Source organism: Oncorhynchus masou, chromosome 6 (genome assembly GCF_036934945.1).
Source record: "Oncorhynchus masou masou isolate Uvic2021 chromosome 6, UVic_Omas_1.1, whole genome shotgun sequence".
Lineage (NCBI taxonomy): Eukaryota > Metazoa > Chordata > Actinopteri > Salmoniformes > Salmonidae > Oncorhynchus > Oncorhynchus masou.
Genome location: NC_088217.1, coordinates 21,672,650 through 21,795,707, shown reverse-complemented (window position 1 = coordinate 21,795,707; position 123,058 = coordinate 21,672,650). Strand labels below are relative to the sequence as shown.

The 123,058-nt window shown below is 42.1% G+C and overlaps 7 protein-coding genes and 1 pseudogene across 12 annotated transcripts in view; 5 read left to right on the top strand and 3 right to left on the bottom strand.

The window, feature by feature from the left end:
- The first annotated feature begins 12,231 nt into the window (after positions 1-12,231).
- Positions 12,232-27,434, top strand: LOC135541509 (cryptochrome-1-like; annotated as a pseudogene).
- An 828-nt stretch (positions 27,435-28,262) lies between these two features.
- LOC135541596 (transmembrane protein 263-like) lies at positions 28,263-31,591 on the bottom strand. 2 transcript variants are annotated; one of them, XM_064967907.1, is made up of 3 exons: positions 31,244-31,591; positions 30,332-30,413; positions 28,263-29,870 (listed from the first exon to the last, which is right to left on the bottom strand). In XM_064967907.1, exons 1-3 carry the CDS (start codon positions 31,250-31,252, stop codon positions 29,563-29,565), a joined length of 399 nt encoding a protein of 132 aa, XP_064823979.1. In that variant the 5' UTR covers positions 31,253-31,591; the 3' UTR covers positions 28,263-29,562. The 2 variants fall into 2 exon arrangements, with proteins under 2 accessions (XP_064823979.1, XP_064823978.1); XM_064967906.1 differs by having other exon boundaries at positions 30,332-30,416; positions 31,244-31,589.
- Positions 31,592-42,998: 11,407 nt separating this feature from the next.
- Positions 42,999-76,250, top strand: LOC135541595 (DENN domain-containing protein 2D-like). Its single transcript, XM_064967905.1, has 13 exons — positions 42,999-43,388; positions 46,315-46,413; positions 50,156-50,319; positions 52,051-52,163; positions 54,326-54,395; positions 54,481-54,558; positions 61,088-61,228; positions 64,018-64,166; positions 64,269-64,464; positions 64,797-64,847; positions 65,119-65,200; positions 66,022-66,261; positions 75,657-76,250. Exons 2-13 carry the CDS (start codon positions 46,323-46,325, stop codon positions 75,743-75,745), a joined length of 1,464 nt encoding a protein of 487 aa, XP_064823977.1. The 5' UTR covers positions 42,999-43,388; positions 46,315-46,322; the 3' UTR covers positions 75,746-76,250.
- A 956-nt stretch (positions 76,251-77,206) lies between these two features.
- Positions 77,207-80,911, top strand: tpgs1 (tubulin polyglutamylase complex subunit 1). The gene is made up of 3 exons (XM_064967903.1): positions 77,207-77,585; positions 78,098-78,257; positions 78,714-80,911. Exons 1-3 carry the CDS (start codon positions 77,263-77,265, stop codon positions 79,197-79,199), a joined length of 969 nt encoding a protein of 322 aa, XP_064823975.1. The 5' UTR covers positions 77,207-77,262; the 3' UTR covers positions 79,200-80,911.
- A 398-nt stretch (positions 80,912-81,309) lies between these two features.
- Positions 81,310-85,418, bottom strand: LOC135541593 (DNA damage-regulated autophagy modulator protein 2-like). Of its 3 annotated transcripts, none has more exons than XM_064967901.1 (7): positions 85,226-85,418; positions 84,685-84,925; positions 84,465-84,532; positions 84,206-84,348; positions 83,879-84,056; positions 83,444-83,646; positions 81,310-83,281 (listed from the first exon to the last, which is right to left on the bottom strand). In XM_064967901.1, the coding sequence occupies exons 2-7, from the start codon at positions 84,813-84,815 to the stop codon at positions 83,159-83,161; spliced, it is 846 nt and encodes a 281-aa protein (XP_064823973.1). In that variant the 5' UTR covers positions 84,816-84,925; positions 85,226-85,418; the 3' UTR covers positions 81,310-83,158. The 3 variants fall into 3 exon arrangements, with proteins under 3 accessions (XP_064823973.1, XP_064823972.1, XP_064823974.1); XM_064967900.1 differs by having other exon boundaries at positions 84,685-84,888; XM_064967902.1 differs by lacking the exon at positions 81,310-83,281 and having other exon boundaries at positions 83,444-83,674; positions 84,685-84,888.
- Positions 85,419-89,096: 3,678 nt separating this feature from the next.
- Positions 89,097-94,227, top strand: LOC135541591 (synaptonemal complex protein 3-like). Its single transcript, XM_064967899.1, has 8 exons — positions 89,097-89,503; positions 89,604-89,682; positions 92,597-92,631; positions 92,810-92,927; positions 93,005-93,104; positions 93,221-93,319; positions 93,404-93,508; positions 93,744-94,227. The coding sequence occupies exons 1-8, from the start codon at positions 89,389-89,391 to the stop codon at positions 93,795-93,797; spliced, it is 705 nt and encodes a 234-aa protein (XP_064823971.1). The 5' UTR covers positions 89,097-89,388; the 3' UTR covers positions 93,798-94,227.
- A 13-nt stretch (positions 94,228-94,240) lies between these two features.
- On the bottom strand, positions 94,241-113,926 carry LOC135541590 (choline/ethanolaminephosphotransferase 1-like). 2 transcript variants are annotated; one of them, XM_064967897.1, is made up of 10 exons: positions 113,745-113,926; positions 112,404-112,680; positions 112,067-112,241; positions 105,780-105,927; positions 105,546-105,687; positions 103,743-103,827; positions 103,305-103,436; positions 97,170-97,328; positions 96,871-96,996; positions 94,241-96,533 (listed from the first exon to the last, which is right to left on the bottom strand). In XM_064967897.1, exons 2-10 carry the CDS (start codon positions 112,595-112,597, stop codon positions 96,417-96,419), a joined length of 1,278 nt encoding a protein of 425 aa, XP_064823969.1. In that variant the 5' UTR covers positions 112,598-112,680; positions 113,745-113,926; the 3' UTR covers positions 94,241-96,416. The 2 variants fall into 2 exon arrangements, with proteins under 2 accessions (XP_064823969.1, XP_064823970.1); XM_064967898.1 differs by lacking the exon at positions 113,745-113,926 and adding an exon at positions 113,570-113,674.
- Positions 113,927-122,207: 8,281 nt separating this feature from the next.
- LOC135541588 (serine/threonine-protein kinase 38-like) overlaps positions 122,208-123,058 on the top strand; it is a 25,184-nt gene continuing 24,333 nt past the window's right edge. For both annotated transcript variants that reach the window (XM_064967896.1, XM_064967895.1), the window contains exon 1: positions 122,208-122,291. The gene's annotated coding sequence lies outside the window, so the exon portion shown is untranslated. The remainder of the gene's footprint in view (positions 122,292-123,058) is intronic.

Genomic DNA, 123,058 nt, shown 5'->3' with positions numbered 1-123,058 from the left:
ACAGATTCAGCTACATATCAAAAATAAAATAAAACTAACCAAATCTGCCTTACTCCCCCTCAAGAATGCGACAGAGGACTCCATCTCTACATATGGAATCCAATTGTTTGTCATTTTAAATATTTAGGAATATATACAGTATATTTCCTTCTTTAGATAAAACCATTGCCAAAAACTTAACAGAAGGCTAAAATCAATTCAATCAGACCTCAGTAGAATGGACGAGTCGCAGTCGCTCTCACCGGCAGAATTTCTATTGTGAAATTGAATACATTGCCTCGGTTGAATTTTGTGAGTCTCCCCCTTCCAGCAATTGGGATAAAATCCAGAGCGTATTCAAAATGATGAAAAGGTAAGAGATCCCAGACTAAATTAACAAATTTACAGAGAGGGCATTTAGCATTTCACCCCCCAATTTTGAATTGGTTTAGACATGACTCTTCCTCTCCCTGGCTGAGAACAGAGAGAAATATGGTGGCTCTAATTGCCCTGGAAGATGTGGTGTTCATTGATCTTTCTTAAACAAATGTAAACTACGCTTTAGCCCTATTATTTATTCACACAATTTATATTTGCTGCAAAATTGAAAATCTATGCAACTGGGATTGAAATGGCACACCCAGCCTAATATTTAACAATAATGCCTTGCCCCAATGGTCCAAATGTGGTATCTATACCCTTGGCAATATCATGGATTGTAATGGTTTGAGGAAAGATGATAATGTGGGTGGAGGGAGGCTAGGCGGGGTGGAAGATATGGTTTCTGGGTGGGGAGGGAGGATGCGGGCGGGTGCATGGGGACTGAGGGGGTTGGAGAGCCTTCTTTATTTTCCTTGCATACAGAATATTTCAAAACTGTTCATGCTGTTCTTTGTATGCATTTTTCTTCTTTCAAGTGGCAGCCCACAGGTACAGGAAAGTATGAAATGCAAATATATGAACTGACTGTATGAAAATATCTGAATGAATATGACTTTGAATAGACGACACCATTCTGTATACATGTGGCCCTTCTTTGGACACTGTGTTAACAAACCTCCAAATGAGCTTCAATGCCATACAACACTTCTTCCATGGCCTCCAACTGCTCTTAAATGCTAGTAAAATGAAATACATGCTCTTCAACCGATCGATGCCCCACCATCCGCCCGACTAGCATCACTACTCTGGACGGTTCTAACTTAGAATATGTGGACAATTATAAATACCTAGATGTCTGGCTTGACTGTAAACTCTGCCAGACTCATATTAAGCATCTCCAATTCAAAATTAAATCTAGAATTGACTTCCTATTTCACAACAAAGCCTCCTTCACTCATGCTGCCAAACATACCCTCGTAAAACTGACTATCCTACCAATCCATGACTTTGGCGATGTCATTTACAAAATAGCCTCCAACACCCTACTCAGCAAATTGGATGCAGTCTATCACAGTGCCATCCGTTTTGTCACCAAAGCCCCATATACAACCCACCACTACGACCTGTATGCTCTCGTTGGCTGGTCCTCGCTCCATATTCATTGCCAAACCCACTGGCTCCAGGTCATCTATAAGTCTATGCTAGGTAAAACTCCGCCTTATCTCAGATCACTGGTCACCATAGCAACACCCACCCGTAGAACACACTTCAGCAGGTATATTTCACTGGTCATCCCCAAAGCAAACACCTCAGTTGGCCGCCTTTCCTTACAGTTCTCTGCTGCCAATGACTTGAACGAATTGCAAAAATCACTGAGGTTGGAGACTTTTTTCCCCTCACTAACTTTAAGCATCAGCTGTCAGAGAAGCTTACCGATCGCTGCACACAGCCCGTCTGTGAATAGCCCATCCAACCAACTACCTACCTCAACCAATATTTGTTTTTCTGCTCTTTTTACACCAGTATTTATACTTGCACATCCTCATCTGCACATCTATCACTCCAGTGTTAATTGCTAAATGGTAATTACTTCGCCACTATGGCCTATTTATTGCCTTACCTCCTTACTTCATTTGCACACACTGTATACAGATTTTTATATTGTGTTACTGACTGTACATTTGTTTATTCCATTATAATAGTTGGCCAAATCCTATCATCCCTGTCACAAAGGCATATTTATTAGTTTCAAGCACGTCACTAATGTCAATGCCACATAAGATATTTCCAAAGTTCTTAAGAAAGATATTTACGAAGTTCCTAACAAAACTACGAATAGAGGGCTTGCAGGTGACGTACGACACCTCTTGGCGGCCATGTTGGAAGACCACCGCAATAATTCTTCTGACAACAGCCGAGTGGCTACCCCAAACTGCATAATAACAGTGTCGAAAACTAGTTGATTCGTTACTACGGTCATTTTCCGTAGAGTATTTGGCTGCTTTAACAAGCCAGGAAAGGCAATGGGGGAAAAATATGCTTACAGATTCCCGCAATCATGAAACACCATTGGTGACACCAAGAGAAGACCAAGAACAGTCAGAAAGGAAGAAACCTTTTTGACCAGCAAGACCTGAATCCAGACGGATGTCAGTAACGTGTCTGCTACGATCATTTCCTCACTGGTAAATCAAGTCTGAACGATTTCGAGTTTAGTTTAGCTGTTATGCTAGGTTTTAACAACAACACTAAGTTAGCCAAAATGAGCTTGTAGTCTAGCAATTAGCATGTGTTGCGTGAGTTTAAAGTACTGGGGAAGCAATTTTTCACCCCCCCCCCCCAAATTGTACTTCAATTTTTTATTTAACTAGGCAAGACAGCTAAGAATAAATCCTTATTTACAATGACAGCCATACCATTGCCAAACCCAGACAACGCTGGGCCAAATGTGTGCTGCCCTATGGGACTCCCAATCATGACAGCTTCTATCTCAAGGCCATCAGACTGTTAAACAGCCACCACTAACATTGAGTGGCTGGTGCCAACACACAGACTCAACTCCAGCCACTTTAATAATGGCAATTGATGGGAAATTATGTAAAATATATCACTAGCCACTTTAAACAATGCTACCTAATATAACGTTTACATACCCTACATTATTCATCTCATATGTATACGTATATACTGTACTCTATATCATCTACTGCATCTTTATGTAATACATGTATCAATAGCCACTTTGTTTACATACTCATCTCATATGCATATACTGTACTCAATACCATCTACAGAATCTTGCCTATGCCGCTCTGTACCATCACTCATTCATATATCTTTATGTACATATTCTTTATCCCCTTACACTTGTGTCTATAAGGTAGTAGTTTTGGAATTGTTAGCAAGATTACTTGTTGGTGATTACTGCATTGTCGGAACGAGAAGCACAAGCATTTCGCTACACTCGCATTAACATCTGCTAACCATGTGTATGTGACAAATAGAATTTGATTTGATTTGATTTAGCCTGGAATCGAACCAGAGTCTGTAGTAACGCCAATAGCACTGCGATGCAGTGCCTTACACTCGGTCTTAGGCATGCAGTCCTTTATGACAAAGGACTGCATGCCTCATCACAATTGCAGACAGATGTAAGCCTACTTCCTAATGTTATGACGAGATATGATAGTGATACTTTAGGCTATTGAGCACGTAGTGGCATAGGTTTATAGGCTATATCAGAGCTGTTTCCTTTCCAAAGGAAAAATGTGGCCTTTGATAAACATTTCATGCAATTCTACTACACTTTATATGACTGGAGAAATTAGCCAAATCATTTTTTATAGGACGGTAGCCTAGGCCTACTCTACTGACAACAGATCAATAAAAACGACCTTGTCTTGAATGCAACCACGTAATCTAGGCCTATAAAAAAGGAATCCTGGCTAAAAGGATACAGCTTTTGTCAAAAGTAATTTTTGTTCATTTTAGTTAACCTGTTTCCTAATCTTAACATAATTCTCCTATTCTGTTACGAAATGTCAAATATGTTAATTTGACAAAAGCTGGATCCTTTCTAGCCATGACCATGAAAAGGGGAGACAAATTATACAATATGACATCCATATAGCTTGGAGGACATTATTGTCCCAGAAAACTCCAGTGGATATCATATATTCATTGTTCAAGCCCGACAATAAATGTCATCTTTATGTGACACTAAACACCTGAATGAATTAAACAGGAAGCAAACTATTAAGACTCCTGGTGGTATCGGTGACCTGAAGAAGTGATATTCTAACATCAGGTTTGCTTTTCATTTGTTGATGTACTACTGTAGGTTCACCAGTTGACCTTTATCAAGACACCATGTTGACTGGATTCCCACTGTGAAGATGAGTAATGCTACAGCAACATCTACTTCTACTACTTTGTCCTTTTCCAGATATGAAAGGAGACATCCCTCAAGTATACGAGATGGTTGCTATATGCTGTGCTTTGGTCAATCTGAAAGATTCTGTTGTGCCATTTGAGGAGGGCACCTTCACCTTGTCATGACAAAAGCTCCCTTTAAAACGTATGAATATAGAAAATGTCATTTGGAATTTATAAAAGACTTGGTTTATGATATTATAAACATACTGTTCTTTAATAATATTGATGTATGGGTGAAACAAAAGGTATTTTGTCATCTCTGCTTTTCCAAGCACCATTGAATAAAATGTATTTCTTATACCACAACTATTGTTTTCCCGTTACAATGTAAACACATTTAGCATAGACAATGTAATTGTTGTGGTAGTCTTAGGCAAAAGGTCTTCATTATCACAGACTTCCTTGGAGAAAAGTATCTGGCATTGAACGTGGTGGTGGTAGTAGTTAAGGATCCCATCTCCTGCTGTCAGACATTTCCATATTTTTCCATACAAGTATTCCATTATTCCATACAGATACTCAAAGGTCTGTTGAGTGGTACTCTAGTTTGATGGGTTGAGGTAAGGAGTGACAATCAGTTAGGAAGCATAATAGGCTGAGGTGTAGGCTAAGCTAAGGTGGAGGTATATACTGAGCTGGGGTATAGATATATACTCCCAGATAGGTGGGGATGGTACTACTAACTGTAGTTTGATGGATGAGGTTAGGAGTTACAATTAGTTAGAAAGGATAAGACTGGGCTGAGGTGTCGGACGAGGTAGATATAGATATATACTCACAAGTCTCTGGGCTTGTACTACAATTCTAGGATGGGCGAGGGGAAGCGGAACCTTTGGTCAGTCTCCAGTTCGGACTTCCCACAGGGACGGGATGTTATTTGTCCATCTCGACTCCAACTGCAGACACACAGGGAAACATTTAGGAAGGTTAATATTCAGAACCACAGTCAATACACCCCTTGACAAGGGCTCTGGAACGAAATGATGGTTTATGAGAAAATACAAGAAGAACATTTGAGCATATATAAACATGGTTTGCGGATTCTGAATGGTGTGCTTGCTGGTGTTTTTACTTTCTTGTGGCCATCGTTTGTTTTCAGAATGGATGGATGTGAGCACTGATAATCTTGGCGATGCCCCGTGTCAGGAAGTCCGATGCGTCCATCGTTGCACCCCCACCGCCAGAAGCGTGCCCCAGCAGTTAAATGTGCACGTGAGAGCCATACTGATACAATCCAGAGTGCCATCTGCAAACAAGACATCAACCATGTCAAGACACACATATATATATTTGTATATCGATTTTCTACTTAGCCAAATTGTGCTCGAATCTCCTGTGCATAGCTAAAGCTTGTGATCTAGCAGATAGTCCATTGACAATACGGTAAAAAAAATATTTCAAAAAAGTTCAACCAACCTTCAAGGGATAATCCACTCCCAAAAATAAAAATCATGAGACTCCTGTCAATTTGGTGAAAGCCTATGTTCAATAAAAAAAATGTCCCCATTATTTAACTTCAAAGTGGTCCATCTGTGAAATTAGAAAATCGTGTGGGAACGCGTCATAGTTAGCTAAAGTTACATGGTTCTCGTCAATGGAGATATGAAATGTGATGCAATTATTCCCTAACACTTTTAAAACAATTACCTGCACTCCAAATCAGCCAATAACTGGTATGGGTATACGTGTCTAGAACACATCCATCTATTTATATCGTCATGACAATGTATATATTTCGCTTAGAGGTGCTCAACAGTGTACCAAATTATTCAACTCAGTTTCTCCTTCAAGTACCATCATCACGCAATGAGCCGTGTCGGAAACGTGGGAAATGGCCGTTGTTGCCAAAGAAAAGTACTCTTGCACTCACTCTGGGTAGAGAACTGCAAATTGAACTCGGTGAGATAAACCCCTGAATTGATAGTGCAGTTTGTTACCGTGACGTTACAGCTAGCTAGTTACTTCACATGCTGAAATTGACATTGCTAGTATTGTGTAGCTACCTCATAGGAATTGGTGGTTTGGGGTGGATTATAACTTTAACTTCAAATCAAATTCTATTAGTCACATGCACCGAATACAACAGGTGTAGTAGACCTTACAGTGAAATGCTTACTTTCGAGCCCCGAACCAACAGTGCAGTTTCAAAAAATATGGATAAGAGAAAAGTAACAAATAATTAAAGAACAGCAGTAAAAAAATAACAATATAGACAGGGGGGTGCCGGTACAGAGTCAATGTGCGGGGGCACCGGTTAGTTGAGGTAGTATGTACATATAGGTAGAGCTAATTAAAGTGACTACGCATAGATGACAGAGAATGTGGAGGAGGGGGAATGCAAATAGTCTGGGTAGCCATTTGACTAGATGTTCAGGAGTCTTACGGCTTGGGGGTAGAAGCTGTTTTAGAAGCCTCTTGGACCTGGATTTGGCGCTCCAGTACCGCTTGCCATGTGGTAGCAGAGAGAACAGTCTATGACGAGGGTGGCTGGAGGCTTTGACAATTTTTAGGGCCATCCTCTGATACCGCCTGGTATAGAGGTCCTGGATGGCAGGAAGCTTAGCCCCAGTGATGTACTGGGCCGTTCCGTCGCAAAATAAATGTAGAAATCCATGTTATTCAATTATTGCACCCACACTGCTCTCGCACGCACGAGCCAACGAGTCTGAGTTGCTAAAATAGAAGTCATTCCTATTTCTGATGCAGATCGAGCTGCAAGTCCTGCCTCTCCCATCTCCTCATTGGTTATTAGAAGCAGGTACCCACGTGCCATCTCCTCATTGGTTATACCCACGTGGGTAATTGAAAGACGATATGTTTTGTTGGTTGTGTGGTAAAAGTGTAGATGCCAATCACCATTTAAGTTCAAAGACGAAAAAGCCTGGAAGGAGGAGAGATTTTTTATTAACCTTGATTTAAGTAGACAAGTCAGTTAAGAACAAATTCTTATTTTCAATGACGGTCTAGAAACAGTGGGTTAACTGCCTGTTTAGGGGCAGAACGACAGATTTGTACCTTGTCAGCTTGGGGGTTTGAACTTGCAACCTTCCGGTTACTAGATGACTAGAAAGGATTCGGTTGGCCGTTTTATGTGTGGATTAATTGTCGGAGTAGAAGACCTTGTGCATTTCAGGTAAAATAACAACTCAATGTTTATATCCCAGGACAAATTAGCTAGCAACAGCAAGCTAGCTAAATAGGACAAATTAGCTAGCTAGTGCAAGCTAACGAACTAAATTGCCATACATGTTAAATTATTTGACCTGTCCCCAAATTACTGTAATTGTTTCTGAGTTTGTTTTGATATTTTAGCATGCGTGTCGTGATCGTGTTTGGTGTAGGGGGACAAAATAAATGTATGTACGATAGGTCGGAGGCCGAGCAGTTGCCATAGCAGGCAGTGATGCAACCATGCTCTCGATGGTGCAGTTGTAAAACCTTTTGAGGATCTGAGGACCAATGAGAAATCTTTTCAGTCTCCAGATGGGGAATAGGTTTTGTTGTGCCTGCTTCACGACTGTCATGGTGTACTTGGACCATGTTAGTTTGTTGGTGATGTGGACACCAAGGAACTTGAAGCTCTCAACCTGTTCCACTGCAGCATAGTACTTCCTTCATTCCTGTTTTGGAAAATGTAGGAAAACAAATGTTTCTAGTTGCAGGTGGAACTCCGATGAGGAAATATTCAGAAATACATTTGTACCAAGTGAGAAATGCCTCGAGCATGTGTGTAGATCGATGTGTGACAAGCTGTTATCATGATGTTGCCATGGCACCTAGAAATAACTAATTCCAGCAAATATGTTGGGAAATGTAAGATGACTGGCAGCTACAATGGTAAGAGAACTAACTCAGTGCAAAAAGTGGATTTAAAATTGTTCTGAATATTTGTTGTTATCGGGGTCCTACCGGCAAATATATAAAATAGTCTAAGACACCAGTGCCTTCCAAATTGAGAATTACATTAGTATCAATAAGTAAAGTTTGGTTGACAATTTTTGGGTCATATTTTCAATGGACCGTCTGCTATGCCTCCTAAGGTTTGAGCACTGCTTGGCTATGTTCTACTCTGATGACTAGAATGAGCATATACGCATAACCATTCACTGTGAGGGAGAAGGCATAAACATTCACTGTGAGGAAGAGGGCATGTGAGGGAGAGATGTGTTGACAAGTTACAGGTAACATTAGAACAAGAATGGCCTGCCTCCGGATAGTTCTGCGCGAACGACTCTGTAGTAGAAAACAAAGAATATGGTTAGCCCATTCATGTACTGTAATGCCTAGGTTTGCCCATTCAGACGGTAACGTCTGCGTATTAGGCCACGATCATACCAGAAGTACTTTATTTCCAATGGAACGTTGCATTTGCCTTGCAGCATTGCGTTGTCTGGTGCATACCTTGGATTTATCGAACGTATGTATCAAACTGTAAGTGTTGACGAATTGGCAGAAATGGTAGAAGGTGAATGTTGAACTTTTGTTACACATATCAAGATGATGCCGAGTACCATTGTGTATTAGTTCAAATCAAATTTCAAATCAAATTTATTTATATAGCCCTTCGTACATCAGCTGATATCTCAAAGTGCTGTACAGAAACCCAGCCTAAAACCCTAAACAGCAAGCAATGCAGGTGTAGAAGCACGGTGGTTAGGAAAAACTCCCTAGAAAGGCCAAAACCTAGGAAGAAACCTAGAGAGGAACCAGGCTATGTGGGGTGGCCAGTCCTCTTCTGGCTGTGCCGGGTAGAGATTATAACAGAACATGGCCAAGATGTTCAAATGTTCATAAATGACCAGCATGGTCGAATAATAATAAGGCAGAACAGTTGAAACTGGAGCAGCAGCACAGCCAGGTGGACTGGGGACAGCAAGGAGTCATCATGTCAGGTAGTCCTGGGGCATGATCCTAGGGCTCAGGTTCTCCGAGAGAGAGAGAGAGAGAGAGAAGGAGAGAATTAGAGAACGCACACTTAGATTCACACAGGACACCAAATTGGACAGGAGAAGTACTCCAGATATAACAAACTGACCCCAGCCCCGACACAAACTACTGCAGCATAAATACTGGAGGCTGAGACAGGAGGGGTCAGGAGACACTGTGGCCCCATCGGAGTTGAGTTAAGTTCCAAAGGTTTCTAAAACCGTATCGCAAGCCGTTATGCTAAAACGACAGATTCAATATCACTGACTGGAATAGGCCAGCACAATCCGCAGGCTGCAGAGTAAATAGACTATCAAGCTACTGTTTTTCCTTCTAACGGCAGTGACAAGTTTCTCACATACGCAGATCGTTCATTCATTTGCTAACGTACAGTCGTTTCCTGCCATTTGCTGTATGATTTCACCTTGTGCCTCAATGTACGATTAACACTAGGGACATGTAGTTTAACTATTCATTGCTTCTTATTGTTTGAGGGCGAGTAGTGAACAAGCTAACGTTCGTTACGTACTGTATTGTTGCCTGATTACGGTATCCTCGTTTACGTGCGCTTTTGCCCCCAATCAATTATTGATGATAAATAATCATTACCGAGCAACTCTAAATTAATAGCTGAACAATTTTGATACCACGTTTATCAAAATAAACAGTCAAGTTGATGTATTCAAAACACTGCTTTGTAGCTCTGCTGTTAAAAAGACCGCGTCTGGTGCCTACGTAACGAAGGACCCCAAACAAAGCGATGCTGAAACTGCCCAAACAAAAATCAATGAGGAATGGATTCACTTGTCGATACGGGGGTGTTTTCGTTTAACTGATGTTACTTAGATTTGTGTACGCATGATTAAATCTACTTATTCCAAATTTGAATAAATAAATGTTATACGCAAGACCGACACAGTTGCGCTTGTGCCCATGTATTTAACAAGCCATCACGCTCGTCTGAGCCATCAATGCTTCAGTGATCATCCGGGTCTCTCCCAAAGTAACCAATCACATGTTACACATAAAAACCGGGCGGTGATTCGGATGATCGAAATATAGGTATTACATGTCAAATAAAAATGCTCAACACATAATGAAAACTTCACCAAAAAAATATCATATTTAGTGCACCAAAAGCCTCTAAATATTGCACAAAGTGTTCCGGAGCCATGCCACAGAAACGTGAGTTCATGCCCACTGCGGAACTTGGAAATTCACCAATTGGATACGTCTTTTTTCTAGGTCGCTTGTTGGGACGTGTCGCTGGGAGAATATATATTTCTAACTGGACAGTAAAGGAACTGTGGTTTGAAACTGACATCATTACTATTAATATATTTTATATATCATGTGTTATTCACTGGAACATTGAGCATGCGCTGTAGCTAGAACAGTTCTGAAACTATTTAATGCATTGGTAGAACTGTACCCTGGAAAGAAAACCCTAGACAGTTTAATTTACATTTTGAGAGACCACCCGTGGAATTTAACGACACTGTCAACGGTAATTACATAAAACACATCCTTGAGTACACAGTACAGGTACATTTAGGGGATTATTGGTTATCATAACGCATTAGGTGTATTCCTTGTAAAGTAGGGGAACATGTATTACCCTTACATAAGGTAAGTGTAATTGACCCGCTTCTGAGGCTGTGCATGGCCAGTTTAAAAAAAGTGATATTTCCTTGGATTAGGTATAGAATGTGTGTTTAAGTGTCTTGAGTTTTCTGAACAATTTGTGTGCAGGTATACAATGTAATAATGTGAAAGATGCTGTGGTCAGATGCTGTAACAGTCTAGCTGTTATGGTCACCAGATTGACCGGCATTGTAAAGTGCTCTAAACGGCCTTGTATCTGTGTGATATAACGTCTGTTTATTCAAAAATCGAGAAACTAAATGTATTGCATTTTCTTCATGCCTGCTGATAAAAACTAAAGCAATATTTTGTTATTTTTTGGAATATAATATTTTTGTTTGATTTGTCTCCCAAATTGTTGTTGTTGTAATTATTATTTTTAGTGAGTAGAAGGAAACTAAACTATTTTGGATGACCATTTTTGTTTCAGTCCCATTTGACAGTATACATCATATAAATGTATTATATTATATACATGTCACAGAAATATGAAAATAATGTCATGGTAGAGTTGAAGACAAATGGAAGTGCTGTGAGCATTGCAAGCATTTTACATTAGTCAGAAATAAAGTATTTTTGTAGGCACTAACTCTGCCATGTCTCCTTGTCAAAGCCAACAGGGAAGTGAATGGGGTTATTGTAGGGTTTTTGGATAACTGCCAAAAATAGGGTATGTGGTAAACACAGGCTTAAGAGATCTAATGTTTAGCCCTATGTGATAATCTTCATCAGCTAATGTCACTTTTTGTGAATTTTTATGCATTTACATAATCTAAACAAGAATATAAAGTACATAAATGCTTCATAATTCATAAAGGTAATGTTAACTGACTGATAGAACAAAATGTATAAAATCTCCTAAACCTGTGTTAACTAATCTCAGACCTTATTTTCGGAATTTGTTCCAAAAGCCCATTCTTCCCCATTAAATTTCACTCATAGAAATGGCAGAAAGAAACAGATGTAACTAATTTCCATTTTTTTAAACTACAAGATGGAAAGCTCTATTCCTGTGTGTTTGATTATCAGTTCTCTATACTACATATCTTTAAAGATGTAGTATAACTTGCACCCAAAAAAAATCAAACTTGCTTTTTTTTTTTTGAAGGTGACCCGTTCTCTATAGCAGGGTTTCCCGAAAACTTGGTCCTGGTTGGCACGTTTCGTTTTTCTCCCCTAGTACTACACAGCTGATTCAAACAACCAACTCATTATCAAGTTTTGATTTGAATCAGCTGTGTGGTGCACTAAAAATGTGCACCCGTGGGGGCAGGACCGAGTTTGGGGAAACCTGCACTATGGCACATACGGTGCTTCTAAACATAAAAGAAATCCCTGTTTTTTTTTTCAGTCCCTGTTTCAAATATGTCCAAGAACTCCATCCACTGGTTCCGGAAAGGACTGCATCTCCATGACAACCCGGCTCTGCTGGAGGCAGTTCAGACACGGTGCGCTGTGTCTACTTCCTGGACCCCTGGTTCGCTGGCTCCTCCAACCTGGGGGTCAACCGGTGGAGGTGAGGCACAACTAACTTATCTATTCATCTATCAACCAACCAACCAATCAATAAGGTTATATTGTCCCAGTAGACATAAATGCATTGTGTATGCTCTGATTGTGTTATTACAGTGTTAACTATTTAACAGATTCCAAGAACACAGGATGAGATGTTACTATCCGTTGTGCAAGCACTTCCAAGAGTTAATAAACAGTGAACGTGGTGAAATTTGGGGAGCGCATCGTCAGTAGTGTACCTTTGGTTCCTAGGGTGTTTCGGCCTTTCACACTATACACCCTCCCCAAAGGCGGCCAGCGACAGGGTGATCAAACGCTTGCGTCCCATTCCCAATTAGTCATAGGAGTTGCCTTGTTGTTGATAGCCAACATCCCATGGGACTATGCATGGAGGGGCGTCCTCCTCCCTGAGTCAAGCATTGTTGACCGCATACCTCCTGGCCCTCTCACTTCGGGGCCCAGCTGGGGTCTTTCCTCTTCATCCAGAGCCACTGACTGCTGCCTTCTGCCGCCTCTGATACAGCTTTGATTGTTGTTCAGTGTATTACAAAGTTGATGTTGTAGGCAGGATTGTGGTCTGTTCCATTTCAATACAAGAAGTGAATTGGAAGTCCAATTTATTGACCCAGACCAGATGTTATAGTGGTTAGTTGTAGTGATCTAGTGGTTCTCAGAACAGCTCCCATTAGACGGTTGCCACTATCTGGCCAAGCTAGAGAAAACAGAAGTAGGCTATGGAGTGATCAGATGTGCCAGTGGAAGGCCTGGATGTTGACATCCATAGATCAGGTAGTTGTATAGGCCCAACAGAGCAGGATTGCAGAAGTAGGCCTATATTGTAATTCTGTCTGCTTTGAAGATAAAAGTAGTGTTAACAGCATTGTCTTCTGTATTGAAAGTTAGTGGATTCTATGTTTGCGTATTCTCCAATTATTTGCTAGGTTATTTCATAGGCTAACATTTAATAAAGTATAGTGGTGCTTATTCCTTGATTCTTTTAACTCAGAAGATAGAATAAATACTACTAGGCTTAATTGAATGAATGGTAGGCAAAAGCTTCTCTCTTCCAGACACAGTTAAGAGAGCATTCATAGTGTAATAGACACAGACAATATTTTCACTTTCTGTACAAATTATTAAGTCCTCTCTGGGGCATTTTGTCTGGCATCCAAAACCAACGAGGGTAGAGCCAAGGCCTGTAAAATGGCATCTTCCAGGCAGGGAGATAGGTTAGTGGGCCAATAGCGAGTTAAGTTTCCTGAGTTAGTGGTTGCTATTGGGATGACCGACTTTACAGCAGGCTGTGCTGTGGTGGAGCGGCCTAGCTGGATCTTTAAACACGCTCAAGCAGCAGGAAGCAGCAGTGGCCCTCAGATCTGTAGCTGGATTAGCCATCTTTTAAATTGAGGAATAAGTCCATTAAGTCCTAGACACACACACCATGTACCACCTGCTGCTCTCCTCTCAGGGGGCTGTTCTGTGGCAGCAGGATCAGAGTTTTCTGCCAATCAGTCATTTGGGATCCCACACTGATCACTGAACCATGTAACCGTTGCACAGTTTCATTCCAAATATTACTGCTGCAACAGTAAGGACAGAATCTGTGCCTCAATGACCATAAATGCTTGAAAGGTACATGCGAAAAGGCAAATGTTTTTGTGAAATCATGCAAAGGTGTGACTTTGTGTGAAATCATGTGGTGTCATGCAGGTTGTGAAGGTGTGACTGGCCTCTGTGTGTGCTGTTTCTAGGCTTGTGGTGTCCTTTGCAGGTTGTGAAGGTGTGACTGGCCCTGTGTGCTAGGCTGTTTCTGTTGTGCTCTCTCTTGTGGTGGCCTACAGTCATGCAGGTTGTGAAGGTGTGACTGGCCTCTGTGTGCTAGGCTGTTTCTGTTGTAGACCGCTCTCTCTTGTGGTGGCCTACAGTCATGCAGGTTGTGAAGGTGTGACTGGCCTCTGTGTGCTCTGCTGTTTCTGTTGTAGACAGCTCTCTCTTGTGGTGGCCTACAGTCATGCAGGTTGTGAAGGTGTGACTGGCCTCTGTGTGCTAGGCTGTTTCTGTTGTAGACCGCTCTCTCTTGTGGTGTCCTACAGTCATGCAGGTTGTGAAGGTGTGACTGGCCTCTGTGTGCTCTGCTGTTTCTGTTGTAGACCGCTCTCTCTTGTGGTGTCCTACAGTCATGCAGGTTGTGAAGGTGTGACTGGCCTCTGTGTGCTAGGCTGTTTCTGTTGTAGACCGCTTCTCTTGTGGTGTACAGATGCCTGGCCTCTGTGTGCTAGGCTGTTTCTGTTGTGCTCTCTCTTGTGTGGCCTACAGTCATGCAGGTTGTGAAGGTGTGACTGGCCTCTGTGTGTTTCTAGACCGCTTGTGTTTCTGTTGTGAAGGTGTGACTAGGCTGTTTCTGTTGTAGACCGCTCTCTCTTGTGGTGGCCTACAGTCATGCAGGTTGTGAAGGTGTGACTGGCCTCTGTGTGCTAGGCTGTTTCTGTTGTAGACCGCTCTCTCTTGTGGTGTCATACAGTCATGCAGGTTGTGAAGGTGTGACTGGCCTGTTTCTGTGTGCTACTGGCCTCTGTGTGCTCTGCTGCTGTTTCTGTTGTAGACCGCCTCTGTGTGCTAGGCTGTTTCTTGTGGTGTCCTACAGTCATGCAGGTTGTGAAGGTGTGACTGGCCTCTGTGTGCTAGGCTGTTTCTGTTGTAGACCGCTCTCTCTTGTGGTGGCCTACAGTCATGCAGGTTGTGAAGGTGTGACTGGCCTCTGTGTGCTAGGCTGTTTCTGTTGTAGACCGCTCTCTCTTGTGGTGGCCTACAGTCATGCAGGTTGTGAAGGTGTGACTGGCCTCTGTGTGCTCTGCTGTTTCTGTTGTAGACCGCTCTCTCTTGTGGTGGCCTACAGTCATGCAGGTTGTGAAGGTGTGACTGGCCTCTGTGTGCTAGGCTGTTTCTGTTGTAGACCGCTCTCTCTTGTGGTGGCCTACAGTCATGCAGGTTGTGCCAGAAACCTGCACTGTTATACTGTATATACGATCACCATCTTAATATTAATTATGGTCAAAGGGCGTCAGTCTGCTTCTTGGAAAGTAATTTAGAGTTTTTATTTATATCCTGGCCCACAACCACCTTCTTCACTCTAAATAATGTATCTTTTAGTTTGACTTATTAGGGTTTTATTCTATCATACATGGTGTCAGGTTTAACTCACAAACATGAGTCTCTTCACACTGGAGAATGCCCTTAAAGCAGTGTCCTCTCCTGCATGGCCATATAGTGACGGTTGTCCTCCCACTCCTGTGTTTCAGGTTCCTGCTGCAGTGTCTGGAAGATCTAGACACAAGCCTCCGGAAGCTCAACTCCCGTCTGTTTGTGATCCGAGGTCAGCCGACCAACATCTTCCCCCGACTCTTTAAGGTGAGACCCCATCACCCCTACAGTCTTCCGCTGACCCATACAATCTCCCCTCACCCAAACCCTCAACCCAGAGACAGCAAATACAGTTCAAGTCGGAAGATTACATACACCTTAGCCAAATACATTTACACTCAGTTTTTCACAATTCCTGACATTTAATCCTAGTAAAAATTATCTGTCTTATGTCAGTTAGGATCACCACTTTATTTTAAGAATGTGAATTGTCAGAATAATAGTAGAGTGATTTATTTCAGCTTGTATTTCTTTCATCACATTCCCAGTGGGTCAGAAGTTTACATACACTCAATTAGCATTTGGTAGCATTGCCTTTAAATTGTTTAACTTGGGTCAAACATTTTGGGTAGCCTTCCACAAACTTCCCACAATAAGTTGGGTGAATTTCGGCCCATTCCTCCTGACAGAGCTGGTGTAACTGAGTCAGGTTTGTAGGCCCCCAGCTCACACACACATTTTCAGTTCTGTCCACACATTTTCTAAAGGATTGAGGTCAGGGCTTTGTGATCGCCACTCCAATACCTTGAATTTGTTGTCCTTAAGCCATTTTGCCACACCTTTGGAAGTATGCTTGGGGTCATTGTCCATTTGGAAGACACATTTGCAACCAAGCTTTATTCCAGACTGCTATCTTGAGATGTTGCTTCAATATATCCACATAATTTTCCATCCTCATGATGCCATCTATTTTGTGAAGTGCACCAGTCCCTCCTGCAACAAAGCACCCCCACAACATGATGCCTCCACCCCCGTGCTTCACGGTTGGGACGGTGTTCTTCGGCTTGCAAGCATCCTCCTTTTCCTTCCAAACAAAACAATGGTCATTATGGCTAAACAGTTCTATTTTTGTTTCATCAGACCAGAGGACATTTCTCCAAAAAGTACAATCTTTGTCCCCATGTGCAGTTGAAAACTGTAGTCTGGCTTTTTTATGGCGGTTTTGGAGCAGTGGTTTCTTCCTTGCTGAGCTGCCTTTCAGATTATGTCGATATTGGACTCGTTTTAATGTGGATATAGATACTTTTGTACCTGTTTCCTCCAGCATCTTCCCCAGGTCCTTTGCTGTTGCTCTGGGATTGATTTGCACTTTTCGCACCAAAGTACGTTCATCTCTAGGAGACAGAATGCATCTCCTTCCTGAGCGTTATGATGGCTGTGTGGTCCCATGGTGTTTATACTTGCGTACTATTGTTTGTACAGATGAACGTGGTACCTTCAGGCGTTTGGAAATTGCTCCCAAGGATGAACCAGACTTGTGGAGGTCTACAATTATTTTTCTGGGTTCTTAGCTGATTTTTTTTTATTTTTCCATGATGTCAATTAAAGAGGCACTGAGTTTGAAGGTAGGCCTTGAAATATATCCACAGGTACTCCTCCAATAGGCTAATTGACATCATTTGAGTCAATCAAAAGCTTCTAAAGCCATGACATCATCTTCTGGAATTTTCCAAGCTGTTTAAAGGCACAGTCAACTTAGTGTATTTAAACTTCTGACCTACTGGAGTTGTGATACAGTGAATTATAAGTGAAATAATCTGTCTAAACAATTGTTGGAAAAATTACTTGTCATGCACAAAGTAGATGCCCTAACCGACTTGCCAAAACTATAGTTTGTTAACAAGAAATTTGTGGAGTGGTTGAAAAACAAGTTTTAATGACTCCTACCTAAGTGTATGTAAACTTCAGACTTCAACCGTATCCACCTTACTGTATCAGTGTTTGCTGTGTCCTCTCCTCTCAGGACTGGAACATCTCTCAGCTGACGTTTGAGTGTGACTCTGAGCCATTTGGTAAGGACAGGGATGCAGCCATTAAGAAGCTGGCCACAGAGGCTGGAGTGGAGGTGGTCAGCAGGACCTCACACACACTCTACGACCTGGACAAGTGAGTGGGACACCCAGATGACATTTTACATGGAGGCTTGGATTAAACCGAGCCCTGAATTGAAACCCTCTCCTCCTCTTCTCTCTGTAGGATCATGGCGCTGAACAGGGGTCACCCTCCTCTCACCTTCAAGCGTTTCCAGATGTTGGTGGGCTTCATGCTGCCCCCGGACTCCCCAGTAGAGGCTCTGTCCCAGGCCAGCATGGGTCGATGTGTCACCCCCGTCTTAGACAACCACACGGACAAGTATGGAGTGCCCCTACTGGATGAGCTGGGTAAGACACTTCACAATTGTTCCCATTGAAATCCATACTTGTGAAAAACACATTTTATCAATACTTTTACCACAAGTGGCTTAACATGCTGTGTGCATGTTTCCCTCCCCAGGCTTTGACACTGACAGCTTGGCTCCAGCTGTGTGGCCTGGAGGAGAGAGTGAAGCTCTCACCAGGGTAGAAAAACAACTTAGACCTGACCTCTCCACAGTACGTAACACACACACACACACACACACACACAGACTTATGTTTTATATCATATATGTACAGTGCCTTGCGAAAGTATTCGGCCCCCTTGAACTTTGCGACCTTTTGCCACAATTCAGGCTTCAAACATAAAGATATAAAACTATTTTTTTGTGAAGAATCAACATCAAGTGGGACACAATCATGAAGTGGAACGACATTTATTGGATATTTCAAACTTTTTTAACAAATCAAAAACTGAAAAATTGGGCGTGCAAAATTATTCAGCCCCCTTAAGTTAATACTTTGTAGCGCCACCTTTTGCTGCGATTACAGCTGTAAGTCGCTTGGGGTATGTCTCTATCAGTTTTGCACATCGAGAGACTGAAATTTTTTCCCATTCCTCCTTGCAAAACAGCTCGAGCTCAGTGAGGTTGGATGGAGAGCATTTGTGAACAGAAGTTTTCAGTTCTTTCCACAGATTGTCGATTGGATTCAGGTCTGGACTTTGACTTGGCCATTCTAACACCTGGATATGTTTATTTTTGAACCATTCCATTGTAGATTTTGCTTTATGTTTTGGATCATTGTCTTGTTGGAAGACAAATCTCCGTCCCAGTCTCAGGTCTTTTGCAGACTCCATCAGGTTTTCTTCCAGAATGGTCCTGTATTTGGCTCCATCCATCTTCCCATCAATTTTAACCATCTTCCCTGTCCCTGCTGAAGAAAAGCAGGCCCAAACCATGATGCTGCCACCACCATGTTTGACAGTGGGTATGGTGTGTTCAGGGTGATGAGCTGTGTTGCTTTTACGCCAAACATAACATTTTGCATTATTGCCAAAAAGTTCAATTTTGGTTTCATCTGACCAGAGCACCTTCTTCCACATGTTTGGTGTGTCTCCCAGGTGGCTTGTGGCAAACTTTAAACAACACTTTTTATGGATATCTTTAAGAAATGGCTTTCTTCTTGCCACTCTTCCATAAAGGCCAGATTTGTGCAATATACGACTGATTGTTGTCCTATGGACAGAGTCTCCCACCTCAGGTGTAGATCTCTGCAGTTCATCCAGAGTGATCATGGGCCTCTTGGCTGCATCTCTGATCAGTCTTCTCCTTGTATGAGCTGAAAGTTTAGAGGGACGGCCAGGTCTTGGTAGATTTGCAGTGGTCTGATACTCCTTCCATTTCAATATTATCGCTTGCACAGTGCTCCTTGGGATGTTTAAAGCTTGGGAAATCTTTTTGTATCCAAATCCGGCTTTAAACTTCTTCACAACAGTATCTCGGACCTGCCTGGTGTGTTCCTTGTTCTTCATGATGCTCTCTGCGCTTTTAACGGACCTCTGAGACTATCACAGTGCAGGTGCATTTATACAGAGACTTGATTACACACAGGTGGATTGTATTTATCATCATTTGTCATTTAGGTCAACATTGGATCATTCAGAGATCCTCACTGAACTTCTGGAGAGAGTTTGCTGCACTGAAAGTGAAGGGGCTGAATAATTTTGCAGGCCCAATTTTTCAGTTTTTGATTTGTTAAAGTTTGAAATATCCAATAAATGTCGTTCCACTTCATAATTGTGTCCCACTTGTTGTTGATTCTTCACAAAAAAATACAGTTTTATATCTTTATGTTTGAAGCATGAAATGTGGCAAAAGGTCGCAAAGTTCAACGGGGCCGAATACTTTCGCAAGGCACTGTATCATATATTAAACCTTTCTCTCTCTCCAGACATGGCAGGTGAATTTTGAGCGTCCCAGGAACACCGCCAGCCCCCTGCTCCCCAGTCCTCTGGGTCTCAGCCCCTACCTCCGCTTTGGATGTCTGTCCTGTCGACTCTTCTACAGCAAACTGGCAGAGCTGTACAAGGAGGTAGTGTACATGCACACACAGCTATCCATACTGAACACTAACCCCAACTCACAATGATCACAACTATCACGCAAGGTTGTTTCTATTTTTTACTTGTGTTATATTTCTCTTCTCTGTCCTCACCTCAGGTGAAGATGAACAACATTCCTCCCATCTCCCTCTACGACAAGCTGCTGTGGCGTGAGTTCTTCTACACTGCTGCCACTAACAACCCTCGTTTCGACAAGATGGAGGGCAACCATCTGTATCCGCATCCCCTGGGACCGCAACGCAGAGGCGCTGGCCAAGTGGGCCGAGGCCAAGTCGGGCTTCCCTTGGATCGACGCCATCATGACCCAGCTGAGGCAGGAAGGATGGATCCACCACCTGGCCAGACACTCTGTGGCCTGCTTCCTCACCAGAGGAGACCTGTGGATCAGCTGGGAGGAGGGAATGAAGGTAATGAGGAGGAGGAGGGTGGAAGGAGGGATATGAGGGTTGGAGGAGAGAAGACCTGTAGATTAGCTGGGAGAAGGGATAAAAGAACTGTAGAGACATTATGTGTCAATGACTGTGTTGTTCTGTGTATCTGAATATGTTCACCTGTCTGTCAGGTGTTTGAGGAGCTGCTCCTGGATGCAGACTGGAGTGTGAATTCAGGCAGCTGGCTGTGTCACTCCTGCAGTTCCTTCTTCCAGCAGTTCTTCCACTGCTACGGACGAAAAATAGATCCAGAAGGAGACTTCATCAGGTTGGTATATATAAATTCACACACACACACACACATGCACACACAACATGCGCACACACACACACAAACAACATGCACACACACACACACAAACAACATGCGTGCACACACAACATGCGCACACACACACAACATGCGCACACACACAAAGTATCAACGCATAAAGTATCAAAATATCTGCTTTAACAAGTCATACATTAGCACGGCTGTTCTGTAAGTCTGTCTGACTGCTGTCTGTATGTGGTGCTGAACCAACTCCTCTGGCAGTTGTGATGATGCTCTGTTTTAATTTCTTCTTTTGCTTGCAGGCGATACTTACCTGTCCTGAAAGACATGCCAGACAAGTACATCTATGACCCTTGGAACGCCCCCATAGAGGTGCAGTCGGCGGCCAGGTGTGTGGTTGGTGTGGACTACCCCAAACCCATGGTGAAACATGCAGGCCAGCCGACTCAACATAGAGAGGATGAGACAAATCTACCAGCAGCTGTCCAGATACAGAGGACTCGGTAAGTATTTTTCTCCCAGGGGAGTTAGACCACGACCTGGACCAATATACACTCAGAATAAGACTAGACACGGTATATCATGGCAGACTAGACACGGTACATCATGGCAGACTAGACACGGTATATCATGGCAGACTAGACACGGTATATCATGGCAGACTAGACACGGTATATCATGGCAGACTAGACACGGTATATCATGGCAGACTAGACACGGTATATCATGGCAGACATGGCAGACCACGGTATATCATGGCAGACTAGACACGGTATATCATGGCAGACTAGACACGGTATATCATGGCAGACTAGACACGGTATATCATGGCAGACTCGACACGGTATATCATGGCAGACTCGACACGGTATATCATGGCAGACTCGACACGGTACATCATGGCAGACGACGGTATATCATGGCAGACTCACGGACATCACGGTATATCATGGCAGACTCGACACGGTATATCATGGCAGACTCGACACGGTATATCATGGCAGACTCGACACGGTATATCATGGCAGACTCGACACGGTATATCATGGCAGACTCGACACGGTACATCATGGCAGACTCGACGGCACATATATCATGGCAGACTCGACACGGTATATCATGGCAGACTCGACACGGTATATCATGGCAGACTCGACACGGTATATCATGGCAGACTCGACACGGTATATCATGGCAGACTCGACACGGCAAATATATCATAGCCTTCCCATCACAGCATAGCCTTCCCATCATTCGCCAACTTCAAATCCAAGATGGCAGCATGTCAAGTTGTTTGTCTGTGACTAGTACATTTTAACCTCATCGCCAACTTCAAATCCAACACCCAATCTACATTTTAACCTATAGCCTCAACACCTATTGACCTCACATTCAGACTCATACATACACGCTGTCTCTCTCTCCCCTTACCTTCGTTGGCCTCTAATTTTTATTTATTTTTGTCAGAGAAAATGACAGTTTTCGTGGTATTGCTTTGTGCACTGACTTTACTGAACTCTGGAGAAAACGAACATTGTCGCTGGGTGAGTACATCTGACAATGTGCTCTCCCGTCCATTGGACATTTTGTCTGCAGGAACTCGCTCTTTTTCACTCTGTCCACTCGTCCAAGTGCCGATGTATTTGTGGCATGATGTGAACAGTACGAATTTGTGTCACTGCCAAAGTCTGATGGTTTTAAATGACTGTTTTGTATCGTCTGGAAACTCACTTGTAGAATTTGCTCTCTTAAAAAAGAGAAGCCGTGCAAGGTAATTAAACAGGTGCCTAGTTATTCTTCTTTTGTTGATATCAGGTAATGTGCAACCTAACCCTGATTTTAAATCTAGATCTGGTTTTGGTATGTTTCACTTAAATGTATGCAGCCTGTTGTCAAAAATTGATGGGGTTAGGATTTGGGCTAAATCAACTGATGCTGATGTAATTGTGTTTTCTGAAACCTGGCTCAGCAAGTCTGTTTTTGATAAGGATATTTGTATAAGTGGTTACAATGTTTATCGCACTGATCGGGTGAAGAAAGGTGGGGGTGTGGCTATATATGTAAAATCTAAATTCCCTGTAAGTGTGGCAAAGTCTGAAACTATTTGTAAACAGTTGGAATTTCATGCTTTGTATATTGAGGTTTCAAAGGGTCTCTCTATAACTGTGATTGGCTGTTATAGACCCCCCTCTGCTCTCTGTGATGCATTTTCTTCTCTGATGCATCTTATGTCTAAACTTCTTTATAGTGAAATTATATTGATTGGTGATCGCAACTGGTGTTTAAAAATCTGGAAATTGTAATTCTATGAATCTTACCCAGTTGATTAACTCACCCACTCGCCCAAATCTTAAATGCCCAGATAAATCTACCCTGATTGATTTGATATTGACAAATGTTCCACATAAATATTCTGCGGTTGGTGTTTTTTGTAATGATTTAAGTGACCATTGTGCTGTTGTTGCTGTTCGAAATACTAAGGTTCCTAAGACAAACCCATGTTTTATTCGTGAGAGAAATTTGAAGAGTTTTAATGAGCAGGCTTTCTTTCATGATTTGTTTTATTTTGACTGGAGTAAGATTGAGCTTATCCCTGATGTGGAAACTACATGGAAATTCTTTCATGATGGTTTTTCACAAATAGTAAACAAACATGCCCCATTCCGCAGGTTCAAGGTTAAAGGGCGGGTTAATCCATGGTTTTCTTCTGAGCTGTCTTGTATTATTCACGACCGTAATCTAGCCTGGGCTAAAGCAATGAAATCATGTTCTGCTGCTGATTGGTTTATTTTTAGGCAGTTACGAAACAAGTGTTCTTTTCTTCTCAGGAAGACCAAGTCTGAATATTTTATGTCTGTTACCACTGATAACCTGAATGACCCTAGAAAGTTTTGGAAGGCTATTAAGTCTATGTCTGGTAACAGTAATGTTAATGAATTACCGTCATGTGTTTTGAAGGACTATGTTGCTATATATGACAAAACTGAAATGCTGAATTGTTTCAATGAGCACTTTGTATCATCTGGTAGGCTGTTTGATTCAGTGTCCTCTGTCTCTGTACAACCCTGTGTGGATGAACCAGTGAGAGCTGGTCAAACGTTTAGCTTTTTGCCATTCTCAGTGCAGGTGGTACAGAAAGCCTGCAGGTTCTGATCTTTTGGATCCCTGCTTTTTAAATCTGGCAGCTGATTTCATAGCTGAACCACTTACATCTCTGTTCGATTTAACTCTGGAATGTAAAGAAATTCCAAAGATCTGGAAATCAGCATTTTCTTCTACCACTTATAAAAGGGGGAGATCCAACTCTTTTAAATAATTATAGGCTAATCTCAAAGCTGTCACCCCTGGTGAAAATACTTAAAACCCTTGTAAGGGAACAGCTAAAATAGTTTTTATTTATTAACTCTATTTTATCTATGTACCAATCGGGCTTCAGGAAGAAGCATAGCACAATTGCAGCAGCCTTGAAGGTTTTAAATGATATCACTGAAGCCATTGACAAAAAACAGCACTGTCTCACTTTTTATTGATCTCTAAGGCTTTTGATACAGTTGATCATGCTATACTAAGACAGAGATTGTCGGGTGTAGGTCTTTCGTAGTTAGCAAACCATGCAACTGCATGCTATCTGTCTGATAGAACTCAGTGCACTCAATTTGATGGGCTTATGTCTGTTAAATTGTCTGTCTTGAATGGTGTGCCCCAAGGCTCTGTACTTGGTCCTCTCTTATTCACTATTTATATAAATGATTGAGACAAAAATGTCCAAAATGCACAACTTCATTTTTATGCTGTTGATACTGTTATTTACTGTTGTGCCTCGTCTTACAAAAGCTTTCCAGAACATGCAAATGGTTTTTATATGGTTCAACATACCTTGTGTCAATTGAAGCTTATCAATACTGACTAAACTAATGGTGTTTTCTAATGCAAGAAATAGACCTCTGAAACTTTCACCTATTACTACCTGTCAGGGCAAGGAGATTGAGGTTGTAGCCTCATATAAATATCTTGGAATTTTAATTGATGACGGCCTCTCTTTTAAATTGCATATTCAACAACTTGAAGCTGAAGTTGGGATTTTATTTTAGGAATAAGGCCTGTTTGTCTTTTGAAGCCAGAAGGAGGCGAGTATCAGCTACATTTATGCCTTTACTAGACTATGGGGAGATTTTATATATGAATGTTTCCGCTCAGTGTTTGAGATCAATTGACACTCTTTACCATGGCACTTTGAGATTTATTTTAAACTGCAAAACCCTTCCGCACCACTGCACTTGGTATACCAGGGTTGGCTGGCCTTCTCTTGTCACTCGTAGGCTCAGTCACTGGTATACTTTTATTTACAAAGCCATTTTGGGTTTGCTACCTTTTTTATTTGTGCATTTTTATTGTTCAGAAATGTGGTGGGTACTCTCTTCGTTCGCTGGACTTTATCCTGCTAACTGTTCCAAATGTCCCAACTGAATTTGGTAAAAGGGCTTTTATGTACTCTGCGCCATTGTCTTGGAACACCTTACAAAATACTTTTAAACTGGAAGAACTTGTCCCGATTGGTGTTTTTAAATCACCGCTGAAGGATTTTGAGGTTGATTCCCTGACCAGTCAATGTTTTTAATTTGCTGTTTTATACTCTTGTGAATTCAATAGTTTTTACTAGATTACTTGTAGTTTTTCATGTTGTCTGTCAGTAATGACTTGGTGCTGCCTATCTTGGCCAGGGCGCTCTTGAAAAAGAGATTTTAATCTCAATGAGCCCTTCCTGGTTAAATAAAGGTTAAAAAAATAAATCAAATATCATATCAGACTAGACACGGGATATATCAGACTAGACACGTTATATCATATCAAACTAGAGACAGTATATCAGACTAGACACAAGTCACTTACAGTATTCTGTTGAGGAGGAAAATCTTATGTCTATTTCTGTTTTTCTCTTTGTCACTGCAGGCTGTGGAATGGCGCACACAGAACAGGCCCAATCGTCCAATCAGGAACTCTGTCGGACAGGATGTGCCCATGACTTTGCTGTGCCTCAGTATCCAGGTTATCTGGTCCGGGGCCAGGCCGGGTGCAGGTCTAGGAAGAGGAGACGGGAGTTGGAACAGGAAGTGGTCGGAGACAACGACTCTCTGTCTTACTCCTTCAAGTTGCAGCGACACAATAAACAGGTAAGTCAGGGGTGAATGTGTGTGTTAACATAGACTGTAGAAACCAGAATGTAATGTACCTGGGGGGGATCCATAAGTTACAAACAAATCTGAATATTCATGTTTCTGAGTTCATGAAGTTAGACTTTTAGGAGTCATTTAGCAGACGCTCTTATCCAGAGACTTAGTTTGTGCATTCATCTTAAAATAGCTAGGTGGAACAACCACACATCAGTCATAGTAAGGACATTTTTCCTCAATAATGTAGCTATCAGCAAAGTGTGAGCTAGTAGGGGGAAAAGTCCAGGCTATTTTATTTTTTATTTTACACTCAGTTTATCAGTGATTCTGCATTGTGATACTGTAAACCCATCTGGTATTTACTTAGTAAAGCATAATAATAATGTGTCCTTTGTTCTGTGTTTCAGAAGAGTACGGGTCAGCAGGATGAGAGGATGGCTGTGTCTTCATAAGCTGCTGCCGTCATAATGGATATTATTATACATACTGTACATAGATGTTTAAATAGTTTACATTTTTGTATCAAGGAAAAGGCTCTGTTCCTGTATGAGATGTGACATGAAAGTCCCTGAGTCTTAGTTTTCAGATTTGTGATCTCAAAAATGTATTATTTAAATTTGAAAAAATGTTGACATCTAATTTTTGGAGCCCAAGGTTAGGACTCTATAAATTCCTCACATAGGTTGAACATAACTGATGATGTAAATGTCAGTAAGACTGTAGCTTTACTTCTGTACTGTATGTGTGAAACAGCCTGATAGCCTGAAGACAAATTCCATCTGGAGTTATTCTGACAGAGCAGACAGACAAATAATATAACCATTTCACAGGAGACCTGATATTTAGATCTGGATCACCCATTACCTTTAGTCTTTACCTTTAACCTCTAAACCTGAGGATCACAGCAAGTGGATTGGTCAAATCAAACCAGCTGCTCTCTGTAGCGAAAGTGTGTGTTATAGCATATGGCTGTCCATGTTACTTAATTTCTGCTAAAATGGAGGGTTGAGAATGAATGCTATTCTGGGTATAGAATATGAAGTGCCAAGACGAGGTCAGTGGTACTTCTATTGGTAGACCAGTGTCCTATACTAGATAGTATTAGACACAGCAGTAATGTTCCATCTATCCAGCAGTTGAAAAACCTTAGATTTACCAGATTCTGAGATGTATATTACCATTACATTCCTTTATACTGTTTTCCAGTGTAATGTCAACCTGCTCAAATGTAATATCAGTGACCTGCAGGCAGGACGTCAATCTTCCGTTTGAAAATGCTAGTGTATGTTATGGTGACTGGTATCATGCAGGTTGTTTCCATAAATAACACTGTTGCTTTTGTACATGTTTTCTTCCCTCTGGCACTTTGTATGGCTGCTTTTGTTTTTACAGAATTACCAAAATAGCCTTCAGATATACATGTTCAAATGTATTGTATATACAGTAAACCTCTGCTTGTCTATATAGACTATTCTATTTCAACTGATATTAAATGGTTGAAACTCTATACAACTTTTCAATTTGTTTCCATCTTGTCCAATTTCTAAGGGTATTTTAATTTCTGTTTAGGAATTTGCAACATTTGATTAATTAAGAGATACTGGTAAAGTTATAATCATTTAGCTGGGGCACTCATTCATCTGCTCCTGTATTTGGAAATAGTTGACTTGAGAGACCATCTTGGTTCCAGACTGACACCAAGGATATGGAGCAGGCAAGCATCTAATTATCCCTCCTTGAGACACCATTGGTTTATAGGCAACCTGTTGAAAAAGATGTCATTTAGCACATCTCCTTTTGGTACATGTAGAACAGTAAACAATAACTGTCAGGAGAGGATTCTATATATTGTCTGGCTGGTTGCCAGTTAGTTTGAGGTATAGACGAGTCAACCGGTTGTCTTGTCCATAGTGATGTAGTGCTGTGTTATGCAGCAACAGTCTGGCACCCAGGCTAATAATAGGACTCCATATTGACCCGAACACTCAGACCCTTGAGGATCAGCAACACTCAGCTTTTCAACATGGCAACATAGACATTACACAAACACAAGAGTATGCCATTAGAGAAATGCAGTTCCCAATGGACTACCCTCATCTAGTGATGGTACCAAAGACCGTGGATAAAATGTCCTACTCAGGCAGTTAACCATTGAACAAAAATGGTCTGTTTAACAGGGTGGCTCTCCCATAGGCACCAATGCAATAGCAGCTGGGTCTGGTCTGCTTAGTTCATTGACCAATAAATTAGCAAAGGAACAGATTTGGGCAGCCTTTGACTTGAAACCACAAGGTACATCACGTTGTGAATAAGACAGGGGCAAAGTTAAACTTCCCTATGACACTTTAATACCATGTCAGAAAGTAAACATACAAGTCATTCACATCAGCATTCTCTACCAGCAACAGCCCAGTCATGGCAGAATGCAGACAGACAAACCCAAAATGTTGCATTGAAATGCTGAATATCCATAGAAATGTTCACATAAACATAAAAGGGCCAAAACAGACAGGCAGTAGAGAAACTAGCCTTTCATCAATAAATATTTTTTTTATATAAAATTGATGACATTTCCAGTTCATATATGAATCAATTGAAAAAACGAAGGTCCAAGTTATAATGCCACCACCGCAACCTAACAGGGCCCTTGTCTCTCTCGGAATATATACCACCAACTCTTATTTTGTAAATGCTATCAAACTCTTTCAGAAGTCCTAAACAGCTATATCTTCAACACATGTTCATGGTAGCATTTTGAAATGAGCAATGTTCTGTTAGGACAGCTCTCACAACAGATCAAACAAAAATACCAGCACATCATAAACCAGGCTTTAGTTGGTTGGAGAAGAACCCAGCTTAGCATGTCTGTCTCAAACTGCTAGACAATGTCTTTAGGCTTCAGGGGCCCATGTTGTATTAGATGACGAGCCCTTGTACACATTGCACAGCAAAATTGTGTTGAGGGCAAACGGAGGGGGGGTAAGGACAGCAGATAAAGGGGACGCATGTGAGCCCTGCCCTGAATAACAAGAATCTCCCTCAACACCAGCTACGTTTCCATCCAAATGGCGACTGATTTTGATGCGAATATTCAAATAAAGAAAACACGCGTTTCCCACCAATGGCGTTTCCACCAAACATACTTGTTGCAGATAAGTTAGTGTGTGATGACGTAGTACACACAAAATGTACTTTTCCCTTGAAGTTCTCATGTACCAATAAAAATCTCAAGTTCAATGTTTCTTCTCATTTTCAACTACCTATAGTTGTCAGAATAACAGTTGCGTTAAATAGCAAATTACCAAAACTACCTGTTTCCATCACAGCTGTTGTGATTTTAAAATGTTTATACGATATGACTTTATGACTTGCATAAAAACATGGTTACAGACTAAGAGAACAGAACATAAAAGGGGAAAAGGGGAGGCTACAGAAGGCTCTGCTGAACAAGTTCCCCAAGTACAACTTAGTGGATGTGCTGTACAAACTAACAGAAGTAAAATAAATGTCCATTGAACTTTGAAAACACGGTGACTAGCTTTGTCTCAACTCATCACATCCTCTTATGGCTCAGTCGGGGGGGGGGGGCAATGCATTGTGTGTTGTGTCCATCATCTCCTCCTCCTCACTCTGCCTTGTCCTTAGTCTTGGATCTGAACGGAACTTTGCTGGCTACAGTGGAACCCACCGATGACACGCCCCCAGCAACCGATGACACGCCCCCAGCAACCCCTTTCACCAGGCCGACACCTATTGAGGGGACAGAGGTGACTGCTGATTTGGTGTACTCCAGACTCTTCCCACCCAGCCAGGCGACTCCTCCTACCGTGGCGCCAACCATTGTTTTACTGGCGCTGAACAGGCCACCCCCGACCCGCCAGATCATGCCTGGCTGGGCCACGGGGTGCTCCTTCCCTTCATCCTTTCCCTCATCTAGAAGAAAGAGATAGCTTTTAGAAAGACCACACACACACACAAAAAAACACCTTGGTGGAGTTTCAGAAAGAGACAGACCATTTTTACGAGACTGACAATTACCAGAGTGTGAGAGACCAGACAGAAAACAAGTTGTGCTTGGATAGACACTCAAGAGGCTGCTTTTTTAGAAATAGGCTTATACCTACACACATTGAATCATATCGTTCCACAAGATGGTTGTACTGCGTGTCAGTCTCTTAACCTTCCTCTTGCACAAACAAACATATTCCCTTGATACATCTCTCAAGTTGCTTAAATAGCAACAGCCAACCCTTTACCCTGAATTGCACCATATCCCAGATGATTAAAGGGTCCCTTGACAAACTGGCACTTTAAAAATGGCCACCAAGGGTGATGCAGCAGAGAAAGATTGCGCAATGCAGAGTGCACTGTTGATGTGTACTGTGCCTAGTTACCTGATGTGGGGTCATTTTCAGTGTGCTCCAGTTCTTCTCCAATAAGACAACCTTCAGGCTGGGGCTCTGGGGTGGCATTCACCTTCTGACACAGGGAAATAATATATATATATATAATAATTGATACACTTAGTATATCTTAGAAGTTGTTAAACCACCACTAGCCCTATTAGCAATAGGCAACATCTCTGCAGGCCAAGTCAAAAGAGTATTATCAAACTCACTTGGAAATACATTTCTCAATTGAAATAAGTGCACATTTTCTGATCCAAAATGTTCGCTGCCACGTTGGGGGTGCGTTCAGGCTTTACCCTGTAGGCCTACTGAGCAGCCATGAAAAACGTTCTACGTGCACAATACGTAGGTTGAGTAACAGCATATTAGAAAGGCTATAATTGAGGCTTCCTTGCGTAAAACGTTCAATTTGACGGGGCCCGTCAGGCAAACAATGTTCAAAACCTGTGCTTGTTGATCTTAAAAGTTAATGCTCTTGTTGTAAAACAATAGGCTATAACCCTTGGCTGTTTCGTATAGATTAATGCCCCTTTGTTAATCAAAAGACAAATAAAGAGAGCCAAGGATACAGGTTTTTAAAAACAAGGCTCTTAAAAAGTCTCCCCGCCGTGAAAGCTCATCTCTGTTTGGAATACGTATGAGTGAATAACACTCACGAAAAGTGGACAACGAACAGCAAAACGTCAATCATAATCGTTTTTACTATATTTATTTTTAGTTTTTTAACCTGTTGTGTAAAACGACTGGCTGTGCATCACTCTGGATCTAATCAATTCGGTTTGGCATTTCGTTCGTACGCAATTGTTTATCATACCCCAATCTATATGCAGTATCACTTTACTTGTCGGAATGCATTGTGAAAATGAAATCGATATAATAGGCCAAACAAATCCTTACCTTCACCATGTTTCCAGTACTTTCGGATGGCCGCTTGCAGAACAGAATGCTACGTCTTCAAAAAAAAACGCACCTGAGACAAAGAATAACTGGTGCGCTCGTTTGTCTCCTTGAGAAATACTATCGCAATGTTCCGCCTCTGAGTTCTTACTTTTGTTAAAAATATATATATTAAACGCTGCTCTTTACGAATAACGCCCTGCCCTCTATTGCAACGCACGTATAATCGTACTTGTTGAGGCTTCCAACTTTTCCTAAAAAAAAAAAAGTATACGGTTTATCTTGTTGGTTCTGCCGACGTGGCGTCTCAACTACTGCGCTCGTTTGCTCCGGATCTCCGGATCTTGCGTCACCTAAAACGGCCTGCTGCCTGTTTCTCTTCATGAGTGCTACACTTCTTACGTGTACTACATGGACTACATATTTACTTTTTCTGGACTACATATTTACTTTTTCAGGCTTCACTTAAAGAGAAAATGTCAAACTGTTATGTAATATGGACGAATTTTCATTGACCTTTGGACTATAGCTATCAAAAAAATCACAACATGGCATATAATTCATAAGAATCAGTACATGTTTTATATTTTGGTAATACATTCATTCAACTAAATAACACCAGGTGAGTAATATATAGTAATATATAACGTTTGTTTATATAGCATTTGTCCATGTTTAGATAAGATATGTTACACCATACCAACAATATAATAACTCTATATGGTCCCTTATCACGGAAATCCTGTGTTTCAGAGAAGGAAATATATTGTGTTCATCATTAGGTAACAGCATCCTAATTCATAAATACATGTCATGGCAAACCCTGGTTCAAGAGCTCTATCTGTCCCAGTCAGTGGAGGCTCCTCAGAGGAGGAAGGGGAGGACCATCCTCCTCAGTGAATTTCATACAAATAAAAATGGTAAAACATTTAAAAAGTTATCATTTTTAGATAAAACTATACTAAATATAATCACGTCACCAACTAATTGATTAGAACACACTATTTTGCAATGAAGGTCTACAGTAGCCTTAATAACACTCTGTAGGGTAGCACCATGGTGTAGCCGGAGGACAACTAGCTTCCGTCCTCCTCTGGGTACATTGACTTCAATATAAAACTTAAGAAGCTCATGGTTCTCACCCACTTCTATAGATTTACACAGTAATTATGACAACTTCCAGAGGACGTCCTCATACCTATCAGAGCTTTTGCAGCATGAACTGACATGTTGTCCACACAATCAAAGGAGAATACGTCTAGTACTGAAGCTACAGCTAGCTAGCACTGCAGTGCATAAAAAGTGGTGAGTAGTTAACTCAAAGAGAGAGAAAGACAATAGTTGAGATTACATAGTTTTTTTTCTCCAGCTTCACTTACTGAGCTAGCAAATGCAGCTAGCTTGTTTAGCCTACTGAAACACCCTGCTCAAACAGAAGAATGCTGTGTTAGATAGCTGGCTATGACTATCCAACACAACACTGGAACTCTTCCAAGTCAAGGTAAGCTTTTGGTTTAACTAATGTATTGCCACCGGGGCCATTGCTAAACTGCTTACTGACTGCACACTGTAACCTTATTGCATTATTGTAGCAGGTTTACTAACATTTTAGTTCTATAAGCTATGTTGACTATGATGTTACTTTAACTAATATGGTGACAACGATTTAGGCTGTATGTTGCAGTTATTATATGGTTTGGCTTGGGAAGTTTTTTTTGCCTGGTCACATACAGCTGATGTGTTGTGCATTGAAGTCCACAAGTGAGGGAAAAGGTGAGAAAAGGAGAGCGCATAGATGCGAGAAGGAATACAACGTGGCTGCTATGAAAGTGAATTGTGTTTACGAGTGATCAGGGGTGTATTCATTCCGCCAATTCTGTTGAAAAACATTTATCGTGTTTGCAACTGTTGGACTAATAATTACACCCTATATCAGCTAGATGCAGGCAAGAGTGTGCAAGGCGGTATTGAATGTGACACTGTCTGTCACCTACATTTTTTCTCTTGACCTGTGTGCACCTACAATTGAAGTCGGAAGTTTACATACACTCAGGTTGGAGTCATTAAAACTCGTTTTTCAACCACTCCACAAATTTCTTTTAAACAAACTATAGTTTTGGCAAGTCGGTTAGGACATCTACTTTGTGTATGACACAAGTAATTTTTCCAACAATTGTTTACAGACAGATTATTTCACTTATAATTCACTGTATCACAACTCCAGTGGGTCAGAAGTTTACATACACTAAGTTGACTGTGCCTTTAAACAGCTTGGAAAATTCCAGAAAATTATGTCATGGCTTTAGAAGCCTCTGATAGGCTAATTGACATCATTTGGGTCAATTGGAGGTGTACCTGTGGATGTATTTCAAGGCTTACATTCAAAATCAGTGCCTCTTTGCTTGACATCATGGGAAAATCAAAATAAATCAGCTAAGACCTCAGAACTGGTTTTGTAGACCTCCACAAGTCTGTTTCATCCTTGGGAGCAATTTCCAAATGCCTGAAGGTACCATGTTCATCTGTACAAACAATAGTACACAAGTATAAACACCATGGGACCACGCAGCTGTCATACCGCTCAGGAAAGAGACATGTTCTGTCTCCTAGAGATGAACGTATTTTGGTGCGAAAAGTGCAAATCAATCCCAGAACAACAGGAAAGGACCTTGTGAAGATGCTGGATGAAACAGGTACAAAAGTATCTTTATCCACAGTAAAACGAGTCCTATATCAACATAACCTGAAAGGCAAGGAAGAAGCCACTGCTCCAAAACTGCCATAAAAAAAAGCCAGACTACGGTTTGTAACTGCATATGGGGACAAAGATCATACTTTTTGGAAATATTCCTCTGGTCAAAAATAGAACTGTTTTGCCATAATGCCATCGTTATGTTTGGATGGAAAAGGGGGTGGCTTTCAAGCCGAAGAACACCATCCCAACCGTGAAGCACGGGGGTGGCAGCATCATATTGTAGGGGTGCTTCGCTGCAGGAGGGACTGGTGCACCTCACAAAATAGATGGCATCATGAGGATGGAAAATTATGTGGATATATTGAAGCAACATTTCAAGACATCAGTCAGGAAATTGAAGCTTGGTCGCAAATGGGTCTTCCAAATGGACAATGACCCCAAGCATACTTACAAAGTTGTGGCAAAATGGCTTAAGGACAACAAAGTCAAGGTATTGGAGTGGCGATCACAAAGCCCTGACCTCAATCCTTTAGAAAATGTGTGGACAGAACTGAAAAACGCGTGTGTGAGCAAGGAGGCCTATAAACCTGACTCAGTTACACCAGTTCTGTCAAGGGGAATGGGCCCAAATTCACCCAACCTATTGTGGGAAGCTTGTGGAAGACTACCTGAATAGTTTGACCCAAGTTAAACAATTTAAAGGCAGTGCTACCAAATACTAATTGAGTGCATGTAAACTTCTGACCCACTGGGATGAAAAAAATCATTCTCTCTACTAGTATTCTGACATTTCACATTCTTAAAATAAAGTGGTGATCCTAACTGACCTAAGACAAGGAATTTGTACTTGGATTAAATGTCAGGAATTGTGAACAACTGAGTTTAAATGTATTTGGTTACGGTGTATGTAAACTTCCGACTTCAACTGTACGTTGTAAACTTTCATTCATTGGCTAGGTTGTAGCAACCTCATGGTGGGTACAGGGAAAATTTGAGTATCATGTAATAGCTTTAAAATTGTCCTCCCTCATTTTAAACAGCACTGACCGCCACTGGTCCCAGTTAAAAATCTCTCCAAATGCATTCTAGAAGTATCTGAACTGGGCCACTGGTGTTCCAGAACTATCTCACCCTCCATCTCAGTGGGTGGTCTGGATACCTCCCCAGGTGGTGACCTGCTTTTCAGATAAGACACGGGTGTCATGATCCATGTGTTGACCCTCATTTATTGACACACGACTGACTCAGTGTAGTCTATTTGGCCTCAACCCGTTCGTCAAAGCTGTAACACAAGCAAATGACTAGGTTAGTCTGATCTAATAATAAGTAATGATATATGCCATTTAGCAGATGCTTTCATACAAAGTGACTTAGTTAGGTGTGCATACATTTTACGTTTGACTCAAACCCACTCACTACCCTGGCGTTACAAGCGCTATGCTCTACCAACTGAGATACATTTTCGTTTTACCCCCGTTTTTTTGCGGGGTGGTACTATCTTTGTTCCTCTAACTTTCTCACTCATCATTATTCATGATTCATTCATAATTATCCATAATTATGGTAGCAGCCACATGAATGTAGAAGTGTCAGAAAAATCTTCTTTTCTTATTTCCAAAAAAAGTGTTTCCAAAATGACACAATACATTGTTCACCATGCAGTTCCGATTGAGCAAAACATCATCCAAAACAAGCTGAAAATGCATCCAACAAGCTTTTAGTCACAAATACGAACCTTTTAACTACTTTCAAATGGATCCTGAGAGGCGCAGGCCCGGGTTCGATCCCGGGCTGTATCACAACTGGCTGTGATCGGGAGTACCATATGGCTGTGCACAATTGGCCCAGCGTCGTCTGGGTTAGGGGAGGGTTTGGCTGGGGTTGGGGTAGGCCATCATTGTAAATAATAATTTGTTCTTAACTGACTTTCTTAGTTAAATGAAGGTTAAATAAAAAATATATAAAAATAATAATAATAATACACTATAAGTGAATTTGCCCCCCCCCCCCACCAAAAAAAAAAAAAACGTAGTCAAATGGATACATAAAGTGCTTCATTTCTAAACGGTAAAACAGATATTTATGAAAATACCCTCAAATAACGTTAACGTAGTCAATATGCACAGAGTTCTCAAAGTGAGTCATAGCATCAGGAAGCACTGTGTAAGTGAGTGTTGGTTGCCATGCCAACGGTGATGGTGGCGAGGTTCTTTGAAACAGACAGCCACCTGGCCCACTGCCGGCCTAGAGAATAACATCTCTCTGTTCCTGAATGGTCTCCTGTGATGGCAGTGCCAAACAGACTGTACTGAAGAAGAATATGTCTCTTCCAATAATAGATGTGAAGGCTGGCTGTCACACCTGCAGCATACTTATCTCTGTCAAGTCCTAGATTTAAGCCCCTTGGCTCTCTACCTTACAGAGGCCTGTGAAAAGCAGGTGAAGTACAACAGTTGAATGAACATTTCTGCGATGTTTACCCCTCGGCTTCAGAGCCAGCCTTCCACCACAATGAGATAAAATGCAACAAAACAAGTGCACATGAAATTCAATGCATTCCAACAGTCTGTGCACACACACAGTCTAACTGTATCCCAGTCTTTTAACCTAAGACTACTGCAAAGGCTTGAGAATGCACTCCAACAGGAAACTTTTCATCTCCCCTGGAAAGGATTTACAGCAGGTATTGGAGGAAAGCAACCACACCACAGTTGATGCTTCTTCCTACCAGAAATTGTCTTACATTTTAGTCATCAGAGAGACTTACGGGAGCAATTAGGGTTAAGTGCCTTTCATCGACAGATCATTGACTCACCTAGTCGGCTCGGGAATTCAAACCAGCAACCTTATGGTTACTGGCCCAACACGCTTAACCACTAGGCTACCTGCCGCCCCAACCTGAAGACTTACTGCTAGGAACAAGACTACTCTATATGGAAAAGCTGGCCACTGCTCTCAGATCAGATGTTGAAGATGGGGGAAGAGGCTATCCATGTTTTTACGGATATTTTTTTAGGGGGCATGATCTCAATTACTAGGGCAGGGTTTATGTTTTTAGGGATGTGGTTGGTCACATGACCTCTTCGGCCACGTGGATCCAGTTTGCATGGTCTGGTATTGTGTTTGCGATCGTTGGTGTCAGGGTTCAACAACTTGGCTCCACTGTCTCTCTTTAGGGTCTATGTGTCATCTGAAACGTACGGGGCAGAAGATGCATGTGTACTGGTGGAAGAAGGCACTGGGAGACAACCAAATCCAGTTCCCTGCATTTATACTGTAGTCTGCATCCAAAAGGTGCTCCTCAAACACTTGACACACACAGAGGGCACAGGGAGATGCAGAGAGAAGCACAGTCAGCTACTGTAGCACACCAACAACTGGAGACACCTTGTAAAGTGACTGATTTTAGAGCCAGCAGTCATGCTGCCCCCCTTCTCATTTTTGGTACCTTCATGACCTCCTCCCAGCTGATTCACAGGTCTCCCTCTCCTCCATCCCTCCCCATCCTTCCCTGCCTCCATGACCTCCTCCCAGCTGATCCACAGGTCTCCCTCTCCTCCATTCCTCCCTCCCTCCCCATCCTTCCCTGCCTCCATGCCCTCCTCCCAGCTGATCCACAGGTCTCCTCTGGTGAGGAAGCAGGCCACAGAGTGTCTGGCCAGGTGGTGGATCCATCCTTCCTGCCTCAGCTGGGTCATGATGGCGTCGATCCAGGGGAAGCCCGTCTTTGCTTGAGAGAGGGAGCCGGGGATAAGGATACGTCTGAATGTTAATTTATCTAAATTAGTGCTTTGTTTAGTGCAGGGATGGGCAACCGCGGACCAATAATATACAGTGCTTTCAGAAAGTATTCCGACCCCTTCACTTTTTACGCATTTTGTTACGTTACAGCCTTATTCGAAAATGGATTAAGTCGTTTTTTCCCCTCAATCTACACACAATACCCCATAATGTCAAAGCAAAAACAGGTTTTGAGAAATGTTTGCTAATTTATAAAAAATTAACTGAAATATTACATTTTACATAAGTATTCAGACCCTTTAGTCAGTACTTTGTTAAAGTACCTTTGGCAGCGATTACAGCATCGAATCTTCTTGGGTATTTGGGGAGTTTCTCCCATTCTTCTCTGCAGATCCTCTGAAACTCTGCAGGTTGGATGGGGAGCGTTTCTGCACAACTATTTTCAGGTTTTTCCAGAGATGTTCGATCGGGTTCAAGTCTGGGCTCTGGCTGGTCCACTCAAGGAGATTCAGAGACTTGTCCCGAAGCCACTCCTGCATTGTCTTGGCTGTGTGCTGAGGGTTGTTGCCCTGTTGGAAGGTGCACCTTCTCCCCAGTCTGAGGTCCTGAGCGCTCTGGAGCAGGTTTTCATCAAGAATCTCTCTATACTTTGCTCCGTTCATCTTTCCCTCGATCCTGACTAGTCTTCCAGTCCCTGCCGCTGAAAAACATCCCCACAGCATGATTCTGCCACCACCATGCTTCACCGTAGGGATGGTGCCAGGTTTCCTCCAGACGTGACACTTGGCATTCAGACCAAAGAGTTCAATCTTGGTTTCATCAGACCAGAGAATCTTGTTTCTCACGGTCTGAGAGTCCTTTAGGTGCCTTTTGGCAAACTCCAAGCAGGCTGTCATGTGACTTTTACTGAGGAGTGGCTTCCGTCTGGCCACTCTACCACAAAGGCCTGATTGGTGGAGTCCTACAGAGGTGGTTGTCCTTCTGGAAGGTTCTCCCATCTCCACAGAGGAACTCTAGAGCGCTGTCAGAGTGACCATTGGGTTCTTGGTCAATGCCCTTCTCCCCGATTGCTCAGTTTGGCCAGCCAGCCAGCCAGCTCTAGGAAGAGTCTTGGTGGTTCCAAACATTTTCAATTTAAGAATGATGGAGGCCACTGTGTTCTTGGGGACCTTCAATGCTGAAGAAATGTCTTCATACCCTTCCCCAGATATGTGCCTCGAAACAATCCTATCTCGGAGCTCTACTGACAATCCCTAAAACCTCATGGCTTGGTTCTTGCTCTGACATACACTGCCAACTGTGGGACCTTATATCGACAGGTGTGTGCCTTTCCAAATCATGTCCAATCAATCAATTGAATTTACCACAGGTGGACTCCAATGAAGTTGTAGAAACATCTTAATGATGATCAATGGAAACAGGATGAAAAGGGTCTGAATAATTATGTAAATAAAGTATTTCAGTTTTTATGTTTAATACGTTTGCAAAAATGTCAAAAACCTGTTTTCACTTTGTCATTATGGGGTAATGTGTGCAGATTGCAGAGGATTTGTTTTATGTATGCCATTCATCTATATACACAGTGCCTTTCGTTAAATATTCAGACCCCTTCCCTTTTTCCACATTTTGTTACATTACAGCCTTCATCTAAAATGGATTAAATAAAACATTAACCTCATGGGCTCCCTATGGGCTTGGGCCCAGCCCCTGACTCACACAACTGACCAGTCACATTCGGCTATTATGCAGTTTTTAAATTTTTATCAGTTACCCAATCAAGGCAGGGGGCCCACGATGGGGGGCCCTATCAACTCTTCTCATCCCATCTGACGATTGTCTGCTGTCGCTCTACTAATCTACCCTCATTGAGGCTCCTGAATCCTCCTGTGGTTGGCGGTTTCAGTAAAAAAATATATACATATACTACATATTTAATATATAATGTACAGTGCCTTGCGAAAGTATTCGGCCCCCTTGAACTTTGCGACCTTTTGCCACATTTCAGGCTTCAAACATAAAGATATAAAACTGTATTTTTTTGTGAAGAATCAACAACAAGTGGGACACAATCATGAAGTGGAATGATATTTTTTGGATATTTCAAACTTTAACAAATCAAAAACTGAAAAATTGGGCGTGCAAAATTATTCAGCCCCTTTACTTTCAGTGCAGCAAACTCTCTCCAGAAGTTCAGTGAGGATCTCTGAATGATCCAATGTTGACCTAAATGACTAATGATGATAAATACAATCCACCTGTGTGTAATCATGTCTCCGTATAAATGCACCTACACTGTGATAGTCTCAGAGGTCCGTTAAAAGAGCAGAGAGCATCATGAAGAACAAGGAACACACCAGGCAGGTCCGAGATACTGTTGTGAAGAAGTTTAAAGCCGGATTTGGATACAAAAAGATTTCCCAAGCTTTAAACATCCCAAGGAGCACTGTGCAAGCGATAATATTGAAATGGAAGGAGTATCAGACCACTGCAAATCTACCAAGACCTGGACGTCCCTCTAAACTTTCAGCTCATACAAGGAGAAGACTGATCAGAGATGCAGCCAAGAGGCCCATGATCACTCTGGATGAACTGCAGAGATCTACACCTGAGGTGGGAGACTCTGTCCATAGGACAACAATCAGTTGTATATTACACAAATCTGGCCTTTATGGAAGAGTGGCAAGAAGAAAGCCATTTCTTAAAGATATCCATAAAAAGTGTCGTTTAAAGTTTGCCACAAGCCACCTGGGAGACACACCAAACATGTGGAAGAAGGTGCTCTGGTCAGATGAAACCAAAATTGAACTTTTTGGCAATAATGCAAAACGTTATGTTTGGCGTAAAAGCAACACAGCTCATCACCCTGAACACACCATACCCACTGTCAAACATGGTGGTGGCAGCATCATGGTTTGGGCCTGCTTTTCTTCAGCAGGGACAGGGAAGATGGTTAAAATTGATGGGAAGATGGATGGAGCCAAATACAGGACCATTCTGGAAGAAAACCTGATGGAGTCTGCAAAAGACCTGAGACTGGGACGGAGATTTGTCTTCCAACAAGACAATGATCCAAAACATAAAGCAAAATCTACAATGGAATGGTTCAAAAATAAACATATCCAGGTGTTAGAATGGCCAAGTCAAAGTCCAGACCTGAATCCAATCGACAATCTGTGGAAAGAACTGAAAACTGCTGATCACAAATGCTCTCCATCCAACCTCACTGACAGCTGTTTTGCAAGGAGGAATGGGAAAGAATTTCAGTCTCTCGATGTGCAAAATAGAGACATATCCCAAGCGACTTACAGCTGTAATCGCAGCAAAAGGTGGCGCTACAAAGTATTAACTTAAGGGGGCTGAATAATTTTGCACGCCCAATTTTTCAGTTTTTGATTTGTTAAAAAAGTTTGAAATATCCAATAAATGTCGTTCCACTTCATGATTGTGTCCCACTTGTTGTTGATTCTTCACAAAAAATACAGTTTTATATCTTTATGTTTGAAGCCTGAAATGTGGCAAAAGGTCGCAAAGTTCAAGGGTGCCGAATACTTTTGGAAGGCACTGTATATACGTATGGCTTTTTTCGTACGTTTTTTTCCACATTTTTTTTTTTTGCTGCCTCTTGGGCTTCAGCCCCGGTAAGCCTCTGCATTAACCCGGCCCTGGACATCATAGAGCATGGGTGCCACAGTGGTGTGTATGTTGAGGCCTAGTTCCCAGGCCATGATGTGAAGCTCCTGGTCCAGTTGGGTGTCGTGTGGGACTCTATCTCTGTGTCCATGCTGAGTTGGGTGACTCCCCACTGGGCCACCTCACTGTCCCCTGGTAAGGCCCCTGGAGCACATACAGTATGGAGCCCAGGGCCTGGAGGCTACGGTGGAGGTTTTCCAGACACTGCAGGGCCAAGGAGAATAACATGTCAATGTGATTTCAAACCATTCTGTATGGACCGACCACTCATTTTGCAGTTCTGTTGGTGCATCTTGTTGCTATTAACATTTCTAGAGACCAACTAGTCCCTTTCATAACATATTGAGTTGTATTGCTTTCTATCAGATAAAAATAACAATTCCAAACAATCACTTAATAGGCTAGATAATGTCTGTATGTGCTACTATAAACCCTTCATCGGGATACCCTAGTTAACCCACTGACCTGCATGAGGAATCTCCAGCGCAGGGCCCCGGTGCGCAGGCCCCCTCTATGAAGGGCCTGTCCAGGATGATGGGGTACACACACGCTGACAACTCCAGTGGCCCCACCAGGAACGGGCACATCACGGAGAAGCAGGCACCTTCCGGAACATGTGGAGGGTTCGGTGGTGGCTGGTTGAATCTGGTTGGCTTCTTATGCAAACACACAACAGTGTGTGTATGCTCAGGGACAAAGCAAGCTCTTGATTAATCTGTAGGAGAGTAGGTAGAGGAAAATAGTTAAATACTAGAACTTTGTTTTCAAGTTATCAGAGAAAATGCAAAAAAAACACCCAAACAGGATTTAGAGGTTACAGTGACAAAGAAAAAATACTGTATTATTATAAGGGAATAAAGGGGACATTTGTACTAATTTGTCATAATTTGCACTGACAAATTATGACATAAAGGAATGTTCGTGGCCTTTGCTATCCTTATCTTTTCCACCAGGGGGAGTCATTTCCGTTAAATGTCTCAAGATGACTCCTATGGGCCTCTGCTATGCCATTGATTTAAAGTATATGATCCATTGCCCCATGCATGCATTTTTAAGAAGCATGACTAGAAAATGGTAGGAGGGAGAACCAAAACATAATAGTCAACCAGGAACATGAGAAACATAGCCTGCTTGTTGACTGTTGTATTAATGTCAGATAATATGAGCATAGACGTGAGAAATCAGTCGTGACACTATGGCTGCGTTTACATTCTGATATTTTTTCCACTAATTGGTCTTTTGACCAATCACATCAGATCTTTTGCAGAGCTGATCTGATTGGTCAAAATACCAATTAGTGGGAAAAAAATCATAATTGGGCTGCCTGTGTAAACACACCCCCAATATAAAGATGACCTACTCATCACGTTCAAAGACAGCTAGGAAAGAGAGTATGGTTAATATGTACGAATGTCAGTATCTAGTGCAGTGTGAGAATATACATTAGTTAGCTTAATACATCACCATATGAGAGCCTAGAGGAAACATGGATAGGCTAAATAATACTATCCATTATTTCAATATTCTCTAAAGCAGACCAACCTCCTTAAATTAATTAGACAACGCGCCCTTCAATAGGCTTTAAGAAACGTTTGGAAAAGGGCGTGTCGGTGTCCCCTTTGTTCACACATCTGACGTGGGTCATGGTATCTGTCAAATTAGTTTTATTGTCGTCTCGATAACCTGCGTACGGTTATATTCGATCAACCAATTTAACCGTAGGCTACTCACGCTACACATCAAAGGAACTGTGTTGTAAATGAAAGTCTCTGAATAAAGAGAGCCCAGGGTTTAGCTGTCTTCCACAAGTGTTCATCCGCAGAATGCGGCACATCTAGCACTGAGCGGAATAGAAACGGTTCCTGGAAATCGATTGCATGTGTGCGGGGTAGTTAGTTAAGAAGGCATTTGAACGACGGGTTGCTTGCTTGTTTATGTGGTGTGAACGACTGTAGATATTGAACAGCGACTAAAACGTTTTGGGAACTTTAAGCAACTGATTAAATTATTCCGCGGAAAGTGAGTATTTGCCATTTGATACAGTTTATTTTTAATTCCTGTAATGGTTGTGTATATCTAAGTTTCATTAATTTTGTTTGTTTAATGAAAACTGTACATATGATATGCTTGTTAGACACAGAGACACCTTTCACATCAGCATGTATTGATTTTCAATGGTTACAATAGTAGGCTATTCTCAACTATACTCAACATTGCTCCAACTGTTGGCAATGGCATATAGTTCCACCTGTATACTGTATATGCTGTGCTTTGTAAATGGCTATTGAAAATGGGTAACTCAAAGCTTTGCACACAGGGATTGTACAATATTTGCACATTATTCTTTTTTTTAAATTGTTCAAGCTCTGTCAAGTTGGTGGTTGAACATTGCTAGACAGCCATTTAAGTCTTGCCAAAGATTTTCATGCCCATTTAAGTCAACTGTAAGTAGGCCTCAGGAACATACACTGTTGTCTTGGTAAGCAACTCCAGTGTATATTTGGCCTTGTGTTTTTAGGTTATTGACCTCCTGAAAGGTGAATTTGACTCCCAGTGTTGGAATGTAGACTGCACCAGGTGTTCCTCTAGGATTTTATGTGACTTGTTAAGTACATTTTTACTCCTGAACTTATTTAGGCTTGCTATAACAAGGGTTGAATACATATTGACTTAAGATATTTAAGCTTTTCATTTTGAATACATTTGTTAAATAAATAATAATTAGACTTTGACATTATGGGCTTTCGTATATAGGACTGTGACGATCTCAATTTAACCCATTTAAATTCAGGCTGTAACACACAAGTCAATGGGTATGAATATTTTCTCAAGGCATTGTATGTCAGACAGGGATGATGAGAGGTAATGGTGAAATATTAAAGCGGAAGTGTAGATCTCCACAGTTAAATATCTCAATGGCACCAAGGCCAACTCTCATTTGTTACTTACTAGAACACACACGGAAGTGAAAAGGTTTATCTTTCAGTCACTCCTGTTTGGCCCGTTTTGTCTGAGGGTCTGAAGAAAGATTCTTTACTCTTAGCTCCAGCCAAGGAGTAAGGTTTATCATTTGGAATTGTTTGGCCTCATGGATTTCTGCTTCAAATAGCCCCTATGCCCAATCTGAACATTAACACGTCTCTTCCAAGTTTTGGAAGCATGAGGACATTCTCTTTTATTTCAACGAGAAATAAAAAAATAAAAAAATAAAGGTTAAATTGATACACGCCTTGGTAGGGTTAGTGTTCCCACACAGCCATATCTCCATGTAACAGTGCTTGTTTATGGAAGACGAGGTGACCACTGTGCTAATTATCCTGCTCCGAACATCTGCGAAAGCGTGACTCGGGAAGTGTATAGCAGAAGGAGGCACCCATAGCTGTCTGGCTCTGTGCAACACTTACTGTATCAGTTTATTTTAAGGATTCATTCTCGCTGATGAAAGATGAGGGCCATATGTTTCGAAAGCCATATTGCAAGTGATGATTATTGACGTTTCTAAACCTTAAAACACAGCGTCAGGATTGTAGTTCACATGAGCCCATCTTAGGTGACGCTAATGGGTGAGAACTGTAGGGAGAAGGCAGAATGCCGCCTCATCAAATACTGAAAAATCAAAACTGTAAAGTAAGCTTGTTTTACGGTCTGAAGTTCATCTACACGTTTCAATCTTACTGAAGCGCTCACAGATTTAAGCAATCAATCCAGGGCTACTCCGACACCTATGAGTAAAAGTATGGCTGTTGTTGACGACAGTAAGAAACCATCTTCCCTGACTTCGCCATTCTAGATGTGTCTGTCTACAGGATTTGACTGTTTAGTCTTTATTACTAACACACTTTTATATTGAACTTAGGGACTATGTTCAAATGGTTACATAAGTGTGTCAGAGCAAGAACTGTGAAAAACAAAACTCACCAATCTGGTGCTACTGGTTCAGTGACAGCTGGCTGGAAAGAAATTGCCTTTGTCACTTCTGTAGAATAGAACTGGATTTTCCAAAGACAATTTCAGATGTCTGGCATTAGTGTACAATCACAATACATTAGACGGTACATTAAATACACACAAATAATATTATAGTAGTGCGATCCATGTAGTCTTGTAGGGAGTAGTGATCCAACTCAGATGATCAAAGCTATTACAATACCTTACCAAAAGGGCTGTGCTAATACCTATCCAAATCTTTCAGATCCACTGTAATTTGTTATGGAAAGCTGGTCATAAGACTTGTGCAACTTCACCTGAAATGCCTCCTGTTTAGCCCCACTATATTGTCAGGCTTGATATAGATCCAACTTCCACAGAATAAATCCCATTCCAGATTGTTATCATATATTGGTATGATACACCGTGAATGTTGAATTACAGCATGTGACATGTTAACTCTTATCCACATTTTTGTCCTGGCATAATTGATTTGAAGGCTTGTGGTTTAGGGGCTGAATAAGTGGGAAGTGTTGTGCTTGATCTTTCAACACACGTTTAAGCCGTCTTACCTACTTTTACTTGGGAGTTCTCTCTCTCTCTCACATACTCAATCGCTGTCAACCAAATGTTTCTCTATTTCTCTCCCTTTGTCTCCTTCACCTCTTCTCTGGCACTCTCTCTCATGTAGTTTTCAACCTCCGGTCTGTGTAGAGGGCATCAACAAAAGATGACACATTCTCATTAATGACCTATTGGTCAATTTCCTGATGTCAACATCCTGTCCCTTAACTATTGTCTGAGTTCAACAAAAAAGGGAAGTCAAACTGAAAGTGAGGGTCATTTTCCCTACTATCAATCTCTAACATGATAATAATCACTGAATAATCCCCTCCAACCTTTTCTTTCTAACCATAAGGATAAGTGAAAGTAACTCAAGGAGCTTTCCACCATGTTAACATGCTACTTTCTATCCTCTTATCAGTCCTTCACTCCCCTGCTCTTCCTTCCTCTGCAGGCACCAAGATGTCCAATGAGCGTGATGCGGGGGACCATGGGCCAATGAAACTGTTCACTACCATGTTCTCGTCCCTCCAGGAGAAGTTCCACAGAGACCGTGAGTGTCTTGTATAGAAGTGGGTCCGTTTCATTTTGGGCCTATAGTGACTTGGGGTTAGGGAAAATGGCTATGGGTTGAAATAGAACTGATCCCAAGTGTGTGTATAGAACACAAATTATACATTATTGGAAAAGGTTAAACACAGAACTCTAAGCAAACAGACAGTAAGAGGCAAGCATGAATCAGGCTGGTCATGAACTAAACATGCCTGTCAAGCATACAAAGATTTGGCCTCGACTGCTTTGTTTCCCTCTCACTCAGGCAAACCCATTGGATTCATAAAACAAAGGACACCTCTTATAAACACTTCTGAAACAGGCACATTTTCCTAAATTCACTTATTCTGGAGATATGTGAGGAATTCTGATTTTTTTGAGAGAGAACCAGCCTGATGCTTGACCATGCTGGACATTTTTCTCAAATAGACGTTGTTTAGTAAAATACAGGTGGTGGTATTTGACAGTGTGCAAATCATCTATTGTGTCAGGTCATTAGGTATGACAGTGACCATCTAGCCTTACTGGTTCTATTGTGTCAGGTCATTAGGTATGACAGTGACCATCTAGCCTTACTGGTTCTATTGTGGCAGGTCATTAGGTATGTCAGTGACCATCTAGCCTTACTGGTTCTATTGTGGCAGGTCATTAGGTGTGTCAGTGACCATCTAGCCTTACTGGTTCTATTGTGGCAGGTCATTAGGTATGTCAGTGACCATCTAGCCTTACTGGTTCTATTGTGGCAGGTCATTAGGTATGTCAGTGACCATCTAGCCTTACTGGTTCTATTGTGGCAGGTCATTAGGTGTGTCAGTGACCATCTAGCCTTACTGGTTCTATTGTGGCAGGTCATTAGGTATGTCAGTGACCATCTAGCCTTACTGGTTCTATTGTGGCAGGTCATTAGGTATGTCAGTGACCATCTAGCCTTACTGGTTCTATTGTGGCAGGTCATTAGGTATGACAGTGACCATCTAGCCTTACTGGTTCTATTGTGGCAGGTCATTAGGTATGTCAGTGACCATCTAGCTTTACTGGTTCTATTGTGGCAGGTCATTAGGTGTGTCAGTGACCATCTAGCCTTACTGGTTCTATTGTGGCAGGTCATTAGGTATGTCAGTGACCATCTAGCCTTACTGGTTCTATTGTGGCAGGTCATTAGGTGTGTCAGTGACCATCTAGCCTTACTGGTTCTATTGTGGCAGGTCATTAGGTATGTCAGTGACCATCTAGCCTTACTGGTTCTATTGTGGCAGGTCATTAGGTATGTCAGTGACCATCTAGCCTTACTGGTTCTATTGTGGCAGGTCATTAGGTGTGTCAGTGACCATCTAGCCTTACTGGTTCTATTGTGGTAGGTTATTAGGTGTGTCAGTGACCATCTGGCCTTACTGGTTCTATTGTGGCAGGTCATTAGGTATGTCAGTGACCATCTAGCCTTACTGGTTCTATTGTGGCGTAACTGGCATTGTAGCATTGTTAATGGTTTCCCTTCTTCCCACGGAGTCACGTGGTAGAGGAAGGTACATGCTTGTCTTTCAAAAAATGGCACAGTCAGACCGGACTCTCACTGGTGGTGGGTAACAAGTAGAAGCATCACGATGCCTAACAGATCCTCACGATGCCTAACAGATCCTCACGATGCCTAACAGTGTGGGTGTGGCTAATTTCCTCAATTCTAAGCATTTTGATTTCGGGCTGAGAGAATTAGTTTTAAAGTGAATTTTCAGAAATTCTACACTTTCCCATGGCTTATGCCATGTTCTTATGCTGAGTGGTTCAAACATTGAAACAAAATCAATGGGGACCCCATACAATGGAATTTTAGGTTCTCCCGACTTACTTTTTTAAATCCTATTTTTTTGGAGTAGTGGCAACGATTTAGCTGCAGCGGCCTGTCACTGCTAAATGAATATTTGGGAAACACTGCTGTGCCATTTTCTACCCATCAGGCCACCACTACCTGTCTATGGCAGACCGCCTTGTGTCAATGTGGTACTTCATATACACGAGAGAGGGGGAGGGAGGGAGAGATTTGACCAAGTGGGGACATTTTGTTATTCCCCACAAGGTCAAATACTATTTCTAAGGGGGTTTGTTTTTAGTGTTAAGGTTATGTTTTTAGATTAGGGTTTTGAATGGGACTGAATTGTGTCCCCTGATAGGTAGTTATACACAGATGTGCACATATACAGTCTTGTGTTTTCTCCTCCTGTGGTTTCGGTTGGTTAACGCAGTGTCCCTCTTAGTTCTTTAGCTCTGGTTTCCTTTGAGTATTGGGTGTTTAAAATCTGAGCATGGTTTAGGCATCCTCTTGAACTACACTGAACAAAAATATTAACGCAGCAAAGATTTTACTATGTTACAGTTCATATAAGGAAATCGGTCAATTGAAATAAATTCATTATGCCCTAATCTATGGATTTCATATGACTGGGAATACAGATATGCATCTGGTCACAGATGCCTTAAAAAAAAGGTAGGCGCGTGGATCAGAACACCAGTCAGTATCTGGTGTGACCACCATTTGCCTCATGTAGCACGACACATCTCCTTCGCATAGAGTTAATCAGGTTGTTGATTGTGACATGTGGAAAGTTGTCCCACTCCTCTTCAATGGCTGTGTGAAGTTGCTGGATATTGGCAGGAACGGGAACACGCTGACGTACATGTAGACCCAAAGCATCACAAACTGGTGAGTATGCAGGCCATGGAAGAAGTGGGATATTTTCAGATCCCATGAAATGTGTACTGATCCTTGCGACGGGGGCCGTACATTATCATGCTGAACAATGGACCTCCAGGATCTCGTCACGGTATCTCTGTGCATTCAAGTTGCCATTGATAAAATGCATTTGTGTTTGTTGTCCGTAGCTTATGCCCATACCATAACCCCACCGCCACCATGGGGCACTGTTCACTACATTGACATCAGCAAACCGATCTCCCACAAGACGCTTGAAACCAATATTCATCTGCGAAGAGCACACTTATCCAGTATGCCTGTGGCCATCGAAGCTGAGCATTTGCACACTGAAGTCGGTTACGACGCCAAACTACAGTCAGATGACCCTGGTGAGGGCGACGAGCACGCAGATTAGCTTCCCTGAGACTCTTACTAACTGTTTGCAGAAATTATTCTGTTGTGCAAACCCACCGTTTCAACAGCTGTCCGGGTGGCCAGTCTCTGATCCTGCAGGTGAAGAAGCCTGATGTGTAGGTCCCCGGCTAGCGGGGTTACGTGATCTGCGGTTGTTTAGCAGATTGGGCGTACTGCCACATTCTCTAAAACAATGTTGGAGGCAGTTTATGGTAGAGAAATGAAAATGTTCTGGCAATAGCTCTGGGGACATTCCTACAGTCAGCATGCCAATTACACGCTCCCTAAACTTGGAGACCTCTGTGGCATTGTAACAAAACTGTACATTTTAGTGGCCTTTAATTGTCCCCAGCACAAGGTGCACTTGTGTAATGATCATGCTGTTTAATCAGCTTCTTGATATGCCATTTATTCAGTATACTTACACAGTGCTAAATCCTAACATTAATTGTATTTATTATTCCATAAACATCAATGCATGATTTAGTTATTTGGCCTACTTGACTAGCTGTATACAAAGTACACTTTTCAGTTCCCAGCCGTGTGATGTTTGGAATGAAAAGCTGCCTTGGAGTCCATGCCACCGTTAGTATTGAGGTTTATGAATAATTGTCTTCACTGCTGTCTTCGGTCTGTCTTTTAGGGAGTGATAGGGATTCCACCCTGCCTCGGCCTACAGCCCCATCCCGAGTGGTGACCTCTGCCCAGAACCAGAGTCACCTCTTCTTTGAGTACCTGGTGGTGGTCAGCCTACGGAAGAAGAGAGAAGGAATGTACGAACCCCAGATCACATATCAGTTCCCCAAGGTCAAACCTGCATGCATACATACATACATACATACATACATACATACATACAGTGGGGCAAAAAAGTATTTAGTCAGCCACCAATTGTGCAAGTTAACCCACTTAAAAAGATGAGAGGCCTGTCATTTTCATCATAGGTACACTTCAACTATCCAGAAAATCACATTGTAGGATTTTTAATGAATTTATTTGCAAATTATGGTGGAAAATAAGTATTTGGTCAATAACAAAAGTTTCTCAATACTTTGTTATATACCCTTTGTTGGCAATGACAGGGGTCAAATGTTTTCTGTAAGTCATCACAAGGTTTTCACACACTGTTGCTGGTATTTTGGCCCATTCCTCCATGCAGATCTCCTCCAGAGCAGTGATGCTTTGGGGCTGTTGCTGGGCAACACGGACTTTCAACTCCCTCCAAAGATTTTCTATGGGGTTGAGATCTGGAGACTGGCTAGGCCACTCCAGGACCTTGAAATGCTTCTTACGAAGCCACTCCTTCGTTGCCCGGGCGGTGTGTTTGGGATCATTGTCATGCTGAAAGACCCAGCCACGTTTCATCTTCAATGCCCTTGCTGATGGTAGGCTTTGTTACTTTGGTCCCAGCTCTCTGCAGGTCATTCACTAGGTCCCCCCGTGTGGTTCTGGGATTTTTGCTCACCGTTGTTGTGATCATTTTGACCCCACGGGGTGAGATCTTGTGTGGAGCCCCAGATAAAGGGAGATTATCAGTGGCCTTGTATGTCTTCCATTTGCTAATAATTGCTCCCACAGTTGATTTCTTCAAACCAAGCTGCTTACCTATTGCAGATTCAGTCTTCCCAGCGTGGTGCAGGTCTACAATTTTGTTTCTGGTGTTCTTTGACAGCTCTTTGGTCTTGGCCATAGGTTTGGAGTGTGACTGTTTGAGGTTGTGGACAGGTGTCTTTTATACTGATAAGTTCATACGGGTGCCATTAATACAGGTAACGAGTGGAGGACAGAGGAGCCTCTTAAAGAAGTTACAGGTCTGTGAGAACCAGAAATCTTGCTTGTTTGTAGGTGACCAAATACTTATTTTCCACCATAATTTGCAAATAAATTCATTAAAAATCCTACAATGTGATTTTCTAGATTTTTTTTTCTTATTTTGTCTGTCATAGTTGAAGTGTACCTATGATGAAAATTACAGGCCTCATCTTTTTAAGTGGGAGAACTTGCACAATTGGTGGCTGACTAAATACTTTTTTGCCCCACTATACATACATGCATGCATACATGCATACATGCATACATGCACTTAGGTTTACATACACTTAGGTTGGAGTCATTAAAACTTGTTTTTCAACCACTCCACACATTTCTTGTTAAGAAACTGTAGTTTTGGCAAGTCGGTTAGGACATCTACTTTGTGTATGACACAAGTAATTTTTCCAACAATTGTTTACAGATAGATTATTTCACTTATACTGTATCACAATTCCAGTGGGTCAGAAGTTTACATACACTAAGTTGACTGTGCCTTTAAACAGCTTGGAAAATGGCTTTAGAAGCTTCTGTTAGGCTAATTGACATCATTTGAGTGGTGATCTTAATTGACCGAAGACAGGGAATTTTTACTAGGATTAAATGTCAGGAATTGTTTTAAATGTATTTGACTAAAGTGTATGTAAACTTCCGACTTCAGCAGTGTACATACATTGAGGAAGTATTTGTGATAGTAAATTAGCACTTAATCTAAAATGTGTGTTTTAGCTAGCTAACATGAGGCGCTCTCAGAGAGAGGAAGAAGAGAAGTCCCTGAAAGCCATCCTCCTTTTCTGTTTCCCAGAGGGGGTGAACTGGGCCCCCCTGACTGAATACGCCAGGTACGTGCCACTTCTCACCATCTCTCTTTCTCTGTGATGATCTCTGTTTCTGGGCCCCCCTCTCTGAGCGTATTCTCTTTCAACCATTTATTCAGTTCAGTGTCACACTTGGCTGAAATTAACCACACCTGCTTTCTCGTGTGTGTGTGTGTGTGTGTGTGTGTGCACATGCAATCACACCTGGGACAAACAATCACACACATCTACTTTCTGCATCCTCCCACACCCCCGATGTTGTGCAGAGTGTTTTCAGGATGTGGTGAAGTGTTTCCAGCGAGCTTTACATGAACCGTTCTACCTACACGCAGAACAAATCTGCTTACAGTGTGTATGAAATGTTTGTGTGCGACGACTGCCAAGCATCATTTGTCATCTCTTGCAAACAACCAGTGGTGGAAAAGCACCAAATTGTCATACTTTTTTTAACAGACTGTTACTTAAGTGGAAGTCACCCATTAAAATACTAGAGGAATTATTTGGTTCTAAATATACTTAAGTATCACGAAAGTATATAAATCCTTTCAAATTACTTATATGAAGCAAAGCAGACAGCACCACTTTCTTGTTTTTATAATGTACGGATAGCCAGGGGCACACCCCAACACTCAGACATAATTTATAAAAGATTAATTTGTGTTTAAGTCTGCCAGATCAGAGGCAGTAGGGACGATGAGGGTTGTTGTTGTCTTGATAAGTGCGTGAATTGGGCCATTTCCTGTCCTGCAAACGAGTACTTTTGGATGTCAAGGAAACTGTAGGGTGTAAAAAGTACATTATTTTCTTTAGGAATGTTGTGAAGTAAAAGTTGCCCTAAATAGTAAAGTACAGATATCCCCCCCCCCAAAAAAAAAACTACTTAATTAGTACTTTCAAAGTATTTTTTACTTAAGTACTTTACACCACTGCAAACAACCTAGCTTTGACCAGGGTCAGTGTTATGGGTGGTACATAATGTAAGACAGAAGGGTGCTGTTTCAGTTGATTGGATTCTATTTTGGACTAATGTTCCAAGGTAACCTACTTTTGAAGTGATTTGTTTTTTAATCCGATGACCTCATGACAGGTTGTGTACATGCCACATTAAAAGGTAGGTTAATACATTTTTCCAGTTAAATTACATGTCGCTACTATAAAACCTCTAAAGCAGTCATTTGCTCATGAATTTAAAAGTATTACTCTGCCATAATGTAAGTCCTGCAACCCCTCATCCTTGGCTGGCTTTACCTAAATACGTGTATATAATACACAGTCGTTGCTAGAATCTTAATATCACAAACATAACTGGTGTTGTAGAGAGTTTAAGGAGGGCTTGTCATTTGTTTATGGTTTTCACACACAGGCTATTATATCGGATTAAACAAATGATGTAGGCTAAAGTATGATGTGGGGAGGATGGATGAGTTGATGAGCGAGAGGAAGCATAATTATGTAACCACCAATTGTGAATGAAGAACAGGGTGGGTCATTCTATTATATTCATCTATTCTAATTATAATCTCAATGTCATACTCAGACCTACTTGGAGTACACAGTGATTGTGTGCGTTAATTGCAAGAATACCAAGAGGAATGGATGCATTCATTAGCGTTGCTATAAAATCTGAATGAAAACAACTCTGATGGGGCCTCCAGAGTGGTGCGGTGTTCTAAGGCAGTGCCAGCTGTGCTACTAGAGATTCTGGGTTCAAGTCCAGGCTCTGTCGCAGCTGGCCGCGACCGAGAGACCAATGGGGCGGTTCACAATTGGCCCAGCGTCATCCTCCAATCGCGCACTAGCGACTCCTGTGGCAGGCTGGGCGCAGTGCACGCTAACGCCTTCGCCAGGTTTACGGTGTTTCCTCCGACACATTGGTGTGGCTGGCCTCCGGGTTAAGTGGGCATTGTGTCAAGAAGCAGTACGGCTTGGTTGGGTTGTGTTTCGGAGGATGCACGGCACTCGACCTTCACCTCCCGAGTCCGTACGGGAGTTGCAGCGACAAGACTGTAACTACCAATTGGATACCATGAAATTGGGGAGAAAAAGGGGTACAAAAAAAAGATTAAAGAACTAATCATGATGGCATCTCTGTATTCTTCTGAGCTTCAATCTGAACCTTTTCCTCTGAGTACTAAGCACAAAAATGTGCAGTTGATCAACGTGTTCTATTCTCTCTCTCTCTGCAGTGAGACATTCTCCTTCGTGTTGACAGAGGTCGACGGCAGTAGGAGGAATGGCTACTGCAGGAGGTTACTGGTAAATGATCCATGGTGTCATTCATAGGACATGAGAATTACTCTCCGGTGTTTAGTTTCTCATGACATGATGTTGTTTCCTGCAGCCCAGTGGCAAAGGGGCTCGGCCTCCGGAGGCCTATTGCATCATCAGCCAGGTGGCCTGCTTTGGACTCTTCTCCAAGGTGAGCGGGGAGGGCGTCATAATACGCACTCACATTATACACTGCTCAAAAAAATAAAGGGAACACTAAAATAACACATCCTAGATCTGAATGAATGAAATATTCTTATTAAATACTTTTTTCTTTACATAGTTGAATGTGCTGACAACAAAATCACACACAAATTATCAATGGAAATCAAATTTATCAACCCATGGAGGTCTGGATTTGGAGTCACACTCAAAATTAAAGTGGAAAACCACACTACAGGCTGATCCAACTTTGATGTAATGTCCTTAAAACAAGTCAAAATGAGGCTCAGTAGTGTGTGTGGCCTCCACGTGCCTGTATGACCTCCCTACAACGCCTGCGCATGCTCCTGATGAGGTGGCGGATGGTCTCCTGAGGGATCTCCTACCAGACCTGGACTAAATCATCCGCCTGGACAGTCTGTGGTGCAACGTGGAGTTGGTGGATGGAGCAAGACATGAGGTCCCAGATGTGCTCAATTGGATTCAGGTCTGGGGAACGGGCGGGCCAGTCCATAGCATCAATGCCTTCCTCTTGCAGGAACTGCTGACACACTCCAGCCACATGAGGTCTAGCATTGTCTTGCATTAGGAGGAACCCAGGGCCAACCACACCCGCATATGGTCTCACAAGGGTCTGAGGATCTCATCTAATGGCAGTAAGGCTACCTCTGGCGAGCACATGGAGGGCTGTGCGGCCCCCCAAAGAAATGGCACCCCACACCATGACTGACCCACCGCCAAACCGATCATGCTGGAGGATGTTGCAGGCAGCAGAATGTTCTCCACGGTGTCTCCAGACTCTGTCACGTCTGTCACGTGCTCAGTGTGAACCTGCTTTCATCTGAGGAGCACAGGGTGGGCGCCAGTGGCAAATTTGCCAATCTTGGTGTTCTCTGGCAAATGCCAAACGTCCTACATGGTATTGGGCTGTAAGCCCGGAGTCATTGGTAATGAGTTTCTGTAAATTATTTTTTGTAGCATTTCTATGTAGAACATTCAGAAAAACGCAATGCATTTTGCACTATTTTTCCATCCAATTCACTTTTTTTGTTAGAAATTGACTAGATATTTCTTAAGTGCCTCCAAATGTTTTTCCTCTAACTTATTTTGTGCCACTATAGTACAGGTTTTTATTGCCATCTCCCTGCGCTATTATTTCTTCTGTTTGCTTTTAGTCTTCTCTTTTGACCTAAACTGCTTTTGTTTTTAAGTATTGTATTGAATGGCCTCAAAGTATATTTTGAATCTGTTAGGTACAATAAGAGGATCTACTGTGCTTGTTGTGCACAAAAGTCCATTTATGAATGATTTTGTCTTAGCATACTGGATGACAATTTGTTCTTTACTATGATTAAATTTCCAATGCCCCTGTCCGCATGGAAATTCTATAAGTTATGTGAAGGCCAATTAGATGATGGTCTGATTGCTTTCTGTCTCCTATTAATACTTAACTTTTAATGCCAGGAAAAAATGAGACAAGAAACTAATGAAGACTGCTGGCTTGATTAAACCTCCATGTATGTCTCACTAGGTCAGGGTTTTTCAGCCTCCATATATCCACTAGTTATAATGTATCCAGGATATTTGTTATCTCAAGCGCATGAGGGTGATTTCCTTTTCGATCCATTGAGGTACTTAAAACCATACTAGAATCCCCCCCCCATAATAATAGATTAATTTGTTACTTGTGAGCTCAATAGATTATTATATATATTTTCGAAGATGTGTGAATCATCATTATTTGGCACCTACAGATTCATTTACCAGATCTATTTTTGGTCCAATAGCATATTTTGAAAGAATCCATCTTCCTTGCTCTGTTTGCACTATTAGATAAAAATTGTTGTTTATTAATATACCCCCCCTTTGAGTTTCTTTGACCATGACAAAATATATGTATTTTCCATACAACCACATCTATAGTTGTAGTGCGAGTTTTCTGAAACAATAGAAATGATTTTTTAGCCAGGTAAACATGTATATTTTTGTTCTGCTAAGCCATTACAATTGTAACTGTCTGTACTTAATTCCCCACTTACCATAATGATACCCAAGTTTCAATTATACTTACCACAACCACTGTCTGTAAACTTGCCATTCAAAAGCACCATGATGATTAAGTGTCCATATACTGTAGCTGTACCATTTAATATTTGCACTGTTAAGGATTATGTAACTGAGTAGACCTCCAATTGTCCTAATATTCCACCCACTAAAACCTCCCCACATATCTAGGTATGTTGTCACTAAGACACAGCCATGGCACGATAACAAAGAAGACATGTAGTACTGACAATCTAGAGTGAGAGAACCTGTAAAACCAACCTCTACCCACACATTTTTGTTTTTATTCCAGGGTCGTTGCTCTATCACTTTGGCTGATTTACGCACAGGCCTATATCATTAGGATTGAGAATTTAAGGGTAACGTATATACGGTTGGAGTCATTAACTCATTTTTCAACCACTTCACACATTTCTTGTTCACAAACCATAGTTTTGGAAAGTCTGTTAGAAGATCTACAGTCGTGGCCAAAGGTTGAGAATGACACAAATATACATTTTCACAAAGTCAGTCTGCTGCCTCAGTTTGTATGATGGCAATTTGCATATACTCCAGAATGTTATGAAGAGTGATCAGATGAATTGCAATTAATTGCAAAGTCCCTCTTTGCCAAATGAACGGAATCCCCCAAAAACATTTCCACTGCATTTCAGCCCTGTCACAAAAGGACCAGCTGACATCATGTCAGTGATTCTCTCGTTAACACAGGTGTGAGTGTTGACGAGGACAAGGCTGGAGATCACTGTCATGCGGATTGAGTTTGAATAACAGACTGGAAGCTTCAAAAGGAGGGTGGTGCTTGTAATCATTGTTCATCCTCTGTCAACCATGGTTACCTGGAAGGAAACACCTGCCGTCATAATTGCTTTGCACAAAAAGGGCTTCACAGGCAAGGAAATTGCTGCCAGTAAGATTGCACCTAAATCGACCATTTATCGGATCATCAAGAACTTCAAGGAGAGCGGTTCAATTGTTGTGAAGAAGGCTTCAGGGCGCCCAAGAAAGTCCAGCAAGTGCCAGGACCGTCTCCTAAAGTTGATTCAGCTGCAGGATCGGGGTACCACCAGTACAGAGCTTGCTCAGGAATGGCAGCAGGCAGGTGTGAGTGCATCTGCACGCACAGTGAGGCAAAAACTTTTGGAGGATGGCCTGGTGTCAAGAAGGGCAGCAAAGAAGCCACTTCTCTCCAGGAAAAACATCAGGAACAGACTGATATTCTGCAAAAGGTACAGGGATTGGACTGCTGAGGACCGGGGTAAAGTCATTTTCTCTGATGAATTCTCTTTCCAATTGTTTGGGGCATCCGGAAAAAAAGCTTGTCTGGAGAAGACAAGGTGAGAGCTACCATTAGTCAATCCTGTGTCATGCCAACAGTAAAGCATCCTGAGACTATTCATGTGTGGGGTTTCTTCTCAGCCAAGGGAGTGGGCTCACTCACAATTTTGCCTAAACACAGCCATGAATAAAGAATAGTACCAACACATCCTCCGAGAGCAACTTCTCTCAACCATCCAGGAACAGTTTGACGAACAATGCCTTTTCCAGCATGATGGAGCACCTTGCCATAAGGCAAAAGTGATAACTAAGTGGTTCGGGGAACAAAACATTGATATTTTGGGTCCATGGCCAGGAAACTCCACAGGCCTTAATCCCATTGAGAACTTGTGGTCAATCCTCAAGAGGCGGGTGGACAAACAAAACCCACAAATTCTGACAAACTCCAAGCATTGATTATGCAAGAATGGGATGCCATCAGTCAGGATGTGGCCCAGAAGTTAATTGACAGCATGCCAGGGTGGATTGTACCGGTTTCTGTTCTGGACTTGGGGACTGTGAAGAGACCTCTTGTGGCATGTCTTGTGGGGTATGCATAGGTGTCCGAGCTGTGTGCCAGTAGTTTAGACAGACAGCTCGGTGCTTTCAACATGTCAATACCTCTCATAAATAAAAGTAGTGATGAAGGCAATCTCTTTTCCACTTTCAGCCAGGGGAGATTGACATGCACATGATTAATATTAGCTCTCTGTGTACATCCAAGGGCCAGCCGGGCTGCCCTGTTCTGAGGTCTTGAAAAAGGTTAAACTCTGCAAATATTGACTTTGCATCAACGTCATGTAATTGTCAATAAAATCCTTTGACACTTATGAAATGCTTGTAATTATACTTCAGTATTCCATAGTAACATATGACAAAATTATCTAGACACTGAAGCAGCAAACTTTGTGGAAATTAATATTTTGTGTCATTCTCAACTTTTGGCCATGACTGTACTTTGCATGACACAAGTCATTTTTCCAACAATTGTTTACAGATAGATTATTTCACTTTTCACTGTATCACAATTCCAGTGGGTCAGAAGTTTACATGCACTAAGTTGACTGTGCCTTTTAAACAGCTTGGGGAATTCCAGAAAATGATGTCATGGCTTTAGAAGCTTCTGATAGGCTAATCAACATCATTTGAGTCAATTGGAGGTATACCTGTGGATGTCTTTCAAGGCCTACATTCAAACTCAGTGCTTCTTTACTTGACATAATGGGAAAATCAAAAGACATCAGCCAAGACCTCAGAAAACAAATTGTCGACCTCCACAAGTCTGGTTCATCCTTGGGAGCAATTTCCAAACGCCTGAAGGTACCACGTTCATCTGTACAAACAATAGTACGCAAGTATAAACACCATGGGACCACGCATCCGTCATACCGCTCAGGAAGAAGACACGTTCTGTCTCCTCGAGATGAACGTACTTTGGTGCGAAAAGTACAAATCAATCCCAGAACAACAGCAAAGGACCTTGTGAAGATGCTGGAGGAAACCGGTACAAAAGTATCTATATCCAGTAAAAATGAGTCCTATATCGACAACCTGAAAGGCCGCTCAGCAAGGATGAAGCCACTGCTCCAAAACTGCCAATAAAAAGCAGGACTACAGTTTGCAACTGCACATGGGGACAAAGATTTGTACTTTTTGGAGAAATATCCTCTGGTCTGATGAAACGAAAATAGAACTGTTTGGCCAAAATGACCATTGTTATGTTTGGAGGAAAAAGGGGGAGGATAGCAAGCCGAAGACCACCATCCCAACCGTGAAGCACAGGGGTGGCAACATATGGGGTTGCTTAGCTGCAGGAGGGACTGGTGCTCTTCACAAAATAGATGACATTATGAGGGGAAATTGTGGATATATTGAAGCAACATCTCAAGACATCAGTCAGGAAGTTCACTTTAATCAGCTTAACCCAGTGTTAACCAATCCAGCAGCACACTAATATAGACAACAACCCTGTTGACAATAACCAATCCATCTGCCGGTGTGTATCGGAACAATATTCCGTTTACATTTTTAAGATCTATATTTTTGAAATGGAAAAAAAGATAATGGCACATTAGGATCGTATAGCTTAAATTCTATTCGTTCCGATTCACATTCCCAAAAAGCGCCGCACTATAGAACCGCTTTTAAGTCCTAGTATACCCTGATTCTTAAAATTGTGCCATATTATGTCAAACTCAAAACAACCTTGGTTTTGTAGTTTACTACCTGTGCAGTTTTCAAATTTAAACAAAAAAAAGGAGAAAGGTCAGCCATACCCTCCTTAGTCTTCCCCTAGATCCAAACCTGATTTTAAGTCCAAAGTTCCATATTGCATAAGTTTAAAACATTTATTCATCATACCCATTTCTTCTTCCCCTAAATCCAACCTTATTCCACACGGTTCTGTCCACACGGTTCTGCACTGCATGAATCAAAATATTTAAACATTTAATACACATTGCACCACATTACAATCATGTATCAGGGACGATTTCAGCAGGAGGTAGCTATCACTCACAGCCACGTTGTAATCTTCGAGTCCTTGAACTCTTGGTTGTTTATGTACAATTAATCGACCAGTAGACATTCTGCTTCTCTGCTCTGAGACTTGAAAGTGGGGTACAGGGCACGTCTTCTCTCCGCTATTGAATGGGGAAATTGTTCATTAACAGAGAATGTGGTGTTCTTCAGCTCCATGCCCTGTTGTAGCAAGGCAATCTTCACTGAGGGTTGTTCAACTGATGTCCTCATCCACCAGGGTGACTTCTAACCCTTACAGTAGATGATCTATGCTGCGGCAGGCAAGTAGAGTGGCGTGTCAGTCGAAGAGAGAAACGGGCTGGTCTAGTAATGACATTCCCTACGACTTCATTAGGCCAAAATTCCAGGATGAGTCAAACTGTTTATGAACAACTATATTTAGAACCTGAGAGCCACTCTTCTACATACACTGACTAGTTGGGATAAGTGTTAACTAGATGAGTATAGCATTCATCAAAAGTCAGGTTGCAATACATTTACATAGGGCTGATGACACATTCTAAATGGCAGGCCTAATATGGAGGCTGGTCTACCCATAAGAGCTTTACTACAGTATGATTGGTGCACACAATTTATATAATTCTAAATGTGTTTTTCAGATCTTTGATGAGGTGGAGAAGCGCAGGCAGATCTCCATGGCGATGATCTATCCATTCATGCAGAGCCTGAGGGAGGCGCCGTTCCCTGCTCCCGGAAACACTGTCAAGATCAAGAGCTTCATACCAGAGTCTGGAACAGAGGTATGGAGTATTTATTATGAATCCCCATTAGCTGCTGCCAAAGCAGCAGCTACTCTTCCTGGGGTCCAGCTTAAATTAAGGCAGTTTTATACATTTCAAAACATTACAATACATTCACAGATTTCACAACACACTGTGTGTCCTCAGGCCCCTACTCCACCACTACCACACCTACAGTACAAAATCCATGTGTATGTATGTTATCGTTTGTGTCTGTGCCAATGTTTGTTGCTTCACAGTCCCCGCTGTTCCGTAAGTTTTTTTGTGGTTTTTTAAAATGTAATTTTAATGCTTGCATCAGTTACTTGATGTGTAATAGTTCCATGTCGTCATGGCTCTATGTAGTACTGTGTGCCTCCCATAGTCTGTTCTGGACTTGGGGACTGTGAAGAGACCTCTTGTGGCATGTCTTGTGGGGTATGCATAGGTGTCCGAGCTGTGTGCCAGTAGTTTAGACAGACAGCTCGGTGCTTTCAACATGTCAATACCTCTCATAAATAAAAGTAGTGATGAAGGCAATCTCTTTTCCACTTTCAGCCAGGGGAGATTGACATGCACATGATTAATATTAGCTCTCTGTGTACATCCAAGGGCCAGCCGGGCTGCCCTGTTCTGAGCCAATTGCAATGTTCTTTTTTTGTGGCACCTGACCACATGACTGAACAGTAGTCAAGGTGTGACAAAACTCGGGCCTGTAGGACCTGCCTTGTTGATAGTGTTAAGGCAGAGCAACGCTTTATTATGGGCAGACTTCTCCCCATCTTAGCTATTACGGCATCAATATGTTTTGAAACATGACACTTTACAATCTAGGGTTACTCCAAGCAGGTTAGTCATCTCAACTTGCTCAATTTCCACATTATTTATTACAAGATTTAGTTGAGGTTTAGTGAGTGTTTTGTTCCAAATACAATGCTTTTAGTTTTAGAAATATCTAACGTATTCTTTGCCATCCATTGAAACTAACTGCAGCTTTTTGTTGAGTTTTGCAGTCAATTCGGTAGCTGACACACATAGTGAGTCATTCACATACATAGACACGCTGGCTTTACTCAGGCAGTGGCATGTCATTAGTAAAAATTGTAATGAAGCAAGGGGCCTAAACATCTAAGCTGGGGAATTCCTGATTCTAACTGGATTATATTTGAGGCTACCATTAGCATATAATTAATGGGAGGGCACTGGGACTTGTGCCTCCATGTACGTTAGCTAGATTAGCTAACTAAATTACTAGCCAGTTGGCTTCGAGGAAAGAAGAAAAAATTAAATATCTGAAGTGATCGCTACATCATTTGGATACTGCTTTAAAGCAAATATCTGCAGCATTAGTAAAGATGTGATCAATACATGTTGATTATTTAATTCCTGTGCTGTTTGTAATTACGCTGGTAGGTTGACTACTGACAACCTGATCCAGGTTGCAGGCACTGGTTACAGTTTGAAGCTTTTTCTTGAGTGAGCAGCTTGATGAAAGCCAGTCGGTATTTAGGTCACCCAGAAAATATACCTCTGTTGATTTCACACAGATTATCCAGATACTGACTGTTAGCTCTTGGTTGTCTTCCAAATGGACAATGACCCCAAGCATACTTCCAAAGGTGTGGCAAAATGGCTTAAGGACAACAAAGTCAAGGTATTGGAGTGGCCATCACAAAGCCCTGACCTCAATCCTATATAACATTTCTGTGCAGAACTGAAGAAGCGTGTGTGAGCAAGGAGGCCTAGAAACCTGACTCCGTTACACCAGCTGTCAGGAGAAATGTGCCAAAATTCACGGAACTTATTGTGGGAAGCTTGTGTGCTACCCGACACGTTTGACCCAAGTTAAACAATTTAAAGGCGATGCTACCAAATACTAATTGAGTGTATGTAAACTTGTGACCCACTGGGAATGTGATGAAAGAAATAAGCTGAAATAAATAAATCATTCTCTCTACTATTATTCTGGCATTTCACATTCTTAAAATAAAGTGGTGATTTTCTGGGGTGCTTGATTGATAAGCGTCCCAGTAAAGCATTAAAAACAGAGGTAGAATTACTCATGTTATTTACATTGGAGCTGATAGTGCAGGGTGAACTGCATGAAGTGGTCTTCCTACTATTGCACACCGCCTCAGTGCTAACAATTTAACTCTAACTCTGGCTTATATGCTCATGATTACTGCTTACATTAGCTGTAGGATAAACAGATGTATTTGACGCAATTAGGGATATATAAATTAAATGACTTGCATTGTGTTTGCCAATGCCCCTAAGATCATGCATTATGACGACTCATTGTCACAATGGCAGGGATTAATTGAGCTGGTCTTGGATCATTTACCAGTCATTGTTTCAATGCAGCCTTGAAATGCATGGACAGAGTCCAGGAGCCAAGATGATTTGGATGGACTCCGTCATTCCTGTAGAGTATCTTCTGTTTCCAGAAGGTGTCAAAGTTATCAATAACAGGGGTATTTAACTCAATTCCTAGAGGATTGTGTCTTCTGTTTTTTTTGTTAATTCCTTTAAATTCATGGCCAATTAAAACCTAGTGAACCAGGTGAGGGGAGTTCCTAATTAATCAATAACCTTCATCGATCAATCGAGTACAGAGAAGGAGCAAAAACCCGCAGCCCTTGAGGACACGTGGAGTTTGGAGACACACACAAAGCCCTTGGCATCACGATGAGGATCAAGACCTTCATCCTAGAGTCCAACACTGAAAGCGAGCTCTCAGATCTCTATCTTGCTCTCTCTCTCTTCCTGAAGACCTTTTGTATTTCTGTTCCTGGCCTGTGTGTCTCCAGGTCATCAGTTTGACAAGGCCGTTGGACTCGTGGTTGGAGCATGTGGATTTCCGGACACTGTTCCGCTGTCTCACAGACGAGGAGGTGCTGCGGGTGTTTGCCTCCACCGTTCTCGAACGACGAATCATCTTCATGGCTGACGAACTCAGGTACAGTACCAACCCTAATCCTAACGCCAAAAGGACATCACTGAGCCTGGGTTGTCTGGGACAAGGGCAGGCCTGTTGTCTGCATGTTGAATGGGTGTAAAGTTTGTACCTGCTTCCCCTCCTACAGTACCCTTCCCAGGTGTTGCATGCGGTTGCCGCGCTGCTCTATCCGTTCACATGGCAACACACCTTCATCTCCATCGTTCCTTCAGTGCTGATTGATGTCGTCATGGCACCCACTCCCTACCTGCTTGGTGTGCAAAAGAACAAACTGGATGATGTCATTGACCAGAGCGACGTGAGTGTGTATGGCAGAGCGGAATGGGTTTTGTATACGTACTGTACATGTCAGCTTCAGAAAATACTATTTGATGAAATGTTTTGGGGACAAAGACTGATTTTTAAAGAACGTTAAGGGCAGTTGCTGTTTGCTGTAAACAATGTTTTACTGTTATGTTTGGGATCAGACATTCCTGTCTCTACACTGTGACTGACTGCAGATGGGAGAATATATATCCAGTGACACTCATTAAGCTACCACTAACACAATTACAGCCTGTGGAAACCAGCCAGTGTGCGTATTATCTCCGACTTGAAGATTTTGTGTGTGTATTTCTGTCTTATAAACAGATGCTCATTGTAGATCTGACAGAGGGAGCAGAGAACACCTTCATCACTTGTGTAAGTATTGCATGCCCCATATTTCCCCTCAAGTTCACAAACAAAAGTACATAAATAAACTAAAACGCTTATCTCACAATCAGATTAGTAACCTAGCGTCACTACTCCCATGATTCTCATTTTGAAAGCCAACTTGATTGTGGGGTTCAGACCATTTCAGTTCAAATGTTCTTCCCTGTCTGGCTGAATGTGTGTATACTCAGAAATACCAAAACATTCTCGCTGGTCTGGCAACAACCTCTCAGATTCCTCTGTCCTCTCTTTGGCACAGATAGGAGATGAGAGCACCATCCTACCAGAGAAACTACAGGAGGAGCTTCTCCAGGCCTTGTGTTGCAGGAAAGACAACTCCAGTGAGTGGACCCATTCTCCATTTTTTTCTGATGACTGACTAGAATTTTTACTCTTGTTTATAGGGCTTAAGAGGATTCTGTAAACACAGTGACTCAGGCTTTCATTCGATTTGAGATAAGATGGACTCCATCAGCAACAAATCGAACCACATGAGGCAGTATCATAGTTTATAAAACCCAATGATAGAAGTGAGATCCTCTATCATAGTCCATACAAACCCAATGATAGTGAGATCCTGTGTGCTGAATGAGAGAAATAATGAGGTGGATGTGCAAAGAAATGTTCTGGATGGTTGCTGTAATATGAACATAAACCTCTCTCATACCACACAGTATGAACCCTGGAATGTCCCAAGTTTATGTTAGTCTGAGTGTGTGTGGGAGGGTTGTGATGTTGGAGAAAATACTGTAGAAACATACACCCAGGGTTTGACCAGCGTCACGACCCTGGAAATTCTATTCTGGATACTGTTGACGGTGCCAAAGTGGATTCAGACACAGATGCACTTCTGAAATCCCTCGGTGCTCACACACCAACCCAACCCCCATCCACACACATGCCAATCCACCATGTGTTGTGGTTGCCATACAGCTTAACAAAGTTGTCTTGGAGGCTTTCCAAACTATGATTGTGTCAACAACATATTGGCTATCTCAAAGAAGACGCCACTTAAAAACTGACAATCTTCTGTACACTTTGTGTCCAGCCTCAGAATATATGAGGGGTGTTGTCTGAGGCCTTTCAACCAGTGTTTGTAGACACCACCTCAGCATCCTGACTGTATCATCTGTATTCTCTGTACTCTGTGTTTTCTATCTAGCCTCAGAGGAGTTGAATAAGGTGGTCTCGGAGGCCTTCCTCTCCTTCTTTGTGAAGACTGTGGGTCACTTCCCCTCCCATGTTAAACGCAGAAGTGGCGGGCAGCCTGGAGTATTCCAGATCAACAGCTTCTGCAAGGCCTCCGAGCCGAAGGCCAGCCGCCAATTTGTCAAACGCTTCATCCAGACACAGATGTTTGACCTCTTCATCCAGGAAGTGGAGAGACAGCCCACACAAGAAGGTCTGGTTGCATCACTTTCTGAAACAATAGGATGGAATAGAATAGACTACAACTTGAATTTAATTTGGTTTATTTGGATAGGGACAAGTACAAACACATTGAATAAACAATGGTCCAGTGCATGTCTTTCTAAGGTTCTAATAGAAAAAAAAGAAAGAAATGCATAATCACTAAATCACATATCACTACATTAATGCAATTATATGCACAAAGTAAATATCATACATACAGTGAGCTCAAAGTATTTTTTTATTTCCCCTTTTGTTTAACCTGGTAGGCAAGTTGAGAACAAGTTCTCATTTACAATTGCGACCTGGCCAAGATAATACAAAGCAGTTCGACACATACGACACAGAGTTAAACATGGAGTAAAACAAACATAGTCAATAATACAATAAAAAATAAGTCCGTATACAATGTGAGCAAGTGAGGTGAGATGGGAGGTAAAGGCAAAAAAAAGGCCATGGTGGTGAAGTAAATACAATATAGCAAGTAAAACACTGGAATGGTTGATTTGCAGTGGAAGAATGTGCAAAGTAGAGATAGAAATAATGGGGTGCAAAGGAGCAAAATAAATTTGAGCTAAATTATAGATGGGCTATGTACAGGTGCAGTGATCTGTGAGCTGCTCTCTGACAGCTGGTGCTTAAAGCTAGTGATGGAGATAAGTGTTTCCAGTTTCAGAGATTTTTGTAGTTCGTTCCAGTCATTGGCAGCAGAGAACTGGAAGGAGAGGCGGCCAAAGGAAGAATTGGTTTTGGGGGTGACCAGAGAGATATACCTGCTGGAGCGCGTGCTACAGGTGGGTGCTGCTATGGTGACCAGCGAGCTGAGATAAGGGGGGACTTTACCTAGCAGGGTCTTGTAGATGACCTGGAGCCAGTGGGTTTGGCGACGAATATGAAGCGAGGGTCAGCCAACGAGAGCGTACAGGTCGCAGTGGTGGGTTGTATATGGGCTTTGGTGACAAAACAGATGGCACTGTAATAGACTGCATCCAATTTATTAAGTAGGGTATTGGAGGCTATTTTGTAATTGACATCGCTGAAGTCGAGGATTGGTAGGATGGTCAGTTTTACAAGGGTATGTTTGGCAGTGTAACAGTATAACTTCAGACCGTCCCCTCGCCCACCCGGGCGCGAACCAGGGACCCTCTGCACACATCAACAACTGACACCCACGAAGCATCGTTACCCATCACTCCACAAAAGCCGCGGCCCTTGCAGAGCAAGGGGAACTACTACTTCAAGGTCTCAGAGCAAGTGACGTCACCGATTGAAACGCTATTTAGCGCGCACCGCTAACTAAGCTAGCCGTTTCACATCCATTACACTAGCATGAGTGAAATATGCTTTGTTGCAAAATAAGAAGCCAATTCTAGATTGAACTTCGGATTGGAGATGTTTGATGTGAGTCTGGAAGGAGAGTTTACAGTCTAACCAGACACCTAGGTATTTGAAGTATTCTAAGTCAGAGCCGTCCAGAGTAGTGATGTTGGACAGGCGGGCAGGTGCAGGCAGCGATCGGTTGAAGAGCATGCATTTAGTTTTACTTGTATTTAAGAGCAATTGGAGGCCACGGAAGGAGAGTTGTATGGCATTGAAGCTCGCCTGGAGGGTTGATAAGTCTCCAAAGAAGGGCCAGAAGTATACAGAATGGTGTCGTCTGCGTAGAGGTGGATCAGAGACTCACCAGCAGCAAGAGCAACATCATTGATGTATACAGAGAAGAGTCTGTCCAAGAATTGAACCCTGTGGCACCCCCATAGAGACTGCCAGAGGCCCGGACAACAGACCCTCCGATTTGACACACTGAACTCTATCAGAGAAGTAGTTGGTGAACCAGGCGAGGCAATCATTTGAGAAACTAAGGCTGTCGAGTCTGCCGATGAGGATGTGGTGATTGACAGTCAAAAGCCTTGGCCAGGTCAATGAATACGGCTGCACAGTATTGTTTCTTATCGATGGCGGTTAAGATATTGTTTAGGACCTTGAGCGTGGCTGAGGTGCACCCATGACCAGCTCTGAAACCAGATTGCATAGCGGAGAAGGTATGGTGGGATTCAAAATGATCGGTAATCTGTTTGTTGACTTGGCTTTCGAAGACCTTAGAAAGGCAGGGTAGGATAGATATAGGTCTGTAGCAGTTAGTTTGGGTCAAGAGTGCCCCCCCCCCTTTGAAGAGGGGGATGACCGCAGCTGCTTTCCAATCTTTGGGAATCTCAGACAACACGAGAGGTTGAACAGGCTAGTAATAGGGGTGGCAACAATTTCAGCAGATAATTTTAGAAAGAAAGGGTCCAGATTGTCTAGCCCGTCTGATTTGTAGGGGTCCAGATTTTGCAGCTCTTTCAGAACATCAGCTGACTGGATTTGGGAGAAGGAGAAATGGGGAAGGCTTGGGCCAGTTGCTGTGGGGGGTGCAGTGCTGTTGACCGGGGTAGGGGTAGCCAGGTGGAAAGCATGGCCAGCCGTAGAAAAATACTTGTTGAAATTCTCAATTATAGTGGATATATCGGTGGTGACAGTGTTTCCTATCCTCAGTGCAGTGGGCAGCTGGGAGGATGTATTCTTATTCTCCATGGACTCCATGTCCCAGAACTTTCTTGAATTTGTGTTGTAGAAAGCAAATTTCTGCTTGAAAAAGACTTGGCTTTTCTAACTGCCTGTGTATATTGGTTTCTAGCTTCCCTGAGAAATTGCATATCACGGGGGCTGTTCGATGCTAATGCAGAAGGCCATAGGATGTTTTTATGTTGGTTAAGGGCAGTTAGGTCTGGAGAAAACCAAGGGCTATATCTGTTCCTGGTTCTAAATTTCTTGAATGGGGCATGCTTATTTAAGATGGTGAGGAAGGCATTTAAAAAAAAATACCTGGCATCCTCTACTGACTAAAGGGGACTAAAGGAATTGGGATATGGATAGTCCTGAATTGGTCGTAAATAATGAGTGAGAAAGTTACAGACCCACAAATATAAACTCAGCAAAAAAGGACCCTATCCTTCAAAGATAATCGGTAAAAATCCAAGTAACTTCACACATCTTCATTGTAAAGGGTTTAAACACGGTTTTCCATGATTGTCCAACGAACCATAAACAATTAATGAACATGTACCTGTGGAACGGTTGTTAAGGTCACAGTTATGAAAACTTAGGACACTAAAGAGGACTTTCTACTGACTCTGAAAAACACCAAAAGAAAGATGCCCAGTGTCCCTGCTAATCTGCGCGAACGTGCCTTAAGCATGCTGCAAGGAGGCATGAGGACTGCAGATGTGGCCAGGGCAATAAATTGCAATGTCTGTACTGTGAGACGTTTAAGACAGAGCTACAGGTAGACAGTTACCCCACATCATTTGAGTCAATTGGAGGTGTACCTGTGGATGTAGTTCAAGGCCTACCTTAAAACGCAGTGCCTCTTTGCTTGACGACATGGGAAAATCAAAAGAAATGAGCCAAGACCTCAGGAAAAAAATTGTAAACCTCCACAAGTCTGGTTCATCCTTGTGAGCAATTTCCAACCGCCTGAAGGTACCACATTCATCTGTACAAACAATAGTATGCAAGTATAAACACCATGGGACCACGCAGCTGTTATACCGCTCAGGAAGTAGACGTGTTCTGTCTCTGAGAGATGAACGTACTTTGGTACGAAAAGTGCAAATCAATCCCAGAACAACAGCAAAGAACCTTGTGAAGATGCTGGAGGAAACGGGTACAAAAGTATCTATATCCACAGTAAAACGAGTCCTATATTTTATTTATCTGTTATTTTACCAGGTAAGTTGACTGAACACGTTCTCATTTGCAGCAAAGACCTGGGGAATAGTTACAGGGAAGAGGAGGGGGATTATTAGGTGACTGTGATGGTTTGAGGGCCAGATTGGGAATTTAGCCAGGACACCGGGGTTAACACCTCTACTCTTACAATAAGTGCCATGGGATCTTTAATGACCTCCCATTTTACGCTCATCTGAAAGACGGCACCCTACACAGGGCAGTGTCAATCAGATATTTTTTTTAGACCAGAGGAAAGATTGCTTCCTCCTGGCCCTCCAACACCACTTCCAGGAGCATCTGGTCTCCCATCCAGGGACTGACTAGGACCAACCCTGCTTAGCTTCAGAAGCAAGTCAGCAGTGGTATGCAGGATGGTTTGCTGCTGGCAAATGTATATCAACATGATCTGAAAGGCCGCTCAGCAAGGAAGAAGCCACTGCTCCAAAACCGCCATAAAAAAGCCAGACTATGGTTTGCAACTGGATATGGGGACAAAGATTGTACTCTTTGGAGAAATGTCCTCTGGTCTGATGAAACAAAAATAGAACTGTTTGGCCATAATAACCATTGTTATATTTGGAGGAAAAAGGGGGAGATTTGCAAGCCCGAAGAACTATCCCAACCGTGAAGCACGGGGGTGGCAGCATCATGTTGTGGTGGTGCTTTGCTGCAGGAAGGGCTGGTGCACTTCACAAAATAGATGGCATCATGAGGTAGGGAAATTATGTGGATATTTTGAAGCAACATCTCAAGACAACAGTCAAGAAGTTAAAGCTTGGTCGCAAATAGGTCTTCCAAATGGACATTGACCCCAAGCAATACTTCCAAAGGTGTGGCAAAATGGCTTAAGGACAACAAAGTCAAGGTATAGGAGTGGCCATCACAAAGCCCTTACCTCAATCCTATAGAACATTTGTGGGCAGAACTAAATAAGTGTGTGCGAGCAAGGAGGCCTACAAACCTGACTCGGTTACACCAGCTCTGTTTGGAGAATGGGCCAAAATTCACCCAACTTATTCTGGGAAGCTTGTGAAAGGCTACCTGAAACTTTTGACCCAAGTTAAACCATTTAAAGGTAGTGCTACCAAATGCTAATTGAGTGTATGTAAACTTTTGACCCACTGGGAATGTGATGAAAGAAAGAAATAATTCTCTCATTCTGACATTTAACATTCTTAAAATTAAGTGGTGATCCTAACTGACCTAAGATGGGGAATTTTTACTAAGATTAAATGTCAGGAATTGTGAAACTGAACTGAATTTAAATGTATTTGGCTAAGGTGTATGTAAACTTCCAACTTCAACTGTGTGTGTGTGTGTACAAACATACCCACCCACCTCTGTTAGGCCGACGTATGACTTGGAGGGTCTTAATGGGTCTGTTGGATAACGCCCATCAGTTCATACATGATTGCACTGGTGGAGCTGTAGCAACAAGTTTTCGGTATTTATTTTTAATGTATTCAAATGTTAAATAGTTTGTTCTGATGGTGTTCCATGCATGTGCTCCTCTGTAGGAGAAAGAATGGCCTATAGAAGCTTTATACAGAGCAGGGGTCTCCAACAGTTTGATTGTGAGCTACCTGTAGCTAGCAGCCCACCTATGAGTACCTCGCCAAACAATTCTGAAAGTACATGCAATTTTCACTTCTGGGCCATTTTCTCCACAAACGGTCATAAACAAATCTCACAATTATCAGACACCGCACACTCCCAGCTAATATGTAATCAACGCAACGTTATCCCACCCCTGGTTCGCCACTATTGGTTTAAAAGGCCAACCTTAACGCAATATTGCCCCCGTTTGTGTGGCGCGTGCATTTGTCTATCACTTTGTGTGTGGCCAGTTGATGTGATAACTGTCTTGTGGGTTGACAGAAATACTGTCCCCAAATCCTCAATTAACATTTAACTGCAAAGTAGGCTTACCTGGTAGAAATATATCAAGAGTAAGTATACAGTCGTGGCCAAAAGTTTTGAATGACACAAATATTATTTTTCACAAAGTTTGCTGCTTCTGTGACTAGATATTTTTGTCAGATGTTACTATGGAATACTGAAGTATAATTACAAGCAGTTCATAAGTGTCAAAGGTTTTTATTGACAATTACATGAAGTTGATGCAAGGAGTCAATATTTGCAGTGTTGACCCTTCTTTTTCAAGACCTGCAATCCGCCCTGGCATGCTGTCAATTAACTTCTGGGCCACATCCTGACTGATGGCAGGCCATTCTTGCATAATCAATGCTTGGAGTTTGTCAGGATTTGTGGGTTTTGTTTGTCCACCCGCCTCTTGAGGATTGACCATAAGTGCTCAATGGGATTAATGGCTGTGGAATTTCCTGGTCATGGACCCAAAATATTGATGTTTTGTTCCCAGAGCCACTTAGTTATCACTTTTGCCTTATGGCAAGGTGCTCCATCATGCTGGAAAAGGCATTGTTCGTCAAACTGTTCCTGGATGGTTGGGAGAAGTTGTTCTCGGGGGATGTGTTGGTACCATTCTTTATTCATGGCTGTGTTCTTAAGCAAAATTGTGAGTGAGCCCACTCCCTTGGCTGAGAAGAAACCCCACACATGAATAGTCTCAGGATGCTTTACTGTTGGCATGACACAGGATTGACTAATGGTAGCTCTCACCTTGTCTTCTCCAGACAAGCTTTTTTTCCGGATGCCCCAAACAATCGGAAAGAGAATTCATCAGAGAAAATGACTTTACCCCAGTCCTCAGCAGTCCAATCCCTGTACCTTTTGCAGAATATCAGTCTGTTCCTGATGTTTTTCCCTGGAGAGAAGTGGCTTCTTTGCTGCCCTTCTTGACACCAGGCCATCCTCCAAAAGTTTTTGCCTCACTGTGCGTGCAGATGCACTCACACCTGCCTGCTGCCATTCCTGAGCAAGCTCTGTACTGGTGGTGCCCCGATCCTGCAGCTGAATCAACTTTAGGGAGATGGTCCTGGCGCTTGCTGGACTTTCTTAGGGGCCCTGAAGCCTTCTTCACAACAATTGAACTGCTCTCCTTGAAGTTCTTGATTATCCGATAAATGGTTGATTTTGGTGCAATCTTACTGGCAGCAATATCCTTGCCTGTGAAGCCTTTTGTGCAAAGCAATGCTGACGGCAGGTGTTTCCTTCCCGGTAACCATGGTTGACAGAGGATGAACAATGATTCCAAGCACCACCCTCCTTTTGAAGCTTCCAGTCTGTTATTCAAACTCAATCAACATGACAGTGATCTTCAGCCTTGTCCTCGTCAACACTCACACCTGTGTTAACAAGAGAATCACTGACATGATGTCATCTGGTCCTTTTGTGGCTGAAATGCAGTGGAAATGTTTTGGGGATTCAGTTCATTTGCATGGCAAAGAGGGACTTTGCAATTCATCTGATCACTCTTCATAACATTCTGGAGTATATGCAAATTGCCATCATACAAACTGAGGCAGCAGACTTTATGAAAATGTATATTTGTGTCATTCTCAACTTTTGGCCACGACTGTAGAATTTGTCTAACGTTATTTGTTATCTTTGCCATGAAATGAGAAGCAGCAGATCTGAAACCTCACTAGACCTGCACATTCCTCATTCACTAGATGTGCAATTAAAGGGTTATTACACTGAAATCAGTTTCAGTTAATCAATTCCAATTTCTTTGTTTCTCTATGAACAACTGTAAAAACAAATTAGGAGTGAAAAACGACAATCTAAAACCAGAAAATATTTAACTGAACATAATTTGTGAAAATATAAAACAAAATTTGGGGGGGGGGGGGTAATTCACAAATTTAAGAGGGCACACCCTTAGTTGTTTATGAATCATTATTTTAAAAGGTACACTACATGACTGAAAGGTTGGACACCTGCTATTCGGACATTTCATTCCAAAATCATGGGCGTTTAATATGGACTTGGTCCCCCCCCCCCTTTGCTGCAATAACAGCCTCCACTCTTCTGGGAAGGCTTTTCACTAGATGTTGGGAAATTGCTGCGAGGACTTGCTTCCATTCAGACACAAGCGTTAGTGAGGTTGAGTACCGATGTTGGGTGATTAGGTCTGGCTCGCAGTCGGCGTTCCAATTCATCCCAAAGGTGTTCGACGGAGTTGAGGTCAGGGCTCTTTGCAGGCCAGTCAATTTCTACCACACTGATCTCGACAAACCATTTTCTTTATGGACCTTGCTTTGTGCGCAGGGGCATTGTTATGCTGAAACAGGAAAGGGCCTTCCCCAAATAGTTGCCTCAAAGTTAGAAGCACAGAATCATCTAGAATGTAATTTTATGCTGTAGCATTAATATTTCCCTTCACTGGAACTAAGGGGCCTAGCTCGAACCACAAACAGCCCTAGACCATAATTCCTCCACCAAACTTTACAGTTGGCACTGCATTGGGGCCGGTACTGTTCTCCTGGCATCCGCCAAACCCAGATTCATCTGTCAGACTGCCAAGTGGCGAAGCGAGAATCATCACTCGAACGCATTTCCACTGCTCCAGAGTCCAATGGCGGCGAGCTTTACACCACTCCAGCCGACATTTGGCATTGCGCATGGTGATCTTCGGTTTGTGTGTGGCTACTCGGCCATGGAAACCCATTTCATTAAGCTCCTGACGCACAGTTCTTGCGCTGACGTTGCTTCCAGAGGCAGTTTGGAACTCGGTAGTGAGTGTTGCTTCAGCCCTCGGCGGTCTTATTCTGTGAGCTTGTGTAGCCTACCACTTTGTGGCTGAGCCGTTGTTGCTCCTAGACATTTCCGCTTCACAATAACCGCACTTACAGTTGACCTGGGCAGCTCTAGCTGACTTGTTGGAAAGGTGGAATCCTATAACAGGGCCACATGGAAAGTCTCTGAGCTCTTCAGTGAGGCCATTCTTCTGCCAATGTTTGTTTATGGAGATTGCATGGCTGTGTGCTCTTTTTTAAATTTATTTTTAATACACCTGTCAGCAATGGGTGGGGCTTAAATATCCAAATCCACTCATTTGAAGTGGTGTCCACATACTTTTGTGTATATTGACAGAAAATATAGTGCACTACTTTCTCTTGTACACTAAGGCCCGGGGAAGAGTTGTAAGAGAGGAGATTAGAATGTGCCTATTTGAAAGCTAGGAAAAAATAAGTAGCTCGGGACATGTTTTAATTTAACTTTTTTTTTTAGAACCTTTCAAGACCATTGACATTTAAACACAAGCTTCACATGTGCAAATCTGATTTTAAGTGTTCAAAGCTCAGTACATTACTTTTTCAAGATGTGACCGTGATGGCACTGTATAAGCTTTTGATCCAGGATTTTCAAAGCATTGGAACAGTGACTCTCTCTAGGGGTCTCGGCACTGTTGCAAGCCACCCGAGTCCAGATGTTCTGTCAGTTGTTTAGACATCACCACAGGTTTTACCAGACACATGGACAAGTGTCATTGGTCTACATTTGAAGACTGGCACTTGGGCAGATCTATGGTAGATCATTGATGTACAACAAACAGATTTGGGCCAAGCACTGACCAAAGCTGGAGGAAGATGTGTGGTTAACAACAACAAAATACTTTTTCATAGGAGCATATTCACTTACCAAGATTCACTTACCAAGCAATGAATAATTTTTTTTCCTCTTTTTTTGTAGGATTCTTCCACCAAAAAATTGCAGAGTACCAACAAAGTAAGAAGAAAGAGAAGGCAAAGAGAGGCTGGGTGAGAGGACTTGTGGTGTAAATGTAGGTGTCCTCAGACAAATAGATTCTGATCATGTGTACATTTTGTGATGTTGGAGAAGGGTGACGCTACAGGACGTTGCTCCTGTCTGTGGAGCGAAGATGGTCACAATCTAAGTCTGCAGTATTTTCTCTTGCCTGTAGAAATTGTAGGCTACTCCTGTGTCATGTTGAATGAATGTGTGCTAAAGATGAAGAAATACAAACATGTTTTTGTCAGTGTTTCTACGTTTATTGAAGGATGTTACTTCTGTTGTGATGACTTGGCAAAAGATTTATTTATTGCTCTTTTGTGCTGCAAGATGCTCTTACTTATATGCTCTTATAACTAAACATACCTATGAGTTTTTCATAGTATTCTAAATATTTTGTTTATGCCTACTGAGTGCCTTATAAATTGTTATTTTGTTTATTTAAGCTGTGGGTATGAATGTGGAAGTTAGGATGTGAATAAGCACTTTAAAAAAAATGTGAATAAAAGTTGGACCAATGATGTTTTAACATGACTTAAGTTAGCATTCACGAGATTGGTGTATATATTAGGATTCCCGTTAGCCACTGCAAAAGCATCAACTACTCTTCCTGGGGTCCACATGAAACATGACATAATACATAGTACAGAACATTATTAGTCAAGGACTGAAATACATGCATTTAAAATGTCACACACAGCCTACATATCAGTACATGCACACAAACTAGGTCTAATACATGGTACAATACAAATTACAATTCAATATATATGAAATGGCTTTCTCTTCACAGTCCCCTTTGTGCAGTAAGGTGTTATTTTCTGTTTATTTACACTGGTTGTATTGGTAGCTTGAGTTACGTAGGGTGGCAGAGTTCCATGTAGTCATGGCTCCATTTAATATTGTGCTTTTCCCAGCCTCTCTTCTGGACCTGGGGACTGTGAAAAGTGGCCTCTGGTTGCATGTCTTGTGTCCGAACTGTGTGCCAACTGCTTGAACAGACAGTTCCCTTCAACACATCAATACCTTGCACAAAAACCAATAGTGATGCAGTAAATCTCTCCTAAACTTTGAACCAGGAGAGACTTACATGCTTGTTACTGACACTTCCCCTCTATATACATTCTAAGTGCGGGTTGGGTTTCAATGGGTTTCTGTTTCTTTGCCGCACATGACCATACAGTAGCCCAGGTGCGACAAAACTAGGGCCTGTACGATCTGTCTGGTCGACTGAGATGTTAAGATAGAGCAACGCTACATAGCCAGACCTCTTCCCATTTTAGCAACCATTGAGATGATCTTTGACACACACATCACATCCGGGGTATGAAATAGCGTCCCTAGCAACCAGTGCCAGAGAGCGAGAGACAAATCAATAATTTGTCGAGTTTTTATCTATCACGATTAAGCACACATATTTTACATTCAAGGTAATTTTACATTGCTGCGGTGTGCAGTGGAGCAGGATGAGCATCCACAACGATTACGTTTTCCAAACGGAGCTGTCCTGAGGAACTAATCACTTCCGTCACTACCTAGAACGACTATGGCGGAGAAACGTCGGTCCGGGGGAACTTCGGGGATGTCCGAATCCAAACCGACCAAGACCGACACCGAGCGGGAGTTCCTATCGCAGGCAGGAGTCGGGGAGTTACTCAGAGGGGCTCTGCTAAAGATGGTAGAGGCCAGGTCGGAGGACCCAATGGGGTTTTTGGCAGACCATTTCTGTAATCAGGCCTCGGAGGCTGAGAATGGGACTGGTGGATGCTGCTGCGATGGGGATTTGCTGAACCTCGGCGCAGGCGCACACGAGCAGCAGCAGCTGAGCCGAGCCCTATGGCACCTGCGTCTAGCGCATCACTCTCAGAGGTAAACCAGAAAGAACATACATTTTGCGACCTCCAAGCTCAAGTCTATGTTCTTGTTTTATCTCACAATGAAATAACAGAACCCACTGTGCAAAAACGGGTTCAATCAACCGTGTTTCCATGTCATGTTAATAAAAAAAACGTGGTGTTGAATCAACGTGGAAAACTGATTGGATTTGCAAAGGTCATCAACATATTTTTTAACCTAAATCCAATGACCAGGTGACATTTTTGGTTGAATTTACGTTAGTTGACAACTGCTCAACCAAATGTTAATCATAACTAGACATTGAACTGATGTCTGTTCCCAGTGGAAATGATCCATGTGTGCCTGTGCAAGTGTACCAGTGGAGGCTGCTGAGGGGAGGACAGCTTATGATAATGGCTGGAACGGCGCCAACGGAATAGCATCAAACACATGGAAACCATGTATTTGGCATCATTCAACCGCTCCGGCCGTTACCACGAGCCCGTCCTCCTGTGATGTGTATGTCCACGTGTGTATGTCTTCAGATCTGCCTTCAGTAACAACGTCCGTGTGGCCTACGACCTGCTAACGCAGACAGGGCCCCAGCGGCGAGGAGCAGTGGGTCCCAGTGGCCCTGCTGGTCAATGCAGCTCTAACAGCCCAGGTGGGGGGGTCAGGGGCCGCCTCTACACACACACCCTCCAGGTAGGGTATACAATTGACAAGTCATACTGTAAACACTGCTGGTTTCAGAAACCATTCATTTCCATTGTGCCCTTGAGCAAGGCACTTAGATCAGCGTTATAGCGTGATTGACATTTAAGATAATTTTTGATTGAGCTGACAGATGCAGCATTTACCGTGAATGTGGTCTCCATGAACGAGGAAACGTTGCCTTTTAAGTTTCACTGTAAAGTCTACACCTGTTGTATTCAGTGCATGTGACAATAAATAAATATGATATATATTATATATATGGTGCATAGCCGAAAAGGGGAGATCGGATAGAATCTAGCCCTTAACCTCTGCAGCTAACCCTGTGTGGTCTTCTCAAGTGCTGTGTTTGTGTGTTGTCTGAGGTATTTGGGAGCAGAGTAAAATACCAATTTCTGTTGTAGATGGACATCTAAGTATTTTGTTCTGCTATATTCTACTCTAAAGTGTCTCTGCAGCGAGGGAGGCGTCCCCATCTCCACTTCAGCCCCTCTGCTACGCCGGCTCCACTGCCAGGACCATGAGGCCGTGCCCTACGACATCTTCAGGCACGGTGTGCTGACGTGTGCTGTGTTTTCTGACTACATCCGGAGGGCGCAGAGGCTGTACGCGGAGGTCTGCGGCCCAGCTGAGGGGCCTGCTGGTCGGACACTATGTCTGGCTGTGCTGGGCACCCTCCATGAAGCCCTGGAGACCTCCCGGTCTGATGGTGGCTCCTCAGATGCTAACCACTACTCTAATGCTAACGCTAAGGCCAATCCCTACCTAGAGGCTAAGGTTAGCCGCTACCTGGAGGCGAGTGCTAAGATCTCACCCGGTAAGCTGGCCCAGGCTATGGCTGGAGCGGAGCCAGCCGGGGGAAACATGGACGCCAAGGAGTTTGAGGACGCTGCGGCAGAGCTCTTTATCGCTCGAGTAAGAGTTGTGTGTTAGCTGCTGGTGTATTCTCGTTCCTATAATGTCTGCACTGTTCCTTGTAATGTAGTGTCAGATCCTAGTATGAGATGTGTGTATGACTTTCCTCGTTCTTATGAAGCACCTGAAGAACATACAGCATGGCTAAATATATACTGTATAATATAGTATGATCATGTAAATATGATTCAATATACCAATAAATGTCAGACCTGGATTTTGCTTATTCATGCTTTAATTTATAATGTAATGAAAACATCTGTTACAAGTAGGGCTATCGTGGTCATTACATTTTGTCACCCGGGGATTGTCAATCAAATAACTGTCGGTCTCACGGTAATTGACTAAAACAGGTTTTTAGAAATGTTTGATAATTTATTTAAAAAAACAAACTAAAACATATAATACATTTACATAAGTATTCAGACCCTTTACTCAGTACTTTGTTGAAGCACTTTTGGCAGCGATTACAGCCTTGAGACTTATTGGGTATGACGCTACAAGCGTGGAACACCTGCATTTCTTCTCTGAAGATCCTCTCAACCTCTGTCAGGTTGGATGGGGAGTGTTGATGCACAGCTATTTTCAGGTCTCTCCGGAGATTGGAGAGTTTGACCGGATTTAAGTCCGGCCTCTGGCTGGGCCACTCAAGGACATTCAGAGACTTGTCCTGAAGCCATTCCTGCGTTGTCTTGGTTGTGTGCTTAGGGTTGTCCTGTTAGAAGGTGAACCTTTGCCCCAGTCTGAGGTCCTGAGAGCTCTGGAGCAGGTTTTCATCAAGGATCTCTCTGTACATTGCTCCGCTCATCTTTCCCTCGGCCCGGACTAGTCTCCCAGTCCCTGAAAAACATCCCCACAGCATAATTCTGCCACCAAACCAAGCGGGCTGTCATGTGCCTTTTACTGAGGAGTAGCTTCCGTCTGGCCACTCTACCATAAAGGCCTGATTGGTGGAGTGCTGCAGAGATGGTTGTCCTTTTGGAAGGTTCTCCCAACTCCACAGAGGAACTCTGGATCTCTGTCAGAGGGACCATCTGGTTCTTGGTCACCTTCCTGACCATGGCCTTTCTCCCCTGATTGCTCAGTTTGGTCGGGCGGCCAGCTCTAGGAAGAGTCTTGTTGGTTCCAAACTTCTTCCTTTTAAGAATGATGGAGGCCACTGTGTTCTTGGGAACCTTCAATGCTGCAGACATTTTTTGGTACTCTTCCCCAGATCCTGTATCGGAGCTCTACAGCCAATTCCTTCAAACTCATGGCTTGTTTTTGCTTTGACATGCACTGTCAACTGTGGAACCTTATATAGACAGGTGTGTTCCTTTCCAAATCATGTCCAATCAATTGAATTTACCACAAGTGGACTCTAATTAAGTTGTGGAAACATCTCAAGGATGTTCAATGGAAACCGGATGCACCTGAGCTCAATTTCGAGTCTCATAGCAAAGGGTCTGAATATTTATGTAAATAAGATATTTCTGTTTTTAATTTTTAAATGTGCTAAAATGTCTAAAAACCTGTTTTCGCTTTGTCATTATGGGGTATTGTGTGTAGATTACTAACAATTTTTGGTTGTTTTTAATCCATTTTGGAATAAGTATAATGTAACAAAGTGGAAAAAATTAAGTCTGAATACTTTTCGAAGGCACTGTATGCTTAATTTAGAGTTATTTATGTTGTGATACAAATGTTGACCTATATGGTTTGATTTTTAATTAATATATTCTATAGCTGCATGATGCGACTCTAATGATGATTTGAAATAAGTCGCATGAAATATTAGGAAAGTTGAGAAATCAATATAGTAGGCCTAGCCTCTCGAAAGATGATAGGATCCTCCTCTTTTTAAGAGGCCATCACTGTTTTATCATGCAATTGCATAGCCTATAGAAATGTTGCGCAACATGCTCATGGGCTCTTATGAAGTGTTCTATTAGATTTTTGATGACATTTACATTGATGTCAGTGATTAGAGGGACAGAGAGGCAGTTACCAAGTTTGGTTGGTTATAAATGACCATCAGCAGCATCAGAGCTTGGAAAAGCCTAATTACAGTGACATGGAATTTTACTGCTGTCATGACTTGTGACCGCCGGTGTGGCGGTAATATGACCAGTAGCCACCGTAACAGAGCTAGATACAAGTAAAAGGTTTTTATTCCGTTATAAAGCCTTCATATACAACAGTGAACGTATGACGCATGCCATTCCTGAGAATGGAGACAAGACAATTAAAGCTCCTATGTAGTTACTGCAGATGTGACCATTTATTAGGAAACATGGAACATTAGATTTGCCTAAAATATTTCCCTGTCAGTGAACAGCAATGATGGCAATACCTCTTCCACACACCTCCAGTGTGGTCATAGAAACAGGTGGCTACAGCTGCCATTTTTTATATAACAAAAATAAACATTTTAGTAGAAAACAAATGAATAACCAGAGCTAGCTGACAACGTCACACAAAAGATCCTCACAGTTCAATGGGGCAGCAGTCCATGAGTTAGCTGACAACGTCACACAAATGATCCTCACAGTTCAATGGGGCAGCAGTCCATGAGTTAGCTGACAACGTCACACAAAAGATCCTCACAGTTCAATGGGGCAGCAGTCCATGAGTTGTAATTCTGGATGGCCAGATGGCCACCAACAATGACAAGAAACTACCATGTGGGGAATTGTGACTCATTTCATCTTGTTCTTGATACCATGTTTGTTTTGAAGTGTTTTGACTGAATTCATATCAATGCTATTATGGCTAAAATTCACCAGCTAACCAACAACTGTAATTATGTATTTGAGACAAGTGTTTGTTGTGCAAATACAAGTAGCCAGCTGCCATTTTTTTATACAACAAAATCCACTTTTAGTAGAAACAAAATGAATAATCAGAGAATCATAGAGATTCAGTAAAATTTTAGACCTGCTTACATCCCCTATATTTTATCCATTCAATGTTAGAGATGACTTACTTTTTCATGGGTCTGTATGGAAGTAATTTAAATCATAATTGGGGAAGAAATAGAAAAGCACAAAAAAAATACAATCCATTCAGTAATGATCAAATCTAAAACACACTTATTTCCTTATTCTCCTACATTAACACTGAGGGCTTCACAGCCAGAGCACAATAACTTAGCATTCCAAAGCACAAGTGAAGTAGAGTAAATGCATCATTATACTTCTAGATAATTAGTTCAAGTGCCTTGCTTCAAAACACTTAATAATATAAATTCTCATGAAAGACAATCAACGTAAGCTCACGCAACAAATGCTCATATCTATTTTTGTGTTGACGGGGTTGCTAGACTTGTAAGAAAGCAGAACCAAATATGTTGCTGGCTCTTTGGCACCATCCAGTGGTTGATAAGAATAGCATAGTTGTGTTCTGAATACTAAAAAAAAGTACAAGGTATAAAAACCTTTAACACACCACAGATGACATTTGTCAGATGATGCCCTTAGGCCCAATACAAATATGTACCGCTCATAACAAGAACCAAATGTCAGTGAAAATAGTGCAGTTGACATCAAAAGGCATGTCAGTTTAAAAATGGTGTGTGGCATTTCTACTGTACCTAAGAATTAGGTTTATCAGCAGTATCTTTGTGCTTGCACACTCAGCATTCTATGTTTAAGCAATAAGGCCAGATGAGGTGTGGTATATGGCGAATATACTATGGCTAAGGGCTGTTCTTAGGCGTGATGCAACGTAGAGTGCCTGGATACAGCCCTTAGCTGTGGTATATTTGCCATATACCACAAACCCCTGAGGTGCCTTATTGCTATTGGTTACCAACTAAATTGGTTACCAACTAAATTAGAACACAAAATGTTTTTGGGTCATACCCGTGGTATACGGTCTAATATACCACGGCTTTCAGCATTCAGGGCTCGAAACATCCGCATTATAATCTAATTTATTCCATTCAGTATGTTGACATTTACAGCTCGACTCAACCACACTACTAGGAGTGGTCTTGTTCAGATGCCCTCCGCCAGCAGTGGAGAGGTCTCTGATTGGTTGAGAGGTGTGGTGATGCTGTAGAGCGGTGAATCATACATGTGATTACTCCTTAGGTCCGCCTCTGCCCGCAGCGTTATTTTCTACAGATGGGAAATGGAGCACAGTTGTTAGAAAAGTGGTCTTCAACTTCTGCCCTGGAGAGCTATGGGGTATGCAGGATTTTACTGCAGCCCAGAAATAGCAAATGTGGCCCTAGTGATAAAGTAAGTGAATAGAGGAAATGAGGAAGAGAGCTGTAGTACCTGGAAGTCTCGGATGTAGGTGAGGAAGTAACTGACGAAGGACAGAGCCAGAGACCACTCAGAGATGGTACTGATGATGTGAGGATGTAGCCCTGCAACAAACATAACTGTTACACACCACACACACACACAGAATAAGGCTACTAACCGTCTCTCCAGGTATCCAGTGCAGTTTATGGGCCACGTCCACTCCAGGCAGACTGCTGTACATGATGACAGATGAAACAAACACAGAGAAGAAGTCAAGGAGTACAACAGGCAGGAGCTAGAGCCATGTAACAGAGGGCAACTCTTGCAGTTGTCAGAGGTCCTTCCAATTTGTGCAAATTATCAGCTTCAATTCACTGTAATTGTCTAATAGCAACAACAATCTATAAGCAACAATGAATCATGATTTCATATTTGCATGTTTGGCAGAAATATAGTGGAGGATACTGCTGATAATGCTGGCAAAGGTCCAGACTCCAATGCTGAGTCGGACCCAGAATATACTCTTCCCGTGAACGTGAGGCTGCATGTACAGCGACACCAGTGTCTGCACCAGGATGTACAGGGCTCCCACACCTAACGTCAATATCGCCCCCACCAGGTGCATGAAGAACAGAGTAGTTTTCTGTAGAGGGGGAGGAGAGGTATTGATTTACAGTATCACAGCTACATACATGATTGTCATTATAGGAAAAATCTGGAACAAGGACTGTAGAAGAGACCGAAAGAAATCAAGAGACAGATATACACAACAGGACACAACTCAATGGGTACCTGGAAGTTAGCGACGATGCACATGCCAAAGGAGCTGGTCCATCCCAGCACCAGGCCCAAGACGTTGAGTTTATGGAGCTTTGACTCCTCTTCGTCTGTCAAGGCTTGGACCTGCTTGTAGCGTACATACACGGTGGCTACACCTGCCACAACAAACATGATCACACATTAAAACAGTAACAAATTCAGTCCGATATACACGATTTCAAATTGATTGCTAGATTCAAAAGAGGACTCAGGGAGGTAAAGGTGATGTTACCTAGGAAGGCTGACACATCCAGCATGATTCCAAACACACATCTCTCTGGGGCAACTGTCCCTGTGTCACTGTGAACAGAAACATGACAAGCAGAATGTCAGTCACCTCCTATTACAATGCAATGCCTACTTATGAACAAACGTGATTTCAGGTATAAATGTAAAAAGACAAGGATACAAGGAGGATGTTCTTTGCATTTGGGAACCGGCCTATATCTGACCTGATGTATGGCACCAGTGGGTCCACATGTCTCAGCACCACAGCTGTGATGTAATCGAAGATGAACGTGGCTGTCGTCCATAATACCAGAGCTACTGGTAGAATACACAGACCTTCCTGGAACCACCACATGTCCTCTGTGTGTGTGTCAATCCACCAGTAGCCTATCCAAGTTAAACCACTTGTGCTGGTGTGTTGTCTTCACCTGTAGAGCATGAGGTTATGTACGGTGCCAGAGTGCACTGTGGGCACACACACTTAAATAAATAAATCTGCACACTTTTGTTTAATCATTCTGGATAAAATCACATTATTAATAAGAGACTATGCATTCCTCCCACGTGATCTAATTTCCTCTACTACTGTTTCTGTGCCTCAATGTACTAGCAAGTAACTTTAGAGATACAGAAACGTTACGGTTACATTTGCTTAACCACAATGCGTACATGATACTGTTTAATCGGATAAATAGAGTGAACAAGCTACATAGAACACGTAGTCAAACAGATTTGTAACTGGAACTCTATATGACCCTATTGTACCTTTTGCGGTTCCTTTGCTGTCACCTCATCACATGTCAATTGGTCTTACAAAAGAAAAAATTAACAGCGAGAACGCAGAAAAGCAAAGTTGTAGTTTACTCTTCTGATCGCTATAATTAAATGTACATGACACGGATTAGGGTTTATGTCATACTCTCTCAACCAAAAACGTAATCCAGTTACTTCCTGTTAGTGTTTCAGAAGAGGCGTGGCCTTGAAATACCCGGATTTTTAGCGAACATCAGAGGATTTTTCATGTCAATAATCTGACAGCAGAGACAAAAATTGCTTGCATGCTGTCTGTTACTTAAATTATAAATATATTTACAAACAGTGCTTGACTTGGACTGAAATAGGTTCTTGTAGTCATTTTGTCTGCCGGTACTGTTTACATTTAGGTGCAGGAGGTCCAGAATACTTTTGAGTTAATCAAATCAAATCAAATTTTGTCACATGCGCTAAATACAAGAAGCATAGACCTTACCGTGAAATGCTTACTTATTCTATACGAGGAATGTGAGCTCAAAGGGTACAACATTTTAGGTGCCGGTGTTGTGTGCCACATGAAGTATTAGACTAGTCACGAAAGGAAGTGGTTATTTCAGCAATAATAGTTTTCAGAGCCCTCTGTTCTCTCTACCCATCCCTCAATCCCCCATACCATCGTGCTTTTCCCTCTTATGGCTTTTCCTACATTTTTTTGTACACTTTATCCGTTTTAGTTTTTAAGAACGTAGGTACAGTAGTAATAAAATAATACAATTTGTACTCTGGGTTAAAAAGTTAAATCAGATAGAGTGACCAAGCTAGATGAGTGCATAACCATAATCACAGTAAACTGTTATAATAGAAAAAAAGGAATAATAATGTAGTAAACAAAACTGACTGAATGTGCCTCCATGAAGAATTCCCTCCCCAATAGGTCCCTTTGCCCTCAATAGGACACCCCCAGCACCTACACCATCCCCATCCCCCGCAACCACATAATACAATGATAGACATTCAAATTTTAAAAAGATATACCAAGATACATATATACACACACACGTACAGTACATATACATATTCACAGGACATTCAACTATTCTCTTTTCCTACATCAGATATGTAGGTGACATTTCCACCTGGAAGACAGCACATAATCAGCAAGATGGAGATGCTCTTCATCCAAGGGAATGCCTGCCCATTCTCAGGTGTTAGACAATCCGAGATGCTCACATGTCATTTACATTCCAGCCTTTGTCAGCTCCAGATTTGACTACTTCAACTCACACCCTGCTGTAATCCCTGCATTCTCAGATTCCCCACTGTTATTAATCTCTATATTGTAATCAATAAAGTGTTTCAAAATTCTGTACTTTTATTAACATAATTTATATGTTCAGATCATTCCTGAGAGAGAAGGGGTGTAATATCTCCAGATGAGCATGTGGTACCCTTCCTCACCCATGCCAACAAGATGTTACTTCTTGTTGGGTCTTTGCCTTCAAAGTAAGTATGAGAGGATAAGTAATATACAATTAACCTACTGAAAGTGCACTGACTAAAAGGCAAAACAGAACTGTCAAATTATATTACAGCTGTGTCTTTGTATACTTGCGAATTAGAATCTTGTGTAACATCATTTTGTTGGGGAAAACTGAAATGCCCATAAACATTTTCCCCGGTTTGCTGAATGTGTTCTGGAGGAGTCGATTGTCTTTACAAATGTGGACAAAGATGTTATCATGAGAGAAGTAAGCAGTCACTCTCCTCCAAAACACCGGAATGTTCCATTTTTAATTGAATATAATAATATATTGTAGATTAAAAAAAACACATGGATCTTTCAAGGTTCTTTGATCCAACTTCGGACTAGAAAGCCACTGTTACGCACGCCTCTGTGAAGAGTGAACGCAACACCCTACTACAACTCAACTCCCCGTGAAGTGAAAGCGGTATGGGACTGTAGGTGCGAGTAAGGATGACAAAGGCAGAGAGTGGTACCGTTTACAAGGAATTTATTCCGTCACACGGTAATATGGGGAAAAGGGGCTGGACGGAACCAAAGCAAAGAACGTAAATGTCAAAGCCCCGTCTCCCATCTACCCTGCCTGCCCACTACTTATCTAATTTAGCACCACCTGGTGCCCTAACCAAAATACAGGGGGTGGTCCGCCCAGGTCTTACCTAGTGTGCCTAGACAGTGAATATATTACGGGTATATGCATGCCCGTGGGCCTCTTGCCTAAGCACTCCCTAGGTGCCCCCCCCCCCCCCCCCCTGGGAACAAACAAAACAGAATATTACAAACAATTTCACTGCATCCTATTGACACGCGACAGACATAACCAATCGGATCCCTCAGCAACAACTAACTTAATACATACCAAATCTCTTTCTGAGAAACAACCATCTCTCTCTCTTACAAGAAACCTATAATATTCTCTTGTTCCCAGTATGCTCAGAAAATACAAGTAAAGATGTATAGACTACTTGACATTATGTTTTGATAGATGATCTGAGCCAACTGTGCCTCTCCTGTGAGGAGGTGGACAATAATGAGGAAGACACTAACTGGGTAATTGTTTGTTCAATTTTAAAGTCACATTTTTAGGAGTATGAATTTGTATAAGTAGTAATATTTCTAGAGGTAGCATCATCCGCTTTGTCTGATAATTAAATCATTGTAATTCCAGAGAATGTATTTAGTGTTTTAAATATATAACATAGATTGGTTGTGATTGGTTCCACCAGTCCTGTATGAAAACCATCCCACCATTGGAGGATTATGTCTGCGCTGCCTGTCAGGACTAGGTTAGGCTTGAGTTCCAGGCAATGGTATTCCCTGGTCAACTTCCATAAAAATTGGACTAAATGTTCAGTCGATCAGCTTTCCAATATTTGTTTACGTTATTTATTGTATTTTTATATTCGATTTATTGCTATTTTGTATCTTATTATGCAAAAATTCGAAATGTGTATTTCTTATTTATTAATGTTTGTTAACAAACTTAACTTTCTGTGATGTTTTGTGTTATTGTGTGATAATATTTGTGTATTATAATTATTTTCTTAAACATTACAAAATGTTTCTAAAATAAATGTTTATGTTTCTTTATACTCTAATTTTGCTTTCTCTGGCACACACTACTGGTCAACATGAGCTACCAAAATGTGTGGAACACATCAGAGTCAAATACTTTCTATAGAACAAACTTCATATCAGGATAGGCAACCATAATTAATAATTAATATATGTGTGTTGTATTAAACATAGAGGAGGGAGTAAAATGTAGTCAAGCAATAAACATTTCAGAACAACTACTAGTCGAATAAGACTTTTTTGGCAAAGAGATTTATTTATAGACTAATACACTTGACACAAGTACAGACATTACTCGTGCCAACCCGCGATCAAACAAACATAAAAAATAAAATGAAACGCAGCCTAGCATGATCAGAAATCTCAACTAGCAAGCAAGTCACAGTAATGAAGAATTGAGTGCGTGCGCGTTCACACGAAGGGGGGATTCTGGCAGGGGGGAGCTTTTTGGCATAACACCTGTTCTCAGCTCGTGGGCTTCTGTCAAGTCAAGCACTTAATACAAATCCCTATATTCATACCGGTAATAGCACTACCCTGTGCAATTTACTGAACAATTTAGTATGGACCATTGAATCAACTAAAAGTCACAAACGGTATAAATATCATCCATAGACATTAAAACCAGATATCAACACTTTACACTAGAGAGCAGTCTCAAATTGTAACCAATGTTTCGACCAAGAAAAACATTGTATCCTATACCCTATCCACCAACAGTGACGTATTTGTTCCCGCGCTCAGTTGTTCCCGCGCTCAGTATGTTCACTTCAGCGCAAGCTCTCGAACCTAGTAAATTACTTTTAACCAAAGAATTGGTTGGGCAGTAAAGGTAGCTCGCTTTTATATTACCATATATTTCAACAAGTTTAAAACAAAAGTCTTTAGCAAAATAAGGATTTTTACTTTGATAGCCTGTTTTGTTTCGGCCAAAATAGGTCAGGTTGCTTTCACACAAGCTAGTTAAAGTAGCTAGCGAGCTAGATTCGAGGTTAGCATAACGTTAGCGATAGGCTAAAGCTGTCAGTTGAACCAGTTCTGTAGCACATTTATCTTCTTTATTGTCAACCAACAAAAGATGGCAACTCACAAGGGATGTGCTCTGAAAGGCAAAGCAAAAGGCATTAAAACCACATCAGGCAAACCCCATATGGAGGACTTCAATGGGAGTTTCAACAAAGAAAACCTTCAAGGTAGTTAACGTTATTCCTGAAAGTTGGTAGCTTATAAATCATGTTTTTTTTTCTTCTTCATGACATACTATCTAATAGTCTACTTTCTTTTTTGTTACAGTAGTTGAGGCTGAGACATTGAGAGGAAGGAAACGTCTCTCAGAGGCAGATGATGACATTGACATTGACATCACCAAAGGGTAGGCCAAGCATTTGTCACAAAGTGCAGTGGTGTAAAGTACTTAAGTAAAAATACTTCAAAGTACTACTTAAGTAGTTGTTTTGGGTGTCTGTACTTTACTTTACTATTTATATTTTTGACAACTTTTACTTCATTACATTCCAAAATAAAATAATGTACTTTTTACTTCATCCATTTTCCCTGACACCCAAAAGTACTCGTTACATTTTGAAAGCTTAGCAGGACAGGAAAATGGTCCAATTTACACACTTATCAAGAGAGCATCCCTGGTCATCCCTTCTTCCTCTGATCTGGTGGACTCACTAAACACAAATGCTTTGTTTGCAAATTATGTCTGAGTGTTGGAGTGTGCACCTGGCTGTCAATAAATACATTTCAAAAACGAAAATTGTGCCATGTTGTTTGCTTAGGGACAGAACGAAATTGACTCTGGGGAAGGGGCTGGTTCAACTCAAGGTGTCATTAAAAAAAACGCACTCCCTCCCTAAAGTTCAAACTATTTTCACATGACCCTCCCCTTGTACTGTAATATAAATTCCCCCTCAGAATTAACTCAAAATAATGTTTACGAGCACAAACGAACAATGACTGTAGCGACGCTGTGGTTATAAATGTGAATATTGACTTTGCCACTTCAGCAGATTTTTGTGGCACATTTGATGTCATGCAGGGCTTCGGGTCAGAAGGTTGATGGTTCACCAACCACCACAGACGAGCTCACTCTCCCTGCTTGTTTCATTACACTACAATCAGAACTGGCTGCAGACAAGGATCAGCTAGAGCTTACCCTGTGTGCACCTACGTTAAAAATGGTGCCGACAGAGAGGGCTGCCTTGCTTCTAGCTCTTGGGAATTACAAGTATTTCGCTACACCCGCAATAATATCTGCTAAACACGTGTATGTGACCAATAGCTTGTGCTTTGATTTAGGGGGAACTCTGATGTTCAACATTCTGATGACATTCATAATTATATAAAATATATGCAACCAATTTGCCACCAACAGGTTTCAGTGCTAATGCACCACACAACCAATAAACAAGCATACCAACTTCTGGCACTTCAATTTCATGGTTTGTGTTTTCAACACCACAATAAATAGACTATGGCTGCCACACAGTTTGGATTGATTGATTGTATTTGTCAGTTAAAAAAAATGCATATATACCCAAAGATTTTTTTTAAGTGACTGATATTGCACAATAAAGTCAGGGACTTATTTAGATTGTGGTCCCTGTTTTTTACGTAAAAACATTTACAATTACATAGATACAGACATTACAGATCTCTCCAGAGATGTTTGATCGGGTTCAAGTCCGGGATCTAACCGGGCCACTCAAAGAAATTCAGAGACTTGTCCAGAAGCCACTCCTGCATTGTCTTGGCTGTGTGCTTAGGGTCATTCGCCCCAGTCTGAGGTCCTGAGCGCTCTGGAGCAGGTTTTCATCAAGGCTCTCTCCTTACTTTGCTCCATTCATCTTTCCCTTGATCCTGACTAGTCTCCCAGTACCTGCCGCTGAAAAACATCCTCACAGCATGATGCTGCCACCACCATGTTTCACCGTAGAGATGGTGCCAGAGCTCCTCCAGATGTGACACTTGGCATTCAGGCCAAAGAGTTCAATCTTGGTTTCATCAGACCAGACATTCTTGTTTCTCATGGTCTGAGAGTCCTTTAGGTGCCTTTTGGCAAACTCCAAGCAGGCTGTCTTTTATATGTGCCTTTTACTGAGGAGTGGCTTCCGTCTGGTCACTCTACCATAAAGGCCTGATTGGTGGAGTGCTGCAGAGATGGTTAGGTTATCCTTCTGGAAGGTTCTCCCAACTCCACAGAGGAACTCTGGATCTCTGTCAGAGTGACCATCAGAATCGTGGTGACCTCGCAGACCTCGGCCCTTCTCCCCCGATTGCTCAGTTTGGCCGGGCGGCCAGCTCTAAGAAGAGTCTTGGTGGGTCAAAACTTCTTCCATTTAAGAATGATGGAGGCCACTGTGTTCTTGGGGACCTTCAATGGTTCAGAAATGTTTTGGTACACTTCCTAAGATCTGTGCCTCGACACAATCCTGTCTCGGAGCTGTACGGACAATTCCTTTGACCTCATGGCTAGGTTTTTGCTTTGACATGCACTGTCAACTGTGGAACCTTATATAGACAAGTGTCTAAAAACCTGTCAGATGGCTACTTCGTCTGCTATACAGATATAGACGTACAGAAGGAGGGTAATTTGTTAATGTTCGATCAGAATATTTTGTATAAAGATAATATTGTTAGATGATAGGAGTATCTGGTAGGCCTGAAACATTCTTCCTCACCTCAAGTTCAATTGTCAGAGTCAGTTGGAGCGCCGGGGTGCACTGCCTTCATATCATAGGCCTGCAGTAGCTAAAGCTTAATAATAGACACACCACACCATACCAAACCTCCACAAATGTTTCTAAACTTTATTACGGTAATATCAAAATTACGTCAAGTCATTGTTTATAGGAAGAAAAAAAACAACTCCTCAAATTACAATTTTTTTTTGACAACCCTCCCTATTTTGGATTGACCCTTCCTCCCAGTAAATGTTTATTCAACCCTTAATAAGGATTTTTTTATGATTTATACTTTTACTTTTGATACTTAAGTATATTTTTGCAATTACATTTACTTTTGATACTTATGTATAGTGAAAACCAAATACCTTTACTCAAGTAGTATTTTACTGGGTGACTTTCTTTTACCTGAGTCCTTTTCTATGAAGGTAATGTATATTTACTTTTACTCAAGTGTGACAGTTGGGTACTTTTTCCACCAATGACAAAATTACATTAATTTGACTGAGGTGTAGAACATACAGTATTATCCTGTATGAGTTAAGTTATGGTTCACATTGTTGTCATTCAATTAATATATTATGTCTTCATCCACAGAGGGGATATGATGACCATGTTGGACAGATTTGGAGGTATTGGGTTTTCCAAAGGATAATGTGATTTTCATGACTCTTCTCTACTAGAATCTTCTCTAATCTCTCTGTCCTTATATTCCATACTCTGGCCTTGCACACTGATTGGTATAGGGATTGTTTCTCATCACTGAATTTTGCTTTGCATCTATGAGCCTCTTTTTCTTCTTACTGCCAGCGGACATCAACAAAGCTTTCCTGGCAAAACGCAAACGCTTGGAAACGTTCACCAAGTCCTCTGTGAAGACCAGCCATCAGAAGATTGAGCAGTTATGGAGGGTCCAACAAAGAGACAGGTGATTAGACTAGAGTGAAAGAAGGGTGCAAGTGTGTGTGTGTGTGTAACCTGATTTATATGATATCAATTCTGCAGGAGTAAAGTGACAGAAGACTACTGCACCCAGTTCAATGCAGTCTTCAACCAGTGGGACACAGATGTGCAGAAGTCCAAGGATAACGAGGAGAAACTACTGGTATTGCTCTGTCAGGCCTCTGAAAGATCTTCAACCTATTTCTATTCTCTACCTAATACAGTTACACTGGCGTAACTAAGGCATCTAAGCGTAGGTGTGTGTGTTCCTTGCCATAGAGCATGTTCCAGCACCAGCAGAAAATGTTTCAGCACATGAGGGCCTCCCAAAGCCAGAGACTGAAGACTCTCAAGCAGCTGCTAGAGCAGTACATCCAGGTATATTCTCACATAGTAGACTTTGTGATTTTAAATATATGTCCCAGCTGGTTCTCACACCACCTTATTTCGCCGTGCTGGTAGAGCCTTGATACAATGGAGAAGACCCATATCAGCCAGCAGGGTGCTGTACAGGGTGAGCTGCGCCAGGAAATGGCACTGTTTCAGAAAAAGATCCTCATGGACACTGTAAGTAACATGACAGATCAACTTACTAAACACATTGTTTACATGCCTTATGTCACCCTTAGCTGAAACATTGATAATGATACAAATTGATGTGCAGTTTTGAAAATGAGTATTATGAGCATGAGCACCATGAGCGTGGACCATGAGCATAGTATTTATAAAATGACACTATTCATCATAAATCATTTAGGTCAGATTTCAACAAACAATACTTTTGTAATTTTTTTATTAACAGCAACAGCAAGAGATGGCTACAGTGCGCAAGTCTCTGCAGACAATGCTGATGTAAATTATTTAGATTGAAGGGAGCCAAGAAGAATCAACTCCATCCAAAGGCTTTTTGTGTGTACATTTCACTGAGCTGGGTTGTCTGTACTGCTTTAGTTTATGACTGTGTTCCAGATAGACCTTTACAATGGCCAGAGAAGTGTTAAACATCTCAGGAACAATATCAACCTTGATTCTTTAATCTGCAAATACCAGTAATGGTTCCAGGGAGATGGGAGTTTTGAAATCTTACATTTATGAAAGTATGGTGTGTACATGTAGCATTGCATTGCTGTTATCAACTGCTTCATTCTATGTTAAATCTACTTAATTAAACCCTGATTGAGACAGGGATGGAGAAATTAAATGTGATTTTAGTTGCTAAAATGTTGTCAGGAATTAAGACCATCTGTTATTGTAAGTATATAAACATTTATCACAAATGACACTAGGTAGCAACTTACATGTGTGAATATTACATTTTTATTTGCGTTAGTGAGGGAGAGATTGTAGAGTGATCTTGTTGTTCTTTTGTCAACCTATGAACATACTTGTCTGAAAACTAATAAACCTGAGCTTGACAGTCCGGCCAAAATAAAAACAGTAACGAGTGAAAACACAGTACAAACACAAAGGAAACAAATTAGGGGCATGTTAAGAGGCTTGACTATCAAACAACAGAAAATTAAACAAACTGTTTAAGGCATCCTTTTACTTATCTGAGAATGACTCGTACAATGAGAGCACTGATCTGACATCAGCAACTACACACACACACACGTTGTATGAGCTCAGTAACTTACATACCAACAACATTACACACAGAAATAAAAGTCAGTTTCTATTGATTCTGATGACTGAATTATAAGCAGACTGCCAGGTATGTAGACGCAAAAACATGGTACAGACAAATATGATTAGGGCACAGTCAGATAATAATTTTTGTTTCACGAAATCTCCCAAAACACTTAATTGCTGTATGTGGATCTGGCACAGTGCAGATTGTGCTACATAAAGAAAGTTGTTATTGTGTTAGGTCATTTTAAAGGAAATTTATTTAAAAAAGTAGACTCAGAAAACATGTCCTTAGATTGTAGATATAAACAAGCTTTGGATAGCCCTACATTATCAGTCAAAATCACCTTTCAACACATTGTGTTGGGGCGGCAGGTAGCCTAGTTAGAGCGTTGGGCCAGTAACCGAAAGGTTGCTCGTTTCCCAAGCTGACAAGGTAAAAATCTGTCGTTCTGCCCCTGAACAAGGCAGTTAACCCACTGTTCCTATGCGGTCATTGTAAATAAGAATTTGTTCTTAACTGACTTTCCTACTTAAATACATTTTTTTTTACAAGTAAACTAATTAAAAAAACATTTAGAAACAGGCTGTAGGACTAAAGTTACTAATTGTCATTTAGCTGTGGTAGCAAGCACACCATTGAACAAACACTAGCAGAAAAAAACAACAGACAACATATTTAGCTTCAAATTATAAGAATGACTACTTTTTGGGGAGAAAATCACATCATTACTTTTCCTCATTAATTAAGGGTGCATCAACACTTGGCATTTTCGTTGAGCATTCTGAGCAAATTGCAACGCTTCAGTATCTGAGAGGGCAGAAATGCAACAGGCCAAGAAAATTACAAGCAGGTACAAAAATCTAAAGCAAGAAAACTGCTGCAAGTTTTTTTTCCATGATTTGTTAAACATTAAACTATTTTCCTTTTTTAAAAGCAATATTAGACAGGATATACAGAATAGTATTCCCAAGACAACCATTAGCAATCCTGCATGTGGTGCTATAAGTGTTGTGTAATGTTTGTGGCTTTAGAGACAAATGCTTGAGCCATTTGAGGGAAACGAGGCTCGAGACACCCATCTTTTCAAAAGGTGCAATACTATTTGAATACTTTACAATAATTTGTTGTAAGCCATTGATCAGGGGCACCCTAAAATAACATGTTTACATATGTAATATTTTACAGAAATCCGAATTGAAATGCAATCATAATTATTGCAGGGTTAATAATAACACTTATGCAAGATTGATAGATGTGCCAGGTGAGACATTTTGAAATAATAGAACAGCACAACTATCAACACTAATAGTTATATATTTATGAAACTGAAAAAAGGTTATGCAAATATTACAAAACTGAAAGCAGACAGACATCCTGTGTAAATCACTTCCTATGCTCTACATTTTCTTGTAGAGAACAAACACACCATCAACAAGAAATGTTTGTTATAAAGTACAATAACAGAATTATTAAATGAATAAGGTAGAACCTATTCAAACCCATTGCATTCTTGCACTAATTTACCCTCTCTGGCACAGAGGAGACCACTCAGTACATTTCCTATATGTGACCATTCACTGCAGAAAAAAGGGACAAATCATTATTTTTGTCTCGGAATCTGACTACTGTAACAAGATGAAATCAACACAAATTGCACAAAGCAGTGATGGAAGATAACGTAACACCTCATGTTTCATCTATCCCCTCATTCACTCTGAACCTCTACCGGTAATAGATCCACCCCAACACATGTAAAAAGGGTAAAGAAAGAGTGACAACAAGCAATCTAACATTAAGAGAGGGAGGGAGAGAGAGGGGGAAGAGTGTAATAGTTCTGTGTCCTCACTGAAGGGTGGAGGGGGTCAATGGCTTGATTCTGAAGACAAAGATGTGAAGATGGGAGGCAATCTGGTTGCAAACACTGACACAGTAACGCACCAAGTCAACGAAAGACAGGATCTGCAGACAGAAAGCGGAAGAGAAAATTAAGTCAGAAACATGATAGACATAACTGTAGATAATGGACCCTGTGAGTAGATGGATGGATGATGCCGAAGTATCAAAGGGTTGTGCTATTAGTTACAAATAAATGTGGCATTAGACTGAAAACATGTGACTCTGAAAAAGGTACAGCAAATCAGTGTTGCATGTGAAATAACTGATGGTTAATTTCAAAGAAAATGTTCTCATGTGAACACATGCTGTAGATTGCATGTCCTCTTTGTTGTGGAATGACCACCCTGGCCTTGCTCAGGTACTATGGACCTCTATACCATGGAAGTGTGTGTGTACTCACCACTGCAATCCACAGCACCAGGTATTCATCAATAAAACTGTTGAAATACTGGTCCAGGAACAGCAGGCCTGGCCCCAGGAATGCTATATCATGTAGATGCATCTCACTCTTTGTCATATGTGCTACCTGAAACAAACAAGACACAGGCAAGAATCGTGGTTTAATCAGCAAGCACATTTACATGGATGATATTCATTTACATCATACACGTTCTTGCATCAAGTACATTTACATCAACAGTACAATGTTCAGGGTGCGCAGGAATTTAATTCCACCAATAAGCAGCACACCACACTTACAACTAATTTGTTGGTGATCTTGGCTGACACAAAACCAAAGGCCAGGATATAAACACAGGGGTGCTTCTCAAAGAGCTGGATAGCGGACTTCTTATAGATCATCATGGCCAGTATTATTACTGAGCCTATATGTAACACGGGAGATAGGACACTGGTTCCCTGGAGAGGAGAGAGAAAGAAGAGTCCAAATCAGTGGACATTATTAATAGGCCTAGATGATATGTGAGTGCAGCTTGGTGAAAGAAAACACACAGTAAGGAATGCTGGTGGACACATCTAGGTGTTAAGTCATAATACACAGTAATTCCCCCGAAGGAAAACATGGGTGGCCCTGCCTAAAAATAAATATTGTCAAGTGACAAACACTCATATCGCTCGGCCAACTGAACTGAGCTGGGATCAGGTCCAACAGTCTTAATACACATCCTTAATTTCCTCTGAAGCTAATAGACAGCTTAGACAAATGGATGAAACTGACAAACAAGCACAGTCATCAAGCCAGCATCGTCATCTAAAAAGTACATTGTGTCAAAGTTGGTAAACATTTACAGTTGAAGTCTGAGATTTACATACACTTAGGTTGGGGTCATTAACTTGTTTTTTCCAACCACTCCATACATTTCTTGTTAACAAACTAGTTATGGCAAGTCAGTTAGGACATCTACTTTGTGCATGACAAGTAGTTGTTCCCACAATTGTTAAAAAAATATATTATTTCACATCACAATTTCAGTGGATCAGAAGTTTACATAAACTAAGTTGACTGTGCCTTTAAAAAGCTTAGAAAATTCCAGAAAATTATGTCATGGCTTTAGAAGCTTCTGAAAAGCTAATTGACATCATTTGAGTCAATTGGAGGTGTACCTGTTGATGTATTTCAAGGCCTAGCTTCAAGCTCAGTGCCTATTTGCTTGACATCATGGGAAAATCAAAAGAAATCCGCCAAGACCTCAGAAAAAAAAATAGTAGACCTCCACAAGTCTGGTTCATCCTTGAGAGCAATTTCTAAACTCCTGAAGGTACCACGTTCATCTGTACAAACAATAGTACGCAAGTATAAACACCATGGGACAACACAGTCATCATACCGCTCAGGAAGGAGACACGTTCTTTCTCCTAGAGATGAACGTACTTTGGTGCGAAAAGTGCAAAGCAATCCCAGAACAACAGCAAAGGACCTTGTGAAGATACTTGAGGGTACAAAAGTATCTATATCCACAATAAAACAAGTTCTATATCGACATAACCTGAAAGGCCGCTCGCTCAGCAAGGAAGAAGCCACTGCTCCAAAACCGCCATAAAAAAGCCAGACCACGGTTTGCAACTGCACATAGGGACAAAGATCGTACTTTTTGGAGTAATGTCCTCTGGTCTGATGAAACAAAAATAGAACTATTTGGCCATAATGACCATCGTTATATTTGGAGGAAAAAGGGGGATGCTTGCAAGCCGAAGAACACCATCCCAACCATGAAGCACAGGGGTGGGCAGCATCATGTTGAGGGACTGATGCACTTCACAAAATAGATGGCATCATGAGGCAGGACAATTATGTGGATATATTTAAACAACATCTCAAGACAACAGTCTTAAAGCTGAGTTAAAGTTAAAGCTTGATCGCAAATGGGTCTTCCAAATTGACAATGACCCCAAGTATACTTCCAAAGTTGTGGCAAAATGGTTTAAGGACAACAAGGTCAAGGTATTGGAGTGGCCATCAATGCCCTGACCTCAATCCTATAGAAAATTTGTGGGCAGAACTGAAAAAGAGTGACTGAGCAAGGAGGCCGACAAACCTGACTCAGTTACACCAGCTCTGTTTGGAGGAATGGGCCAAAATTCACCCAACTTATTGTGGGAAGCTTGTAGAAGGCTACCCAAAATGTTTTACCTAAGTTAAACAATTTAAAGGTAGTGCTACCAAATACTAATTGAGTGTATGTAAACTTCTGACCCACTGGGGATGTGATGAAAGAAATACAAGCTGAAATAAATCATTTGCTATACTATTATTCTGACATTTCACATTCTTAAAATAAAGTGGTGAATCTAACTGACCTAAGACAGGGAATTTTTACTGGGATTAAATGTCCAAAATTGTGAAAAACTGAGTTTAAATGTATTTGGCTAAGGTGTATGTAAACTTCTGACTTCAAGTGTATTTGGGAGAATTCACCCTAGGCATTTTTGTAGATGTTTTTTAAATGTATTTTTTATTACACCTTTATTTAACCAGGTAAGCTAGTTGAGAACAAGTTCTCATTTACAACTGCAACCTGGCCAAGATAAAGCAAAGCAGTGCGATACAAACAGAGTTACACATGGAATAAACAAGCGTACAGTCAATAACACAATAGGAAAAAAAATAAACTGTGTGCAAATGGCGTGAGGTGGTAAGGCAATAAATAGGCCATAGTAGTGAAGTAATTACAATTTAGCAAATTAACACTGGAGTGATAGATGAGCAGATGGTGATGTGCAAGTAGAAATACTGGTGTGCAAAAGAGCAGAAAAGTAAATAAAAACAATATGGGGATGAGGTAGGTAGATTGGGTGGGCTATTTACAGATGGGCTATGTGCAGCTGCAGAGATCGGTTAGCTGCTCAGATAGCTGATGTTTAAAGTTAGTGAGGGAAATATAAGTCCCCAGCTTCAGTGATTTTTGCAATCCGTTCCAGTCATTGGCAGCAGAGAACTGGAAGGAAAGGTGGCCAAAGGTGGTGTTGGCTTTGGGGATGACCAGTGAGATATACCTGCTGGAGCGCGTGCTACAGGTGGGTGTTGTCGTGACTAGTGAGCTGAGATAAGGCGGAGCTTTACCTAACATAGACTTATAGATGACCTGGAGCCAGTGGGTCTGGCGATGAATAAGTAGCGAGGGCCAGCCGACTAGAGCATACAGGTTGCAGTGGTTGGTGGTATAAGGGGCTTTGGTGACAAAATGGATGGCATTGTGATAGACTGCATCCAGACTGCATCCAGTTTGCTGAGTAGAGTATTGGAAGCTATTTTGTAAATTACATCGCCGATCGGTAGGATAGTCAGTGTGACGAGGGTATGTTTGGCGGCATGAGTGAAGGAGGCTTTGTTTGCGAAATAGGAAGCCGATTCTAGATTTAATTTTGGATTGGAGATGTTTAATATGAGCCTGGAAGGAGAGTTTACAGTCTAGCCAGACACCTAGGTTTTGTAGTTGTCCACATATTCTAAGTCAGAACCGTCCAGAGTATTGATGCTAGTCGGGTGAGTGCGAGCAGTGAACGGTTGAAAAGCATGCATTTGGTTTTACTAGCGTTTAAAAGCAGTTGGAGGCCACGGAAGGAGTGCTGTATGGCATTGAAACTCGTTTGGAGGTTAGTTAACACAGTGTCCAAAGAAGGGCCAGATGTATACAGAATGGTGTCTGCGTAGAGGTGGGTCAGGGAATCACCCGGAGCAAGAGCGACATTGTTGATATATACAGAGAAAAGAGTCGGCCTGAGAATTGAACCCTGTGGTACTCCCATAGAGACTGCCAGAGGTCCCGGACAACAGGCCCTCTGATTTGACACACTGAACTCTGTCTGAGAAGTAGTTGGTGAACCAGGCGACAGTCATTTGAGAACCAAGGCTGTTGAGTCTGCCATTAAGAATACAGTGATTGACAGAGTCAAAAGCCTTGGCCAGGTGGATGAAGAGAGGTGCACAGTACTGTCTTTTATTGATGGCAGTTATGATATCGTTTAGTACCTTGAGAGTGGCTGAGGTGCACCTGTGACCAACTCGAAAACCAGATTGCACAGCTGAAAAGGTACGTGGGATTCAAAATGGTCAGTGATCTGTTTGTTAACTTGGCTTTCGAAGACCTTATAAAGGCAGGGTAGGATGGATATAGGTCTGTAACAGTTTGGGTCTAGAGTGTCACTCCCTTTGAAGATGGGGATGACCGCAGCAGCTTTCCAATCTTTAGGGATCTCGGACGATACGAAAGAGAGGTTGAACAGACTGGTATTAGGGGTTGCAACAATGGTGGCGGATAATTTTAGAAAGAGAGGGTCCAGATTGTCTAGCCCAGCTGATTTGTACGGGTCCAGGTTTTGCATCTCTTTCAGGACATCTGCTATCTGGATTTGGGTGAAGGAGAAGCTGGGGAGGCTTGGACAAGTAGCTGCGAGGGGGGGGCTTTTGGCCGGGGTAGCCAGGAGGAAAGCATGGCCAGCCTAGAGAAATGCTTATTGAAATTCTTGATTATTGTGGATTTATTGGCGGTGACAGTGTTACCTAACCTCAGTGCAGTGGTCAGCTGGGAGGTGCTGCTCTTATTCTCCATGGACTTTAGTGTCCCAAAACTTTTTGGAGTTAGCTACAGGATGCACATTTCTGTTTGAAAAAGCTACCCTTTGTTTTCCTGACTGACTGCGTATTGGTACTTGACTTCCCTGAAGAGTTGCATATCGCGGGGACTATTCGATGCTAGTGCAGTCCGCCACAGGATGTTTTTGTGCTGGTCGGAGGCAGTCAGGTCTGGAGTGAAGCAAGGGATATATATGTTCTTAATTCTACATTTTTTTCAAAGGGGCATACTTTTTTAAGATATGGTACGGGGTATGGTGGGGTGCGGATACAGTGGAGCTAAACCCAGGCACCGAGTGATGAGAGAGATTGCATCTCTGGACAGGCTAGTTATGCTCGGTGAGGTCACCGCATGTGTGGGAGGTGGGACAAAGGAGGTATCTGTGGCATGTTGAGTGGGACTAGGGGCTCCGCATTAAAACAATGATAACTATCCTAAACAACAGTGTACAAGGCATATTGACATTTGAGAGAGGCATAAAGCGAGGCATAAAGCAATCACAGGTGTTGATTGGGAGAGCTAGCTAAGACAACAACGGGTAAGACAACAACAGCTAATCAGCTAAGACAACAACAGGTAAAATGGCGATGAATGGGCAGAGAGGATCAGTTAACTACACAGAGGGCCTGAGTTCGAGGCTGGGGCCAACAGATAAACAAAAAAATAAACTAAATGGAGTACCGTGATTAATGAACAGTCCAGCAGGCATCAGCTATGTAGCCAAGTGATCATAGGGTCTAGTGAACAGCAATAGATGGAACAGGGAAGCCGTGAGGACGCAGGAGACACAGCGTCTAAAGTTAGCAGGCCGGGGTAAGTAGAAGCGTCAGCTTCGACGCCTGGCAAAGTCCGGTTGAGGGCACAGCGGATGGAGATACGTCGGCAGACCAGTCGTGGTGGTACGGCAGGGCGCCGTGTTGACAAAGGGTCCGGACCAGATGGCGAAAGAGGTATTGTAGTTGCAGTAAATTCATTTGCTAGCCGGGAGATGCGCCTGGCTTGCGGCTAACTGGTGTTAGCTTCGGGGCAGGGGCATTAGCCACTATAGCCACTTGGTAGCAGCGATGATCCGATGCAAAGGTCCAGAGCTTACGGCAAGGATCCGGTGGAGTAGTGGATTCTAGCCATGTTGGGGTCCGGGAGGCATCGGCTGAGTAGCTGAGTGATCACAGAGTAGGCCGGGAGGTGGGCCTGGCACAGGGCTAGCTTCGGGGCTGGGTCAATCGGTGGCAGCTCGCTAGCTGTGATGATCAGGAGTAATCGTCCAGGGTTTACGGTAGGAATTTGGCATTGTAGTGGAGAAAACAGTCTGATACTGGCAGGGCTGGCAAGTATTATCCAAGCTAAAAAAACAAACATCTGGTGTCTGTGCAGAAGGTAAAGGCCGCTAGCAGTGGCCAACAATGACTAAATAGCTAGTAGCTAATTAGCTGGCAAGCTTCTGATGGAGGTTCTGGCTATAAGGTCTAAAAATAAAAATGCAGATCCGTGTCACATTGGGTGAGGCGGGTTACCGGAAGGTATATTTAATTTAAAAATGGAAAAGAGATTGAAAATAAATGGAAATATATACAACAACAAAAAAATACAAAAAGTAAACGAGAGGACGACAAACCACGTCTGCACTGCTACGCCATCTTGGGAAAAAAAATCATGTTAAAAAGGACTGGATTGATGTGAGCAATACATCAAAAGAAAACAGAGACCGTCAAAGGGAAAGGTGGCGACTACCATTTTGCTTAAGCCTATTCAGTTCTTTATGAAGGTCAGGGACTAAGTTACAGGTCAATTGTAGACTTACTGCTATTGTTGATCCATTTTTGCCCACACCTCCGGTAAATATAACCCGGAAGTAATTAGTACAGGAAAAGACAGCCCCTAAGAAAGTGCAGATGGCTGGAACTATTTTCATCTGGATGTTTATGACTGGGATCTGTGGAGGTGAGGGAGCAAGATACCATTTATTACAGCCAGTCAACACCATCAGTGTTCAGTACATTTCACAACACTAAACATTGTTAGTAAGATGGTTTATTTCATTCAAAAAAACTGTTTCATTACTGAGTGAAATTGCATTTAATATAGTAAGGAATTACACTGTACACAGAATTAGAACATACCGATGCGGGCAGCGCGACCATTATATTACCAGTGTTACGGCTTCATCATTCAGTTAGTCATGCCATTCATTTCAGTTACCAAAAGGCAATCAGTGGAAAGTTGAGCCATTCAGAATTACCAGTGACTGCCAAAAAGCGGATCCTCCCACGGCGGCCAGCAAATACATGATTATAATGAAGATTTGCACCTCAGTCACGTCAATGCTGAGAGGAGCAGGCAGAGAGGAGAGGTTAGTCAGAACAGTCATCAACTCTGTCCATATGCACAGCGGCACAAGCTTGCACTAGTGCGTCTTCACCCAAACACTAACCACAGCTCTTCCAGTCAGATGTCAATCATGATGCACATCATGATGCACTTATGGCAAACATATGCACGGAGTTTACAAAACATTAAGGACACCTGCTCTTTCCATGACATCGTATGATTCCCTGATAAAGGTTCAAATATATATATACAATAGACTGATCAAGTGAATCCAAGTGGAAGCTATGATCTCTTATTGAGGTCACTTGTTAAATCCACTCCAATCAGTGTAGATGAAGGGGATGAGACAGGTTAAAGAAGGATGTTAAAAGCCTTGAGACAATTGAGACATGGATTGTGTGTGTGTATCATTCAGAGGGTGAATGGGCAAGACAAAAGAGCCTTTGAACAGGGTATGGTAGTAGGTGCCAGGCGCACCGGTTTGTGTCAAGAACTGCAACACTGCTGGCTTTTTCCACACTCAACAGTTTCCCCTTTGTGTATCGAGAATGGTCCACAACTCAAAGGACATTCAGCAAACTTGATACAACTTTGGGAAGCATTGGAGTCAACATGGGCCAGCATCCCTGTGGAATGCATTCGACACCTTGTAGAGTCCATGCTCTGATGAATTGAGGCTGTTCCGAGGGCAAAGTGAAGGGGGTGCAACTCAATATTAGGAAGCGGTTCATAATGTTTTGCACACTTAGTGTATGTTTTGGTATTCTTTCAGTAGCATGGATCTAGTCCGTTTCTACTCATGAAATGGTTTGTTTTCAGACCGGGCAAGTGCAAAGATTTCCTCCCTCCCATTAGCTTGTGGCTAGAGGTCAGTGTGTGGGGAAGCAGGGATCTAATTGGCTGAGGCTCACTGCATATCTGTCAGGCCAAGATGCTGTCCGTCAGAGATTTACCGTCACGTTCCACAAGAAGGGGCCTACAGTGGCTGTCAGCATCTGTAACAGCGCTAGACAGATCTGTAACTCTGTAATATCAAATCTACACACAGAGAACATTTTTCAAAATGCACTCCACTTTGAGAATAAAGGATATAAATACTTGATCATACGGATGCTTACACACATGGGGCTGTTACTGTGACCGTATTACCGCCGGTCACGAGTCATGAAGGCAGTCAAATTCCACGTGACCGTTTAGTCCCGGTAATTAGACTTCTCCAAGCTCTGATGCTGCTGATGGTCATTAGTAGCCTACCAAACTTGCTAACTGCCTGGTACTCAGCACTCTATTGTCCCTCTAATCACTCTGACATCAACGCAAATGTATTCGAAAATGACTTCATGAGAGCCCATGAGCTCATGTTGCGCAACAATTGACATAGTACACAATTTGAGGACACATTTTGGGTCATGAGCACTACTTTCAAAACTACTGACTGAAATTATACAAAAGCTTAGTAGGTAGCAAACTAGTAAGTAGCCTAACTATCCAGCTGAGGCCACGGGGGACCACTCTGACCCACAATCTGGGAATGCCTTTGAGAAACCCTGATGCTCTTCGCTACACTAGAACTGCAGTGTAGATCCTATCTTTCACTTTTCATTCTAACCCATCACTTACCTCTCCCTTAATTCCCCATATCCACTCCCTCACCTACTACCAGCATCACTCTACTTCTATAAAGCCACTCTTCTCCCTCCCCATACACACTCACATGCCGAAGCGCAGGGTGCCGGAGACGTATGTCTGCCAGTGGGCACAGTAGAACATGAACATGCCAGCGAAACAACAGAAGAACATCCAGTCAGGGTTGGTGCCCAGCTGCACTGCTATACTGGTGCCCAGGACCACAAACACTGAAAGAGAGAGAGGAAATGGAAACAGAGTCAATTAAATCCTAATAAGGCAAACAAAGTTATATGGAACACACACAGAGGGGCGGCTGTACCTGTGGAGAGGGAGTCACAGCCGTGGTCAAACAGTTCACCCAGCGGAGAGCTGCTATTAGTTCGTCTGGCCTGCTTCCCATCAATGGCATCCAGTGATTGGTACACAAACAGGCCCACCGCACACAGCAGGTATGCCCACAGCGGTGCCTGACGAAAAAAGACGAGACCAAAGAATACTTAATGAATACTATAAAACAATGCCTTCCCCCCAATGGATTTTTTTGGAGGATGATGATAGTGTAATCTCTCAAAACATGTATAAATTGTGTTATCAGAGAATCAGTGGGTATTATCATCAATAGAGAATCATTTTACATAAAACTTGATCTTCTGGCAGCTGTAGACTACACAAAGAAGATATGTTGGAACTTGAGTAAAAGAGGTTGATGTGTGGTTTGTTTCCCTCTAAATAGATTTGGAACACAGCAGGGCTTTGTCCTTCATTAGTTAACCAGCATGGAGAGTTTCACAGCGTCATCAATGTGTCGTGCCTTCATTTCCTGTCCCGTTTTCACTGGGTCTATGATGAGCTGACAGCAGTTTACACAGAGCCCAAAACCAACCGGAATATGACATCCTGGCCTACAATTTAGAGGCTTCCCACTTGGCATCCATATAAATAACCACCCTGTTATTGCAGAGCAGCTCATACATTAAGCTTTTTATTCTTTCAGGTCCTCAGGCAGAAACAGGGATTTGGGGAGCAGGAGAGAAGGGGTTATGAAAGAGGACAGTACCAAGGGGTTGGCATGGAGGAACTATCTGCTGACTGCCTCTGTGTTAATCAGTGAACATATGATTATGAATTTAATGGCAAGATGACAGGGCTGTGAAACTAAGAGGCCCTAGAGCAAGTATACTTTCTGTTCAAACAGGACACAATGACAAACTCAGTCCGGAAAACACCTGGTATCAGCTGCACTGTATACTCATAAAACACTGACACACACACACACACAGGGCAGGTTGTCTTAAATACTCCTGACCTGGGTCATCAGAAACAGGACACTGACTAGTACAGCATGTTAAGTAAATACCAACTTCTCTGGGCTATGAAACAGTGCTGCCACTAATATTTTAGCTCTTTAACTATCACACCTCTAACCTGTTAACAGAATTATCACCTATTATGTCAGGTTTTGAATCATTCTTACAACAATGAACATGGACATTATAAGAGGTGTTGTGACATAGGTACACAGTCACTGAGATTCTCCCTCCAGAAGTAGTACCCTACCGAGCCTGTTCTCTGGGATAAACTCAATTCTCTAGTCTAGCGAGTCCAGTAAATGACATTCTCTGTTTTGTCTTCCTTTGTTGCTCCACATTGTGAGCAAATATGCATGCAGAGTGATTTTTCAACCGTTGTCCTACAAAAGGAAACAGTGGAGGGGGTGGATAACTACAGAGACAGAGCTCTATTTACAGAGGGGGAAAACAAGTTACGCCTGTCATCAAATCCTGTAACTTTTCTGAATTAAAACTACTCTAACCCACCTTTTAGTTGCCGACTGTTGAAGCAGTGACCCGTTAAGCAGCACAGTGGAAGTCAGGTGACACAGCAGTGATCTTCAAAACTGCCTCCTGGAGACCCACAGGGTTTGCAGGCTTTTGTTCAAGCCCAGCACTAACACACCAGATTCAACTAATCATCAAGCCCTTGATTCATTCAATCAAGTGTGATACTGCTGGGTCGGAACAGTAGCCTGCACCCCCTGTGGGTGTCAGGGCCAGGATGAAAGAACATCTGCAATAAAAAGACTCCTAAAATGAGAACATGTTTTGCCTTGCGGATAATGAATGCTTGGTCTACTTTTCAAGGTTATTTGTGGATTAAATTCAAATGGTCAAATATGCAGTCAGCTGCTCGCTGGGAAAGCTGGAATTGTAGGGATAATAAACATGTTGTTTTCTCCCATGGTTACACTGACTTCTATAACAAATAAGTAGATTATACAGTTGAAGTTGGAAGTTTGCATACTCGTTTTCAACCACTCCATAAATGTCTTGTTAACAAACTAGATGTCCTAACCAACTTGCCAAAAGTCGGTTAGGACATCTACTTTGTGCATGACAAGTAATTTTTCCAAAAATTGTTTACAGACAGATTATTTCACTGTATCACAATTCTAGTAGGTCAGAAGTTTACATACACTAAGTTGACTGGGTCTTTAAACAGCTTGGAAAATTATGTCATGGCTTTAGAAGCTTCTGATAGGCTAATTAACATCATTTGAGTCAATTGGAGGTGTAAGTGTGAATGTATTTCAAGGCTAACCTTCAAGCTCAGTGCCTCTTTGCTTGACATCATGGGAAAATCAAAAGAAATCAGCCAAGACCTCAGAAAAAGAATAGACCTCCACAAGTCTGGATCATCCTTGGGAACAATTTTCAAACGCTTGAAGGTACCACGTTCATCTGTACAAACAGTACGCAAGTATAAACACCATGGGACCACGCAGCCAGCATACCGCTCAGGAAAGGAGACGCATTCTGTCTCCTACAGATGAAAGTACTTTGGTGCGAAAAGTGCAAATCAATCCCAGAACAACAGCAAAGGACCTTGCGAAGATGCTGGAGGAAACAAGTACAAATGTATCTACAGTGCTCAAAAAAACAAAGGGAACACTTAAACAACACAATGTAACTCCAACTCAATCACACTTCTGTGAAATCAAATTGTCCACTTCGGAAGCAACACTGATTGACAATAAAATGTCACATGCTGTTGTGCAAATGGAATAGACAACAGGTGGCAATTAGCAAGACACCCCCAATAAAGGAGTGGTTCTGCAGGTGGTAACCAAAGACCACTTCTCAGTTCCTATGCTTCCTGGCTGATGTTTTGGTCACTTTTGAATGCTGGCGATGCTTTCACTCTAGTGGTAGCATGAGTCGGAGTCTACAACCCACACAAGTGGCTCAGGTAGTGCAGCTCATCTAGGATGGTACATCAATGCGAGCTGTGGCAAGAAAGTTTGCTGTGTGTCAGCGTAGTGTCCAGAGCATGGAGGCGCTACCAGGTGTGAGGCCAGTACATCAGGAGACGTAGAGGAGGGCAACAACCCAGCAGCAGGACCGCTACCTCTGCCTTTGTGCAAGGAGGAGCAGGAGGAGCACTGCCAGAGCCCTGCAAAATGACCTCCAGCAGGCCACAAATGTGCATGTGTCTGCTCAAACGGTCAAAAACAGGCTCTATGAGGGTGGTATGAGGGCCCGACATCCACAGGTGGGGGTTGTGCTTACAGCCCAACACCGTGCAGGATGTTTGGCATTTTCCAGAGAACACCAAGATTAGCAAATTTGCCACTGGTGCCCTGTGCTCTTCACAGATGAAAGCAGGTTCACACTGAGCACGTGACAGAGTCTGGAGACGCCGTGGAGAACGTTCTGCTGTCTGCAACATCCTCCAACATGAGCGGTTTGGCAGTGGGTCAGTCATGGTGTGGGGTGCCATTTCTTTGGGGGGCCACACAGCCCTCCATGTGCTCGCCAGAGGTAGCCTGACTGCCATTAGGTACCGAGATGAGATCCTCAGACCCCTTGTGAGACCATATGCTGGTGCGGTTGGCCCTGGATTCCTCCTAATGCAAGACAATGCTAGACCTCATGTGGCTGGAGTGTGTCAGCAGTTCCTGCAAGAGGAAGGCATTGATGCTACGGACTGGCCCGCCCGTTCCCCAGACCTGAATCCAATTGAGCACATCATGTCTCACTCCATCCACCAACGCCACGTTGCACCACAGACTGTCCAGGAGTTGGCAGATGCTTTAGTCCAGGTCTGGGAGGAGATCCCTCAGGAGACCATCCTCCACCTCATCAGGAGCATGCCCAAGCGATGTAGGGAGGTCATACAGGCACGTGGAGGCCACACACACTACTGAGCCTCATTTTGACTTGTTTTAAGGACATTACATTAAAGTTGGATCAGCCTGTAGTGGGGTTTTCCACTTTAATTTTGAGTGCGATTTTGAGTGCAAAATCCAGACCTCCATGGGTTGATAAATTTGATTTCCATTGATAATGTGATTTTTTGGTCAGCACATTCAACTATGTAAAGAAAAAAGTATTTAATAAGAATATTTCATTCATTCAGATCTAGGATGTGTTATTTTAGTGTTCCCTTTATTTTTTTGAGCAGTGTATATCCACAGTAAAACGAGTCCTATATCAACATAACCTGAAAGGCCGCTCAGCAAGGAAGAAGCGACTGCTCCAAAACCGCCATAGAAAAGCCAGACTATGGTTTGCAACTGCACATGGGGACAAAGATCATACTTTTTGGAGAAATGTCCTCTGGTCTGATGAAACAAAAATAGAACTGTTCGGCCATAATGACCATAATTATGTTTGCAAGCCGAAGAACACCATCCCAACTGTGAAGCACAGGGGTGGCAGTTTCATGTTGTGGGGGTGCTTTGCTGCAAGAGGGACTGGTGCACTTCACAAAATAGATGGCATCATGAGGAGGGACAATTATGTGGATATATTGACCCAACATCTCAAGACATCAGTCAGGAAGTTAAAGCTTGGTCGCAAATGGGTCTTCCAAATGGACATTGACCCCAAGCATACTTCCAAAGTTGAAAAGACAACAAAGTCAAGTTATTGGAGTAGCCATCACAAAGCCCAGATCTCAATCCTATAGAAAATGTCTGGGCAGAACTGAAAAAGCGCGTGCGAGCAAGGAGGCCGACAAACCTGATTCAGTTACACCAGCTCTGTTTGGAGGAATGGGCCAAAATTCACCCAACTTATGAAGCTTGTGGAAGGCTACCTGAAACGTTTGACCCAAGTTAAACAATTTAAAGGCAATGCTACCAAATACTAATTGAGTGTATGTAAACTTCTGACCCACTGGGAATGTGATGAAAGAAATACAAGCTGAAATAAATCACTCTCGACTATTATTCTGACATTTCACATTCTTAAAATAAAATCGGTGATACTAACTGACCCAAGACAGAGAGTTTTTACTTTGATTAAATGTCAGGAATTGTGAAAAACTGAGTTAAATGTATTTGGCTAAGGTGTATGTAAACTTCCGACTTCAACTGTATAAGTTTATGTTTACAGTGACTAAGTCTTTGTGAGCCTCATACACTTGGCTCATGTGCATTTCCACAGTAACAGAATGAATGTGATATGGGCCATTATTCTGTTACCAATCTTTGCATCTGCACTATTCTTCAAGTAAATGCGTTTTGTAAAATGTTCAGTGGAAATGGTTTACTAGTAGTCCTTGTGCATAGAGTTGCATGGTATGTTTAACTTTGCAATCATTGGTTTTTGTGAAAACAACATCGGAGTTAAGTAACCACATTGTGGGCCTGTTACAATACATAAATCATGACGGATTGGAAGAATATCCACTTTGTTAGATCCTATTTGTTTTATGTACGACAATCTGGTCAATAGAACGTCCGCGTTCCATTGACTCCTTTACCTCAGACAAACAAAATGCATTATATTGCTGTTTTGTATGCCTCAGTTTGAACGCAATCTAATTTTATGTACATTAAAGTCTGATATCACAAATTAAATTCCCTTGTGGAAAGACAAAGTTAACCTTGGTTTTCAGTTCTGGAGGGAAACGACTAAGCTTAACAGTTTGTATGTTTTGCTGTCTCCTCTCTATTCCCGGTCCTTAGTGTGCACTCATCGCTGCAGTGCCGTGGTGTGTTGGCCGGGGAAGGGGTCGGGGTATCAGGTGCAGACGAGCTGTAACCTGAGAGCTATGGGCACGGGATGTTCATCCAGAACAGAAAGCCTGAGCTATGCCAAACTCTCAACAGCACAGAGATGGTAAACAAACAAAAAGCCAGACAAACGTACCATAAAAACCATTGCTGACAGAAAACACATTCACAGAACCTTGAGACAAAATAACTGACGGGGGGATGCTTGAGAGTAAAAAAACAATGCAAATGCTATACGAAGTATGAACCCCTGATAATGTTGTATTGAATGTTTGTTTGTTTGTAGCTTTAGAGATCAACCTAAAAAAGTGTTGTCAAACATTTGAGCAACACAGTGTTCAATTATCTGACAGTCTGCGATGAAAACTTCATTTCAATGTGCCCGACAGGTAAATACAATACAGTAGCACTTTACTTGAGCCCTCCAACCATACCTATCCAATGGCACGAAGCCAGGCAGTGTATAACCAGCCTATTCAGTGGGGCAGGACAGTAGAACGTACACCCCTTGGGGTCCCGAGGACTGAGTTTGGGATATGCTGACTTACACCCTACCTGAATAGGCGCTACATTGTTGCCATTGTTACCTGTTCAGTGGCAGTGGGGCAGTAGTAGACCAGCACCAGGGTGGTGAATACATTGGTGGCCAGGCCCACGATGGTGATGAGGTTGGGGGCAATCCAGGTGGGCACATGGCCCACCAGCCACTCCCAGTAGCACTGCATCAGAGGCTCCAGCAAGGAGTGACCTGCACTGCTGTACCTGTAGAGGGGGAACCAGGACCCCAGAACGATTAACCAGATTGAACACATTTTCATCCCAAAGTGCTTGATGTAACACTAAGCACAAAACAAATATTGTGTGATCATCACATCAAAGCTAAATAAGGATATAATTGATCTTAGGTTTTACAAATGATAGTACCTGTGTTCCTCCAGTCTCTTCAGCTGTTGGCGGTCGAGCGGGGGAGTGGGCAGCTCAATCAGCCTGCGCAGGGCTCCTGGGGCAAGCCAGCAGGCCGCCTCCATGCCCACACCCTGCCCAGGATCCCTCTCCTTGACTGGGCCTCTGCGTGTCCGAACACCCCCCTGCTGCTGCTGGTACCCAGTGGTGCTCATGGCCCTGCTAGCACAGTGCCCTCTACTTCAGGCTGCCTCAGCCTCCCCCGCCACTTGCTGGGGCTCCACAATGGAGCTGCACACTGGTGGGTGGAAGAGGAGAGAACAGGTCATGTGATGAAAGGTTGGCTCACATGAAGACTAGGTGCTGAAATGGGACTTGGAGTTCAAGTTGGCTCTAGTAGTGGTCTCTCACCAGCTGCTTCTTTAACTGTTTTACTGAAATAATTTCATCTCATACAAGTTCTCACTCACTTGAGTGAAATTGAGGCACGATGTGGTGGGTGGGATAGCTAGAAAAAGAGTTGATAATGAAAGAGAATAAAAATGAACCATAGAGTCAAGCCAGGCTATCTATTGACACCCACACTCATGTTCACCCAGTTCTGAGTTATAAAACACTGTTCAGTCACACCCCTAAAGATACAACTGGGCGGGATACGGCAGGCCCCGCCCTCACAATCCACTGAACATGAGGCTTCCCAAACAAATCTTAGGCACCGATAATTACGTATCATCGGAGAGTCACAATCTGCACACAGTATCCACAGAACTTCCTCTACAAACAGTGGTGTCTAAACTTGGTCGGACCACTTTCTTGTGATCCCACCGACCAAACCAATGTTTGGCCAATGTTGCAGACCTTGTTGTTTATAGCAAAGCAATAAATGTATCAATGATGCAGTCATTCAGACCCCCAGGTCATTCCAGGTTTAACTCGTTTCCACTTGTAGCACCATCATAAAAGTATTGCAAAGTAACTGAGTTCGATACTGACATCAATGAATATCAAAGACAAAGGGGAGATCAATGGGAATGGAGAGCAAACATATGCAATACAAATGTTCTACGACACTGCCTCTGAAACCTGTCTGTCTAAACAGTATCACTGTAAATTACAGAAAGTCTGGACAACTAGCTAGCTAACAGCACTTGCAAATGACAACAGGACACATAGTTAACTAATGATACCTTTCCCTCGATGAAATGACAACGTAGCTAACTGCCAATGTTTCCTTCACCGAGCTCTAGAAATCCATCCGTAGATTTGTCCCCCCTCTCCCTCTCCCTCCAGAACCAAAATGACAGCTAGCTTTCTTGCTAGTTAATTAGCAGTAAGATATCAGCTTGCCAAGGAGACGCTGACCTGGCTAGTAAAGAGGGCAGGGTGTCCGACGTCCGGGGCACTTCACAGTGCGTCGAATGACTCCTTGGTAGGGTTGCAGCAGTCGTCTTCCCGTTCACGGCGGGGGTAAAGATGCAACAGCCCTCAGCGAGCGTTACTGCAGGTAGGATCAACAACACGTCCCACTCAGGGATCTTCTTTAAGTTTTGTCGAATCGCAACCAACTGACATGTGCATACACCGCCACCTACTGTACAGGAGTGTGAGGCCAGTCATGACCTATTTAACTCTAAGGGATAGGGCACTTCCCCAGTATCTACTTGTAAGGCTTCAACCGGTGTAGTTTTAATGCACCATCACACATCCTGAGTGCACTCGCTTGCATCCTATCAAGGCGCAACAGCAAACATGTGTAAATATTTGTATGAACATTAGATTCAACAACTGAGACATAAACTGAACAAGTTCCACAGACATACAGTGGGGCAAAAAAGTATCGAGTCAGCCACCAGTTGTGCAAGTTCTCCCACTTAAAAAGATGAGAGGCCTGTAATTTTCATAGGTACACTTCAACAAAGACAGACAAAATGAGGGGACAAAATCCAGAAAATCACATTGTAGGATTTTTAATGAATTTATTTGCAAATTATGGTGGAAAATAAGTATTTGGTCACCTACAAACAAGCAAGATTTCTGGCTCTCACAGACCTGTAACTTCTTCTTTAAGAGGCTCCTCTGTCCTCCACTCGTTAATTAATGGCACCTCTTTGAACTTATAATAATTGTATAAAATCCACCTGTCCCACTGTATATCTCACTGGTCACCCCCAAAGCCAATTCTTCCTTTGGCCGCCTCTCCTTCCAGTTCTCTGCTGCCAATGACTGGAACGAACTGCAAAAATCTCTGAAGCTGGAAACTCTTACCTCCCTCACTAGCTTTAAGCACCAGCTGTCGGAGCAGCTCACAGATCACTGCACCTGTACATAGTTAATCTGTAAATAGCTCATCCAATCTACCTCATCCCCATACTGTATTTATTTATTTATCTTGCTCCTTTGCACCCCAGTATCTCAACTTGCACATTCATATTCTGCACATCCTACCATTCCAGTGTTTAATTGTTATATTGTAATTATTTTGCCACCATAGCCTATTGTGGTAGCCCAGGAGGTCTACCCCGGGGGATGGTAATAGAGGGGAGGTACGTGAGGCGACGTTGGCTCCCTCTGCTGGGAATACGGGAGCTGGGCACCCCGACACGGACAGCTAAGTGGAGGTAATTACAGGAAAGTGCCAACCAGCCGTGGTGGCTAAATAAAAGGAGCACGATGGCACACCACGGGAGAGAGACCGAGCAAAAATTAAGTTATTTCTTTGATATATTTATTTTCTGTCTTATTAAAGTTGTTTTTGCAGATTAAAGCCTCCCTGTCAATCTCTGCACGCTCCACCCAACGGTTTGCCACACTATTTATTATCCTACCTCATTTGCATATGCTGTATATAGATTTTTCTCCTGTATTATTGATTGTATGTTTGTTTATTCCCATGTGTAACTCTGTTGTATGTGTCGAACTGCTTTGCTTTGTCTTGGTTAGGTCGCAGCCTACCTGGTTAAATAAATAAAATGAGAGTCCTAGACAACACTCTCTGAAAGGCTATCAAATTATTCTTAAGTTTTAAAAGCATTATGATGCTCATTGATGCCTTTATTGCATGTTTCAGTCCACCAAGAAAATATCTTTAGTCTACTCCGCCCCTCTCTTATTGGAACGATGATTAAAGAGCTTAGCCATGTGCTTCTTATCAGTAATAACCACATTAAGGGACATGGGCAGCTGTGAGGAGGAGGGTTTATTCTCCAGATTTTTAACCATTTTCCAGAACTCCTTGAGGTTGGACACACAGAGAGAACTGCTCCTTAAACTAACTTTGGCCTTCCGGATAGCCTGAGTGCACTTATTTCTTATTTGCCTGAACGAGACCCTGAGTATGCATGTGCCGAGCCTTTCACCAAGAGCAATTCTTGAGGTGGAGCAACTCTGCTAGATCACGGTCGAACCAGGGGCTGAACCTGTTTTTAATTCTTGTTTTCTTTATGGGGGTGTGTTTGTTAACAATACCACTGAAAATATAAAAAAGAAGGTCCAAGTGTCTGTGACAAAGGGAATCAAGCTGATTCTTTACCAATTTACAGAGGCCAGTTCATGAAGGCTTGATCATTAAAGTTTTTTAGCAAGCGTCCATGACAAATCAGGACAGGTTGTTTCAATGAGCAGCCATTATGAACACATGCTGTTAAAGGTCCTCAATGTCACCATTGCCCTTGATTATAAGCAATGTTGTGCTGCTACTTTTATTGTCTTGGCCAAAGCTTTTGATACGATAGACAATTCCATTCTTGTGGACTGGCGAAGGAGAATCGGTGTCTCTGAGGGGTCTTTGGCCTGGTTTGCTAACTACCTCTCCCAAAGAGTGCAGTGTTTAAAGTCAGAACATCTGCTGTCTCAGCTACTGCCTATCACCAAGGGAGTACCCCAAGGCTCAATCTTAGGCCCCACGCTTTTCTCAATTTACATCAACAACATAGCTCAGGCAGTAGGAAGCTCTCCCATCCATTTATATTCAGATGATAGTCTTATACTCAGCAGGCTCCTCCTCTGATTTTGTGTTCAATGCTCTACAACAAAGCTTTCTTAGTGTCCAACAAGCTTTCTCTACCCTTAACCTTGTTCTGAACACATCCAAAACAAAGGTAATGTGGTTTGGTAAGAAGAATGCCCCTCTCCCCACATGTGTGATTACTACCTCTGAGGGTTTAGAGCTTGAGGTAGTAACCTCATACAAGTACTTGGGAGTATGGCTAGTCGGTACACTGCCCATCTCTCAGCACATAACAAAGCTGCAGGCTAAAGTTAAATCTAGCCTTGGTTTCCTCTATTGTAATCGCTCCTCTTTCACCCCAGCTGCCAAACTAACCCTGATTCAGATGACAATCCTACCCATGCTAGATTACGGTGACATAATTTATAGATCGGCAGGTAAGGGTGCTCTCAAACAGCTAGATGATCTTTATCATTCCGCCATCAGATTTGCCACCAATGCTCCTTATAGGACACATCACTGCACTCTATACTCTTCTGTAAACTGGTCATCTCTGTATAACTGTCGCAAGACCCACTGGTTGATGCTTAATTATAAAACCTTCTTAGGCCTCACTCCCCCCTATCTGACATATCTATTACAGCCCTCATCCTCCACATACAACACCCATTCTGCCAGTCGCATTCTGTTAAAGGTCCCCTAAGCACACACATCCCTGGGTCGCTCCTCTTTTCAGTTCGCTGCAGCTAGAGACTGGAACAAGCTGCAGCAAACACTCAAACTGGACAGTTGTATCTCAATCTCTTCATTCAAAGACTCAATCATGGACACTCATACTGACAGTTGTGGCTGCGTGATGTATTGTTGTCTCTACCTTCTTGCCCTTTGTGCTGTTGTCTGTGCCCAATAATGTTTATACCATTTTTGTGATGCTACCATGTCATATTGTGTTGCTACCATGTTGTCATGTTGTGTTACTACCATGCTGTGTTGTCATTTGTTGCTGCCTTGCTATGTTGTCTTAGGTCTCTCTTTATGTAGTGTTGTCTTTCTTGTCGTGATGTGTGTTTTGTCCTATCAAAAGTCCTTTTGCCTTTTGGTATGCCGTCATTGTAAATAAGAATTTCTTCATAACTGGCTTGCCTAGTTAAATAAATAAAATGTAAAAAATCGGCAGGATTTGGGAGTAACCATGAAGGAACCTCCCCTTCACCACAGAAAGACCAACCTCCAACTCAAACCACTCATCAGCAAGCTTTCCAACCAAAAGCACTGCCTTGTCTACTAGTATATTCCCAACAGTCATCTAGAACAGTAGCAGTGGGATGCTCAACCTCACAGCCTTTCAACCCAAGAAGCTAATGACAACTTTTTACACCATATATACAAAGGCATCTCACCTGCCTCCACTTGTAAGGCACATACAGATGTTGATTTAAATGCACCAATACATATACTTAAAGCAATATACTGGAGTCTGTCCATCTTTTGAAGCCAAGTCTTGGCCGCTGTTCCATAAACTATACACACGTAATCAATTGTCGTTCTGATCAGAGCTATAAATATCCATCAACGATTGTCTGTTAGCACCCCCTTCATAACCAGAGACCGAGCGCATAAGATTTACCACCTTCTTACATTTTGTTCCAACATTTATGACATGATCTTTCCATGTATATTGCTCATTGAACCATATACCCCAATATTTGTACTTAGAAACCCTCTGCATACGCTGTCCATATAGAAATAACTGTATATGTCAGCAACTTTCTTCTTCCAGAAAAACATACGACTTCGCTCCACTCAGGGAAGCCAGGTCTACTAAATATTTATAGCCCAATGACTACTCAAAACCCGCCCACAAGACCTGAACATTTCCCCTCCGAAAACTTTTTGCAGCAAGAGAGGAGTTGCCACATTTATCCAATAGGTGTCTCTATAATGACAATCTAAATACAACAGGTCAAATTGTATTACTTTGTTCTCTGCATTTTTCCCTTTGTTATTGGTTCATCACACCAAATGATTTGATCTGAACTATATAAAAGTGATTGATAGTGAACGGTTAATTCAGGGTAGCCTAGTGGTAAGAGCGTTGGACTAGTAACCGAAAGGTTGCAAGTTCAAATCCCCAAGCTGACAAGGTACAAATCTGTCGTTCTGCCAATGAACAGGCAGTTAACCCACTGTTCCTAGGCCGTCATTGAAAATAAGAATTTGTTCTTAACTGACTTTCCAAGTTAAATAAAGGTAAAAAAGAAGCATGTTTTTTTCCAGAAAATATTATTGTTAAACATTGTGCAATAGTGTTATTACAAGTCACATTCCTCTAAATTAATCCTATTTTCAACGGGAGTATAAAAATCGAAAGGGAGTTATATTTTACTATGAATCAATCACTACTAGACTACTTGAATTTGACAGTCCTCACCTATGCTCACTGCTCTCTCCTACTTCAATTTTCTGGATAATGTTAGCTAGCTAGCTTGCTAGGCATACAGTAGTGATGCACAGGTCAGCTGTTGGTTCACCGGCACCTTTCCGCAATTGCTAATAACCCATCCACAAACGCCTGATTTTTTCACTTTTTCGCCTCTTCACTGTTGAAGTTGAGACTGGTGCGGGTACTTTAAAATGAAGCTGCCAATTGAGGACTTGTGAGGCGTCTGTTTCTCAAACTAGACCCTCTAATGTACTTGTCCTCTTGATCAGTTGTGCACCGGGGCCTCCCACTCCTCTTTCTATTCTGGTTAGAACCAGTTTGCACTGTTCTATGAAGGGAGTAGTATACAGCGTTGTACGGGATCTTCAGTTTCTTGCCAATTTCTCACATGGAATAGCCTTCATTTCTCAGAACAAGAATAACCTGAGGAGTTTCAGAAGAAAGTTATTTGTTTCTGGCCATTTTGAGCCTGTAATCGAACCTATAAATGCTGAGATGCTCCAGATACTCAACTAGTTTAAAGGCCAGTTTTATTACTTCTTTAATCAGAACAACAGTTTTCAGCTTGCTAACATAATTGCAAAATGGTTTTCTAATGATCAATTAGCCTTTTAAAATGATGAACTTGGATTAGCTAACACAACGTGCCATTGGAACACAGGAGTGATGGTTGCTGATAATGGGCCTCGGTACGCCTATGTAGATATTCCATTAAAAATCTGCCGTTTCCAGCTACAATAGTCATTTACAACATTAACAATGTCTACAGTGTATTTCTGATCAATTTTATGTTATTTTAATGGACAAAAAAATCTGCTTTACTTTCAAAAACAAGGACATTTCTAATTGACCCCTAACTTTCGAATGGTAGTGTAGCTGGCTAGTGCTAGTTAATTAGTTTATTGTTCTCACATCATTTGTCATGACTGCCTGCTGCATCGCTCTCTCAACACCAATGACTCCGGCCCTCCCTCCCCACAGTGGAGGTGTCATAATACCCATAAAACCTAGCGGTGAAACAGGGAAATGGTTCCAATCGTTTTTCTACCATTAATTTTTCCCATAGGGGATTTTAGAAACTCTTAAAATAAGGGCTGTGTTTCGTGTAGGTTACCCTGGCATAACGTTTTGATAATCATGTAAATCTCTCTCGGACAATTTGACTTTTATCAATATATTCGTCTCTATTTATTCTCAGATTCGAAAATGCCAATTAGCATCAAAATAGACATCATGCAAAACTATAAATCTCTGCAAGCTCCTGCATGTCATTTCTAGCTGACACCTTTGCTAAGAGGTATTCTGTCAATTTAACATTTTCACAAGACAGTTCACAGATTTGTCTATTTAAAGAAATGTAGCCAATTTATTCATTACTACATTTAGCTAATATTAGATCGTTAATCCAGAAAATCTTACCTTTGTCTCGATTCGGCAGTCTCGCTCAGATAGATCATCATGGCATTTGTAGTTCTTTATGATAGCCAAATTAGAAGCTAATTAACGTTACATATTTTGGGGGTAAATACAAGTAAATATATTGATAAAAGTCACCTTTTCCAGCTGGTACTCAATAGCCTGCATCACTGCCTGATAGTGAGAAGTATCAGGTCACAGTGAAATTAAAATATATATATTTTTTTTAAACAAGAGAAATTAAATGGCGGTAGCGGTGCAATTTAGAAGTAGCCCAAAAACCCAATACATTTTCACCCGCACATTCGTTTTCAAAGTAGCCCAATTGCAAAGTTGATGCAGAGAGGAAGAAGAAGAGAGAGACCCAACTCAGCAGAAAATCTGTCTCCCTCCAGCCGGTGGCGTAACAAGCAAGAAGTTTTGGTATGGAGGTCAATGAGAGAGTGTCACATTTGGTCAACGATAAAATGAATGGATTATTTGCTACGTGAGGTTTATTTGATCAAATATACGTTTTTACGAGTGTACTGATATAAGTAGGACACATGACATCCCGGCAACTTTGAGAAAAAACCCTATGTCAGAGTTGTCTCGAGATGGCTATTCATGGCATGAGACTACAGCGTAGCACAGGTTTCACCAGCTGGCGGCCCGCGTGCAAAATTTGGCCCACGGTTGGTTTTATTTGGCCCCTCAAATTTACTGAGCAAAAAAACGCTGTATTATTATGATACAAATTATTTTTTACATGTTCATTGTTGGAGATAAAACAAATGTAAAAACACCAGGAAATCAACTCCAATTGATTTTAAGTTGGGAAATCTGTTACCAAGTATTTGCACGCATAAGAGAGACACATGATCATATAAAATGTAAGCAATGTTTGAAATTATGTTTTAGTCAAATATTATATGTTTAGGTTTCTTGCAGTCTACAAATGATTTGTTATTATGTTCCCATTGTTGGGGCTGAAAGACATGTAGACCTATCTTGTCAGCATATCCATAATCTTTGGTTGATGATAACACTGTCAGAAAAACACCGCACTTCCGTAGCAGTAGAGAACACAGCGTGTGGTGCGTTCAAGAACGTCAAACCTGCATTTTTCATTGTGTGTAAAAAAAAAAAAAAAAAAAGACAGCATTTACAAATAATGTCATAACCTTGTTCGAGATTGAACTGTTGCGTGCCTCTGAATTTTGTTTAGCGGATTTATGATAATTGAACAGTTACTGACCTGCCTTCAAACAAAATGGGCTTTCAAGGTTACTTTATTGCAGACATATCACATCACCTACTGTCCATGTACGCAGGAATAAGTATTGTTGGAAACGTTGCACAAATTACACCTGAGACAAACAATAGACAAGAGTATCACTCAAAATAAATGATCATATGATGATCAGACCTGTACACCACGTGAATGTCAAAGGATGAAATAAGCAAATGGATAATAAAAAAATAAAAACCAGTATCGTATATAGGACACGTTTTGACAGAGATTGTAAATAATTGTTTTATTTAACTAGGCAACTCAGTTAAGAGCAAATTCTTATTTACAATGATGGCCTACCCCGGCCAAACCTGGACGATGCTGGGCTAATTGTCCGCAGCCCAATGGGATACTGCCTAGATTCGAACCGGGGACTGTAGAGACGGCTCTTGTATTGCGCCACTCGGGAATCCTCATCTTTAGAGGGATTTACTCTGCTGCTACTAGCTGTTTATTATCTATGCATAGTCACTTTATTTTTTTTAGTAAGCATTTAACAGTAAGGTCTACAACACCTGTTGTATTCGGCGCATGTGACAAATACAATTTAAATTGATCTTTGAGGTTTCATCACATAGTAGGGTATGTTATAGTAATATTTGAAACCCAAATAATTCTGCCATTCCTCTTTGAATTCTAAGGGTCAGACTATCAACATCATCGTTACCTGAATATGACCCGAGTAGCCCACCCGAACATGGCCCGGGATAATTTGGAACTCCGCGGGGAGGGGCACTTCACTTCCCATAATTACGAGTGGATACCGACCGTCATCATACGAGAGGAGCAGATCCGAATTGAATTTCAACGATTAATACCATAAGGGAGGAGGTGAGAGTAACATTTAATTTGACAATGATCATGTACACGTTGTAGATGTACCATACGAACTTACTTTATGAACGTTTTTTTATTGATAGTTTGCGTGGGAGATATGGAGATTTCGGCTACTTTAGAAAGTTGTGATAATGTTAGATAACGTAAGAGTATAACAAAGGCTCATCTCTCCTGACTGACAATCACATTGTGATCACATTAGTCTTTAATAGTAAAACAAAGGCTCTATGGTGTTTACTCCAAACGCTGTTGAGTTCCGTTTTGTACAACTACTGAAGTTGTTCATGCATCGCGGTACTTCCGTCTTGTGCGTGTGATACAAATCGTGACACACAGAGACCCTCGTTTTAGATTCGGTTTGAAAGTACTTTACTGTCGATACTTTGTCTCCAATTTCTACACACAAAATGAAAAAATCGACGGACAACAAGTTGAAATTGAATTGTATTCAACATTCGCGAAAGAGACAGGGGACATATATGTGTGTGTTTTGTCCACAGAATACCACAGTGTGAGTCGTAATACCCATAAAACCTAGCGGTTAAACAAGGAAATGTTTTTCACCATTCATTTTCCCCATAGGGGATTTTAGAAACACTTAAAATAAGGACTGTGTTTCGTGTAGGTTACCCTGGCGTGACGTTTTCATAACCGTTTAAATCTCTCTAGGAAGAGGTGACTCCACTGTGGGGCTTTATATAAATGAATGTGACTATTTGTCTTAGGGGACAGCATAGGAACATCGGGGGGGTAGCCTCCCT

Excerpts from the sequence above, each read along its gene's own strand:
- LOC135541596 (XM_064967906.1), bottom strand. Across the intron at positions 29,871-30,331 it reads TGAAAATGACCCCACATCAG|ATGAGGGAAAGGATGAAGGG; the intron begins GTAACTAGGCAC and ends TCTTTCTTCTAG.
- LOC135541595 (XM_064967905.1), top strand. The coding sequence starts at position 46,323 with ATGTCCAATGAGCGTGATGCGGGGGACCATGGGCCAATGAAACTGTTC. Across the intron at positions 64,848-65,118 it reads AGAACACCTTCATCACTTGT|ATAGGAGATGAGAGCACCAT; the intron begins GTAAGTATTGCA and ends TCTTTGGCACAG. Across the intron at positions 65,201-66,021 it reads TTGCAGGAAAGACAACTCCA|CCTCAGAGGAGTTGAATAAG; the intron begins GTGAGTGGACCC and ends TTTTCTATCTAG.
- tpgs1 (XM_064967903.1), top strand. The coding sequence starts at position 77,263 with ATGGCGGAGAAACGTCGGTCCGGGGGAACTTCGGGGATGTCCGAATCC. Across the intron at positions 77,586-78,097 it reads CTAGCGCATCACTCTCAGAG|ATCTGCCTTCAGTAACAACG; the intron begins GTAAACCAGAAA and ends GTATGTCTTCAG. Across the intron at positions 78,258-78,713 it reads TCTACACACACACCCTCCAG|TGTCTCTGCAGCGAGGGAGG; the intron begins GTAGGGTATACA and ends TCTACTCTAAAG.
- LOC135541593 (XM_064967901.1), bottom strand. The coding sequence starts at position 84,815 with ATGTGGTGGTTCCAGGAAGGTCTGTGTATTCTACCAGTAGCTCTGGTA. Across the intron at positions 84,533-84,684 it reads CCACTGGTGCCATACATCAG|TGACACAGGGACAGTTGCCC; the intron begins GTCAGATATAGG and ends TTCTGTTCACAG. Across the intron at positions 83,647-83,878 it reads CTTTGCCAGCATTATCAGCA|CAGTCTGCCTGGAGTGGACG; the intron begins GTATCCTCCACT and ends CATCATGTACAG.
- LOC135541591 (XM_064967899.1), top strand. The coding sequence starts at position 89,389 with ATGGCAACTCACAAGGGATGTGCTCTGAAAGGCAAAGCAAAAGGCATT. Across the intron at positions 89,504-89,603 it reads CAACAAAGAAAACCTTCAAG|TAGTTGAGGCTGAGACATTG; the intron begins GTAGTTAACGTT and ends TTTTTGTTACAG. Across the intron at positions 93,320-93,403 it reads TGCTAGAGCAGTACATCCAG|AGCCTTGATACAATGGAGAA; the intron begins GTATATTCTCAC and ends CCGTGCTGGTAG.
- LOC135541590 (XM_064967897.1), bottom strand. The coding sequence starts at position 112,597 with ATGAGCACCACTGGGTACCAGCAGCAGCAGGGGGGTGTTCGGACACGC. Across the intron at positions 105,688-105,779 it reads CTGTGACTCCCTCTCCACAG|TGTTTGTGGTCCTGGGCACC; the intron begins GTACAGCCGCCC and ends TCTCTCTTTCAG. Across the intron at positions 96,534-96,870 it reads TGGTGCTGTGGATTGCAGTG|ATCCTGTCTTTCGTTGACTT; the intron begins GTGAGTACACAC and ends TTCTGTCTGCAG.